This window comes from Dendropsophus ebraccatus, chromosome 7 (assembly GCF_027789765.1).
Source record: "Dendropsophus ebraccatus isolate aDenEbr1 chromosome 7, aDenEbr1.pat, whole genome shotgun sequence".
Lineage (NCBI taxonomy): Eukaryota > Metazoa > Chordata > Amphibia > Anura > Hylidae > Dendropsophus > Dendropsophus ebraccatus.
The window spans coordinates 86,547,743-86,691,921 of record NC_091460.1 but is presented as its reverse complement, the minus strand read 5'-3'; the positions used below and the strand labels follow the sequence as shown (position 1 = coordinate 86,691,921).

The window sequence follows — 144,179 nt, the reverse complement described above, 5'->3', positions numbered from 1 at the left end:
TTACCTACGAAGGTATTACCTAAGAGGTGGTTATAACAGTGGGGTTACTGGGGTTACTATAGTGGGTGTGACAAAGATATAACCTACATGGAAGATGCAATTTACTGGGGTATGGGTGTGTGGCTATGGGGACTACCTATAGTGGGATGCTACATACTGGATGGGTTAACAACCAAGGAAGGGGGGCTATCTACAGGAGAAATAACCTTACTATAATATAGATTGCAGAAAGGGGACCTATACTCTATCTATACTACATGGAAGCACAGAAAGGGTCTATATTATATGGGGGCATAGAAGGGGCCTATACTATATGAAGGCACAGAGGGGGAATAATAATATATGAGGGCACAGAGAGGGTCTGTGCTATATGCAGGCACAGAGAAGGTTTGTTTACCACATGGGCAAAGAGTGGCACATATTGGGCATAATTGCATATATGGTGGCATAGAGAAAGCACTTTTTCAGTATGGAGCAATACAGATAAGAACGAGGATAATGCTGGAAGGAGTGAGAAGCGCAAAATGTTTGGTAGATTCTGCAGAGATAAGTCACGTGACCTAAAATTCTTACACAGATTCGCCCTGTAAATCACTGAATGAAATTGCGCTGTAATCACTTATAAGGTCTGCAGAGCCTGTGTACAGCTTGGATCTACTTCTATATGGTCACTGCTAAGGGAGAATATTAGTCTATATAGTGGATTTTATTCAGTGACACTTTAGTGGTGTTTTACAGTCACTGTATGGTAGTGGTCATGGTGTGACTGTATTTGTCTTGTATATACTAGTTGTATTGGTAATGTATGTGTTTATTTGGTGGATTTTATTTGGTAACTATATTGATATTATCCAGTCACTGTATGGTGAGGGTAGTAGTCATGGTTTGACAGTGTTATTTGTCCTGTATATACTAGTATTATTGGTAATATATGTGTTTATATAGTGGATTCTATTCAGTGAAAGTATAGTGGTATTAGTTACTATGTGGTGGTAAAGGTAGTGGTCATGGTGTGGTGATATTGTTTATCACTTATATACTGGTATTATTGGTAGTATTGGTCTCGGTTTACTTAGTAAAAGTATGGTGATAACATGTATGATGATAATATATACTTCTTGTATACTGGTATTATTTGGTAACTAGAATTTCTATTTAGAGATAAACAGTATCATCAGACATTTAGAGATGAGTGAATCTTTGAAAAATCCAGTTAGCAATTTTTAACCACAAAATTTGTGAACTTTCCAAACGAAACTTTATAAATCACACTAAAAAACAGCTAAACAATTGCAAGTGCTTAGCTGTTTTATGTTCGCTCACCTATACTTATCGCTCCCCCGGTGTCCTCCTCCGGGTCTTCCACATTCTTAGGCTTCTCCAGCCCGCTCAGCTAATCACTGACTGAGGGAGAGCTCCTTGGCCAGTGATTGGCTAAGTGAGCCATAATTCTTGAGATACAAGAGTGATAGCCCACTCAGCCAGTCACTGGCCTCGGCGCTGTCCCTTCTTAATCAGTCAGTGATTGAGCGGAGGGTGACAGCCCACTCAGCCAATCACTGACTGACTAAGAAAAGACAGTGCCTTAGCCAGTGATTGGCTGAGTAGGCTGTTACTCTTGTGTCTTGAGATTGACAGCTGGCTCAGCCAATCAATATTTTTAGGTGCCCTAAATTTGCTCTGGGGCCGTACTGTACAGTACCTCAGATCACTGCTGAAGCCTACCATCTAGTGTGCAATCCCCATTAGATAAATAGATAGATGATAAAGATGGTATATGAGGTAGACAGAGATCCAGAATGGATTAGATAACAAGAACAAAACAACCAGCTGAAGCCTTTTAATGATTTGCAAGCTTATTACCTATATCAATATTATATGTAGGCATAAATAGGTTAAAGGACGTTTCCAGGATTTAAAAAAACAAACAAAAAAACAAAAAAACATAGTTTCTTTTTCCCCAAAACAGAGCCACACCTGATATGTGGGGGTGATATGGTAGGTGAGCTGCTGGGATTTCAGTGCCAGGATTGAGTTTAAATAAATATATGTGTGTGTGTGTGTGTGTGTGTGTGTGTGTGTGTGTGTGTGTGTGTGTAATATAGTGGCCATGTTCTGATCAGCACTCTCCTCTGCACAGCAGAAGGTAACATTTGCTAGTCATTTACCCATGAAATGTTACCTTCTGGTGTGCAGAGGAGAGGTGACTTTAGTGACTTGAGTGTCTTTGACCGTGGGCAGGTTTTTGGTGCCATTATTTGTTAATCTGCTGTTCTTCTAGGCTTGTTCACCACAGAATCAAATGTGTATCATGACTAGTGATGAGCGAACATGTTTGCAAATGTTCGCATATTCGTGCGAACATGATGCTAATTGTTTGTGTTCGCCAATCAAGAACAATTTGTTTGATGATCAGAATGGTTATAACAATCATTTTCAAATATATTCAAACTTGCAAACATTTATCTCGTGATGTACACAACTGCGCAATTTACACTTTGCACCTGATATTCTGTACGCATGTGTGTAACTCTAGACGAAACATACGCAACTGCACAATTTACGCTTTGACCCTTGTTTCACACGTAGTAATAGTGCGGCCGTATGTACGGATGTAATAGTGCGCCCGTATATTTGAGGGTTCGTGTGTATGCTGTGAAGTATAGGATATGCGGCTGCACAGTGCACACTATGTATGAATCTACGGCCCTATCGTAAACGGACCCGTAAAAAATGAACAAGACCATTATTTGCGGCTGAATATGCGGCCGAGGATTGACAGGCGGTCCGTACAAAGTACTTCAAAAATAGCCGGGAATGATGCCGAATGCCGATGCCTCTAATAGTTACTATATTAAATTAATCAAAGACATTTTATTTGTAATCAAGACACTTTCGTTGATCAATAATTTATTTCTAACGAATCCATCATTTTGCAATTAAATATACTGTTAAAAAAAATAGATATATAAATAAATGTATATTTATCTATATATTTATTTTTTTACATTATATTTAATTGCACAATGATGGATTCGTTAGAATTAAATTATTGACAAACGAAACTGAATTTATTTCCAAGAAAATGTGTTTTATTCATTAAATATTAATTAGTACAGGAAGCACTATAAGCCGGTAATTCATATTCCCGGTAATAGAGCTTTCTGTACTAATCATCACTTTACTTTAATGAAAACATCAAATGTTTCTTCTAATTATGTTATGACAATAACATTATTAGAAGAAACATTTAGAATTATATGTGCGCTCAGCTGATTGGCTGTTCGGCTGAGCGCACATATAATGAGCCGGTCCGCAGTACAGTGACTTCATTGTGCTGCGGACCAGCGAAGAGGACACATCGGGGTGAGTATAGAGCTCTCCCCACCCCCTCCCCAGCACTGCACCCCTCCCAGCAAGGAAGGGGGGGTCAGTTAACCCCTTCCTTGCTGGGATGGGTGCAGTCTGACATCAGTCTGGCCCCCCGGGGGTTAAGGGGGATGCAGTACATCCTCCCTTAACCCCTTGGGGGTCAGACTGTAAGCAGCGATCTGTAAAGATGCTGCATACTGTAAGGAGCACAACACCGCTCACAATGATGGGTGTTGTGCTCCTGTTTGTGTGTTTTGTGTGTTTCTCCCTTTTTGTTTTTCAGATATCGGTATCCTGGGGATTACGTCGGATTCCATGGACTACGTCGATGACCAGCGGTTGTTCTTTGAATTTTTTTTTAATAAAATGGTCAATGAGGGGTGTGGGGGTGTTTTTATTTGAATAAAAAAATTTGTAAACTTGTGTCTTGTCTTTATTTCTTTACTTTATAGACTTAGTAGTGGAAGCCATCTAATAGACGGAATCCATTACTAAGTCGGGGCCTAGTGTTAGCCGGTATAAAATGGCTAACACTAACCCCCCATTATTACCCCAGTACCCAATGCCACCAGGGGTACTGGGAAGAGCCGGGTGCCAGTGGTCCCGGAGCGTCAATATTGGCGCTCCTGGACCGGGCGGCAGCAGGCTGGTAATATTTAGGCTGGGGAGGGCCTAAACCAATGGCTCTTCCCACCCTGGTGTTACCAGGCTGCTGTCGTTTGGTTTTTAACCCGGCTGGTTATAAAAATAGGGGGGACCCTATGCGTTTTTTTTTAATTATTTATTTATTTAAAAAAAAAACGCATAGGGTCCCCCCTATTTTTATAACCAGCCGGGTTAAAAACCAAACGACAGCAGCCTGGTAACACCAGGGTGGGAAGAGCCATTGGTTTAGGCCCTCCCCAGCCTAAATCTTACCAGCCTGCTGCCGCCCGGTCCAGGAGCGCCAATATTGACGCTCCGGGACCACTGGCACCCGGCTCTTCCCAGTACCCCTGGTGGCATTGGGTACTGGGGTAATAATGGGGGGTTAGTGTTAGCCATTTTATACCGGCTAACACTAGGCCCCGACTTAGTAATGGATTCCGTCTATTAGACGGCTTCCACTACTAAGTCTATAAAGTAAAGAAATAAAGACAAGACACAAGTTTACAAATTTTTTTATTCAAATAAAAACACCCCCACACCCCTCATTGACCATTTTATTAAAAAAAATTCAAAGAACAACCGCTGGTCATCGACGTAGTCCATGGAATCCGACGTAATCCCCAGGATACCGATATCTGAAAAACAAAAAGGGAGAAACACACAAAACACACAAACAGGAGCACAACACCCATCATTGTGAGCGGTGTTGTGCTCCTTACAGTATGCAGCATCTTTACAGATCGCTGCTTACAGTCTGACCCCCAAGGGGTTAAGGGAGGATGTACTGCATCCCCCTTAACCCCCGGGGGGCCAGACTGATGTCAGACTGCACCCATCCCAGCAAGGAAGGGGTTAAGTGACCCCCCTTCCTTGCTGGGAGGGGTGCAGTGCCGGGGAGGGGGTGGGGAGAGCTCTATACTCACCCCGATGTGTCCTCTTCGCTGGTCCGCAGCACAATGAAGTGACTGTACTGCGGACCGGCTCTTTATATGTGCGCTCAGCCGATCAGCCAATCAGCTGAGCGCACATATAATTCTAAATGTTTCTTCTAATAATGCTATTGTGATAACATAATTAGAAGAAACATTTGATGTTTTCATTAAAGTAAAGTGATGATTAGTACAGAATGCTCTATTGCCGGCATATGAATTACCGGCTTATAGAGCTTCCTGTACTAATTAATATTTAATGAATAAAACACATTTTCGTTTAAATAAATACAGTTTCTTTGTTCAATAATTTAATTCTAACGAATCCATCATTGTGCAATTAAATATACTGTCAAAAAATAAATATATATATAAATATACATTTATTTATATATATATTTATTTTAACAGTATATTTAATTGCAAAATGATGGAATCGTTTACATTTAATTATTGAACAATAAAAGGGACTTTATTAGACAGAAAATGTGTTTTATTAATTCAATATATTAACCATGAGAGACATCGGCTATAGTGCAGAGGATCGCAAACCCCGGTAATAGCGAGTCATGTAAACTGTGTTCCCTGCTTTCCCAGATGCATCCAGAGGTGTTTCCATCACTTTCTTAACATTTTATTTGTTATTTTTAGTTGAACCAGATTTCCAAGTAAATGACCGTATGTTTTGAGCCGCATGTCTATTTTTTCCCACGGCCGTAGTTTCACCCGCACATTTACAGCCGCATAAAAAATACAGCCACACAGTTACAGCGTGTGAAACCAGCCTGAGTCTGATAATCTGTATGCATGTGCGTAACTCTAGACTGAAACGTACGTAACTGTACAATTTACACTATGCACACGATGATCTGTACGCATGTGCGTACACTGAACGTACGCTTCTACTGTATTTTCGTTATTTCATCGCCAATGTTTGGCAATAACGAACCGATCACAATCATTTTTTTTTTTTATGTTCATGTTCGGGATCCGAACCGATCATCGGGATGTTTGCCCCTCACTAATCATGACTGGATAAACCATTGACAAACATCTGACAAATTGCACAGCATCAGACCATCTGTTCTCTAGACAAAGAGCATCAAGTGGCACATTTGACACCTCAGCAGACCACAGCGTACAAGCAAGATAAATTTCCATAATAATCATGTAGTGGAACTTGTGTTAACTGGGGCTTAATAGCTGAAGGCTAACAAGACCCTGATGACACCAAATAATCCCACCAAATCATCATCAGGAGTATGGATGAGCGAAACAAACCGGTCGAACCCAGGTTCGTTTCAAACTTTGGTTTGGCAAAAGTTAGGTTCATCAACTAACCAAACTTTTTGATGAGTTCAGTCGAACCTTTAACAAAATGGCGTTTTAAAACACTTTAAAACTGTTTTAGGACAGTGGCATGAACATGGGAATATCCTTTATCCCTTTTTGAGTGTCATTTCTGCTCAAAGTCTTCCCCTATTGACAGTCACTCTCTTCAATAAAGTGTACCAGGGAACAGGAAGTCCTCATTCAGTTGCTGGAGTGAGGAAAAGAAACATCTGATAGAGCAGTGAGGGACAGAGAGAGAAAGGGACATTATGGGTTCAGGCAGGTCAATTTAGAGTAGGTTGAAGTAAAGCAGTATTGCTTTAGTGTAGAAGCTTTCACTCTGTTTATCTATTGACTGACTGAGGCACTTTCACTGAGGCAGGTTACATCAGTTTCCTTTTTAATGTGTGGCACTGTGCTTATTGTGTCACTGTTCCCAACAACATTTTTTCTAGACATCTTGGGTGAATTTATCTAACTGAGGCAGGTGGCATATTACATCCATTCTCTGGATAAATTGTGGCACTGTCTTAAGTCTCATATCAAGCAATATTGTCCATTTTGCCCATCTGGGGTGAAGTTAACCCAAAGAGGCACGTGGCTTATTATTTCCATTTTCTGTTTGGGATATCAACTAGTGGTGACCTAAGTGGTCAGGGTAACGTTAATAGCAACAGGTGTGGAAACAGGGCGAAACTACCAATATGCGCAAGTGGTCAAGTTGTGACCAGCCAGCTTGCAGTCGTGCATTGGCTACTCCAGAGTTTGATCTCCACACCAGACAGTAGCCACACTCGGAGCCAACTATGGGCGGAGTCATCAGACACAACCGTTACCTGGCAAGGGCAGTCTCTTTCCGCTTCCCCTTCTCCTGTCTTGACTATGCCAAAATCTTTGAAGCACCATCGGCCTGCCAAATTCTGTCAAGCCTAGTGCTACCCTTGGAGTCTGAACCGATGTTTTCAGATGAGGAAGAGTCAGCATTTGGAAGGCAGTGTTGAGATTTCAGCCATTAAAGGCACTGAATATAGCAGACAGCGATTGATGTCAAGGTCCACAGGCAGAATCATCAGGGGAAGAAGGTGTGGTTGTTTCAGCAAGCCATCGTCAGGGAAGAAGTGGCCCTCTAGGAGGCAAAAGGGGTAGGTGTACACTTTCAGCCAGTTGGCCAAGTATCAATAAGGAATACCCACCCAGGCAATGGGTACCCCCAGGCAGCGGTAGAAGTCAACAGCCAATATACACTCCACATGCTACCAAGAGCTAACAATACCATTCCGAAGTTTGGCAGTTTTTTTCTGATAGTGGCAACGATGACAGTCAACTGGTGTGCTTTGTGCTGTTAACAGAAAGTTAGACGTGGGTCAATTGGAAACCTTGGTACCACTGCCATGAGAAGGCACCTAAAACGTCACCGCCTCCCTGCCTGGCAGAATCGAGACCCCCATGCCACTGCTGGTCGGCAACCGCCAATGGCAGCATTTACCACTGTGCAACACTATCAGCACAAGCCAGGGTTCCCCTACCTCTGTTGGGGGCAGCAGCTCTCACTCGGTACTTTCTACCTCTGTCTTCTCATATGGGCCATGAGGTCAAACAGCACCGCTGCTTAGACAGCAGTTGCTGTCTGAGTCGATAGTCCGAAGACAGCAGTATACCAATATTTACCCCTAGGCACTCAAGCTGAATGTTCATCTGGCTCCTTGCCTTGCAGTCACACCCATTCCATGTAGTGGATTCAAAATCATTCAGGGAGATGATGGCTTGTGCCTATCTAAAGTGGAAAGTACGAACTAGCCATTATTTTTCCAGGCAGGCTATTCCATAGCTTCACGACTACCTGCAGAAGAAAGTTGCCAAAGTTGTCAACAACTGGTCCGGGTCCTACCACTCTTGAATCTGCAGTGCCTTAAGGGGCTATTATCAGGATCCTTAGCCTCTTCCTCCACCACCTTGGCCTCAGCTTCTAAGCAGTTGGGAGTACACCCTGTCTCTGTGTCTTACCAATGCTGCCAAGCTCATCGCTGTTAGGCTGCCTTGCATTTGCACAGCATTGGCGAACATAGCCACACAGGGCATGAACAGCTTGGTTGCATCAGGGAGGAAATCGCTGACTGGCTGACCCCTTACCAACTTGGCACTGGAACTGCAGTCACCAGCAACAGCACGGCAGCAGAGAGGGCTGACTCTTGCAACTTCCATGGCTCATGTCATTCTATCTTCCTTTACTATACTGAAGGAGCTGATGAAGCAAAATGTGCACACAATTCAGCCATTCGTACTCTGCACAAAACATCCTTTTCATCAGTCAGAATGACTATGGTATGAATGATGTCATCCCCTTGCTTAATGTCCTGGAGACTTTGCTTTTAAACATCATCGAGGGGACTCTGACCAGTCCATGGGTTTTCAACTTCAGCCTGAGTCAGGAAATGGATCAAGAGGAGAAGGAGGCGGCAGAGGAGAAGTTACATGGCCAGCCTCTTCCCACAACACTGGGTGGCATCTCAGAAAATTTGGAGGAGATGGCGGAAGAGGTGGTGGAGGAGACTGGGATGAGAGATAGTCAGTGACCCTCTTGTGGATGGCAATGTGCATGCTGGAGTGCTTGTGGTCCGACAGTTTCATTGACACAATCTGCAAAAAATGTCAGAATTTTCTCCACCTGTGGACAGTGAAGCAAAACCATTAGGCTTTTAGGCAGTAGATTGAGGTTGAGGCATTCCATCACGACCAGCCTTCCTCCCCAATAATACCTCCTCAGGGGGACCCAGTGTGTTCCACTCCCATGAATGGTAGTGGAGGCATTAGGGGCAGCTGTAGCAGGTGTGGTAGCCGCTTGAGACTGCATTTGCTCATGTCAAATTTCTACATCCATCGAGGGAGGAACTAAGCCAGCAGAATTCACATGGCATGGAAAGTTAGTAGTTGAAACACCAGGGGGTTTCTTACTTGGACTCACCCCTGCCCCTAACAGTTATAGACCCTGTGCAGTTCTAAACTAAAAAACTAGATATCTGGCCACAGCTGGCAGAGTTTGCTCTGTCCATGCCGCCATGCCCAGCATGCAGCGTAGAAGGACAAGGCTGTTTTGCCCAAGTGCCTGTGCCTGATGTAAAGGACTTATTTACCACCCAGCATTTAGGCACATGACAGACAGTGTCCAGATATCACTGGGGTAGTTAGAGGTGGTACAATGTTTGCCGATAAGGTTATTGTGTGAAATTTTAACCTCTCGCGGTTTCTTGAGTGGTTTGACAGTGTACGAAGGGTTTGGTATATATCACTGAGGATGCTGCCCTTTAACTGTGATATAAGAAACTTCTAAAGCTACTACTTGCAGCAGCAATTGGTTGCTCAAAGGCAGGTTACCTTGCCTTATTTATCAAAGTGAGGTTGAGAGGGTCAATCCAATAGCCCATAAAACTGTTGTCTATATGTATGCATGTCTTGTAAAAAGCTGTATAAAAAATTGGAACACAGGCAAAAAGACAAATTTGGTCAGTGTGTCTATTTGGTTATAGACACACAAAAACACAAAAAAAATGCATCAGCTCACCGCAAATGGTATGGTATGTAATGGTATGCTAAGAGCCTCATTATTTTTATGGAGATTTTATTTTTTAGCTGTGGGGGGCTGCTATTAGCTATTTTCAATATTTGTATTTGTATTGACATTAGCGGTTTCATTCTTTGTGTTTTTGTAGAAAAATTTTAACTTTTTATTATAAGAAATAGGTGTGAAGCCTTTTTCAATTCAGGCCTTTTTCTTTTCCTTTCTCCAACTCATGGATTTTGCTTTTGCTGTTGGGGTTTCTGTCAATTTAAATGGGATCCTACATGACTATGTGTTAAGTATTAGTTTAAACAGTTCAATATCCCATTGAGCTAAAAATTTACATTGCAGAGTGCTACTGCTACTGCTGCAACCTCCAACTGTCTGCCATTAGCCCCCTTGAGTCAAACAAAGTGCTTCTGCTGAAGCTGTTGCCACCTTAAACCCCCTTGGGTCGAAGAGAGTGCTGCTGCTGCCACCTCCAACTGTCAGTCAGGCCCCTTTTGTGGAAGAGAGTGCTGCTGCTGCTGCTGCTGCCACCTCCAAATTTCAAATCCCCTGCTGCACATCCTCCAGCCTCTGGGAGCTGCTTAGCTGTCGGGCCACAGAGGAGGAGGAGGAGGTGCGGAATGGCAGCCTGCAGAGACCCCACAGCACACAATGACCAGTAAGTGTCTGCCTCTGCCTTGTGTCCTGGGCCTCACCTGTCAGCTGCTTATCTCTGTGTCATCATCATAAGACCCCTCCATGACAGTCCCAGGATGGAGAGGAGAGAAAGTGCAAGCTCCACACACCTAGGTGTTTGTTGTTTGTGTGTATACATGTATGTGTGTGTGTGTGTGTGTCTATACATAAATGTGTGTCTGTGTATGTATATATTGTATATAAATGTGTGTAACTGTGTGTGTATACATAAGTGTGTGCCTGTGTGTGTATATACTGTACATAAAAGTGTCTGTGTGCGTATATGCATAAATGTGTGCGTGCACATAAATGTGTCTGTATATGTAGCTTTTTGTCTGTGTATATTACTGGAAGGTATGTATAAGCTCGGGTTCACACTGCTTTTTGTGTTCATGTTTCACTGATTGTATACAAAAGCATAGGTGACTATGCTCTTGTATATACAGTATCACCTTGGTATTCAAACCACATTTCCCTCTGAAGTTTTGTTTGGTACTCGAACATTACTTGGTATCTGAACAAAACCAGGGGGTAGAACTGTCAGGTTGTATTAAGGGGTTCGGACACCGGTTACAGGTTCTGGATGCCCACAGCAAATGCAGCTGAGTGCGCCGGGAAACAAGCCAGCCGCCTGGGGAGGGAGGATGTCACTGTGCACAGAGATCGTGTCTCCCCCAATACACTGGCCAATAGCATCCCCCAACGCCTAGCAGATCTTCATACTACTGTACCAGCAGCCCAGCAGTCTATTCAGTGCAGGAGGAGGAGAGCAGCCTCGGAGCTCCTGCATGGTGATGTCCTCCCTCTCCAGGCAGCCGATGTGTCTCTTATGCAGGTGAGTGTGCCGGTCAACTAGAGAAGGAGGACGTCGATGTGCAGAAGCTCCGTGCCACCATTTGCCAAGGACACCCTGACCCTGTAACCCTGGTGTCCAAACACCTCAATAACTGTACAATAGTTCAGCTGACACTCCACCCCCCCCCCCCCCCCCCCCCCATGATTTAGTTGGGATACAAAAGAAAATTCAGGGGGAAGTGTGGTTTGAATACCGAAGTGTTCAAATATGGAGGTATTACTGTATATACAATAGCATAGTCAGCTATATTACTGTATATACAGCAAAATTAATCATAATGATACAAACAGTAAAACGTTAACACAAAATGCAGTGTGAACCCAAATTTATACAAACCTTCCAGAAACATATGAATTTATACAACTGGAGGAGCACACAGGGTGTATATATATATATATATATATATATATATATATATATATATATATACACTACCGTTCAAAAGTTTGGGGTCACATTGAAATGTCCTTATTTTTGAAGGAAAAGCACTGTACTTTTCAATGAAGATAACTTTAAACTAGTCCTAACTTTAAACAAATACACTCTATACATTGCTAATGTGCTAAATTACTATTCTAGCTGCAAACGTCTGGTTTTTGGTGCAATATCTACATAGGTGTATAGAGGCCCATTGACCTTCCTTTGAGCAGATTGTGTTTCTGGAGCATCACATTTGTGGGGTCAATTAAACGCTCAAAATGGCCAGAAAAAGAGAACTTTCATCTGAAACTCGACAGTCTATTCTGGTTCTTAGAAATGAAGGCTATTCCATGCGAGAAATTGCTAAGAAATTGAAGATTTGTGTTGTGGACGGATGAATCCAAGTTTGAGGTGTTTGGATCACAAAGAAGAACGTTTGTGAGACGCAGAACAAATGAAAAGATGCTGGAAGAATGCCTGACGCCATCTGTTAAGCATGGTGGAGGGAATGTGATGGTCTGGGGTTGCTTTGGTGCTGGTAAGGTGGGAGATTTGTACAGGGTAAAAGGGATTCTGAATAAGGAAGGCTATCACTCAATTTTGCAACGCCATGCTATACCCAGTGGACAGCGCTTGATTGGAGCCAATTTCATCCTACAACAGGACAATGACCCTAAACACACCTCCAAATTGTGCAATAACTATTTACAGCAGAAGCAGGCAGATGGTATTCTATTGGTAATGGAGTGGCCAGCGCAGTCACCAGATCTGAACCCCATTGAGCTGTTGTGGGAGCAGCTTGACCGTATGGTACGCCAGAAGTGCCCATCCAACCAAACCAACTTGTAGGAGCTGCTTCTAGAAGCGTGTGGTGCAATTTCTCCAGCTTACCTCAACAGATTAACAGCTAGAATGCCAAAGGTGTGCAATGCTGTAATTGCTGCAAAAGGAGGATTTTTTGACGAAAGCAAAGTTTGATGTAAAAACAATGTTATTTCAAATACAAATCATTATTTCTAACCTTGTCAATGTCTTGACTCTATTTTCTATTCATTTCACAACGTATGGTGGTGAATTAGTGTGACTTTTCATGGAATACACAAAATTGTTTGGGTGACCCCAAACCTTTGAACGGTAGTGTGTGTATATATATATATATATATATATATATGCAAAAAAGGGGTCTGTGGAGCCTCACTTACGAGCCTCACTTAATAGCCAGATATCCCTCTCTCAAGAGAAGGAAGCCCATTGCCAAGGGGTGCCTCCTAGTGGGGAGAGCACCAAACCACCCTGATACGTAGTCCCTCAGGTCCTGAGGTAACTGAGGCTCCACGGACCCCTTTTTTGCATATTCAAATTTTGTATGGGACAATCATGGGAGACTCGTAAATGAGTACTCTATTGGAATTTTTCACTGTTCTCCCTAAGTTGGTCTATTTATCATTGCCCCAGTAGCCAGAATCCTGCTCCACACTGACGAGGGGCAAATACCCCGAAACTGCAGTCTGTGGATGGATGCCTAGCCTTGGTAACCCTTGTCTTATGTCATTATACTCGCCACAGAGTTAGACTTTGACTTGCAGGGGCCACCCTGGTGTTTCCCTATTTAGGTCCCAAAGCTCGTAACAGAGTGAGGACCTGAGGGACTACGTATCAGGGTGGTTTGGTGCTCTCCCCACTAGGAGGCACCCCTTGGCAATGGGCTTCCTTCTCTTGAGAGAGGGATATCTGGCTATTCCCCTGTTTTGAGGGTCGTAACTGAGGCTCCACCGACCCCTTTTTTGCATATTCAAATTTTGTATGGGACAATCAATGGAGACTCGTAAATGAGTACTCCATTGGAATTTTTCACTGTTCTCCCTAAGTTCAGTGATTGTTATATATATATATACACACACAACTGGGGGAGCATACAGGGGACATATATACAACTGGGGCAGCACATAGGAGGTCTATATACTTCTGGGGAAGCACACAAGGGTCTATATACCATTGGTGGAGAACACAAAGGGTCTATATACTACTGGGGGAGTGCACAGGGGGTCTATATACTACTGGGCAGCACACATGGGGTCTATATACTACTAGGGGCAGCATACAAGGAGTCTATATTCTACTGAGGGCAGCACACAGGGGTCTATATACTACTGGGGGCAGCGCACAAGGGGTCTATTTACTACTGGGGCAGCACACAAGGGGTCTAAATACTATTGGGGAAGCACACAGGGGTCTATATACTACTGGGGTCAGCACACATGGCTCTATATACTACTGGGGCAGTACACAGGGGTCTATATACTACTGGGGGCAGTGCACAGGGGTCTATACTACATTGGGACTGCAAAGAGGGGCCTGACTACTATAGTGGGGCACAGAGCATACCTAGATATTAAGTGGGGGCACAGGGACACCTTAAAACTAAAGGGGCACAGAAGGGTGTAACTACTATATAGGGGTACAGGGGACCCAACTACTGTATATGTTGGAGCCTATATATGTTGGAGCCTAAAATATTTCTCTGGAAGATTTTGTAGAGAGGATTCATAGCCAGGAGAAGACTTCAAGGTGGCCCACACTGGATGGAGAGAAAGAGTAAATGTGAAAGACGCTGATCATAGAAGATGCCACCTGTGAGTCACTGGATGTAACTGCACTGTTATAGGGTTGTAGTGATAGTGGTCATGGTGTGGCGGTATTATTCAATGATATCATTGTTGATATCTTTCGGTTTTGTTCAGAGGCAATATGTAATCACTGTATGGTGGTAAGAATGTTATAAGATAACTACCAAATGTATTGGGACTCGTAATACAGTGTGGGGACACTTTGAGGGCATTATACTGTCTGTGGCACACAGATTCAGTTTTCAATGCTTTCAATGCTTACATTCCTTTTTTTTTTTTCCATTTCCCTAAACCATTTTCAAAATTACCACGTGACAATACACCAACTTTTCATCCAGTTATAGATCACCCAATGTCTTATATCTGCAAACAAAAAATACATATAATACATAAACTGTATATTTAATGATTTGAAATCTAAATTAAAATCTTAGTAAAATTGATGACGCATCCATAATATTTAATAAATAATCACATGTAGAAATAATTAGAAGCGTGAGTCCTGCGTATATTGGTGTCCTACTTATAAAATAAATGCATGACTATAATGGGGAGCTTGATAGCAGGGTGCATTCTGACTGATTAAGCTTGGTTGCCGTCTTTAATAAATGAAGCTAGTTTCCATGGTAACCCGTTTACTTTGACACACAGCTGATCCAGTTTTCTGTATGCAGGCCGTTGTTATGGCAATTGAGAGCAGTCGGCATTTCCCCCAAAGCATCATAATACAAATATAAAATATAGGATCAATTAAAATAAATCTTGCGAATTATCCTAAAATAGCTTACAATGTGGTTATTTATATATTTTCTGATACGCCATGGATATCATTCTTCTACTCCAAAGTTTTCTTTAGAATCCCTCTGTATATTGTAAGAGATGAATATTGTATATTAATTCTACTTCACCTTCCAAGGTAGATCAGTCAGAGTGAAGAGTCTGTGTTGTATAGTAATTGGGAAATAACATATTGCAATATCCCTCATTACTGTGTGTTATGCTACCATAGCAAACGGAATGAAAATGAACAGAAAGTTAATTGGTTTGGTCATACACTGCAGGGCTTTGGGTAAAGATATGTAAATGTAATCTGTATGCAGTATTCAGAAGAGTTATCCTTTACCCAGTGGAAATGTATGCTAACATTTGACGGAAGCGCACAGAAAGGGATTCACTGAGGTGAGAACCGTTCCGCCACTTGGTTATTATTTGATGAAGAAATACTGTAGGATAATAAGAATAATTGCTGTGGATTTTCAGGGTCAGCAATAGATGTATTAAAGTAGAAAAACATGTATTTAGCTTCAAAGGATACTGTATGTAGAAGCTGGTCACTGAGAAGAGAGCCCTTCTCTATAAGGTTTAAATGGAGTATCAAAGAACATCTCGTCAGCTAGAAGTGTAACAAAGTTCCTAGGCCCCAATACTAAATGAGTAGGCCAACCACATACACGCACACGCACACTTAGCATATGTGAATTATAATACTGGTATTGCAATGTGGTTCATACAATACTAGTGGGGAGGCACCATTAACCTATGGCACCTCCGTGTTCCAAAGCTTCTGTTTGCGTCTAGGAGTCTAGGATACTCTGTTGGTGCCAGGACTTAAATGCCCCTTGTTTTAACAGAAGATTTATTCTCTGGTTATTCATTAGGGAGCCAGACCAATCAGGGAAAGTTAGGGCCCTATTACACCAACAGATTGTCTGACAGATTTTTTTAAGCCAAAGCCAAGAATGGATTTGAAAAGAGAAGAAATCTCAGTCTTTCCTTTACTAACTGTTCTTTGTTTATACTCCATTCCCAGCTTTGGCTTAAAAAAATCTGTCAGACAATCTGTTGGTGTAATAGGGCCCTTAGAGGCATGGTTCTACAGATAATAGCAAATAAATCCCTTAGCTCAATGACATGTGCCGGGTATATGTTGTAGCAGAGCTGAGAGGCAAAAAGAAAGGGTTAGGACATCTAACATATGTTACAATAAGAAAGAGCAAAACATATGATCCCAAATGTATGTGCTGATTCATCATTCAACCCCTTAGAGACTGCAGATATGGCTTTCTACGGCGGTCATTGCTAGGCCTTATTCTGATCCTGTTGGTCTTTTAAGGCGGGATTAGAATAAGAGCCAGTTCACACAGAATAAAACTGGCAGAATTCTGTGGCGGAACTCTCTGCCGTGGAATCCCACCAGCCTCCGTGTGGTACTGGCAGTCTATGGAAGGCTTGCGCACCTCCTCTTTCTACGCCTCCTCTCAAAGAGAGGAGGCGCACAAGCCTTCCATAGACTGCCAAGGAGGCGTGTGGGATTTCGCAGCGGAGAGTTCTGCCACGGAAATCCACCAGTTTTACTCCGTGGGAACTGGCCCTAAGTGTTTACATCACCCTTGCATTGCAGGAGACCAGCTGTCAGTATAAGAATCCTCCATTCTGTGTAGTTTAACCTGTTACATGCTGCTGTCAAATCATTACAGCGGCATATAATGGGTTCCAGTCAGAAGTCCAGCAACGTGGTCTGGCTTCTGATCATTCTTCATGGCAGTCCCGGGGACCTTTTGAAGACCCTCTAGCATAGATTACCATTCAGCATAATGCTGACATTTACAATACAGTGCACTACAGTTATAGTGCAGTGTATTGTAAAAGTGATCAGCAGATCACTGGTTAAGGACCAATAGTGTACAGCAATATATAAGGCTATGTTCACACTGCGTATGAGTCCGGCCGTAGTGCGAACCGCGAATATATGCACGTAGTTTTGAGGTTGATGCATTCACTTAAAAGTATACGATATACGCCCGCACAATGCACACTACGTATGAGCTTACGGCCGGATCGTATGCGGCGCCGTGAAAAATTAACAAGACCATTGTTTGAGGACGGAAATGTTGAAACTCACGGCCGTGGATTTCCATGTGGTCCCGTACGAAGTACTTATTTCAGCCAAATTGAACTTGATTTTTCGATCCAAAAGGTTCTGTGTGGTTTATTGGGCTGGGCGAAGATTTCCAAGTAAACTACCTGTTTCATATCGCTTCGAAACAAGCTAGGGAAGCATAACTCTACTACGGGCGTATGTTCGCGGTTCGTACGCATCTAGCCGCATGTCGATTTTTCCCACGCCCGTAGTCTCAGCCGCACATGTACGGCGGTGTACGAAATGCGGCCGGACTCATACGCAGTGTGAACTTAGCCTTAGGCTATGTTCACACTGCGTATATGTCCGGCCGCATATTTTCACGGCCGGACATATACGCGGTAAACTCCGGCCGGAGATTTACGCTACTTGCGGCCGGCTACGTACGGACCGCGAACTTACGCCCGAAGTCTACTTACGCTTCCCGAGCTCCCTACGTAGCGATTTACGACGGTCTTTTACTTGGAAATCTTCGCCTAGCCCCGGACACCCCACAGAACCTTTTGGATCGGCACAAAAAGCTGCAAAAATGAAGAAATCACCACTATGTACGGGACCGCATGTAATGCTACGGGTGTAAGTTACAGCATTTTCGTCCGCAAACAATGGTCTGGTTCATTTTTTACGCGCCGCGTACGATCCGGGCGTAATTTCGTACGTAGTGTGAACTGTGCAGCTGTACTTCGTATACTTTCCATTATACGCAAACTACGTAAGTCTCCGGACGCTTATTCACGGAACGCGCTACGGCCGGAAACTTACGTAGTGTGCACATAGCCTAAGGCTAGGTTCACACTATGTAACTGTGCGGCTGTATTTTTATGCGGCTGTAAATGTGCGGATGAAACTCCGGCCGTGGGAAAAATAGACATGCGGCTCAAAACATACGGTCATTTACTTTGAAATCTGGTTCAACTAAAAATAACAAATAAAATCTTAAGAAAGTGATGCAAACACCTCTGGAATGCATCTGGGAAAGCAGGGAACACAGTTTACATGAATTGCTATTACCGGGGTTTGCGATCCTCTGCAGTATGGCGATGTCTCTCATGGTTAATCTATTAAAATAATAAAACACATTTTCGTTGTAATAAAGTGCCCTTCGTTGTTCAATAATTAAATTTAAACTAATCCATCATTTTGCAATTAAATATACTGTTAAAATAAATAGATATATAAATAAATGTATATTTATATATATATTTATTTTTTGACAGTATATTTAATTGCACAATGATGGATTCGTTAGAATTAAATTATTGACCAACGAAACTGAATTTATTTCAACGAAAATGTGTTTTATTAATTAAATATTAATTAGTACAGGAAGCTCCATAAGCCGTTAATTCATATGCCGGCAATATAGCTTTCTGTACTAATCATCACTTTACTTTAATGAAAACATCAAATGTTTCTTCTAATTATGTTATCACAATAGCATTATTAGAAGAAACATTTAGAATTATATGTGCGCTCAGCTGATTGGCTGATCGGCTCAGCGCACATATAATGAGCCAGTCCGCAGTAAAGTGACTTCATTGTGACCCTATGCGTTTTTTTAAAATAAATAAATAATAAAAAAAAAACGCATCATTGTGAGCGGTGTTGTGCTCCTTACAGTATACAGCATCTTTACAGATCGCTGCTTACAGTCTGGCCCCCAAGGGGTTAAGGGAGGATGTCAGACTGCACCCATCCCAGCAAGGAAGGGGTTAACTGACCCCCCCTTCCTTGCTGGGGAGGGGGTGGGGAGAGCTCTATACTCACCCCGATGTGTCCTCTTCGCTGGTCCGCAGCACAATGAAGTCACTGTACTGCGGACCGGCTCATTATATGTGCGCTCAGCCGATCAGCCAATCAGCTGAGCGCACATATAATTCTAAATGTTTCTTCTAATAATGCTATTGTGATAACATAATTAGAAGAAACATTTGATGTTTTCATTAAAGTAAAGTGATGATTAGTACAGAAAGCTCTATTGCCGGCAATATGAATTAACGGCTTATGGAGCTTCCTGTACTAATTAATATTTAATTAATAAAACACATTTTCGATGAAATAAATTCAGTTTCGTTGGTCAATAATTTAATTCTAACGAATCCATCATTGTGCAATTAAATATACTGTCAAAAAATAAATATATATATATAAATATACATTTTTTTATATATCTATTTATTTTAACAGTATATTTAATTGCAAAATGATGGATTCGTTAGAATTAAATTATTGACCAACGAAAGGGACTTTATTACAAAGAGAATGTGTTTTATTAATTTAATATATTAACTATTAGAGGCATCGGCATTCGGCATCATTGCCGGCTATTTTTGAAGTACTCCGTACGGACCGCCTGTCAATCCTCGGCCGCATGTCCAGCCGCAAACGATGGTCTTGTTCATTTTTTACGGGTCCGTTTACGATCGGGCCGTAGATTCATACATAGTGTGCACTGTGCAGCCGTATATCCTATACTTTCCAGCGTACGCATGAACCACCAAAAATACCGCCGCACAATTACAGCCGCAAATACAGCCGCACAGTTACATAGTCTGAACCTGGCCTAAAAGTGTAAAATAAAACATAATGAAATAAATTTCCCCCTTTCCCCCGAATAAAATTACATTATATTCCCAATTGAAAATAAATACTTAAAACATTTAAAATAAATAAATAAAAAAAAGTCCGAGATGACCCAAGCTATAAAACTATACCATTATTGATACTGCATGGTGCACACTGCAAGAAAAAAAATAAAATAAAATAAAAGACAATTGCTGTATTTTGTCGACCCGACATGAAAGCTTTTTCTATTTCCGCACATACACACACAGATATAAGATATCTTATATTCTGTTTATAACAAAACAAATGCCTTGTGGTAATATGAGATAACTGAGTTTTTACATAGTAAGGATAAAACAATACTTGCATTTGAAGTCTTAATTTCATTAAATCAATGTGTTTCCACCAGAGGGCAGCAGAATAATTACAACTGAAACTAATGTGAAATCTTGTTCTCTATCACACAAAGGATATGGATTAGAAAATGTGCATACAGTTTGCTTTAATAAAATAATATGCTGATAAGTTGTTCTATAATTGAACAAGTGGCTTTCAAGTAAATTTCTTAGAAGTAATAACAGAAGCTAATGTCCTGAAAATACAGTAACAAAAATGTCCTGTTACTAGTATGAACAGCAGATCCCATCCTTCTAAACCAAAATGCTATTGTATTAGGTATAGAAATAAAATAGTTACATTCTTTTAACCCCTTAACCCCTAGGCAACCCTGGGCGTACCTGTACGTCCTCGGCCGCCTAGGGATGTTCAGAGTGGTGCCGCCGCAGCTATTAGTGGGCACAGTCCAATCGCCATGCCCACTAATTAAGTAATCGGATGCGGCTGTCAAAGTTGACAGCTGCATCCGATTACTTACTGCAGCCCATCGCTGGTGTCTAGTGGGGTGGATGCCCCCCCCCCCCCGGAGGTGAGATCCACACATCCCGTAATGCACTGATTCCGGCTCGGCACTCGATTGCTTCCAGCTGCAGCAGTCGGAAGTAATCCAGTGCCTATCTCATTGATCTATGCTGTATTACTATACAGCATAGATCTCAATGAGGGATCAGTGTGCTTATACTAGAAGTCCCCCAGGGACTTTTAAACATGAGAAGGAAAAAACAAAAAAGCAAATATATTGGCTTTGTCCTTAAAGGGGTAGTTCACCAAAAATTTGTAAGAGATTTGTAATTTACTTCTATTAAAAAAAATCTCAAGTCTTCCAATACTTATTAGCTGCTGTATGTCCTGAAGGAAGTAATATTCTCTTCAGTCTGGAGAGCAGGAGAGCTTTTCTATGGGGGTTTGCCATTGTTCTGGACAGTTCCTTACATGGACAGAGGTGGCAGCAGAGAGCACTGTGTCAGACTAGAAAGAATACACCACTTCCTGCAGGGCATATAGCAGCTGATACTGTACTGGAATACTTGAGATTTTTCTTAATAGACATAAATTACAAATCTCTGGAACTTTCTGGCAACAGTTGATTTTAATTTTTTTTTTTTTTTTTTTTGGGGGGGGGGGGTTAACTACCCCTTTAAGAGGTTAATCAGTAACCAAAGAATCTAGAAAGTCTGATAATTCCATTTTTTTCAGCACAGATTTGCAATATGATGTGGAACTTCACAAGGCTAGAAACATAAGACTTTAGCAGACATACTGTACTCAACTTGGATATTCACCTCATTAAAGGGGTACTCTGGCGAAAGTATTTTTCTTTAAAATTAACTGGTCTCAGAAGTTTCTCTGGTTTCTCAAATCTTCCCCTACTTACCAGCTGCTGTATGTCCTACAGGAAGTGGTGTATTCTTTTCAGTCTGACACAGTGCTCTCTGATGCCACCTCTGTCTGAGACAGGAACTGTTCAGAGCAGAAGTTTTATATGGAGATTTGCTACTACTCTTGACATATTTTATCTCGGACAGAGCTGGCAGCAGAAAGCACTGTGTCGACTGAAAAGAATACACCATTTCTTGCAGGACATACAGCAGCTGATAAGTACTGGAAACTGGAGATTTATAGTAGTAATTTACAAATCAACTTTGTGAAACCAGTTGATTTAAAAGAAAAAAAAATAGCTGGAGTACCCCTTTAAAGACTAGCTCTTGGTTGCTATTGACTGTGGTTTCTAGATAGTAAATCAGACAGGATCAGCACTATTAAACACTGGAACCTACCATGTATGGAGTAAAGCTCCTGAGCTTGCGTTATACAGTACTTCCCTTCCTGACATCTTGATGTATATGTAGGTCAAATGTTGAAGAGGGGTAACTCCAATTTATTAGGGTTTATTAGGATTTTAGGGTAGCTTCACACATACCATATCACAGCGAATTTCACACTGCAAGTTCCACAGCGAAATGCACTGCAATACTCTAAAGCAGTGCTGCCCAACCTGCAGTATGCGTACCATGGGGGTAAACCACCCAGGTTGAGTGAGTCTGCGGGAGACATCGGGAGAAAAAAGGAGACTAAGTTAGGGCACAGTAAGAGCCCTTACTCTGAGCCCCAACTCTCTCACTGAGCCCACAGTGCTGGGTTTTGAGAAGTTGGAAATGGCTCTATGAGATAACGCTGCTGCAGCCGCCCTGACGTGCAGCCTGCTAAACTTTGCCATCTATCTATCTATCTATCTATCTATCTATCTATCTATCTATCTGTCTACTATCTATCCATCTCCTATCTATCTATCTATCTATCTATCTATCTATCTTTTTAGAAGAAGCTGTTGCAGAGCAGCACTACAAAAGGATTTAATAGGTGCCAGTAATGCTGCGTTTACACGGAACAATAATTCGCCCGATCGTACGATTAACGATTTCGAAGTAACGATTTTTTTTTTATAACGATCAGCGTTTAGACGGAACGATATATCTTACGGAAAATTAGTTTTATGATCGTTTTGCGATCGCTTAAGCCTATCTCGCACATAGGTAAAATCGGTGAACGACATGGAACAATCTGCAAATTTTTTACTAACGACGAACGACGATTTAAGAACATGTTTAAAGATCAAATTGAACGATTTCTCGCTTGTCGTTTGATCGTTCGTTGCGTTTACATGTACGATTATCGTTCGAATTCGATTGTTATTGTGCAAATTCCAACAATAATCGTTCCGTGTAAACGCAGCATTAGTGATCCTTATATCACACCATCAAGATACAGTTCAGCAGAAGTTCCACAGCGCATTCAATAAGTGGAAAACATGCACGGTAACTTTTATTTCATCACTTCAAAATAACAAGGTGCCGCACAGCAAGCCAGATAGGTCTCCCTGTCCCTGTTTGGCTTGCTATGTGGCACCTTGTTATTTTGAAATGATAAAATACAAGTTTTTTTTCTTTACCACACAGTTGACACAATGGATGCTGGGAGAATTGTATGTGGGCTGGCGGGATGTGTTTGCTTTTCAGTCTCAGTCCGGCCCTGTGCTCTCAGCTGACAGGCGCTGTATGTGCGGGGCAGGGGTGATCTGTGTAACAACCAACTGCAGCATCTGCCGGTGCACTAAACCCCTCCTGCCCCGCACACACAGTGCCTGTCAGCTAAGTACAGCTGCTAGAAGAGGCTATGAGTATTGGTACTTGGACACAAGGGGCATATGTCTGCAGAGGTCATACCAGGCACATGGGGAATATGTTTCCAGGGGGTATACCTTGTCATAAGGGACATATGTCTGCAGGGGGTATACCTGGCTATAAGGGGCATTTATCTGAAGGGGGGCATAACTGGTAACAAGGCGCATATGTCTGCAGGGGGACATACCAGGCTACAGTGGACATATGTCTCCAGTTGGATATTCCTGACTACAGTGGGCATATGTCTGCAGGGGGGCATACCTGGCTACAGGGGCATATGTCTGCAGGGGGACATAGCAGGCTACAGGGGCATTTGTCTGAAGTTGGATATTCCTGACTACAATGGGCATATGTCTGCAGGGGGACATACCAGTCTACAGTGGGCATATGTCTGCAGGGGGACATACCAGTCTACAGTGGGCATATGTCTGCAGGGGGACATACCAGTCTACAGTGGGCATATGTATCCAGTTGGATATTCCTGACTACAGTGGGCATATGTCTGCAGGGGGGCATACCTGGCTACAGGGGCATATGTCTGCAGGGGGACATACCAGGCTACAGGGGCATATGTCTGTAGGGGGGCATACCTGGCTACAGGGGCATATGTCTGCAGGGGGGCATACCTGGCTACAGGGGCATATGTTTGCAGGGGGGCATACCTGCCTACAAGGGACATATCTGGCTGCAGGGGGTATGGAATATCTTGCTACATTGGGGCACAGCTGCATATCTGTTAGCAGGGGGCCATTATATAGAAAAGCTTAAGCTCACCCTTTCAGCGGTCTTCTTCAATTATGCATGCAGTTCTCTTGAATGGAGCACGTAGAAAAAAATCGGGCCGTTACCCGTATGCAAGTCAATTTGAAAAATAGTATTCTACAGCTCCTTAAAAAGTAACAGATGACCTGCATAGTGTAAACAGTGGTGTTGATGTGCTGGCCATTTATCTTTTTGTTTTTTTATTGTCTCATCACATGTCAAACGCTATTTGTAATCACAGGTACTGTTTAAATCGGTGCATGAATGAGCATGTGGATGAGTCCTTATTAGAGATGAGCGAACCTCGAGCATGCTCGAGTCGATCCGAACCCGAACTTTCGGCATTGGATTAGTGGTGGCTGCTGAACTTGGATAAAGCCCTAAGGCTATGTGGAAAACATGGATATAGTCATTGGCTGTATCCATGTTTTCCAGACAACCTTAGAGCTTTATCCAACTTCAGCAGCCCCAGCTAATCAAATGCCGAACGTTCGGGTTCGGATCGACTCGAACCCGAACCCGGTTCGCTCATCTCTAGTCCTTATTTTGACACGATTGTCCCATAGTCTGAGAGAGGAACACCTAGTTACAAGTCCTCTGAAGCAAAAGACAGCAGGAGATAGATAGATAGATAGATAGATAGATAGATAGATAGATAGATAGATAGATATATAGATAGATTTTTAAATTTTTCTGCAAATGCTAATAAATGCTTATCCTGATAACTCTGCTAGAAAATAGGAGGCAGCACCAGAATAAAGTTCAGTTTTCTGATCTTAGGATCTTTTACAGTGAGAAAGTGACCTTTTGTTCTAAAGTTGAATACTGTACATTACGCTGTGTGACAATTGTGGAAAATCGGCTTGTTTGCCAAGTATGTAGGAAATTCTAAAAATATGAAGTAAGCTTCTAGAAAATGTAATAAAATCCCAGTAGCCATCATTCTTTGTGCCAGTGAATACCCATTTGACCTTTGAAACATATTGCCCTTTACCATTTACAGTATGACATCAGAATGCCAGTAATGGAAGAATAAATATACTCTCTTCAGCTCTACATTTCATTTATGACCGTAAAAGAGAAGGATGTAACTGTATAATGACTGCAGGGCTGCTTATTTATGTGTGTTTGTTTGTTCTTTGTGCAACTCACATATCGAAGACAGATTTTCATCCTCTGAATGTAAATATGAAGGTTTATATTGAATGACTGCACATGAAAACACAACAATCACTGAGCTCAGGGAGATCAGTTAAAAACATCAAATGGAATACTCATTTAAGAGTCTCCATTGATACATTATCCCTACAACATTTGAATATGCAAAAAAGGGTCTGTGGAGCCTCAATTGAAAGTCTGAAAACACAGGAATAGCCAGATATCCCTACTGGGAAGAAAACCTGTTGCCAAGGAGTGCCTCCCAGTGGGGAGATCCCTAAACCACCCTGATAAGTAGCCCCTTTAGTCTCACTCGGTTGTGAGTATTGGGACACAAATAGGGAAATACCAGGGTGGCCCCTTTTTTTTAATAATTATGACTACTAAATATACATAGTTAATATGCCATGATGGCATAGTAAATAGTGCCTTCTAGCAGGTCAAACAATGACATTCCAATGTCATTGTTAGTTTAGGATCAAATGATTTGGTACGAGCCTCTTTTTTTGTTCCCAAAACATTTTTTTAGAGAAGTTCTTCCACTTCAAATTTCTACATTGTGTATAAGACGGGGGGAGTGTATACAGTATGTCCTAGCACTTGCAGGTTGCTGTTGCATCCTTTTACTTTTGCTCTCTGCTTATGTTCTATCTCACAATTAGGGATATAACCATATACAAGTTATTTGATGACAGGAAATAGTTGTCCTTCTCATGTACAAACACATGACAACTTATCCTAAAAACATATCTGAACATTCACGTAATCTGACGCTAGTTTACAGTTTTCCTGAAGTATCTGCAAGAGGGTCAAGCCCAGTAAAGAGAAGTGTTTGCTCTTCAGCACCTCTGAACCTGATCCAGTACCTATCAATCTGCTACAAGCAAGTCCCCGCCTTGTTATTAGTCTATGCTATGAGGATGAAGGTCAAGCTTTCTTCTACTTCAAGAAGAATTGTCATTGTCATGGTTTTGGAAAAATACTCTATAAAGGCCTTTTTGCACTACATCAATGTCTTCTGAAGTCTACCAGGGAAGAAAGTGCTGGTTGGCTGTCCAGTCAAAAGTTTTTCTGAATGTGTCCCTCTAGATGTTGTGTGACCGAATATAGTATGCATTGCAACACAGTAAAGCAAATCTGTTTCCCAGAATCCTAGCATCCAGAGGTCTCATTCCTACACTTTGCATCACTGAAGCAACTACATTGACAAAACATAGTTGGGCCACAAGGGAACATCAGGAACATCAGCTACACCATCCTGTTATATTTGAAGGACCACATGTCCTGGTTAGCTGAAATTGCAACTGCTCCTGTCCACTACAAAATTGTAAAGAAAACCACTGTTAAAAACACACAACAACAAGATGCCAAAAACTTGTCCCCAAGTCTGCATCTTTTTCACAGTAGTATTCTGGTCAGTATTTTAAATAAAAAAGAGCAAAAGGACAAAGAGTGCGTATCTAATAAAACTAATCTGTCAGCATTTTTTTTTCTGATTATTGTAAAGGCAGTGTACAGTAAGGTTCTTTACCCTAAATCAATTTGAGCTTTAGAAGTTTTATTCAAATTAGAAACTAAAGCCCACGGGGCGTTCCGCAGGCTACAAAAGCTTAGCAGAGTCCAAGCCGTCAATCTAAACTGATTGAGTATAAGGGGCTTGTGGTCATAATTAGAAGTGATGGGGCTGAATGTGGCTGGCCCAGGGGAACCCGCCATGGGCTTTATCTCACCATTTACATAAGTCCAAAGCTTATATCTCACCACTAGAGTGACAGATTTCAATAAGTTATATGTCCTGATTCAGGGTATAAAGTCCTTTTGTACACTGCCTATACTTTTTTTTTAGCAAGAAGCTCATGGCATATCTATTTTACCATCTACCATCATGTGTAAATGGCTTTACTGTATTTTGTAGTCTATAATTTGACATCGATTCCCAATACCAGCCCTCTATTTATACCCAGGATTTTCTTGAGATGTGTAGTTACGTCTACAACTGCTTTCTCTGCATGTATAGCGCCCCACACACTTTTTTTTTTTTTCCATTTGTAGCAGCAAGGTAGCAGACCTTCCATAGCCATGCTTAGCCACCTGAAAGGTACAGAAATAACATAATGTTCTGCTCTCAGAGTTATAAAACAGCTTTATCCAGCTGCATATGTCAGAATGTTCAAAAAAGGAAACTTCATGGTTGGTTTCCATACAGACAGGAATTACTGCAGTTGTTTTCCCACAGACACAGCTGCTATTGTTGGATGATTGGCCTGGCTGAGGAAATTACACAGTCTACAAGTCTTCTGTTTCTTGCTAATAATTCATCTTTCTATCTCTAAAGTATGGGACACCTGTCCGGCCAAAAAGTAACATTCAGTGTATGATTTTAATAGTATGGTGTCATGGATTAGTGCATGGTTCTCCAAACTGCAGCCCTCCAGCTGTTGCGAAACTACAACTCCCATCATGCCTGGACAGCTAAAGCTTTGGATTTGCCTGTCCAGGCATGATGGGAAATGTTGTTTTGCAACAGCTGGCAGGCCGCAGTTTGGAGACCCATGGATTAGTGTTATGGACCAATCTTGATAATGTATGTTTATTCTTTAATCAATACATTATCAATACATACATAGAATATTTGAATGGATAAACAACATGTTTGCAAAACCACAGTATAGTCGATATTTTTTTCAAAGGACAATAACTTGAATCTTATGAAGCCCTCAAAACTGCTGTAGACCAGATACTGAGATCAGATAGGGAAATGCCACAGTATGTTTCAGTCATGCAATCCGCATAACCAGGAAAAACATTATTTGATGTCCCTGGTGCTGCTACAGCAAGTGCCCAGGAATATGTGTTGCACATTAGTTGCCTGCTTTGTATTAAGAGTTCCTGGTTGAAGGAGTGTCAGTAATTCCCTGGCAGCCCAGTTTTCCCACTCCCACTCCTCTTCCTAGTAGTCTGCATTCCCACCCAGCTCATCCCACTGGCAAGTTAGATCCCTCACAAGAAATAACCATTTAGGCTTCAGGCTGTGTTCACACACTTCCATAGTGTACAGTACTCATTTTCAGCACTACCCTCATCGGCGGTGGATATGTCCAAAGGCGGCTGCCATAAATGCAAAATTGTCAACACAGACCGACAAAAGCAGTGTTCTTAGTTTATTTTGCAGTCAAAAAGCAATAAATCATGCCCAGTGTGACGTGTTTCAGTAATGCAAAGCAAAACAAATGACATCAAAATCCATTTTTGAAACAAAAATCTACCAAAAATATCTTTCTGTTGCTAGCACTACATTGATGCAAGAGAATTGCATTATGACAAATGCAAACATGACCCATATTCTTGAAAGATATATGTATTGTATATGTATTGTATCACTACACATAGCATAGCAGTGAAAGAGTTAAAGGGGTTCTCTGGCACTTTAAAAGTTTTTATATACCGTAATGCTGCCGATAGATAGATAGATAGATAGATAGATAGATAGATAGATAGATAGATCAGTGCTTGTTCATTTCAAAATATATACTGTTTGAAAAACATTGGATTGTGAGTCCCAACGAAACATGTGGGGATTATCTGTAACAATTAATGTCCTTTCTTGGCAATATGTGCAGCATTCAGAAAAGACTGTGTACAACAGCTGTGCAACACTGTAATAGCTGTGTGTGGGCATGCTGTGCTATTCCCAGTCTGCATATTACAGATCCTGTTATTTAACCAGTGCATGCCTTAGACATTCGGTTACCTCTCAGAAATGACAGAAATAACTCCAGTACCATTACCAGATTTACAAATATAGGGGAAGATTTATCAGACCTCCAAAGAGTCTGTGAGGCAGGGCCGCCATCAGGGCAGTATTGCTGGGAGTGCTGTAAGGGGCCCGGGCCAGGTGACTCATAGACAGGGGCCCGGTGATGCTGCCAGTACACTGCATTGCTTAGTAACAAGAACGGACTTTTACAGACCTGTTCTTCTCCCTAAGCTGCAGTCTGGGGGTCCCGCTCCCTCCCCTGTGCTGTGTGGAGATGTTACCGGGCAGCTCCCCCCCCCCTCCTGGCTTTCTCAGACTCCTTCCTGCCCCGTGCAGATGCGGTGGGGGAGGGGCGGGGCGGGAGAGCTGGTGCCAGTGAGGAGGACAGAGGAGGCAGGTGCTGGGAAGATATAAGGAGCTTCCTAATGAAATGTAAGTGCCTGTTTGTATGTTTGGGAGTGTGAGTGAGTGAATGAATGTACAGTATGTGTGTATGTGTGAGTGAATGTGTGTGTGTATGTATGTGTGAGAGTGAGTGAATGCATGTGTGAGAGTGAGTGATGTATGTATGTATGTGTGAGAGTGAATGAATGAATGTATGTATGTGGGAGTGAATGAATGTGTATGTATGTATGTATGAGAGTGAATGAATATGTGTGTGTGTGTGTCTGTGTGTGTGTGTGTGTGTGTGTGAGAGTGAATGAATGTGGGTATGTATGTATGTATGTGTGAGAGTGAATGTGAGAGTGAATGAATGCATGTGTGAGAGTGAGTGAATGCATGTGTGAGTGAGTGAATGCATGTGTGAGTGAGTGAGTGAGTGCATGAGTGAATGAGAGTGTGTATGTGTGTGTATGCATGTGTGAGAGTGTCTGAATGAATGCATGTGTGAGTGAGTGAATGAATGCATGTGAGAGTGAGTGAGTGAATGAATGCATGTGAGAGTGAGTGAATGTGTGAGAGTGAGTGAATGTGTGAGTGAATGTGTGTGTGTCTGTGCGTGTGTGTGTATGTGAGAATGCATGTGTGAGAGTGAGTGAATGAATGCATGCGTGAGAGTGAGTGAGTGAGTGAGTGAGTAAATGAATGCATGTGTGAGAGTGAGTGTGTGTTTGTTTGTGTGTATGCATGTGTGAGAGTGAAAGTGTGTATGTGAAAAGTGCGCTCTGACCTGCAGAGGGATCAGTAGCACTCTGGGCAAGCTTCTCTTCCTGTAGCTCAGGGCACCCACTGCTGGGCTGTTCGCCTGCCTACCCCCAGGAGTCCAGAACCGCTGGGCGCCCCCATCACCACATCCTACGGAGTAATTCATGGGAAGGCTCGACAGTGTCATGTGATGAAGGGTTCATGACAGCGCACTTGTTTGCTGACAGGGATACTGCAGCTGTTGGTGCTGCCTAATTCAAACATGGCGGCCAGGTGAGCGTGTCCTGTGAGTCCAGCGGGCAGTGTGTCCCATGCCGTCGCACATGCTGGGATCGTGCTCCCCCAATGTCACCCACACTGGTGATGTCTCCCCCCCCGACTCCCGTACACGGAAGAAGTCAGAAGTGAGAGACACTTGAGAGGAACATGTGCTGGGCCAGTGTAGCAGAGCTGAGTTAGTAGACATGCTGGGAGCTGGAGGACTGTCATGTGGTGTCAAAGAGGGTTCTCCCATTCTGGGTGTATCCAGCTGGTGCAACACTACAACTTCCAGCATGCGCTGACAGCTAGCCTGTGACAACACTACAACTCCCAGCATGTACTGACAGCCTGTGACAACACTATAACTCCCAGCATGTACTGACATGCTGGGAGTTGAAGTATTGTCACAGGTTGTCAGTACATGTTAGGATTTGTAGTGTTGTCACAGGTTGTCAGTACATGCTGGGAGTTGTAGTGTTGTAGGCTGTCAGTGCATGCTGGGAGTTGTAGTGTTGTTGCAGGTTAGCTGTCAGCCTGTGACAACACTACAACTCCCAGCAAGTACTGACAGCTAACCTGCGACTACACTACAACTCCCAGCATGCACTGACAGCTAACCTGCATCTACACTACAACTCCCAGCATGTACTGACAGCTAACCTGCGACTACACTACAACTCCCAGCATGTACTGACTACCTGTACTACTACACGCTGCAATACTGATAACTGTTACTATGACATATCAGAGATTGCAGAAAAGGTACCGTACACTATATTTTGGCTTGTAAATCAGTAAATTTGGCTGTAAAAAATCAAAAATAAGTCCACCATTTTGGTAGGGGGCCCAGACACTTTGGCTGTATGGGGCCCAAAAATTCCTGATGGCGGCCCTGCTGTGAGGAATGAAAGGTAGAATATGATTGGTTGCTAGGAGCAACTGAACCAGTTTCACTTTACTCCATGTTTGATAAATCTTTTCCACAATTTGTATGCATTTTCATTTCAGTGAAATCCAAGTGTAGATCATAAGAAAGAAGGAACTAATAAAGTTCTAATGAAAGAGTTAAAGATGTCCGCCATTTGGGGGCGTGGCTATCAGCAGCAAGATGGCGTAGCTGCACCTGCCTCTGCTCCTCCAGGCCCTCATCGGTTAAGTGATGGATCGTATTCCCCCCAGCCTAACCCGCTGAAGTTACCTGGGTCTGGGGCCGAGGATTCTTGAGCTGGTTGGACGGTGTGATGGATTCCCCGAGCCTGTCCCCCCCTGAGCTGCCCGAAGATGCCGTGGTGCCGTGCAGAGGGAGCGGCCTGGATTGCTACCCTTGGTGTGGCCTCCTGGATCGCAATCGGACGGGGGCCGAGAGTGGTGTGTGGACTGTGGTCATGGACTGTAGACATGAAGCTGGGCTGCGGAGGTATGATCCGGCGAGAATAGGGGTTAAAGCGGAAGGAGGTGCACTCCTGAAACCCTCTCGCTATAAGAAAGTAACTCCCGCTATGGGGGCAGTCACGTGATTTGGGACAGTGTGAGAGCCTGGACACCGAGCCGCCATTGTAGCGTGCATGTTGAGAGCCGGGTTCTGCTAAGGGGTAAGCCCTGTTTCTATAAGTTTTCTCAGCACTGGATCTGGAGATGGACTATATTAATTTTTTATGGCGCTGCCTAAGTAATTTTATTAAGTGCTGGACAAAATTTTGCCTACTTATATCCTCCCTTGTTTAGGGGTGATCAGCAAAGCAATACAGAAGGCTGGTGGCATTAAAGGACCAGTTACATTACACCCCTATATGCGCTCTGACTCAGGTATGCAGGCTCCCCCACATAGAACTGCTTTTCGCTCTCTCTGCATGGCCCACGGTTTATTATCCCTTTTTTCTTTTGTTTTTTCTTTTTTTTTCTGTCTTTTTAAACTCCAGTGGAGTCAAGTGGAATACAGTGGCTTCTGTCCTTGAGCAGACTTGTGGTTCCTTTGGATTTGACGACCGATGCTCCTATAATCCAGCCTTTCTTCTTGGATGTAGAGGAGAGGATTGCTGAGACAGGAAGATTCCGCCTTATGTGAACTTTCTCTTATGAGATATATCAGGATTTTGTCGGTCTAAAGTGGATGGTCTGAACGCTCTCTTGGTTTGCATTATACAATTATATGTCTCTGGAGCATTGAGACAGACTTTTATATTTTTGTGCACGTTTAGTTCTCTCCATTTTGTATCCTGAGTATGCCAGTTAAATCTCAGAATCGGAAATTAGGAGGGAACTATTCATGTAAAGACTCTAACCCTGTTCCAAAAATAGATACATTTTTGAAGTCTCCCATGCTTCCTAAAGTACACGGCGGCAAGGCTGCCTCCCCTAGTGGATCGCACTATGCTCCCCTTAATGAGGGGGCAGGTGCTGATAAGCCTTCATCTGAAACTAGTAAACCTTCTGCTGCAGCATTGGATAACATCCTCTCGGAGATAGCAAAATGTAATTCCTCGATAAAGGAGTTAGCTACCCAGGTTGGGTCAGTGTCCTCTGAGATAATGTTTATCCGGCAGAACTCCACCTCTATTAAGGATAGGCTGGCTTCTCTGGAAAAAAACACTGCCTAAAATGGAGGGAAGACTGGGGGTGGTGGAAAATGAAGTTACTGGTTTGAGTAAAGAAAATGTGCGTATTAAAGAGAAACTGATATACATGGAGGATCGGTCACGTCGTTGTAATATACGGCTGATTGGTTTCCCTGAGGGTTGCGAGGGAGAGAATTCTGTTGAGCTTTGTTATAACTGGCTTCTAGACACCTTGGGTAAAGATACTTTGTCTCATTTATTTGGTTTAGAGAGAGCGCATTGTGTACCCTTTAAAAAACCTCACCCTGGGAGTCCGCCACGTACTTTTTTGGTAAAAATTTTGTGCTCTAATGATAGAGATAAAGCTCTTAAAAAAGCCAGAGAGATTGGAGACATACAATATAATGGTTCAAAAATCTCTTTATTCCCTGACTACTCACGTGACACTCAGATCAGGAGAAGTTCATATCGGGAAGTCAAGTTGAGACTTAAGACAGCAGGCATCTCCTTTTCTTTATTGTTTCCAGCTAAACTGAGGATAGTATACAAAAATTCTGTGCTGTTTTTTTCAAATGCCCAGGAAGTTACCAAGTGGTTGGACTGAGGGATTATAAAGAATTAATTTTCTTGGGAGAGTTCTGTTTGTTTTCCTTCTGGGGGGAGGGGGAAGAATGATTGGCATTATGAATAAAGGATAGATCGGTGAGGTGCTTAGGAGGAGTGGGCAGGGCCTAGTTTGGAGTTATGTGCAGGCTTGTGCATAACAGGGTGAGGAAGGGGAGGTTGGGGTAGGGTGGGCGGAGAGCAGGGGGGATTCTTTTTTCTTTTTCTTTTTTTTTCTTCTTCTTCTTCTTCTTCTTCTCTCTCTTCTCTAAGGTGTGATGTCCACTACTAGGATTTTATTATGGAATGTGCGAGGGATGGCCGATAAAGTTAAGAAGGTTGTGATTTTTGATGCCGTCAGTAGATACCTCCCCGCTATAATTGGTATTGTTGAAACCCATTTAGGAAAACAACTGGAAGGTAGCTGCCAGAGGTTGTGGGCTAAATATGAATTACACTATTACACTCTACATTCTCCACATACTCATCGGTAGTGTCGGTTTACATACACAAGGGGGTTAATTTTTCCTTACACTCTAATTCTAATTCTAATTGCTCTTATGGAGTTTCAGAAGGGGAAAAAGTACGATTCTCTGTTTGCTCTCGGGGACTATAACTGTGTTATGGACCCAAAAGTAGATCGCAGAACTGCTCGGGCCCAGAGCGTGGTTCACTTTTCCCCTCTTCGCTCATTCTGCGATGAGGTGGGCTGGTTCGACGCCTGGCATCTGTTACACCCGGATAAGATCGCATTCTCATGTTTTAGCTCCTCGCATCAGGCTGCTTCTAGAATAGATCTTGTCCTTTCCAACAATGCTGGTCTAAACTCTATTAAAGATATTAGTTTTAAAGCTAAAACGATTTCTGATCACACTCCATTACTGCTGCAATTGAAGGGTCAGATAGTGAATTATATGATGAGACCTTTTAGACTCAACCATCACTGGCTCAATGTCTTGGGAAACGAAGATGAGATCAGTAAAGAAATTAAATGGTTTTGGGAAATAAATAAGGTACGGACGATATTTTGGTTGTATGGGACACTTTAAAAGCTTATGTTAGAGGTTTATATATTAAATATATCATCGTTAAAAAAGGCAGTTCAGAGCCAGAGAAAAGGAGCTCAAATCTAAGCAAGAGGTTTGCTTAAAGCGTTATGTGGAAAGTGGAGCCCCGGAAGCTCTTAGTGAGTTGAAAGGGGCGCAAGACGCCTATGGGGAATGGATAAGACAAAAAGCCCAACTAAGTTGTTATTTATGGGCCAACAAAGGTTTCTCCTGGGTGGCAAACCCAATAAACTTCTGATTAATCTCCTTAAAAGTCAGCAAGACCAGCAGGATATAATGGCTTTAAGGACTAGGGAGGGGCATATTGTCCCGGATATCAAGGTTTCGGAGATGGCCGTGGCTTCCCGAAAATCTTATTGTATGCAGACGATGTCTTGCTGTTTATTAAAAAACCCAGAAAAGGTAATTCCGAACATTATTGATCAGATTGAGCAATTGGGGCTAATATCAGGTCTCAGCATCAATTGGGAGAAGTCTTCTCTTCTCCCCCTTGATGAGGAGATAAACTTAGGATTCTTGGGTTAACCGACTGTCTGGAATACCTTGGAGTTAAAGTGACCAAACATGCTAATGCATTTGTGGATCAAAATATTACGCCTTTTGTAAAGAAACTTAAAACTAGAATAAAAGTCTGGAAAAGTCTACCGATATCTATGGTAGATAGAATTGTAGTGGTGAGAATGATTGTTCTGCCTCAACTCCTTTTCCTGTTTATGGCCTCTCCCATTTGGATCGGTGATACTTAGATTAACTTAGTTGAGAGGATGTTAGGGGATCTAATATGGGGAAGGAAAAGGGTAAGGTTGAAATACACGTTTTTTTCAGCACCTAGGGATAAAGGAGGATTTGCACTTCCTAATTTGCGGCTATATTTCCTTGCATCACATTTGGCCAATATTATTAGGGTTTGACTTGTAGGGATCACTGGTATGAAATTTTGGAGTCTGGCGCTTTGAGATACAGGCCCTATGAAAACTCCTCATTATGTTTTTTGATAGACAAAGTGTGGCGTGAGGTTAGACTTCGATGTGGTGTTGTGGGAAGTCTGGTCTTTACTCCACTCTGGAGCAACTTCAATACAGTATATCTGAATTCACAAAAATTTGTAATAGTATGTTTTGGAAACAGAAAGGTATCACAAGGGTTGCACACTTGTTTGTTGATGGGGAAATGAGTACTTTTCGCATCTTTGTGCCACGTATGGTTTAACGGATAAACACAGATTTTTCTATAATCAGCTTGTGCATGCTAGAGCTAATTCACTAGATATGAATAAGTTTAGTATCTCACAATCTTTGATTTTTCATACACTTCTGGAGTTAGACAATAAGAAAAAATGTATCTCTGTTATATATAAAATTTTGAATAGTAACTGTGTCCAGGATAGGGCTGACAGGAGCTGATCTAGATGGGAGAGGCAGTTGGGGCGGGTTGAGGCATCACAGTGAAATGACATTCTTAGTAATATTAACAAAGTTTTGTTAAATGAAGCACAGAAATTGCTACAATTCCGTATTGTGCACCTTAGTTACTATTCCCCGAAACTACTACATAAAATGGGAATCAGAGACAATACACTCTGTCCGAGGTGTGGAACTAAGGGGGGTTAATTGGGTGGGTTAGGGGTAAATATTTTGTATATATGTATTTTGTATACTTTTATTTGAGATTCCTCTGACTGGAATATGTACTGATGTTATGTCTTAGAGTAAGATATTTGTCTAAAAAGAAATAAATGAATTTAAAAAAAAAAAAAAAAGTTGTCCGCCATTTGCATCTTTGGCTTGAGGAAAGTTACTGATCACATCAGGTCTCACTCCTGAGACCCACTGCAATGCAAACATACAGCCAGTTAATATGCAGTAGTGGGTCACACTCCAGGATCAGCAGGGAGATGTGACTAGTTCTCTGTATATACTGTAATGGAGAGAACAAGTCAAATTTGACTTATGGCCAGTGACTGAAGCAAGCATGCACTCCCCAGCAGACTCTTGGCATTGCAGCAGGCCTCAGAAGTGAGATCCAATGTAATCTATACCTTCTGCCATGTCTGAGGACAGATGAAAAGGTTTTTGAAATGACTAATGAATGAGAGAATCTAAATTCTCTAATTCTCTAAATGCTCATTGCTGACGGAAACAGAATTTTCCTATTCTCAATTGCAGAAAAAATAATGTGAGCTCAGAAACACATGAACTTTAGCGCCAAGCTTTTTCCTAAATCTATTCTTCTTTATTAGTAAATGGGGAGATGGATGACAAGACAAAATAAATGCTGTCAGGGGAAACTTATAAAAGATTGTTTCTCCACAGTTACTGTATTAATTTGAAAGTGAAATAAATCAAGAAAAAAAGGGAGGATATTGTAGCAGGTTGTTTTAGTCTTTTTTGCTTGTTTGTTTATAAATGTGTTTGTTACTGCTTGTATGTTATATTGTTTACATGATAGACTGTAGAAGGAACCTTTGGCACACTATGAAATAATTTTTATTAATATTTTAATAAATAAAATAATATTAATAATTCATTCAAACATTTGGATAAACTATGATCTTATGGAAGGATATTGCCGTGGCCCGGATGGCTGGAACAAATGTTGGGCCTGCTGGTGGGTTCTGGTGTTTTGGAGGTTACTTATCATGGTGGCCAGGATTGGTAACATCCACCCCCGGACACATGGCAACCGGACCTTGGTTAGGACTAAGGTGAGGTGCCGAGTGTTAGTGCAAGTGCGGCGGCAAGGATGACAGAGTCCACTTTAAGCAACGTCCAAACTTTACGTATAAAGAGTATCTTAGTGCAAAATTAGTAGCAAACAGTGCTTAAGTACTTAGTGCAAAAATCAACAGGAGTAATCCAACAGGCAAATAGGTGAGTTTATAGTATAAATACAGTAGCAGGTGTCAGGGACCAGATTGGAGGGCCCTTACCTAACTTAATACTCACCGGAATGTGGTGAAGATATCCTCATACTCATATATTCTGTCCAAATGTGGTAGTACGAGTCCCAGGTCTCTGTCACTGGGTGGAGCTGGCTAGTGTATGTATCATCGATCACCAACAGCATCAAGAGTTGGAAGGAAAGGAAAATAATACCTCCACATGAAATACCACATATATAATACCACATATTGTCACTGCAGTGACTAAATGATACTATACAATTATTTGATAAAACCCCCCTATACAACTATTACCAATAACCAGCTGCTGATAACATGATGTAGCCACTTCCCACCAAGAAACTCCAAAACTTCCCCCATACAGACCATCACCATAAAAAGTAAAATAAAAAAAATCTCTTTATGTCAATATAAACATAGAGAAAGAGTACAGAGACATATATATATATAGTGGTACCTTGGTTTGAGGGTAACTTGGATTGAGAGCATTTTGCAAGAAGAGCTCACAGTTTTTCAAAATTGTAACTTGGTTTAAGAGCTCCATGTACTGGGTGGGAGTTGGGGAGGCACGTGTTCTGCACAGCATGGTCTACAGCACTGTACTCTGGCCCAGGAAGTCTCATTTACCTTCCAAATCATAGCAGATCCACCTCAGGCTGGGGCTTGCATCAGGGGGCAGGACTGTGGAGGTAATCTCTTCATAGCTGTAACCCCTCTCTCCCCAGAGTGCTGCTATACTGTGCCCACATGTACCCTGCTCATTTCTTTATGCTCCCTTCAGTCTCTGTCAGTCCCTGTGTTTCCCATCCACTCCATTACTGTACAGTAATAGTTGTTATAATTCGATCATTGTGTGTGAATTCGGCTTGAAGGACCAGCCGACGCCCTATGTCTCTGACCTGATTCACACACTTCTGTGCTTCCAGGGAGCCGACACCCAGCTTCATGTTTCTCTTGATTCCTTTCTGGTGCTTGTGGGGTTAAGCCTTCAGGTGTTGCCTTGCTCCTGGGGCTTGCCCCATTCAGAGCACAGGGAGGGCTCCCTGGCTGCTATTGGTCTGCATCACAGCTGTCAGACTCCTTGCTCCTATCAAGGGCTGGGGCGGGAGTTCTGGCAGCATTTAGTCTGGCCAGTTCTATCTGAAGTTGCCAGTGTATGTTTGGTCTCCACTACACCAGCGTTACTGTGGTTCCTGTATTCTGTTTTGAACTCGGACTCAGACTTTGCCTCTGCCTTATCCTTTTATACTGCGATACTTCCTGTGCTTGACCTTGGACCGGGCTCTGTTAACCCTTGCTTGCCGATTTGGATTTTGAGGTTACCTCCTGTTGCTGACTCGGACTGCCTGACCTGTTTTGTATATACCTGTCTGTGTGTACTGTCTACCTCCCCGTATCCCTAGTTAGGCTAGGGACTGTCGCCCAGTTGTTGCCCTAGGGGTTAGCCTAGGGGGGCAAGCAGGTAGGGACAGGGGTTGTGGGTCTAGACAAGGGACTGCCATCTTCCCGGACCCCAGGACTCCCTGACAGATACACTGGCCATCAAAAGTCAGACTCGTATATACACCAGCTAGCTTTTTTTTTTCTATGGAGAATGTCTGCTATGGCAGGTCAGGTAGAGACCCTTACCTCCCTGGTGCAGGACTTATCTGCTCGCTTACAGCATCAGGAGCAGAGTGTGACATCCACCCAGACCCAGTCTCAGGTCCTCCCGATGATGGTCTCTGAACCACATGCTACATTACCTGATTTTTTTGCAAATTATACTTTGACCTTTGTCCCCACTCTTCTGGCTCTGAGGCTCAGAAGGTAGGGATTGTCATTTCCAGACTAAGAGGAGATCCCCAGCACTGGGCGTTTTCTCTACCCTCTGACTCCCCAACCCGACAGACCTTGGACGCTTTCTTTTCTGCCCTAGGTCTGCTATATGATGAATCCTATATGCTATATGATGTATCCCAATTGATGTCACTTCCTCAATGCCAGAGCTTGGCATACGGCTACTGCTCACAGTTTTGTCAGTACTGTACCGAGTCTGGGTGGAATTACCTGGCCCTAAAGAATCTGTTTCTGGCTGGCCTCTCTGACTCGTTGAAAGACTTACTTATAGCCCATCCTGAGCCAAGAACCCTTGAAGAGGCCATGTCGCTGGCAATCCGTGCGAATCGGCGCCTGAGGGCCAGGTATTCCAACAGGTCTAGTCCCGTCCACTCCCCTCCATCCTCATTAGCCAGCACTGTGTTTCTGTCTTCTGCTGAACCCATGGAGCTGGATACTATGACTCCTCAGGAGCGGAGGGATTTCCGTTCTTAGATTCAGACTTAGGCTATGTTCACACTATGTAAGTTTCCGGGCGTAGCACGTTCCGTGAATAAGCGGCCGGAGACTTACGTAGTTTGCGTATAATGGAAAGTATACGAAGTACGGCTGCACAGTTCTCACTACGTACGAACTTACGCCCGGATCGTACGCGGCGGCGTAAAAAAATGAACCAGACCATTGTTTGCGGACGAAAATGCCGTAACTTACGCCCGTAGCGTTACATGCGGTCCCGTACGTAGTGGTGATTTCTTTATTTTTGCAGCTTTTTGTGCCGATCCAAAAGGCTCTGTGGGGTGTCCGGGGCTAGGCGAAGATTTCCAAGTAAAAGACCGCTGTCAGATCGCTACTTAGGGCGCTCGGGAAGCATAAGTAGACTTCGGGCGTAAGTTTGCGGTCCGTACGTAGCCGGCCGCAAGTAGCGTAAATCTCCGCCCCAGAGTTTACCGCGTATACTGTGTGTCCGGCCACAAAAATATGCGGCCGGACATATACGCAGTGTGAACATAGCCTTAGCCTGTATTGTGGTGGTTCAGATCACTGGGTTGCTACCTGTTCCCGGATTTCTGCAAATAATAAAGGTACCACAGCAGGGAAACTCCAATTTGTAGACAGTCTGAAAGCTCAATTAGTCCCTAAAGCTAATAAGTTGTTGCTGCCCTGCACTCTAGAGTATCACTCGCTCTCTTGTGCAGGGCTAGCATTTATTGATTCTGGAGCTGCGGCCAATTTAATTAATTTTTATTTTGCCAGGAAGATTGTCAATTCTTTTGTACCGCTTTCTCCTTCTATCCAGGTCTCTGGGGTTGACTCCACCCCTCTGCATGCAGGTCAAGTGAAGTATTCCACTCCAAAAATGCACCTCACGGTAGGAGCCTTGCACTCAGAAACCTGTTCATTTTTGGTAATGAAGAATTTGTCAGTGGACATAATACTAGGCCTACCATGGTTGAGGGAACACAACCCTGTTATTGATTGGGAGACTTTAGACCTGGTCAAGTGGAATCCTCAGTGTGCCAGGCACATAAAGCATCTTAGTTTGAATACCTCGGTTTGTGTTAATTATCAATTGCCTGAATACATTGCTGATTTCTCTGATGTGTTTTCTAAGCAGTTGTCTGAGATTTTACCTTAACATCGTAACATTGGCTAAGTTACCCAAAGGTTGAATCTATAACCTCACAGTACCAGAGAGAGTCTTTAAAAGAATACATACACGATAGTCTAGCTAAGGGGCATATTAGACCATCTGAATCACCCACTGGGGCAGGTTTCTTTTGTGGAGAAGAAAGATGGTGGACTCAGACCCTGCATTGACTACCGAGAGCTAAATAAGATTACGGTAAGGAACCAGTATGCAATCCTCTCATCCCTGACCTTCTGAACCAGGTTACAGGGGCCCAATGGTTTTCCAAACTGGATCTCCGGGGGGCATATAATCTTATTTGTTTTTGGGAAGGGGATGAGGAGTGGAAGACTGCTTTTAATACACCTCTCGGTCATTATGAATACCTGGTGATGCCTTTTGGGCTCTGTAACGCTCCTGCAGTTTTATCAGGGCTTTATGAACTCTATCTTTCAGGATATAATTGGTACATTTGTGGTTATATATCTAGATGATATTCTCGTCTTTTCACCTGATTGGGAGTCACACTGTTCCCATTTACGTACAGTCTTATACCGCCTCAGAGCAAATAAGTTGTTTGCAAAATTTGAAAAATGTTTGTTCGGAGTACAAAAGATTTCTTTTCTTGGGTATATCATAACACCTCAGTATATGCAAATAGATCCAGCTAAGGTGAAAGCGATTACTGAGTGGGCCCAACCTACCACCTTAAAGGCCTTACAACGATTCCAAATTTTCAAATTATTACCACAAATTTATAAAAGATTTCTCGGTAATCGCAAAACCCTGCACGGATTTAACCAGGAAGGGTGCAGATGTGAGAGCCTGGACCACATCTGCTCTAACTGCATTTGCTACTCTTAAGGCCTCATTTTACTCAGCTCCTGTCCTCATTCAACCTGATCTGACCCATCTATTTATTGTAGAAGTGGATAGTTCTGAGTTTGGAGCGGGGGCAGTATTGTCAACAATCTCAGACCTTGCGCCTTCTTTTCTAGAAAATTCTCTGATACTGAACGCAATTATGACATTGGTATCCGTGAGTTACTTGCCATCAAATGAGCATTTGAGGAATGGAGGCATTATTTGGAAGGTGCAGTTTACCAGACAACGGTTATTACCGACCATAAAAATCTCGTTTATTTATACTCCGCTAAAAGGTAAAATTCTTGACAAGCTCGTTGGGCATTATTTTTTTCTCGTTTTAATTTTGTGGTTACTTACAGGCCTGGTACTAGGAATGTCAAAGCAGATGCGTTATCTAGAAGCTTTGGCACCCCTGAACCAGTGAATACAGAACCTGAGAACATCCTCTCCCCAGGAGTTGTTCTAGCAGCCGTTTCCTCCAACCTTTCTCCACTTATTGAAGCAGCCCAAGAGTCTGCTCCTGAAGCCCTTCCGGAAGGCAAACTATTTGTCCCTTTGTTTCTCAGGTTGAAAGTTCTGGAGGAGACACATTGCTCAGTTCTAGCTGGTCATCCAGGTATCAAGGGTACTCAGGAGCTTCTGTCCAGGGTATATTGGTGGCCACATATGGCCAGGGATGTAAGATTATTTGTTTCTGCCTGCCCGGTCTGTGCTAGGGGAAAGAACCCCAGGAGACGTCCTGAGGATCCTCTTCTCCCCTTGCCCATTACATCTAGGCCCTGGACACATCTGTCTATGGATTTTACAACCCATTTGCCACGGTCACACCATTGTCTGGGTTATAGTAGACAGGTTTTCGAAGATGGCTCATTTTGTTCCTTTGAGTAAGTTACCAAATGCTAAGTTGTTGTCTGAAATTTTTATCAAGGAAATTGTTTGATTACATGGTATTCCAGAAGATATTGTTTTGGATAGGGGTGTACAATTCGTAGCTCGTTTTTGGTGAGCTTTTTGCAAAAATCTGAATGTCAATTTATCATTTTCTTCCGCATTTCACCCAGAGTCTAATGGGCAAACAGAACGTATGAATCAAGAAGTAATTCAATATCTCCGTCTTTTTGTTTCTGATAACCAATCCCGGTGGTCCACTTACTTGCCTCTCGCCGAATTTGCCATTAATAATCATGTTAATTCCACCTCTCAAACCTCACCTTTCTTTTGAAATTATGGTTTTCAACCTCGGTTTTCATTTTCTTCTCCATCTGCATCTGACACACCTCAGGCTAACGTTTCCACTGATGAACTGTGCACAGTTTGGGCCCAAGTTCTGAAGAACCTTCAGGGTACCCAGGAAAGGCTAATACAGAACACCAATAAGAAACGCACCATCTCTGCACCATTTGTTGTTGGGGATAAGGTTTTACTTTCCTCAAAAAATCTGAAATTGAAGGTTCCCTCTTTGAAACTTGCTCCTCGGTATGTCGGTCCATTTACCATTTTACAGGTCATCAATCCAGTTGCATATAAATTATCTCTTCCCTGTTCATGGAAGGTTCATAATGTATTTCATAAAAGTCTGCTTAAGAAATTTGTTGTTCCGGTATTGCCCACCCATGACCCACCCTCTCCTGTGTTGGTGCAGGGAGAACTTGAATATGAAGTTGAGAAAATCGTTGACTCTAGGCGAGTCAGACGCTCGCTGCAATATCTGGTGCATTGGCGTGGGTTTGGCCCTGAGGAAGGAACGTGGGTCCCTGCCAGGGATGTTCATGCTCCTCGTTTATTCCACAGGGCCTTTCCACACAAACCGGCTCCTAGCCTTAGGGGTCCAGTTCCCCCCTGGGAGGGGGGGTACTGTTAGAATTCGATCATTGTGTGTGAATTCGGCTGGAAGGACCAGCCGACGCCCTATGTCTCTGACCTTATTCACACACTTCTGTGCTTCCAGGGAGCCGACACCCAGCTTCATGTTTCTCCTGATTCCTTGCTGGTGCTTGTGGGGTTAAGCCTTCAGGTGTTGCCTTGCTCCTGGGGCTTGCCCCATTCAGAGCACAGGGAGGGCTCCCTGGCTGCTATTTGTCTGCATCACAGCTGTCAGACTCCTTGCTCCTATCAAGGGCTGGGGCGGGAGTTCTGGCAGCATTTAGTCTGGCCAGTTCTATCTGAAGTTGCCAGTGTATGTTTGGTCTCCACTACACCAGCGTTACTGTGTTTCCTGTATTCTGTTTTGAACTCGGACTCAGACTTTGCCTCTGCCTTATCCTTTTATACTGCGATACTTCCTGTGCTTGACCTTGGACCGGACTCTGTTAACCCTTGCTTGCCGATTTGGATTTTGAGGTTACCTCCTGTTGCTGACTCGGACTGCCTGACCTGTTTTGTATATACCTGTCTGTGTGTACTGTCTACCTCCCCGTATCCCTAGTTAGGCTAGGGACTGTCGCCCAGTTGCTGCCCTTGGGGTTAGCCTAGGGGGGCAAGCAGGTAGGGACAGGGGTTGTGAGTCTAGACAAGGGACTGCCATCTTCCCAGATCCCAGGACTCCCTGACAATAGTACTGTGCAGTCTAAATGTTTGTTTCATTTGTTTTACATGTTCAGAATAAAAAATCATCACTCTAGTGCTCTAGAATTAAGGGCGCTTTATAAATAAATATTAATAATAATAATAAAATTTTGGGGTGTGGAACCATTTGTCTGCACTTCAGTTATTTCTTATACTAAAATTTGCTTTGGTTTAAGAGTGATTCGGATTCCCGGAACGAATTATGCTCGTAATCCAAGGCACCACCAATATATATATATATACACACACACACACACACACATATATACAGAACAAAATATTGTTGGTAGTGCTGTGCAAATGACAGATAGCAAATGCTGGTAACGACGGCACAGACATGGTAGCCTAAAACAGACAAAATAGTCTAGCTTGGCCGTGTGCTGCTTCAGATTCCTCAAGGGCATGCCCAGTATTGTAACCAGTAACCAGGGTTGAATAGGAGAAATCCAGCCCAGGGGAAGAACTAAAGACGAGGGGGGCAGGAGACACAAGAAGGAGAGGCATTGCAGGCCTAGGGCATGGATGTCTTAGGCCACACCTCACTAACACCGCTGCTCAAGAATAAAAGATTGTTTTTAACCCCAACTGTCGCACCAGGTGAATTTTGAATGACACGACCAGGAAGGATTTAATGTCAGCAACCAAACGCTACCAATGGTTTGGGGGTGGGTTGGTGAGTACAGATTTGCTTTAAGGGTGCTTTAAGTGTCCTTGGCTATTTCTGTCACTTCTATAGAGCTTAGAAAGTCATAGACATACAGGACCATTTCTCCATTCATACTCCAAATGGAGACACTGGCTGGTGGCTGCCCCATTATGCAGGACCAGGGTCAGTGCACCTTGATCTGGATAAAGGTGCAGATTCCAAAGTTGGAATCCACATCTATCTAAAATTATGCCATCACATCATTGTCTATAGTACCTACCTTGTTGCTACATCAAGGTGTATGTACAAAAAACAATGGTTAAAGTACTTGAGCTTAGGGTGAACAAACACTCAGGTTGCATTGTAGTTGCATAGCATTGTAATGCCGCTGGGTGTCATCCTGATACCTACCACCAGTGGTGCTGTCCAGGTGCTACTCCTGTCTGTGCTGCTTACTACCTTGTTTCTGTCTGTTCCTTCACCACACCTCTCGCTGGTCCTCCGTCCGTTGGTGTCCACCTGAGTCCTCGCCCCGTAAACCCTGGTGTCCACCCCCTTGGTAGCACAGTGGGTCCACATCCGCTGCCCATTACATGCATTTTCTGGTACTGTAGGGAGATTCTTCTATTACTTACAATTGGAAACAGATCTGAACAATCACCAGAATGTAGCATACAGTACCTAACTAGTTTATTAATTAATTCATTCATTTATTTCTTGCATGGGGATTGCCATAAACTGATGGAAACATTTTTTCACCATCAACATCCATAATATGTCATAATAAAGAAATATTCTAGCAGAGTTCTTTGTGGGATGAGAAACGTGCATGCTTGAGCTTTCTTTCATTGTAACAAGCTGGCAGTGTATATTATATTATAATGGACTGTGGACTGAAGGGTCAAGTTCAAGTATGAGCTATGGAGGCAAAAACAATTTGAAAGACTGTGATTCTAACAGAATGTTTAAACTCTTTTGTACTTTGACCTTTTGTATCACCCTGAATACATCAACCCCTCTGTTGTTTAAAGTGTCTTATCTGCTTAGTCAGTGCTGATAAAGGCATTTATGTAAACCTTCACATTCTACACTTGTTGGCTAGTCAGGAGCAGAGAAGGGCCTTGTATAATGGGCTGACTGTGACCAAATATTTAAAGATACCGAAGGCTTTAAATATAGAAAAATGTGGAACGTATATACAGGTAATCTATACAACTTATATGTTATGAATAGTGATGAGTGAAGATGTTCGCAAATGGCCATATGTTCGTACGAACATGACGCTAATTGTTCGTGTTTGCTGATCACAAACAAATTGTTCAATGATCGGAATGTTATAACGATCATTTTCAAATATATTCAAACTTGCAAATGTACACAACTGCCTTATTAATACTTTGCGCCTGATAAGCTGTACGTATGAACGTAACTCTACACTGAAATGTATGCAATCTGTACGCAACTGTGTACGCAAATGAATGCAATTGAAATGCGTATGCAAATATGTATGCAACTGCGTACTTTACGCTTTGCACCTGATAATGTTCGGCGTCATCAGCCGCTCAGCCGCGGTTGGCTGAGCATAACAGTTATGACGTGGCGGAGGAGGGGGCGGCGGCAGCGATTCGGCCACCCGTCCAAAGATGACGTTTGGCACAAGATGGAGGACATGCGCGACACGGATCAGGTAATGTATAATGCACCAACACTTCCGGGTACACGGGCGGAGGTGCTGGGTCTCGGGAAGGGAGCGATTCACAAACATAACATACATTACAAATTTGTATAACTTTGTAATGTGTGTTATTCTGTGAATAATTTTTTTGCGCCGCACTACCCCTTTAAGTAACTATAACTAGTATTTTTATCTTCAAACAATGTAAAGGCTATAGGTAGTCACAGAAATGCATGAAACACTTTACTGACTCTATATGCATAATTGTGTGTAGTTAGCAGATGAAGCCAGAGTACTCTTCCAAGTTATCACACCACTAACTGGTGTGTAACTAGTAACTATTTTGGCCTGGCTTCTTTTTTTTTTTTTTTTTTTTTACCAGTACCCTGTGTAAACCCCTGGTCATTGTTTTTTTTTTTAACCAGTGATGTATGTGATTTTATATAAATAATTTTATTATATTTGTGCAATAAAGATGAATTGTTTCTCTACTTGATTGTGGTGTTGATCAATTTTTAGGATATATATGTAAAAGCATCCCAGCCCTGCAAACACGAAACAATATAAAATATATCTTTGACATCCCCAGTTATCTCGACTACTTTCAGAAAGTATTTACAGAACAATTGTTCTAACAAGAGCAGCTTGATTCTCAACGCACGTACTCTCTTATCGTTCCTTAAATTCCTCTCGTAGATTCCTTCCATAGAAGGTTTCACTAAGGCGGGTTCCCACCATGTTTGCAGTGAATGCTTGGCATATATGTCAGGAAAAAGGATGACCGTAAACTTGAGAAGTATTGAGTGTTCTTCTGCTATATTATTAGCCATATACACTATATACAGTATACAGTATTGTTGAAAAACATAGCTGACTATGATTTACAAAACTGATATATGCACAAAATATTTGCTTCAAGGAACATAGACATATGTATGTAACAACAGTCCCTCTCTACAGCCACACCAGTGAGGAAATGAAAACCAGTTCAGTCTTGCTAGTGACAGGCAGGAGGCCTGATCCCAGCACATTAAACTCTGCATTCTGATTTCATTGGTTGGGGCCATCAGCAGCAGGGTGACCTCTATGCTCCCTGTGAATGACTTGTGTTTCCCTACTTGGATTGGAGTGTTGAATGTCACAAAATACAAATCAATGAGCCTCTCATGTTTATTGCACACAGGTCACATCATCAATAAACCCTAATAGATTATTTGTGAAATTACATCAAGTTAGGATCATTTCAAAGAGCAAGTAATCTACATGTGGGATTATTCTGTGCTGAAACTACTGAGTGCTGTTTTTTCTGATGTCCTTTGTATCAGATGCTATGTCTACCACATGTCAACAGGTCATTAAGGTACTATTTAGTGAAACATGCATCATGTCAATGGACATTTAGGCTAATGGTCATATTGTTTTTTTTTGTATACATACTTTACAATTATGTAAAATATGTAAAACCACAAAAACACCCCACGTGTCAATTATGTGTCTTCCAACTATTGCTCGTAAAGGTATGTTGTAGACATATGGCATAATGTGAAAAAAACTATCAAACTATTTTAGGGCAAAATGTTATTGCCTAACACACACAATAAACAGACAATCCGCAGACTTAAATGGTCATTTAAATAACTTCAGTTTGTTTATTTGTTTGATAGCACTAAAGTCTTGGCCACTAGGTGCCTCATTTCCCTGCAATCTGCTGTCCACTCCCTGTAGTTAATTGTGTTGTCCGGGATATTTTAATAAACTTGCATTGTATTGACCTTTGTGGGTGTTGCATATTCTACATACATTTCTATTTTTTATTTAGAGCGGTTAATGTGTTCTCAGGCTTAGTCACATGACCACTCTGCCTGTGTTTTCTTTACTTCCTGTGATGTCACGTTCCCTTTCTGTTTCCTGTTCCTGCCAGTGAGGGAACAGTGAGTCATCAGGTGGGTGGGGTTATGCATCCACATTTCTTTAGCCCCACCTCTTACAGCTAACTAACATCTGAGCCCAGAAGAAACTGCAGCAGTAAGGACAGCATGACAGACTACAATCTCTGTACAGCACTGCAGCATAGGTTGGAGCTATAAACAGCAAATAAAGAAACTATGGGGATGATTTATCAAAACCTGTGCAGAACAGGGAAGCAGTTGCCCATAGCAACAAGTCTAGGTTTCACTTTTCAAGGCCTTTTTAAAAATGAAAGAAACAATCTGATTGGTTGCTATGGGTAACTGCTCTTCTGCACAGGCTTTGCTAAATCTTCCCCTATATTGTTCTATTGTACTGTAAGGATGTACAGTGTTAGGGCAGCACTGCTGCTGTGTGTAATATGGAGAGGATAGAGGAAACTTCAACTCATGGCAGTCACCATTCTATCTATTTCTTGCTGAGGTAAACTTGTAACAGAATCCTGCTTCATTGAGACCCCGTCCACCTGTATGATGGTTACTGTAGTGTATATGTAACCCAGGACTACAACTCCTATCATGTACATGTGTGCTGGGGTTTGTAGTCCTACAACAGGTAAGAGTGAAAATACTAGTTTATTTGATAACACACTCACCAGCCACTTTATTAGGTACACCTGTCCAACTGCACGTTACCACTTAATTTCTAATCACATGGCGGCAACTCAGTGCATTTAGGCATGTAGACATGGTCAAGACAATCTCCTGCAGTTCAAACCGAGCATCATTATGGGGAAGAAAGGTGATTTGAGTGCCTTTGAACGTGGCATGGTTGTTGGTGCCAGAAGGGCTGGTCTGAGTATTTCAGAAACTGCTGATCTACTGGGATTTTCATGCACAACCATCTCTAGGGTTTACAGAGAATGGTCCGAAAAAGAAAAAACATCCAGTGAGCGGCAGTTCTGTGGGCGGAAATGCCTTGTTGATGCCAGAGGTCAGAGGAGAATGGGCAGACTGGTTCGAGCTGATAGAAAGGCAACAGTGACTCAAATAGCCAACCGTTACAACCAAGGTAGGCAGAAGAGCATCTCTGAACGCACAGTACCTCCAACTTTGAGGCAGATGGGCTACAGCAGCAGAAGACCACACCGGGTGCCACTCCTTTCAGCTAAGAACAGGAAACTGAGGCTACAATTTGCACAAGCTCATCGAAATTGGAAATCGAATCGAAATCGAAATTCCAATTAGAAGATTGGAAAAACGTTGCCTGGTCTGATGAGTCTCGATTTCTGCTGCGACATTCGGATGGTAGGGTCAGAATTTGGCGTCAACAACATGAAAGCATGGATCCATCCTGCCTTGTATCAACGGTTCAGGCTGGTGGTGGTGGTGTCATGGTGTGGGGAATATTTTCTTGGCACTCTTTGGGCCCCTTGGTACCAATTGAGCATCGTTGCAGCGCCACAGCCTACCTGAGTATTGTTGCTGACCATGTCCATCCCTTTATGACCACAATGTACCCAACATCTGATGGCTACTTTCAGCAGGATAATGCGCCATGTCATAAAGCTAGAATCATCTCAGACTGGTTTCTCGAACATGACAATGATTTCACTGTACTCCAATGGCCTCCACAGTCACCAGATCTCAGTCCAATAGAGCATCTTTGGGATGTGGTGGAACGGGAGATTCGCATTATGGATGTGCAGCCGACAAATCTGCGGCAACTGTGTGATGCCATCATGTCAATATGGACCAAAATCTCTGAGGAATGCTTCCAGCACCTTGTTGAATCTATGCCACCAAGAATTGAGGCAGTTCTGAAGGCAAAAGGGGGTCCAACCCGTTACTAGCATGGTGTACCTAATAAAGTGGCCTGTGAGTGTAAGTAACTGGCGAGTCACCGTGCTGCTCAAAGGACAATTGTAGTAATAGACATTTCCTGCCTATGAATAGAGTGGGTGGAGCTTGATTCTGAGAGGGGGTGGAGCTATAGGCTTGCAGAGCTGTGATGTCACTGCTGACCCCTGTGACCTGGAAGTTCTTTATGTAAACAAACACAAGTCCAAAAAGCAGCAACAGAGGAGGATGCCCAGGGACACAGAGGTGAGAAAAGGTGAGAGAAAACCACTAAGGGAAAGCGACAGATTACAAAATTATTCACATTTCTAATAAGAAAAAAATGTTGGACAACCTATTTAAGGAGAATCCATCTGTAGTAACAGACACAGCAAGACAGAAAACAAGCATGTGCAATGTGCAGGAGAGAGAGAAAACCTGGACTGGTATTTGCAATTTGTGAGCCTGTCTGCCTTCTCAAGAAGGATCAAAGCTTCGCTGATGGTGTTTGTACACAGTGCTGCCTCCTGTTTATAATCTCTATCTCCCCTACCCTGTAGTCTGCAGGCTTGGCTAAATCGGCATTTCAGTGCTTAGTATAACCCCTTCCTTGCTATGCTGCTGCTGTTTGTAAACAGTGCTGCCTCCTGTATCTAAACTTTCTCTACCCAACAGTGTAGTCTGAAGGCTTGGCTGAATCAGCAGTTCAGCGCTTAGTGTAACCCCTTCCATGCTATACTGTTGTGGTTTCTTTACCTTCTGCTCCCATGCCTAGCACCATGCTGCTTGTTCAGTTCAGTGCACTAAACCTGTGTGTACTACTGTCAAAATGTCCAGCTCTTTTTCCATGGAGGGGACTCTTAGCATTAGAAGACATGGCCGGAGGACTGGTGGCAGGTCAGTGCAGTTTTTTTTTCTTTATTATCCCACCCTTAACATTTTTAAGTGTAAAATTAAAGGGCTTGTCCAGCCAGGAACAGGTTTTTTTAATATGTGACCCTGTTTTCAGGAAACAGAACAAGGCCACATTCACAAAATGTATTTGTTATTAAAACAACGGGCAACTTGCAACAATGGCCGTCGTTAACTAACAATAATCAACTGCATTGAAGTATATTGAACACCGGCCGTGGTGTATACACTATACCCGGTGTTCTATGCAGCCGCACAAAATAACTGACAGGTCTACTTTGTGCGGCCACTATTCAGTGAACAGCAGCCTTACAAAGCAGCCTGTTCTCACAATGTAAAGTACGGCTCCCGGCTGGACATTACATTGTGCTCTATAGCTAATTGGAGTGTGCCCACAACTAAATGTGCCCACATTGCAATTAAAGTAAAGTGATGTTCACATGTTGAACATGTGAGACAAAGGCCATTGTTTGACACTGCAAACAACAGCAGTGTCAAACAATGGCTGCCTATTTTGCCATGTGTAAACATGGCCCGAAATTGTATACTTAATCAGCTAGCTACCCAATCGCTGCAGTCCCAGGTCACTGCCATGGATCTCTTCTTTACTACTTTTCTTAACAAAACACTGTTTTGTAGTAGATGGGTTTTTTTTTATAACTCGCTATACATTTTTTTTTAAAATGAAATGTGCAATTTTGCTTTTTTTCCCTTTTCATTTACAATGATTACCATTTGGAATTAATAATGGAATTAAGAATTCTCCCATTTATAAGGCTGTCCTCTTGTACTAAGCTTCCTGGTCTCTGTCTCCAATGAAGATCATGCCAGCTAAGGGGAAGTGAAAATAGGCTGATTTCTCATATTGTCTGATATTCAAGTTTTCTTTCACACAGTATCCAGCTGAACCAAAAAATGGACCTTGTATGCAGGAAACCTTGCTTTTGTGGAGTGACTCATGGGTGAGAGGGAGCCTGAAATAAAACTTAATAGGTATAGGTTTTGAATGCTGTAGTTCTACAAACTAAATCATGCTCTCTCTCAGCCGGCCATGTCTGGATAGTTAGATGTCGTTTGGGAGCTTTTATTCTTCTTCGTAAGTAGATATCATCTCACCACAGCAGAACAGCACATGTTGGCTTCAGTCGAAGAAAATTAACCCCTTCTTCATAAAGATAAACTGACCTTCTGCTGAAAGGTGAGTAGTAGCTGATATATAAATGACTGGCAATACTATAAATGAAAATGCCTTTGTAGAGGGTGAGGCTAGCCCAATAGGACCCCTCATATTTTATGGGAACTAGTAGAAAAATCACTGAAAAATTACTTCCACTGGCACATTGTACAAAGGATGCCCAAAGTTCTTTTTTGTACTAATCCACTAGACTTTTTAGTAGACCTCTATAAACTTCTTTAGGTAAATGTTCACTAATCTATGCTCCACTAAGTGTCTGTTGTATCTTACACTCCTCAAGGAAAAGATGTGAAATTACAGAAATCATAGGATTGACATACATGTTAAAGGGGTTGTCCCATCTCCCATTTGTGCCGCCACAGTATGCTTTCACTTCCTGGTTTAGCATGGTGAGGGGGGCACAGTTGAGGAGCAAGGACTAAAGAACAAGGTGTCAATTTGACATTACACATTTCTCCAGAGACAAGCCAAGCTCTGGAGACTTGTGGGATATCAAAGAGGGACATAGGAAAAATTCAAATATACTTACCAGCTCCCGATCACCCAACTCCTGTCACTGCCTGACTACCTCTCTCATAGCTGAAAGCTGTGGTCAGCTTTGGCAACGCATTTGCAAAATTGCTTTCTTCTGCATTTTCCATCTAATAACAAAAGTTTAGGTGCTAAAAATACCCCTTAAATGATATGCAAAGCAAAAAAGTGTAAGCATAACAAGCCTAACAAGAAATACACTGACTTAAATACCTTGACATGCTATGAATAAGGTTAGTAATGGTTGCCTAAGGAATGTTCTTCCAGGCTGAATGCACTTGGGCACACAAATCATCAAGATCCACTGCTGGCAGCTCCTTTTACAATTGCTGACCAATGACATTCCAAATGTGCTTAATGGGAGACAAGTCTTGAGACCTTGCGGCCATAGAAGCACATTTAGGCCGGTTAGGTTATTCAAAGTAGCGCAACCAACATGTGGCCTGGACTTAACACATTTAAAAAACAGCTAGGACACTTAAGAGAAATGGCTGTACCACTGGTTCCAGGGCCAAATCAATATAACACTGAGCTGTTAGGTTACCTAGGATGAAAGTTAGTGGGTCCAACTACCTTACATGTTATGGTAGAATGAAAGACGCCATTACAAAGTAGACCTATTCTTAAAAAAACAAGCCCTTACATGGCCCTGTAGATAGAAAAATGATAGAAAAAAAGTGCTAGAACTCTTAGAAGGGGAGGAGGAAAAAACTGAAAAATGAAAATTGTCACAGTCCACTGGGTCATTTTTGGGCTTGATCCTCAAAGGGTTAATCAGACCAAGGGGTCTTGCAAAAGTTGGTACCTGCGAAATCTGATGTTGTTGGTTTTTCTAAGGACACACATTCAATCTGAATAACCCCTTTATATTTTAATCAGAAACAAAGTTGATATATAAGGAAACTAAAATCCACAAAATCTAAATCTTTTAAAATTTTTGATTGTAGCAGGATTACATTGATGGAATCTATAATCACTGTCAACTAAAGAAGCAACTTCCCTTCTGAGCACCAAAATACTGAGTAATGTAGAATAATAGCATGACCAGAACTGAGGTCATTTCCATAGCTGCAAATGCACATATAGGCCTCATTCGCACTACAGTATGTATTTTTTGATTAAAGTTTGCTACAACGGCCGTTGTGTAATTACAGTGGCCGATCGCATTAACTACTATGTAATCCCAGCCGGACTGTATACACTCTGGCCGGGATTCCATTAGGCCATGTCAGAAAACTGACATGTCTATTTTGTGCGGCGAATAACCACAGCACAAAATAGACTGCTAATTGGAGCGTGGGCACACCTGAATGTGCCTGCATGCCAATTAAAGAGAAATTATGTTAACCCGGCCAGTACTGCAGTACCAGACGGGTTGACCATCTCAGACAACGGCCGTTCTGTGACTCGACTGTTTTACAGAACGGCCACTGCTTTGCCATGTGTAAACATGGCCATAGAGATATGCTTTCTGTATAGCTGCCTGGCTGGATGAGTGCAACTGCTGATCATATTTCTACTTCTTGCTGAATTAAGTCTCTTTTTTATTCATTGTCTCCAGAGCAGTTGACCTGGCGTTTGTACTTTATAAAACAGCATTAGATTGAATGAAAATCCAACAACTTTTGTCCATATTAAGTCCATATTAAGTGCATGGAAATGTTCATGTTGCAGCCTATTCTGAACAGTCCTTTCATGGACATTACAGAATTGTATCTCATACTACACATTTCTAGACACACATTAAGGATATGACTAAGCACCATTATATTATTGATGAGTAATATTTTTTTTATACACATAAGTAAGATGTAAGGAGAATAATATGTTCTTTGTGTCTGCCATCTGCAATTAATTACTAAGAAGGTATCTTTTTTATGTGTACAGTATGCAGCTGAATAATGGCGGGCAAAAGTACAAAAATTATGTAGACTAGTTAAGATTGTAGGTTAATTAATTTAACTTCCATAACAGATATCACTAACAAATCCTAGAAATTTAGTAATGCTTTCATTCCACAGCTGTCTCCCGTCTCCCACAATGTACTCATGGGAATCTACGCACTTGAGAAGCAATGGATTTCCTGTTAGGAGCAGCAATTCCCTATAAACTTGCATTCTTCAGATGTATTTTTGTTTCACAGTTTCTTTTTCTTTGAGTACTTTTTTTCCAGCCATTTTTTTTATATATTTCTTTGAGCCTTCCATCTTGCTAGTAACTTAATTACAGTTTATGGGAGAATATGCAATCCAATTTGGAACATTGCACTACTTAATGCTATCAGATACATGATTGTGGGTCTTCCGTAGACTAATTAAATTCCAGAAGCAGGCAAGGAATTTCAGTAGAAAGGTTTTGCTGTTTAAAATCTTTTAAAATCACATTTTGTGTGTTCATACTCCAATATTATATTGTACTGTCACAATTTTTGCTGGAAAATAAAGTAAGGAAAAAAAACACTCACCTGCTACAGGCTCCAGTGCTGACCTCCTTTGGCATTGCTGCACTGCAGGGAAGTGATCAGCCTCTTGTGGCTGGAGGCATAAAGCTGCTTCCGACCAGAAGAGTGGTTGACAGGGTTGGGAGACAATGGCTTCCAACCCTGTCAAACACAGTGCCACATTTAACGATATACACTTCTAATTAGGTGCACATACAGTTAAAGGGATAGCATTAGCAACCGAAGGCACTTGCTTGCCACTGGCTGCCAAGCAAAGCATCTGAGATTCCAGAAAATTCCAGATGCCCCCATAGTTCTATGAGGCATCTGTGCCAGAACGTTGGACTATTTTAGGACATGTCCTATCATTTTGAGTTTATTTTCTGACATGGGCACCCTTCCGGAAAACAACAAAAAAAAAAAACTAGAGAACCTTATGGGTATGGAAATCTATCTGGATTTCCTGATAACAAAAAAAATAGATCATAATATTTATTTGTATAGTGCCAACAGATTCCACATCGATAGATAGATAGATAGATAGATAGATAGATAGATAGATTTTCCTAAAGTGTGAAGGGGCCCTAAGCCCTGCACACAGTTTCAGTCACTTTTCTAGCAACCAGCACCAGTTTGTTTTCTTTGGTTTGAATCCCCTGATGGAAATGAAATATAGTTATTTATTTTTCTTTTTTCTCATTACTGTATCATCTTTAAAAGTCCAAAGGATCCCAAGTTAGGTCTACATTAGTTTTTTTTTTTTTTTTTTTAATACAATGAAGAGAAAAATAAAAACAAAAATATATAGCTATATTTCAGTTCCATCAGGGGATTTGAACCAAAGAAAACAAACTGCTCCCGGTCTCTAGACAGGTGATTTACCCCTAGACCACAGTTCCAACACAGGCTAAGAGATTTAGCTATATCTGATTGCCGATCAATCCTCTGTTGGCAGATACTGAGTGACAGCATGAGTGATCAGGAGGCCGGGCAGCATTGATTATTCATGAAGAAGAGTAAGAAATGGTGAGGCGTGCTGGAGTGCAGCAAAAACCCTGAGCCACAACTCCTTTTTGACTCTTCATTACAGTAGGAGAGTCGAGGTGCATAATCCATAAATTACCAAAAGGTAACATGCTCACTAGGGGCTATCCAACTACAGCACACTGTCAGCACCTCAGATAGGGCCCAGGGGCTGACAGATTCCCTTTAAGAAAATCATGTGTATTTTCTGATAGTAGTCAGTAATTAGTGACAGGAAACCATCAGTATTACCCTTTACAGTAAAAATAAAAAAGAGCCACCAAATTATGTCACAAATCTATCTCCTAGTAAGACATCCAGAATTCATGCCAGCACTGCATTTAACTGTTTATATTATAAAATAATTCTAAAATATTGCAGTTTTCATTCTCACCAATAGGCCTAAAATTATGATGTGATAAGAGTAGGATGCTGTAAAGAGATATGTACACTATTACAGTGACAGGTGACACCAGTAGATAGCTAGCATCAATATAAGACAATAGCAGCTCCCTGTGTGTTCCCCAGAGTAGGCTCAGTTATGTGTCACATTCATCTTAATGGGCCAGTCCTTGTCTATTGTCTTCTATGTCCATGGGGCTTTCTGTATAGCATATCGCTAAATCGTGTTAAAAACTGATCAGGGAAGATGGCAGCTTCCATAACAATGTAAAAACAATGAAATAAAAAATAATTACAGTCAGAAAATAGAAACATATTTGAAAAAGAAACACGTTTCTGCATGTGGCACTAATCGGTAAAAGAAAATCTAGGCAATGCATTCTCTATAATATCACTAGAGATACTACAATAAATGTGGACATATTTATAGAAACAAATTCTCTTGATAAAATCAGAAAGAATGTAAATCTGTTAGTGTTTGAAATTCAAACTAATCTCAAAACTCATGCAGGCTGAAGCCTTTGATCTGTGGTTACATTACTGTAAAATTATTATTTATCAGATAAGCATATGAAGTAAAACCAAAATGGTAATCACCATCTTGGTTTCAAATATATTTTGACTTGCTCTCACCATCTACAGACATAACAATGTTAACTTGATTTTACAAAAATATAAGACAGACACTCCATTAAAATAGTTGACCATCTTAGTTTTTGTCCCACAACTCTGTGTGTGGCTGGTGGGGCCTAACTGGTATAACTATAGCAAGTTTCTATACATGATTTCAATGGAATGTAATTTAAAAATGTTAGTTTTCAGTTTTTAGTAAAACTTTATTATTACATATTGACATTTTTGGATTTTCGATTTGATTTTACAATGGTCATAAAATTCCTCAATATATTCAGGATTTCTGCTCAAAGAACCATTTTACATTTATTTTATCCCTTCCCCCACTGCAGGTTCGCGCATATACTTATTATTAACCCCTTGCCTCTTAATGGTGCGTTCACACCTACAGGATCTGCAGCTGATTTTCTGCAGCAGATTTCATTTAAATAACTGAACACAGCATCAAATCTGCTGCAGATCTGCTGCAGATCCTGTAGGTGTGAAGGCACCCTTAGTCTATTTTTCAAATCTGACCTGTCTCTCTTTATGTAGTTACAACTCTGCAATGCTTTTAATTATCACGGTTATTCTGAGAAAAAATTTGAAAAATTTACATTTCTTTATATTCAAAATTCTCTTTTCCTAAGAAAGATAGTCATGCCACATGAACCAATTATTAATGCAACATCTACAATATGTCTACCTAATGGTGACGTCATTTGGTAAAGTAGTAAAGAAAGAACACAGCGCTTGACACGCTAGGACAGCGCCAGGAGCACGCCTCTCACACACTGCCACAGCGACGTTGAAAAAGGCTCGGGATTGGGCCGAAACGTCCATTTGTCTAAATATTGCACTTGCTAGGTGCTTAATGTTGTAAATACCTGGCTATGCCCTGTTGCAGGCTGTCTAATAAACACATGAACTGTTTTGCATACTATTAAACAGTTCTCCGGATTTTCTTTACCATATGACTTTGGATTGCCACCCTTCCGGGTGGGGTGCACCCCTATCTTTTCTTATACGTCATTTGGTGAATGTCCTTTTACTTCTTAGGATGTTAGAGGGCTTCGAAATTTTGCAGTGATTTTTAAAATTTTCATAAAAATTTCAAATTCTGATTTTATTAGGAACCTGTTAAGTGGATTGGTGGGGCCTGTATGTTAGTTACCCCCATAAATCCCTCCACTGTAAAGACTGCACCCCTCAAAGTATTCAAAGTAACATTTCATTAGTTTATTAAGCCTTTAGGTGTTTCACAGAAATTTAATTTAAAATGAAATTTAAAATTCGATTTTTTTTGTGGAAGATATTCTATTTTAACCCATTTTTTCCTCTAACACAGCAAATATGAACTAAGAAATCCCACTCACTATTTACTCCCCTTATTCCAGTGTTTCTAGAAATCCCCCATATGTGGCCGCAGTGCGTCACCTTACTCAACCACAGGCCGCAGACATGACAAAGAACTGGTGAATTTTGGGGACTTTTTTTATTTCAGGGTTTTTTTAGCCACTATACCATGTCACAGAGGCCTTGTGGCGCCAAAATATTTGTGTAAGACAAGTTGACTTTTCCATCTGTACCATTCTGGGGGACATGTGACACCCCAATGATTTTTTATTTGATTTTTTATGAGGTGGTACGAATAGAACACAATTTAGCAGCTGTTTTGTTATCATTTTTTTTGTATGCCGTTTACTATACGATACATATGACATGTTATTAATATTCGTCAGCTCGGTGGGATTACAGTCATATCCATTTTATATAGCTTTTTTTTTTATAGTTTATGGCATTTATACTATAAAAACTGTTTGTGTCTTGGATATTGTAAAAGCAGTAATATTTTTATTTTTTCGCCAATGAAGTTATGAGAGGGCTTTTTTTTTTTTAGCGGTACACCTTTTGGGAACGTGGCGTTTTGATAGCTTTCTTCTATATTTTTTAGGGGGTAGGATTAACAAAAAAAATTCATTTTTGGTTAGTTTTTTATTTATTTTTGCCGCATTAATCGGGCGGGATAATAAATGTAACGATTTAACCCCTTAAGGACTGGGCCTGAAATTGCCTTAAGGACCGGAGCAAATTTTATGAATATGACCTGTGTCACTTTATTCATTAATAACTTCAGGGTACTTTTACCTATCCGGCTGATTCTGAGACTGTTTTCTCGTGACATATGGTACTTCACATTTCTTGTAAATTGGAGTCGATACTTATAACGAGTCTTTATGAAAAAAACCAAAATAACGTGAAAAAGTAAAAAAAAAATGCATTTTTCCAACTTTAAAACTTTTCTGCTTATACAGAAAATGGTTATACCACATAAATTATATATTAAATAGCATTAGCAACATGTCTAATTTATGTTGGAGGCATTTATTAAACTATATTTAATTTTTTTTAGACAATAAAAAGCGTAAAACATTAGCAGCAAATTTCCAAATTTTCAGTAAAATTTCAAAATCAGATATTTTTAGGGACCTGTTCAGGTTTATAAGTGTATTTGAGGGGACTGTATGTTAGAAAGCCCCACAAAGCACCCCATTTCAGAAACTGCACCCCCCAAACTCTGAAAAAGCACACCCAGAAAGTTTTTTAACCCTTTAGGGGAGTCACAGAAATAAAAGCTAAGTGTGTAAGAAATTTGAAAATTTTAATTTTCTGTGCAGAGATTTTATTGTAATCCAATATTTTTCATAATTATAAACCTATTACTAGAGAAATGCACCCCAATATTTATTGCCCCGTTTCTGCAGTTTATAGAAATACCCCATATGTGGCCCTATTGCGCTATTTGACGCAACCACAAGCCTCAGATATAAAGGAGCGCCTAGTGAATTTCAATGGCTCCCTTATATTTGGTAATTTCTGACTGTACCACTTCAGGTTGGCAGAGGCTCTGGGGTGCCAAAACCTAAAAAACACGCCTAAAGGGACACCATTTAGAAACCTACACCCCTCAAGGAATGTAACAAGGGGTGCGGTGAGCATCTGGACCCCACAGGAAAAAAACAAAAAACAAAACATGTAGCGCAGTTTCTCCCGAGTACGGAAATAGCCCACATGTGGACATAAAGTGCAAGGAGGGCGCAGGATGAGCCTCCAAAGGGAAGGAGCGCCAATTGGCTTTTGGAAGCTGGATTTCACTGGAATGGATTTCAAGGGCCAGGTCGCATTTACAAAGCCCTTGTGCTGCCAAAACACTGGAAACCCCCCACAAGTGACCCCATTCTGGAAACTACACCCCTTAAGGAATCTAACAAGGGGTGCAGTAAGCATATGGACCCCACTGGTGACGGGCACAAATGTGGAAAAATGTGACGTGAAAGTGAAAATTTTCACTTTCACGGCACAAATGTGCCCGTTATCAAGGGGTCCATATCCTCATTGCACCGCTTGTTAGATTCCTTGAGGGGTGTAGTTTCCAGACTTGTGGGGGTTTTCCACTGTCTTGGCAGCACGAGGGCTCTGTAAATGTGACATGCCGTTCATCATCTATTCTAGCCAAATCCAACCTCCAAAATCCAAATGGCGCTCCTTCCCTTTGGAGGCTTGCCCTGCACCCACATGGCGCTTTATGTCCACATGTGGGGTATATACGAACTCTGGGGAAATTTCTCTACACACTTTGTGTTTTTTTTTCTCTTTTAACCCCTTGTGAAAATGATAAATTCAAGGCTAGACCAACTTTATAGTGTAAAAAATGTAATATTTCATTTTCATGCCACATTGTTCCACATTTGTGCCCATCACCAGTGGGGTCCATATGCTCACTACACCCCCTGTTACATTCCTTAAGGGGTGTAGTTTCCATAATGGGGTCACTTGTGTGGGGTTTCAACTGTCTTGGCAACACAGGGGCCTTTTAAATGCAACATGGCCCCTCAAAATCCATTTCAGACAAATCCAGCCTCAAAAAACCAAATGGCGCTCCTTCCCTTTGGAGGCTTACCCTGCACCCGCATGCCGCTTTATGTCCACATGTGGGAGATTTTCGTACTCAGGGGAAATTGATCTACACATTTTGTGTTTTTTTTTTTATCTTTTAGCCCCTTGTGAAAATGAAAAAATCAAGACAAGATCAATAATTTAGAGTAAAAAATTTTAAAAAAATTACACTAAATGTTGGTCTAGCTTTCATTTTTTTCCATTTCCACAAGAGGTTAAAGAAGAAAATAAACACAAAGCGTGTAGGGTAATTTCCCCTGAGTACAAAAATACCCCACATGTGGACATAGTGTGCCATATGGGCACACAGCAAGCCACCAAAGGGACAGAGCGCCATTCAGAGGCTTGAATAGTGGATGGAGGCCATGTCGCAATTACCCAGCTCATGTGCTGCCAGGACAGTAGAAACCCCTAACAAGTGACCGCATTCTGGAAATTACACCCCATAAGGAATCTAACAAGGGGTGCAGTGAGCATATGGACCCCTTTGGTAACAGGCACATATGTAGAACATGTGCCGTGAAAATAAAAAATAAATTTTTTTTCATTTTCATGTCCCAAATGTGCAACATCACCAGGGGGCCATATCCCATCTGCCCCCCTTTTTAGATTCCTTATGGAGTGTAGTTTCCAGAATGGGGTCACTTGTGGGGGGTTTCTACTGTCCTGGCCGCACAGAGGCTTTGTAATTGCATCATGGCATCCTCTAATGGGAATGGCGGCCATACCTATTTAGCTGGGGAAAAGGGACAATTCTAATTTATTTGGAGGTATTAGGCCAATTATTAGTTTATAAGGTTGAAAAGGACAGGAGTCCATCAAATTCAACCTGTGTTGATCCCTCGTAAGGCAGACGACAGTAGCCTCATCACTGGGAAAAAATTCCTTCCCGACTCCATAATGGCAATCAGAATAATCCCTGGATCAACGTGACCCCTGAAATAGGAATAAGGGAAGGAATTTAGATAATGTAGAACTCCAATGACGTGTGGTACGCCTTGAAGTGATCCAGTATGCAGAGGCCGGGGGGATCAGTATGCAGAGGCCCCCTGTTACGCCACACTCTGCACTTCTTCTGGGGTCTCCTGTTTTCCAGTGTGGGGGACGTCACCTGGAAAATGTTGCCCTGGTGCGATACGGTGTCCTTTATATCCAGAAGCGCTGGGTCCACTCCATGGCTGCTAAATATTAGGGCTCTATTACTGCTTCTGATATTTTCGGATCGTGCTGCCAGCTACAGTAGCTCGAGCAGCGAGGGACCGGAAGATGGGGTGCTGGTATAAAAGTTATCCCCGTACAGGTGGTAACCTTTATCCAGCTGTGGGAAGATCAGTTCCCGAACGATCTTCCCACTAACTCCCAGGATGGGGGGGGCATCTGGGGTCTGGATTCGGGTGTCCCTTCCTTCATACACTCTAAGGGTACGTGCATACTGCGGAATGGCGAAGGATAACCCTTTGTGCATTCCGCAGCTGGCACCCACCGGCAGACTGATGCAGGCGCGCATCTCAGTCCGTGTCATAGACTCCATTCTATGCACGGGCGGATTCCGCTCTCCGTCCAATGTGTTCATTCTTTGGACGGACGAGGGAATCCGCCCGTGCATAGGATGGAGTCTATGACACGGGTGGAGACACGCGCCTGCATCAGTCCGCCGGTGGGTTCCAGCTGCGGAATGCACAAAGGGTTATCCTTTGCCATTCCGCAGTGTGCACGTTCCCTAAATCTGTAAGTGTACCCTGAGGTGCTCTCACAGAGTTTGTAGAATTTCACGCCTACCGTCATCTCTTATTGGGACGGTACTGGCGGGAAAGACGTGTCTGGGGGGCAGCATACGCTACGCTACCCCTAGACACATCACTGGATGATGAGGATGAATGGAGGAAAAAAGGATCCCCCCATTCATCCTCACTGGCTGTTTCGGTGTCGGAGGCAATAATAGCGTATGCGTCCAACACCGAAAACGCCCTGGGGGCCATTTTTATATGGGGATTGGTATATGGGGTCTGTAGTAGTGTAGTGTAAAACTTTATTCAATGTAGTGTAGTGTAATGTAGTGCTTTTTACGCTTTTTACATTCAGTATAAAAAAAAAAACCTACGCCAAAAATTGTGTTGCTGATAAATGCTGCACTTATGTGCAGCACTTATCAGCAGACCGTGGCAGTAGGATATAGAAAAAAACACCCTACGCCAAAAAGGAGGAGTTGCTGATTAGCAGCGCACTTACGTGCGATGCAGATCAACACTCCGCGGCGTAAGGGTGCGGAAAATACACAAAAAAAATAAAAAAATAAAATAAAACATTTACTACATGCTGAACATCCCTATAGCTGCTGATAAGTGTATTATACTTTTCAGACACTAGAGGGCAGCAGAGTGCCGAAAAAAAGTCGAGGACATCCGAGGGGCCAACGGAAAAGGCCGAAGACCCGAACGGAAGAAGATGACGTCACGGAACCCGGAAGACACCGATCGGGACCCCGGGATCCGGTGAGTATGGCCAAATACCTGCTCTGGACCTCTCTGCTACCTAGCTGAGGGGTCCAGGGCAGGTATTTATCATTTTTGGGGACTTTGATCGGGACGTGGCACCGCGGCTCCCCTCCGGGTAGAGGCAGCAGGAGGAGGCTGTGTGACACAGCCTCCTCCTGCTGCCGATCGCTGCTAGGGACAGCGGGGGGAGGCAGGGCAGGCAGGAACTACCTGCTTCACATGACGTTCTCAGAACGACATATTGCGGTAAGGAGTTAATGATCGGTGTCCCGCGGCACAGTTTCAGTCCGGACCCACGGCGATATTCAAATCCCGCAAGCGGTGATGTCACTGCTCTTCTGACCTCTCTTCTTTCTCCAGGGCAATTGAAGGCCGGAAGTCAGGGTCTACAATGCATCTCTATTAGAGTGCTCTTTTAGAGATGCATTAGAGACTCTGACTTCCAGCCTCCCTAGCTGCAGGCCAGTCGGCAAAGCTGTCACGTGATGGCGAGACACTGATAATCAATAGAAAGTACTGTATATGCACCAACGTGCAGCGGGGAAAGGGGGGGGGGGAATTAGAAGGCTAGTTTAATGTCAGTGAGCCATCGTATAGTACAAGACCTGTACTGATAATGTCCAATGTATATTTCTAATAATACGTACCACAACTCACTCTGATCCCAGTGAGCATCAATAATCAGTTTCATAGCAGTCATGAACTTCCTCCACTGGTGCTCTGGTTTCCATCTCCTGCTCTAGTTGCATGTTGTTGGGTTTCTTAGGCAACTGAAGATGATTTTAGGCCTGGTGTCCTATTTAGAATGCAATTAGCCATGTCATACTTTCTGCTTGCATACCCTGGCTCTCATTCCCTGTGCTATCGTTCCTGGTTTTGATTCCGGCTTGAACGTATTTCTGATCTTGGCTTTATTTCTGGATATTGTGTCAGCCTTACACTTGGGATTTGCATCCTACCTCTGACCTTTGGCTTTATTCCTGTCTATGCCTCCACTTCATCCTCTGGTCTGCTGCACCCTGAACTGTTTGTGGCAACAATTCTTAGCTCCACTCCTGACTATACTACTACTGCCACCATCCTGTGTTTATACTTGGGACTCTCCTGCAGTAAAGTCACCATATTGTTGTGAGTACTGGGTTTTATCTCATCCTGTCTACTGACAACATACAAATAGGCCATGTTTTCACATTGTGAAACACAAGCCGTTCTGTGACCCGGCCGGGTCACAAAACGGCCGGTGTTACTGAAGATGTTTATTTCTGATTAATTGGGATGTGGACACGGCCATTGTGTGAACTAAGATGTTCTGTGCGGCCACTATTCAATAGATAGCGGCCTTAAAAAAAAAGACATGTCAGTATTTCATGCGGCCGGTTAGAATCCCAGACGGAGCGTATACTATGTGTATATGCTCTCGCCAGGATTCCATTCATGAACATGCAACGTATGTTTTGTATAAATCACATATTTTATGCAAAACATAGGTTGTTCACAGAACTGGAAAATAAAAGTTGTATCAGCTCACCATGCCTCGTTTTGTTTATTTATGGCACTCCAGACTGGAAGCATAAGGGAACTTTATTGCGGGCCATGTCCCGTATATCTAAGTAATAGAAAAAAACTGTCGGTCTTCTTAAAAAGTTCCAAATCTGGGTTTACAGTAGAGACTAGTGTGAATAACTCCATCCACCAAACAGATTAAGATCTAAAAAAGAAATAGATTCCAATTTATACTCCTGTGTGAACTCAAGATTTAAGGTGTTGGAATTAATGTAACGCAAAAAATCTTGTGCCTGTGTCTCCGTCCCCAGCCATACTAGGAGGAGGTCATCTATGTACCTTCCGTACAACCCAATAACCCCCCAAAAGGGGTTATGGGCACTGTACAGGATGACCTCCTCACAGTTTGCCATGTAAATATTAGCCAATGATGGGGAGAAGCTGGCACCCATCGGACATCCCATTAGCTGTAAATTAAGTGTCCAAAAATTGAAAGAAATTAATATATAACAGAAATTGTGTGACCATCAAAATATAATCCTGCAAAATTGAATCATAGTTGCTATATTTACGCAGATGAAATTTTAAGGCTTGTAGGGCTCGATCATGTGGTATACTAGGGTACAAGGCTTCCACGTCACAAGATAGCCATGTGCCACCAGTAAACTGTGGCAACTTTTCAATGTTAGATACTAGACTTTTACTGTCTCTAATATACCCGATTGTTCACTTCGCTAGCTGCTGCAACAAATTATCCAACCACATGCACAAGCGTTCCTGTAGAGAGCCAATGCCCGAGACAATTGGGCGGAGGGAAGGGGGAAAAACGCCTTTATGTACTTACGGTAAAGCATGAAACACCGGGATGACTCTAGAGTACCAATAATGGATACAGATCAGTATAAAATTGAAGAGGAACTCACCATGTTGAGTAATGGATTAAAAAAGGACCACATTAGGGATAATCTTATGCCAGAGGAGAGAACAGCAGTTAAGGAACTATAAGAACACCAATATAATAATATGCAAATCGGATAAAGGAGGTTCAGTAGTTATCCTTGATAAGGCACTCTATATCCAGGAGGTTCATAATGTCTTAGAGGAAACTGCCACATATAGGGTGTTATCATCTGACCCTACTAACAGAGTCAGAAAATCACTCATGGACATTCTGGATACAGGGGTGGAAATGGGGGTTATCAGCATGAAACAGCGGGACTATTTTTTACCGGAGTTTCCGGTCATCCCAGTGTTTTATGCTTTACCGAAGGTACATAAAGAAGTTTTTTCCCCTCCCCTCTGCCCGATTGTCTCGGGGATCGGCTCTCTACAGGAACGCTTGTGCATGTGGCTGGATAACTTGTTGCAGCCACTAGCGAAGAGAACAATCGGGTATATTAGAGACAGTAAAAGTCTAGTATCTAACACAGGGCAGTTTCTAGATCATTTTGGCAACAGGGCAAATCTTGATAAAAGCGCAAGCCCCCCCGCGACCTCACTCAATTCAGCCCTGGAGAAGGAAGGGGGGCTTTTATCAGGATTCGGGTTATTAGGAAGAAGAAGTGTGTGTATTATGGCATAGATCGGTGTTGCACCCCTAAGAGATAATGTTCAACCGAATACAAAATCATCATACAGGGACTCACAGGTGATGTTTCTTTGAGGCGCCATTTTCCTTTTCCTCTCCAACTGGACCACCATGATGATTTCTTGCAGCTACAATTCGTCTCTTCAGAACCTGCCAGACAGACATCTTAGGCTCTGCACATTTCCAGCAACTTCCTTCCCTTTCCCCTCCTATAAGCTCCTAAACTATAGTAATTCTGCTGCTTGGTGCAGTAAAGTCTGCAAGGTGTGACCTCCATTACACTGACATACAGGATGCTGGGGAAGCTGGGTAACCTCCATTATACTGACATACAGGATGCTGGGAAAGCTGTGTGACCTCCATTATACTGACATACAGGATGCTGGGGAAGCTGGGTGACCTCCATTATACTGACATACAGGATGCTGGGAAAGCTGTGTGACCTCCATTATACTGACATACAGAATACTGGGAAAGCTGTGTGGGTGGTGCTATGAGTGCCGGACTGGAGCACTTTTATTAGAGGGCATGAGGTAATATATATATATATATTATATATACAGTACACACATCTATACATATAGGGACAGATCATTGTGTATAATTTAATTCATTGTTAGGAGTAAATTGTATATTATAATGAATTTCAGGGAGCTGTAGTGTGTATTATAATGAATTTCAGAGTACCACAGTGTTTATTAATGGATTTCTGGGGACCACGGTGTGTATTACTATAAAGGGAACACAGAAGTGTTTTGGGGGGTACAGTGCATGGAAATATTCAGTGGGCACAGTGTGTGGAGTTGTGGTGGCACTAGAGAATAAGGGCCCTATTTCACTGGACTGGATTATTGTTCAGATTATCGTTGAATCGTTCGAATCTAAACGATAATCGTTCGGTGGAAATGTAGCTAACGATGAACGACCGAACGAGAAATCGTTGATAGTTAGAAAAGACCTGGACCTATTTTTATCGTTGTTCGTTTGTTTTGCCGTGAAATAAAAAAATCACTTGATCGTTCATTGGTCGTTAGTGGGTGCGTTCAGTGCGCTCAGTGCAAATTCTAATTGGCTAAACACATTGATTGACAGGGACCATAAGGTCTGGTTCCCTGCAACTAGGGTGCAGAGGGGAAGGGGTGGTGATTGGAAACATGACAGGATGGACACACACACACACACATCTATGCACAATGCACACACACATCTATACGCAACACACACACACACACAAATATATAGGAACCTCCTGTGTCTCTCTCCTTACTTGTATCAGACTTTCAGCCAGGACAGCAGTGAAGAGGTCTGGTCCTCAGATGCAGCAGATGGAGGTATACAGGAGGGGACACAGCACACACAGCTCTGCAGATACAGCTTCCCACTGATCACATGCTGTGTCACCTCTGCAGGCTGCTGTGTTGTGTTTTCTCCCCCTCCTCTGTGACCCGACATTTGCAGAGAGCTATACACAGCCCAGGACCTCAGGAAGAAGACTGTAGGTTCCTGTGTGGCTTCTCCCATCCTCCTGCGGCAGGGTCCTGCACTGTAAGCAGAGGGGGCGGGGCCTAGAGAGACGGGACTCACTGCTGCAGGAGAGACACATAGAGCAAGTACATCTCACTCTGTCTGTGTAACTAAACTATACACGGCAGATGAGTAGCCCTGCAGCAGAGATTCTGACACCTGGGGCAGAGGGGAGCACACTGGAGGTTTCTCTCTAGTCTGAGCCTGGCGCCCCCTGCCTTGGACCACTTGATGGCGCCCTAGGCCATCGCCTATTCCAGCCTATGCTTTGTCATGGTCCAGGCGGTCCGGGGGCGGAGCTACGGGCAGGCGGGCGGAGGGTAGTCTTACCAGGTGATGGGGCAGAGGGGGAGGTGATGGGGTGAGCAAACGAGCCGGGCGGGCGGGCGGCCAGGGGTGCATGCAGCTAAGTAGAGTCCGGGGGGTGCCACCAGCGCCCCCTAGCTGTCGGCACCCCGTGCGGTCGCCCGGGCCCGCCCGCCTCTAGAAACAGCCCTGATATAACATTGAAAAGTTGCCACAGTTTACTGGCGGTACATGGCTATCAAGTGACGTGGTAGCCTTGTACCCTAGTATACCACATGATCGAGCCCTACAAACCTTGAAATTTCATATGTGTAAATATAGCAACTATGATTTAATTTTGCAGGATTATATTTTGGTGGTCACACAATTTCTGTTATTTAATAATTTCTTTCAATTTTTGGACACTTTTTACTTACAGCTAATGGGATGTCCGATGGGTGCCAGCTTCTCCCCACCACTGGCTAATATTTACATGGTAAATAGGAGGAGGTCATCCTGTACAGTGCCCATAACCCCTTTTGGGGGGTTATTGGGTTGTACGGAAGGTACATAGATGACCTCCTCCTAGTATGGCTGGGGACGGAGACACAGGCACAAGATTTTTTGTGTTACATTAATTCCAACACCTTAAATCTTAAGTTCACACATGAGTATAAATTGGAGTCTATTTCTTTTTTAGATCTTAATCTCAGTTTGGTGGATGGAGTTATTCACACTAGTCTCTACCGTAAACCCAGCTCAGGAAATGGCATTCTACACGCCAGAAGCAGCCATCCTCCACATGTAACATGAAATTTCCCAATAGGGGAATTTGTCAGAATACGACGCAATTGTTCAGATACTGATAGTTATAACAACATTGCACAAGAGTTGGAAACTAGATTGGAGGTGAGGGGTTACAAAAAACACATAATCAATCGGGCACATAAAATAGCTGAAAAACAAAGCAGATCATATCATTTACAAGACAGAAATACAAACAGTGAAAGGGTTAATATCCAACAAAGTGATAAAACAGAACATTGTTTAACTTTCTCCACCACATATAGTCCACAATACAAAAATATCTGTAACATTTTATACAAATACTTACCAATGTTATACCAAGATCGCAAATGTGAACAGGTATTAACTTCAGGTATTCGATGTGTGGCACGTAGAGGCCAAACCATAGGGAACATTTTGTCCCCAAGCGTACTACACAACAATGACAGTTACAAAAAGAGGAACAATTGGCTTTCGGTTACAGGTTTCTTCAAATGCGCACAGCTGCGATGCGCCATGTGTTTGTGGAAAAACAGTCAGTTGTAACCTCATGCAGCACAGGGTTAAGTCACATAATAAAATCATTTATTAATTGTACAACTACCCATACAGTATGTATTGCAGAATGTATGGAATGTAATGTCCAATATATTGGGTCTAGTATTAGAAAACTTAAAGTACGGGTAGGAGAACATTTAGGAGACATCAAGAATCCTGGGGTTAATAATCCACGCAAGTCTGTCTCTGGTTTTTCCAGGCACTTCATAGATTGCCATAATGGCAATGTAGATACCTTGCAGGTTAGTGCTTTGGAACGTGTGAATAGACCCTTAAAGGGGTAGTGCAGCGGTAAAGAATTATTGACAGAATAACACACATTACAAAGTTATACAACTTTGTAATGGATGTTTTGACTGTGAATGGCCCCCTTCCACATGTCCCACCACCCCCACCCGTGTACCCGGAAGTGTGGTGCGCTATACATACCTATCACGTGCCGACTCGTCTCCGATCTTCAGTCTGCGATGTCGTCTTCGGCCGGCCGTGCCGAATCCCTTTGAGCGTCCTGAGTGCCGGCCGCCCTCTTCAGCGTCATCAGATGCTGAAGATGTGCCGGCCGCCCTCTTCAGCGTCATCGGCTGCTCAGCCGTGATTGGCTGAGCATAACTGTGCTCAGCCAATCGCGGCTGAGCAGCCGATGACGCGGCTGCGTCATCAGCTGCTCAGCCGCGATTGGCTGAGCCAAACTGTGCTCAGCCAATCGCGGCTGAGCAGCTGATGACGCAGTTATGCTCAGCCAATCGCGGCTGAGCAGACGATGACACTGAAGAGGGCGGCCGGCACTCACGACGCTCGGAGGGATTCGGCCCGGCCGTCCGAAGACGACATTGCACAATGAAGATCGGAGACGATCGGCACGTGACAGGTATGTATAGCGCACCACACTTCCGGGTACACGGGTGGGGGTGGTGGGACATGGGGAAGGGGGCCATTCACAGACATAACATACATTACAAAGTTGTATAACTTTGTAATGTGTGTTATTCTGTCAATAATTATTTACCGCCGCACTACCCCTTTAAGAGGAGGAGATTGGGAGAACCCGCTGAGTAAAGTAGAAGCTTTTTGGATTCTCCAGTTTAAGGCTGGGTTCACACTATGTATATTTCAGGCAGTATTTGGTCCTCATGTCAGGTCCTCATAGCAACCAAAACCAGGAGTGGATTGAAAACACAGAAAGGCTCTGTTCACATAATGTTGTAATTGAGTGGATGGCCGCCATATAACGGTAAATAACTTCCATTATTTCAATACAACAGCCGTTGTTTTAAAATAACAGCAAATATTTGCCATTATATGGCGGCCATCCACTCAATTACAACATTATGTGAACAGAGCCTTTCTGTGTTTTCAATCCACTCCTGGTTTTGGTTGCTATACAGCCTCAAACATACAGCCTCAAATATACGTAGTGTGAACCCAGCCTAAAACTAGATATCCTAGCGGACTTAACTATAAGAGTGATTTATTTTATATTTACTGATTCCGCTCCATGTTTTTTAGTTTTTTGAATGGGAGCAGGTCATGTGGTTTCCCTAACTCAGGTGTTACCCACAGCTGTGGGAGTTTTTCACAGGGGGCATCACATCTTGCATAGTGCATTTATACCTTTGTAATTAATTTTACTTTTGCCATGACTAAGAGGTGTGGTAAACACCTCTAAGTCATGGCAAAAGTAAAATGTATTACAAAGGTTTAAATGCTCTATGCAAGATGTGATGCCCCTGTGAAGAAATTTTGTTTTCCACCTTCTTAAAAAGTTCCAAATCTTTATTAAAAAATCCACATCTAAAATCATAGCAAGGTAATTGCAACGTGTCGGCGTGATTTTAAAAGCTATGATTTTAGATGTGGATGTTTTAATAAAGATTTGGAACTTTTTAAGAAGGTGGAGACCAAAAGTTTTTTTCTATTACTTGTCCACACAACTAACATATGGCCTAACATAGCATACTCACAAAGAGTCACAGAAACAGATGGAGGAGAATGCACAGGGACAGACACAAATATGTCTGACAGTATGATAGAATGGACACCAAATATCATTCCAATACAGAAAATACATTTCATAGACAACCCCATATGGAGTTGTACTGGTTACCAACAAAAGTTGTATTCCTTCTTTGAACTTTTACCTGTCTTTATTAAAGGGGACACAATATTTCATTACTATGAGAAAGAAAACAATCAGGGAAAGGTTGAATTTTTTTTTTACACTTGCTATGAGCAGGCATAAATTTCCCTACAATTTGCTTCATTTTCAGTTTTTGAGAATGATGTATATGTCGAAAACCCACAGTTTACTAACCCAACCTGGAGTTAATTTCTGTGTTTTTAATGGAAGGAAATGACCATAACAGCCGTGTTATCTTTATAAATGCACAAGAACAATCAATATTTTACTAAAAAGATGTTTTGGTTTCATCTTTATTAATTCACCTTATAAACATGTTACAAATAAACCACTTACCAACATGGTAAAACAGTCATTTTACAAGATTTCACTTTGACATCATTGTTTTTCTGTAAAATCCAGTATAATTCTTTTACAGTTAAGGTTCATATACATCATTGTTGCTGTTAACAAATCCTATACTTCCTTCAAATGTGACAATTCAAGTGCTGACAAAAGTAAAACTCTTTTGTATAAATTTCTATACTTAAATACATTTTGTGCAATGTCGTCTTCTTCCTTGAATTATACTGTAAACATATCAAACGTTTAGTTTAAAAATAAAACATATATGATGACCTAAAAAGTATATGCAACATTGTGTTAGTAGAGCAAGTATGTATGGATAATGCTTCTGTAATATATATTTTTATAACTAAGCAGAGAATTATAAGTAGTAGGACTTCAAGGGAGAGGAAGGGGATGGGAAGGGAGGTGCTATTGTTATATATTTTGTGCACAACTTCAGTGATATTCTCATGGCACAGTTTATGAGAGATTATGGAGGTTTCAGTACATGGCAAGCCTTACATCTCTTATAAAAACATGTCAGCCCACAAGGCTGGGTTTGTAAGTAGTATTTAGCTAAGACAAAAAAGAGTCCAAAACACAGAAAAAGGTTTTTGGCTGCCGACCAAAATACTAAGTGTGAACCCAGGTTAACACTGCCCCTTGGCGCAGGTCCAAAGTTAGGGTGGTACTACACTAGACGATTTTTCGGCAATTAACAATAAACAATCGCAAACAACTGCCATGATAAACGGTTATTTCACCGAACTATGTTTGAACAATTTGTAAACGATCAACAATAAAAATAGGTCCAGATTCTAACAAACGATAAACGATTTCTCATTGGCAGTTTAATCGTTACCTGCTATTACACGAAACGATTATCTTTCAGATCCTAACGATTTTTCGAACGATAATTGAGCCATGTAATACCACCCTATGTCAGAATAAATGAACATGAAAGATTTATTTCATAATTTACAATTAAAAGCTTTTAGGTAGGGAATCTTTCAGGTTCATTTCCTCTGACTCACTTTGTGACCTGCACCAAGAATACCTATTGGGGTCATGTGGAGGTTTGTTTGCTTGCATTTACTCCTTGGATTGTGAGATACGGGAACAGCTGCGGTCCTTGACTTTCGTTGTCTTATTTACACACTACAAAGTGTTGTCTTGTCCTTGCACAGCTGTCCTAGGTGAGATCTTCCCTATTTTTGATCCGTGTTAGACATAATTATAGGTGTATCTACACTATGGAACGCAATCTGCTGTGTTTTTTGTCTCTGGTTGTGGCATATTCCATCAAATGTCCTAGAATCACTGCTTCAGCAAAGAAGTTCTCCATAATGTGATAGTGTACACTAGGGATTTTTCTTACAAATACATTGGGGAAGTTGTGAGCGAGAAAAATTTGGATCATAACATTGCAATATCATATCATAGAAGTATGCTACCCTTGAATCATTGCTTTTAGAAGGAATACAGACAAAATATGAAGCTATAGGACCACCTAGTAGACTCTGTGCATGCACCTTTCCTATGTCTATGAGGCCTAACGTACATAATGCAGACACCACTGCTCAGTTATCAATAGGGAGAGCAATGATGACCAACTCCTTGACTAACTAGGCCTTCAGTTACCAATAATTAGAGAATGTGAGGGTCTAAAAAAACTCCATAGAGCAGTGACTCTGCATTGACTGTGATGTTTTTAACAGGCCACAGGTACTCTTAGAAGTTGGTGCTGTTGTGAAGATGTTGTTTTAAGAATTCTGGAATGCATGTCCCTTTCTTATCCTTTATGTAGGATTAAAAAACATTCTAAACTGAAGCCTTTGTTTGTTTGTTTGTTTTGTGCCAAAATAAGATGGATTTTGCCCTGCTGTTGGGTGGTAAGGAGCTAAATCAATCCTATTCTAACAGTCTCTGAGGGCCCCATCATAATGGTTTGACCTATATTATGGCAAATGAATGTGTAATAATGTGAAAATAATAATCCACAGCTGAAGACACAAATACAGAGAAATCCAAGATTTGGTCCAATTTAAACAAAAAAAGTTACAACTATTAGCTCTTGTCCCATGTGTGAAGTAATTGTAAACCATTGTGAAGAGATGACTATAGTGAAGTGACATCCTACATTACACTGTGCATCTAATGCTTCCTTATGTATCCTGCACATGGTACATGTGAATTTACCTATACAGCTTCATGTACTTTATATTGGAAGGCAAAGTAAGCTATTGTATCTCTTCCTAAATCAGAAAAAACTACAGCTCTTGCCCTGATTAATAAAAGAGCTATGAGAATGAGCCATTGCTGTTACTGGTAATGAATTATAGTGGCTGAATTGCACTTTATATCTCCTTCACTCATTTGCCCTCTCTGCCCAGCTATCATTCATTTTATACACAGTATCTTGTGATTGTTGTTTGCACAGTACTGGTAATTAAATACAATGGCTTCCTCAGTTCAGCTTTGCTCACATAGTGTTCAGCAGTTCACAGGGTCAAAATGATTCTACAGTATAATACCTTTTGTAGATATTTATATGTTCATGATTATTTAGTTTTATAATCTAGTATTTGAAGCCCTTGCCATATTATACTTGAATATGAGTCAGTCAATAATTTGGCATCTGGCAAATACCACTGGCTTTATCAGACTACCTCTCATATTGCTAATGGTCAGTTTTCCTTAAAGAGTATGTACACCTTTGCTCCCATCTTTAAAGGGTACCTGTCAATAAATATCATCAGACATACCATCAGACATATTAAAAGTTATTGATCACTTCTGAGACTCCTTGTGATCAGGAGATATAATCAGGGAGTGCAGTGGCCATGTGATCTACTCCCCGGCCGTTAACTAACTCCAGCGATATAGCTTCATAGAATTACACTGTCGGAATTAGCTGACCAGGAGATATAGCTGGAGAGAGGATCATGCTGCTTAAAAAAATTATTTTTAATGACAGTGACTCTTAATCATGTTGCATTTTAAATATATTGCAGCCTTTAAAGAATGTCCTGTCATTTTGTGTATAGACTCACTAAATGTCAGACTACACACAGTGTTTGTTTGTAGTCTGTAACCATATAGAGACATAGTTCTGCAAAGGAGCTGTGTACACCAAATGGTAAAATATCTTAAGGTTATTTAAAAGTTGTTCAATTTTTTTGTATTGTAAATAAGCTTGAGTAATTAAAAGATAAACATACAATTTAACATTATGAGCAGTTCATCTTAGTGATCGGATTTCTTTCTGGGACATTATTGGTTCATTAAATCTTCTTCCTATTAAAGCTTTCTCTCACTATATGGCAGATCATAGAACTTTACAAAGTGAAGCATACAGTAGGATCCCATAATCACTGTATTTGTTACAGTTTGAGGCTGGGTTCACACTACGTATATTTCAGTCAGTATTGTGGTCCTCATATTGCAACCAAAACCAGGAGTGGATTAAAAATAGGGATTGTCCGAACCTGCAGAGGTTCGGGTTCGTATGAACCCGAACGCTCGGCAGCAGATTCACGCTGTCTGCCCGCTCAGTGGAGCAGGCGCATCCAGCGGGAGTAACGCCCTGAAAACTGGGATACAGCCTATGCCTATGGCTGTATGCCAGTTTTCCAGGCGGTCCACCCGCTGGATCCGCCCGCTCCAAGGAGCGGGAAGACAGCGGAAATCATTACCGAGGGTTCGGGTTCGTACAACCCGAACCGAACTCGGTTCGGACCATCCCTAATTAAAAACACAGAAAGGCTCTATCCACACAATGTTGCAATTGAGTGGATGGCCGCCATATAACAGTAAATAACTGCCATTATTTCAATATAACAGCCGTTGTTTTAAAATAACAGCAAATATTTGCCATTAAATGGGGGCCATCCACTCAATTTCAACATTGTGTGAACAGAGCCTTTCTGTGTTTTCAATCCACTCCTGGTTTTGGTTGCAATATGAGGACCACAATACTGAAATATACGTAGTGTGAACCTAGCCTAAATATGTGTCTGATCCTTTTGGTCAATTTAATCATTCATTGGTGTGACTTTTATTCCATGGGCATTGATGTAAGTCAACAGGATTTTGGCCCTTCTCTCTATCACGTCAATTAGTTTTTCAATCCCTTGACGTCCTCTTTGGCTTTCCCAAAATACTTTGTCTAGAAAAAATGACTGGAGGAGTTTTTCCCGAAGTCTGTGACTCTTTAGCACCAAAACAGCTGATTCAGGTAATCTGAAAAACAGAAATAAAGATAATAAATAGAGATGTGTAAGCTTTTTGCAGTAAAACTTATTAGTATTTTCTTTAAGGGAATCACATCCCTGAGGACAAGTGAGTTGGGCCCAGTACCTCACAGTGGACAGTCTCTGATGGGGTGGAAATTTCAAAATCTTGATGTTTAATTTTTCTCCCTGGCACCTAGTAATCAGGCATGGGGCAGAGCTGCGGCGGTGTATAGTCACGCTGCCTCTGCCCTCTTCTCAGCCGCTTACCCTTTATTGGCACCCTGAGTGCTGGGCTTTGCATTAGGTTCCCAGCGCTCAGGGTGCCAATAAAGGTTGAGTGGCTGGGAAGAGGGCAGAGGCAGTGTCTCTAGGGCAGAGCATTAAAGATCGATATTTTGAAATTGCCGCCCCAACAGAGACTGCTGGCCCCAGCATTGAAAAGCTGTGCCCAGCAGTTGTAAGGTACTGGGGCAAACTCACTCCCATCAGAAAGGTCATTGGTTCCCTTTTATCATTGAGATGCACTGATTGCTTCTTCCCAAGCCTAAACCAACAGGTCTACCAAAGGATGTTATTTATAGAATGCCAGATTACTGTATAAAGGATAGTATGGTTTTAAATACTATGGCCTCTGGCAATGTTTCATATGAGAATGCCAAATAGCCATATTCCTAGACTTAGATTTTTGCCTTAAAAATTAGGCTATGTTCACACTACGTAAGTGCCGCGGCTGTTGTTACGTAGTGCTGCAGCCTGAGGGAATCCCGACCAGAGTATACACACTGTGGACATGTCACTGGTAAAGTGCTCGAGGGGATGTACATCTCACCCAGGTTAATACGTAGCGTGAGATGGTGAGTCCAGGAGGCATCTGTGCTCAGAAGTGTTATGCTGCTGAGCTATTATTTATTATTGCCGGGCCTGGACTTACATGGAATGGCAGGTAGGTTTTTAGTAGTGGGACTTGCCATTCCCTTCCCCCGATCCAGGTCAGGTTTAGGGGTCAGGTGTTTCTGACCCTAATCAGCCTGACAAGGTAAAAGCCCTGCAGAGGATCCAGTGTTTGCTCTCAGCCAGGGGTGAACAGCCTGCATGCTGATTCTCCTGGGAGCAAGGAATACAGACGCTGCTGGAGCATATATACCCTGCGGTATCCAGGTGAAAGACGCACTGTTTGTCTAGTGTCAGATAGGTGAAGAAACCTGTTAGTAAGCGCCCAGACGGGCAAGACCTTTTTGTTTGTTTTATTCTTAAAGCACGGTGCTGCTGTGTTTTGTTTGATGGACTGTTTATGCTGCAAATAAACGCCAAGCTGTTATTTTAGTCCAAGTCTGCTGTGAACTGTGTCCAATCACACCATCCCCCGGGAAGTTCCCTACAATACATAGTATATGCTCTGGCAGGGATCCCTAGCGGTGCTGTAGAGAACGGACAGGTCAGTTTTCTGCAGCCGCAGGAAACCCTGTTAGTGCACACTATGGAGCGAGCGGCTCCGGCCGCTTGCTCTATTGTGTGCAGTGGGGAGTTCTGATGCGGGCGTGCACTGATGCGCAAGCATCAGAAATCTGCGGCCCGGAAGATCATCCGGCCGATACTGCAGTACCGGCCGGGATGAACTTTTCAGAGACCGGCCGGTCTCTTACTAAGTGTGAACATAGCCTAAGACTGTAAAATGGCCAAAAAAAATGGCCAGAAGGTGTGTGAACATAGCCCTAAAGCGTCTTTTAATATTATGTGAGCAACTGGATATTTTCTTGGACTCATATCCAAACCTTGAAGCTACGATCAGTGCCTCCTTATTCCAACCAATCTCTAACACCCCTTCAATGAGAAATAGTAAACACCCCAAAAATGAGAATCAGGTGTGTCCAATTAACCAAAACTGAAGATCTAAAAGCCTGGACTCCATACCTACATGCCAAGTGCAACACAAGACACAAACATTATTATTATTATTATTATTATTATTATTATTATTACTACACATTTATTGTTTTCCTTGTCTTTACTATAATTTACTCCATAGATAAATAGGAGCCTTATCCTCCATGTAGTGCCACAAATAAGAATGTGACAGGGACAGTGAATACCACACCAACACTGAACTCTCACTATTTCAAGGCAGACATAATTTGTGAGTCCTTTTCTCTAGTCAGATAAATATGTTGATCAGGTTTACAGCATGGTATATGTCCAACGTTCATATCTGTATACTCAGACCCCTGGCAAAATCTGAAGTTTATTAAGAAGTCCCCTGTGTCAAATGGTTAACAGTCAGCAGGTCTCTTGAGATGTAACCATTTGAGGCACTGGCTTAATCTGCACCTGGGAGACGATGTTAAGTAACCAAAAACTTTATGTTCCTCTTTGTTGTTTGCATTTTCTGTTGCTGCTCATACAATAGGACAGGATATTTTAGATCACATTTAGTTCGAACATTAATGACCTATGGAACTGAATTTAAACTGGCCCGCAAGACGCCGCAGCAGATTATGATATTTACAGTTGGAGCAGCTGCCCAGACCACCCTTATAATAATCTACTAGACCGCAGGAAGTTTTGAGCCTACTAAGTCGAGTCCTGGCAAATGCAGCATGGAGATATCATCATCCAACAAATTCAGTGCCAAGCACATCCTGCTGCCTGAGGTGCTAGGATGGCATCGGTAAGAGCCGTCTCTTACTCGTCTCCATCCTCCAGCTTCAATGCAGGATAGGGGAACAGCCACAACCAGACAGCAGACAGTAAGGACGAGGATGGACAGAATTTCTGACCAGTGTCTCTTATAGGATTGTGCTGTGTGAGGTGTGTGTGTGGGGGGGGGGGGAGCGCAGGGGTGTACGACGTGCAAGACCCCATTCCTTTGCTGATGCCCGGACCATTATAAGGAGCCTTGGATATGCTACCCCACTGCTGGCTCGTTAACCCTTTTGTGTGCCAGACCTCTCCTGAATCCAATGTCAATGTCGGGGTGGAGTAATGAGGAATCATTAATTTAATCATTGGATTAACCCTTTGCTTGTAGTTAAAGGGGTAGTGCGGCGCTAAACATTTATTCACAAAATAACACACATTATAAAGTTACACAGCTTTGTAACGTGTGTTATGTAAGTAAATGGCCCCTTCCCCGTGTTCCCCCCCACCCCGGAAGTGTGGTGCATTATACTCACTGCATTACTGTCGACCCATGGCCGCCATCTTGGGACAATGACGACATCTTCGGGAGGCTGGCCGAACCGCTCCAGCCGTCCCTCATGCCGGTCCCCCTCTGCCGCGTCATCAGCTGCTCAGCTGCGATTCACTTACATAACACACATTACAAAGTTGTATAACTTAGTAATGTGTGTTATTTTGTGAAAAAATGTTTAGCACCGCACTACCCCTTTAACACATGGCTTGCATGAGAAGGCGAGGCTAGACACCCTAGGCTCCTAACTAAATATAACCTTGTTGACTCGAATGTCACAGAATTAAATGCCAGCCCTAAAGCCCAAAAACACATAAGATGAAATACTGAAGGAACAAGCAAGTATGAATCAGGTGCAGCCCATTAATGCTTGCCTTCAGTATTTCACTTAACTGCACAGGCACAGATGGACAGGTGGATGATGTTGCTGGGTCGTGGGAATTGGTGAGGCCGAGCTGTGTGTGCATGCACCTTGACAGCTGCTTGTTCTGCTGTCAGGTGGTATGCGGTAAAGGCTGGGCACCTGCAGTGTTTGGGTGCGTGGCCAGTAGTGTTGGGTGTGATGGAGATGAATGTGAGATGTCATCTCACTTCCTCTGGTTGAATTTGGTGGCAGAGACTACTTGAGGGAACTCTTGAGGACACTTTCCTTCCTAAACTTTCGTTTACCCTGCCCTCTATCTTTCTATCCTATACTTGTCATGGCAATTCATGATATCATTTATTATAGTGCACACACTATAAATGCTGTACGCACACTAAATATCAAGGTTCGCCCGCACAAATTTGTGTAATTTTTTAATTTTGGCGCACTGTGTATTTGAGTTTGACAACACTGCTATAGAGCTATATTTTTCTTATTCCCGATACTCAGTCATGCATTTTGTTTGGAGACGACCGCTGGAGCCTCCCAAAGCATATATATATATATATATATATATATATATATATATATATATATATACTGTAGATACTTCTTCCTCTTCTTTTCTCTAGAACCTTGGTATTGCGGACTAGGACTCAACATACACTCTGCATTAAAATTTGCCACAGGTGGCTCTTAGCAATACCACCTTTCTGGGGACGGCACTCCGGGAAGAAACTGACTGGCTTCCCCAATGGCGTATCTTTCCATTTACAGACAGCTCACATACTGTATATAGACTGTGCATAAATAGCCAGCCACCAATGGAAGGAAAAATATGATGTGAATGGGACATTATTACTTACTTTATGTTCTAATAAAAGAAACATTACAAAGAAAAATTAGCAACATCATGTATGAAAGTTGAACATTTTTATATCTTTGTTTATAAACAATATGAATATTCATAAATTGTATATATATGTAATATTAGAGATTTAAAGGGTATGTGCAGGAATAGAAAATAGGGTCTGCTTTTACCTGAAAAGAGATGAGCTGAAATAACAGCAGCCACCCCCAGGCAACTGCTTGTAAATTCTCTTTTAATACAAGTTTATCCTTTTAGCTAAAGCCAGCTAATGTACTAAATTCTACTAAAAATTTGTCCATGTAAATAATTAAGCCCTTTTGTCAGACTATGTCAAACTTTACTTCCCTGTTGAGGAAACTAACAGAAATAAACAGACACAGGACGGGGTCACAAGCCTATCAGTAATATTATACTCACTCTTTGATGCCTTCCAGCAATTTGAAATCCAAATTATCTTCACTTCTATCAAAATATCCTTTGTTATTGATAAAAACCAAGTGGTGATGGTCATGCTTCCTTTGTACAATGTGTGTCAAGTCAATATTGCTGGGGTTATCACATTTCAAGTGTAGTCCTTGTTGCACACAGTCATCTTCTTTCCGAGGTCTGAAACCGCAACAGTGTTTATCAAGACGATTGTAAACCTGGGTGAATGTAACAAGAATAATAATATTTGAAAATCTCAATATTAATGCTATCAGTATACAGAGTACAGAGTATAATCACAAGGTTCCTGTCATGATATCATAATGCTTTACTATTGAGGCTTTGTTATAGGATGTTACAGGGTGAGATGACGTGTTAAACGGCAACTTCAGCGAAAATTCTTTTGTTTCAAATCAATTGGTGCATGAAAGTGCCAGAGATTTGTAATTTACTTCTATTAAAAAAATAGATCTGCAATGATCGCAGATTTCACTGCATACCAGTGATCAGTGTTAGTAATCAATGTAAAAATGTTAAAGTCCCCTAAGGGGACATAAAAAGTGTAAAGTAAAAAATGTTGAAAAGTTTTAAAAAACACACCATAGCCCTTCCCCAATAAAAAAATTAAATCACCCCTTTCCCATTTTATAAATAAAACACATAAAAATAAATAAATAGACACATTATATATCGTAACGTGCATAATCATCCAATCAATTAAAATAAAACAATATTGTTCCTGCTCGGTGAATGGCGTAAACAAAAAGCGGTAAGAAAACGCCAAGATTGATGATTTTTATTACATTTTATTAAAAAAGAAATTAATAAAAATTAATCTATACGTCTGATTTACACAAAAATGGTACTATGGCACAAAAAATGACACCCCTTATAGCCCCATATGTGAAAAAATAAAAGAGTCACAATAGGGCTATCATAATCACACCTATTTGCAAAAAAAAGTTTGTCTGTTAATAAAAATAGTAAAACATTAGAAAAGCTATATAAACTTTATATTGCTGTATTCAAACTGACCTATAGAATAATGCCATCATGTCAGTTTTACTATAAAGTGCATTATGAAAACACGGACCCCCCCCCCCCCAAAAAAAAAAAAAATAATTGCAGAATTGTGTCCCCCCCCCCCCCCCCCCCATTTTAATACATATATAATTACATATATAATATTTTGGGGGTTCCGTAATACATGGTATTGTAGATTGAAAGACGCTATTACAAAGTACACCTGTTCCTTGAAAAAACAAGCCCTTATAGAGTTATAGCACTTAGAAGGCGAGGAGGATAAAACGAAAACGCAAAACTGAAAATTGGCACAGTCCTTAAGGTCATTTTGGGCTCTGCCCTTAAGGGCTTAAAAACATTTTTCACTTATTCATAATATTCACTTATTTCATAATGATAGAATGCATGAACAAAATCAATTTAAACATCTTGGCAGAGAGTCAAGAATAATATCTTCCATACTGTTATTTATTACATTATGGTAATACATAACACAGTGTATATCTAAATATAGAGAGAGAAAAAATGCTGCTTAAGAGAGGCTGACATTGAATGAGCTGAAATGTTGCGAGATTTTGTATGGGTAAATAAATCCACCTTTTTCTTTTATTTTGAATTGCCACATCAGTTTTTCACATAATATATATACAGTGGTTTGCAAGAAATTAGAATATCAACAATTTTTTTTCAGTAATTCAATTAAAAAAGTGACCTCATATATTCTATAGAGTCAATACATACAGAGAGAACTTTCTAGCGTTTATTTCTGTTAAAGTTGATGATTATGGATTACAGAAAAGAAAAACCCAAAAGTCAGTATTTCAGAAAATTATAATAATTAACCCAAAACACCTGCAGTGGCTTTCTTATAAAAGGTCCGTTAGTCTGGTTCAGTAGGCAACACAATCATGGGGAAGACTGCTGACTTGACATTCACACACTCCACAAGGAGGGTAAGCCACATACTCCACAAGGAGGGTAAGCCACAAAAGTTCATTGCTACAGAAGCTGGCTGTTCTCAGAGTGCTGTATTAAAGCATATTAATGGTAGGTTGAGTGGAAGGAAAAAGTGTGGTAGAAAAAGGTGCTCAAGCAACCGGGAGAACTGCAGTCTTAACAGGATTGTAACGAAAATGCCATTCAAAAATTTGGGAGAGATTCACAAAGAGTGGACTACTGCTGGAGTCAGTGCTTCAAAAGCCACCACATACAGACGTCTGCAGGACATGGGCCAAACAACGCCAGAAGCGTCTTATCTGGGCCAAGGAAAAGAAGAACTGAACTGTTGATCAGTGGTCGAAGGTGCTGTTTTCAGATAAAAGTAAATTTTGCATTTCATTTAGAAATCAAGGTTCCAGAGTCTGGAGGAAGAATGAAGAGGCACAATCCAAGCTGCTTGAGGTCTAGTGTGAAGTTTCCACAATCAGTGATGGTTTGGGCAGCCATGTCATCTGCTGATGTAGGTTCACTGTGTTTTATCCACAACAAAGTCAACGCTGCCATCTACCTGGAAATTTTAGAGCACTTCATGCTTCCCTATGCTGAAAATATATTGAAGATGGAATTTTCATCTTCCAGCAGGATTTGGCACCTGTCCACACTGCCAAAAGTACAAATACCTGGTTTACTAACCACAGCATCACTGTGCTTGATTGGCCAGCAAACTCACCAGACCTTACCCCATAGAGAATTTATGGGGTATTGTCAAGGGGAAGATGAAAGACACCAGACCCAACAATGCAGACGAGCTGAAGGCCGCTATCAAAGCAACCTGAGGCTTCAATAACATCTCTGCAGTGCCATCAGCTGATCGCCTCCATGCCACGCCGCCTTGATGCCGTTAGGGATGAGCGAACTTTTGAAAAGTTCGGTTCGATCCTAAAACAAACCTTGCTATAACGGCTGAATAATTGCGGGAGTCTGATGGAGTACAGTTTTGTTTAGTTGCAGTTGCTATTACAATGAAAAAAGTGGAAAAAAATCAAAGTGCAAAAATAGTGAAAAACAAATTGGCGGCAATAATGCCGCACCAAGTAATAGTAAATATTTAATAAATAAAAAAAAAATTGTTCTAAAAAAGCTATTTTCATTGTTCAATAGCATAATTAAAGCGAATAAATGCTTTTGCAATTAAATATACTGTTAATAAAAAAATAAATATATAAATCTGTGTGTGTGTATATATATATATATATATATATATATATATATATACATTTATTTATATATTTATTATATATATATACATTTATTTACTGTATATTTAATTGAAAAAGAATTGATTCGTTTTAATTAAGCTATTGAACAATGAAAATAGCTTTATTACAACGAAAATGTGCTTTATTAATTAAATATTAACTATTACAGGAAGCTCTATTAATGCCGGCAATTTCTATTGACAATAATACAGCTCAATGTACTAATTAATACTTTACGTTATTTAAAACAGCAAATAATTCTTCTAAATATGCTATTTTTTTATCACAATAGCAACATTAGAAGAAACATTTAGATTTATATGTCCGCTCAGTACGTGTTTCTTTTTTAAATAAATAAATAATTTAAAAAAAAACGCGTAGAGTTTCCCCTATTTTCACAACCAGCCGGGTTAAAAACCAAGCAACAGCAGCCTAGTAACACCAGTGTGGGAAGGACCATTTTTTTTGGCCCTCTTCAGCCTAATATTACCAGCCTGCTGCTGCCCAGTCCAGGAGCGCCAATTTTGATGCTCCTGGACCACTGGCACCCGGCTCTTCCCAGTACCCCTGGTGGCAATGGGTACTGGGGTAATAATGGGGGGGGTTAGTGTTAGCCATTTTATACCTGCTAACACCGACTCTATTAGACACCGACTCTATTAGATGGCTTACACTACTAAGTCTATATAGTAAAGAAATAAAGACAAGACACCAGTAAAAAAAAATTTTTATTCAAATAAAAACACCCCCACTCCCCTTGTTGACCATTTAAAAAAAAAAATCCAAACAACCGCTGGTCATCGACGTAGTCCACCGAATCCGCCGTAATCCACAGGATACCGATATCTGAAAAACAAAAAGTGAAAAACACACAAAAAAACACACAAACAGGAGCACAACACCCATCATTGTGAACGGTGTTGTGCACCTTACAGTATGCAGCATCTTTACAGATTGCTGTTTACAGTGTGGCACCCAAGGGGTTGCATCCCCCTTAACCCTTTGGGTGCCATACTGAACAATCTGGCCCCCAGGGGGTTAAGTAGGGGTCCCCACTTAACCCCTTGGGGGCCAGACTGATGTCAGACTGCACCCATACCAGCAAGGAAGGGGTTAAGTGACCCCCCCTTCCTTGCTTGGATAGGTGCAGGGGGGGGAGAGCTTTCTACTCACCCTTCCAGCTCTTTTCTATCTTCTTTCTTCGAAGGTCCCCGTCACACTGAGCTCAGTGTGTTGGCTTCGGCTCTTTATATGTCCGCTCAGCCGCGTACTGAGAGGACATATAAATCTAAATGTTTCTTCTAATTTTGCTATTGTGATAAAAAAAAATAGCATAATTAGAAGAAACATTTGCTGTTTTAATTAAAGTATTAATTATTACATTGAGCTTTATTACCGGCAATAGGAATTGCCGGCATTAATAGAGCTTCCTGTAATAGTTAATATTTAATTAATAAAGCACATTTTCGTTCTAATAAAGCTATTTTCGTTGTACAATAGATTAATTAAAACGAATACATACTTTTTAAATTAAATATACTGTAAATAAATAAATAAATAAATAAATATATACAGCACAGACCAAAAATTTGGACACACTTTCTCATTCAAAGAGTTTTCTGTATTTTCATGACTATGGAAATTGTAGATTCACACTCAAGGCATTAAAACTATGGAATGTGGAATTATATACTTATCAAAAAAGTGTGAAACAACTGAAAATATGTCTTATATTCTAGTCTCTTCAAAGTAGCCACCTTTTGCTTTGATTACTGCTTTGCACACTCTTGGCACTCTCTTGATGATCTTCAAGAGGTCGTCACTGGAAATGGTTTTAACTACACAGGTATGCCCTATCAGGTTTAATAAGTGGGATTCCGAGCCTTATAAATGGGGTTGGGACAATCAGTTGTGTTGTTCAGAAGTTAGGTGGATGCACAGCTGATAGTTCTACTGAATAGACTGTTAGAATATGAATTATGGCAAGAAAAAAGCAGCTAAGTAAAGAAAAACAAGTGGCCATCACTTTAAAGGGAACCTGTCACCCCCCGTACCGGGGTGACAGGCTCCCGACCCCCCGTTAGAGACCCCTATACTTACCTCATCCCGCCGGGTCCCGCTTCTGGATTCGGTCGGGTCCCGGAGATCTCAGCCGCTGCAGCCGGGCGCGCGCGCTGAGAGATGAGTCCAACACCCATAGAGAATGACAGGAGAGTCCAGCGCTCCGTCATTCTCTATGAGCGTTGGACTCATCTGTCAGCGCGCGCGCCGGGCTGCAGCGGCTGAGATCTCCAGGACCCGACCGAATCCAGAAGCGGGACCCGGCGGGATGAGGTAAGTATAGGGGTCTCTAACGGGGGGTCGGGAGCCTGTCACCCCGGCACGGGGGGTGACAGGTTCCCTTTAAGAAATAAAGGTCAGTCAGTTTCTGTGAAACTGTGAAAGTGTCCCCAAGTGCAGTTGCAAAAACCATCAAGTGCTACAAAGAAACTGGGTTACATGAGGACTCCCCCAGGAAAGGAAGACCAAGAGTCACCTCTGTTGCGGAGAAGTTCATCCGAGTCACCAGCCTCAGAAATCGCAGGTTACCAGCAGCTCAGATTAGAGGCCAGGTCAATGCCACACAAAGTTCGAGCAGCAGACACATCTCTACAACAACTGGTAAGAGGAGACTGTGTGCAGCAGGCCTTCATGGTAAAATAGCCGCTAGGAAACCACTGCTAAGGACAGGCAACAATCATAAGAGACTTGTTTGGGCTAAAGAACACAAGGAATGGACATTAGACCAGTGGTAATCTGCACTTTGGTCTGATGAATCCAAATTTGAGATCTTTGGTTTCAACTACCATGTCTTTGTGCGACGCAGAAAAGGTGAACGGATGGACTCTACGTGCCTGGTAGCCACTGTGAAGCATGGAGGAGGAGGTCTGATGGTGTGGGGGTGCTTTACTGGTGACACTGTTAGGTTTAAAATTGAAGGCATACTGAACCAGCATCGCTACCACAGCATCTTGCAGCGGCATGCTATTCCATCCGGTTTGCGTTTAGTTGGACCATCATTTATTTTTCAACAGGACAATGACCCCAAAAACACCTCCAGGCTGTGTAAGGAATATTTGACCAAGAAGGGGAATGATGGAGTGCTACAAGATGGTTTGGGGTGAGCTGGACCACAGAGTAAAGGCAAATGGGCCAACAAGTGCTAAGCATCTCTGGGAAATCCTTCAAGACTTGTGGAAGACCATTTCCAGTGACTACCGCTTGAAGCTTATCAAGAAAATGGCAAGAGTGCAAAGCACTAATCAAAGCAAAAGGGGGCTACTTTGAAGAACCTAGAATATAAGACATATTTTCAGTTGTTTCACACTTTTTTGATAAGTATATAATTCCACATGTGTTAATTCATAGTTTTGATGCATTGAGTGTGAATCTACAATTTTCATAGTCATGAAAATACAGAAAACTCCTTTAATGAGAAGGTGTGTCCAAACTTTTGGTCTGTACTGTATATATATATATATATATATATATATATATATATACATTTATTTATATATTTGTTTTTTTTATTAACAGTATATTTAATTGCAAAAGCATGGATTCGTTTTAACTAAGCTGTTGAACAACGAAAATAACTTTTTTAGAACGAAACTTTGTTTTATTAATTAAATATCAACTAGTACAGGGATCAGCATTATTGCCAGCAATTGCTAATTGCCGGTAATACCGTACCCTGTAATACTTCGTCCCTGCTTTCCCAAATGCATTCCAGAGGTGTTTGCATCACTTTCTAAAGATGTCTCTGACTTGTCTATTCTGTGATTTTATTTGTTATTGTTATTTTAACCAGATTCGTTATGAACTTTCTCAAAGTTTGGTTTGGTGACGAACCGAACTTTTTGCAAAGTTCGTAACGAATCTGGTTTGTTATGGTTCGGTTCGCTCATCCCTAGATGCTGTCATTCATGCAAAAGGTGCCCCGACCAAGTATTGAGGGCATTTACTGTACAGACTTTTCAATTGGTCGACATTTCTTTGTTAAAAAAAAAAATTCAGTTGGTTTTATAAAATTCAAATTTTCTGAAATACTGACTTTTGTTTTTTTCTTTCTGTAATCCATAATCATTACCTTCAACAGAAATAAACGCTTGAAAAAGTTCACTCTGTATCTAATGACTCTATAGAATATATATGAGGTCACTTTGCTTTGTTTTCTAACTTGATCTGTTCTAGAAAACTGTTCTGGAAAACTTAGCAGTTTGAGAACCTGAGAGTTTTTCCATAGGAAAGCATGAAAATACATTTAATTGTTTTTTTTACACTCCATGGGTCAGGTGCAGAGAGCCTGGCCCACAGAGTGTAAAGAGTTAAGGTGTTCTGCTCCTCCTAGGGGGTAAGGGGTGATTCTGTGTACAGCATCAACTTAACCCTTGCCTGGCTGGCAAACTGAGCCGGCTCATATTCATATACTCATATATATATATAAATTATTTTTTTTTTATATGAAAGCTTTACTTCTAATTGTCTGAAGATATTTTATTAGGTCTCGACTCCTTTGCTTAATGTGCCAATTTTTACTCATAATCCAAGTAAGCCAAGATAAAAGTGTTCTCCATTTATATTCCAACACATCTTACTAATACTGCTGAAATGAAAATAACACGTCATTTTCATAAAGCAATGCTTCTTTTACAGATAAGCACTTCTTTTACGATAAACAAAGTGACCAATGTGAAAACCAAAATATTTTGTTATGTTTTAAAGCTTTCAACAGTGCTGCACCTTCCCATATCTCCTCTCTCATTTCTCTTTGCCAACCTACCCATGCCCTATTGTCTGCAAATGACCTAACCTCCTCCATAATTCAAACCTATCACTCCAGTCTCCAAGAGTTTACCCATGCTGCAACAGTTGTTTGGAAGATGCCACCTTGATGGCCCTTGCCGTACAGGTCTGACGCCTGTCACCAGATGACCCATGTTGTACCCCTACAGAAATATTTTCAACAGCGCTCTGAGGCAAGTTTAAGAGCTAAGCTTGCCTCACAGTGGGTGAGGGCTGGCTGCTATCAACAGCTGGGCCCTCACTGTTAATGACAGGCAATAGCAATCGTGCTACAGCCTGCCATTAATCACTTGAACACCACTAACAATGTTCATTCAGTCCTTACTGCACGATTATCTGGGTGTGTTATAGGCTCTGTAAATGAGCGCTGATCTAGCAGATCAGCGATCTTTTACATTACTGATCAGGCCATGTAATACGGCCCTAAGTGTTTTGCTGCACCAGATCAAAGCTATGATTTTTAGTACGTGTAGTACGTGTACGTGTGTAGTTGTCTGCACTCATCTATGCAGGAGCACAAGCTTCAGAGAGCAGGAAACACTACAGAGCCACAGAGAAAATATTACTAGCACATGCCCCAATAATTATGGACCTGTAGATAGACAGTTCTATACCCTCCCTGCTTTCAGTATGTACTCTGCTGGGCTGTCACAGTCGAGGGATTACTGTTAGCAAGGGGACAGGTCCATAAATTACCAGAAAGGAGTCAGTGAGGAGAAATGAGCTCCCTACACAGTATAAAGGTCATGGGCAGCAAGCAGGGATTACTTGTTGGTGTTTGGTGCTAAATAAAAATAAACATTTTTATACTGGTAAAAGTCAATACACAGCTGTATTATATCTGTATTATATCAATTTTTTAATACACACACTGAAGTCCCCCAGAGAGACTGAAAAAATACAATAAAAGAAAGCAAGACGGTTCATTATCTCTGAAATCCGCTCATCAGCCTGCTTCCATTTAACTGACTGCCACTTTATGCTGCTCTTCTGGGTGCTGGGAAAAGCTGGACCCAGTCCTGGGAAACTGAGAGAAGATTTTCTGCACTGGATCCAGCTTTTCCCAGCACCTGGGGAGGAGCGGCATGGAGCAGAAGTCAGTTAAAAGACAGCCAGCTAATGAGCGGATTGCAGAGATAACAAATCACTTTGCTTCATTATTATGTAAATTTGCTTATCTCTAATATTTAGCTGCCATGTAGTGGACCCAGCGCTTCTGGATATGTGGGACCCCGTATCGCACCAGGGCAACATTTTCCAGGTGACGTCCCCCACACTGGAAAACAGGAGACCCCAGAAGAAGTGCAGAGTGTGGCGTAACAGGGGGATCAGGAAGGACACCATTTTCCAGTGTGCCACCTGTCCTGATCACCCTGGCCTCTGCATACTGGATCGCTTCAAGGCGTACCACACGTCATTGGAGTTCTACGTTGTCTAAATTCTGTCCCTTATTCCTATTTCAGGGGTCACGTTGGTCCAGGGATTATTCTGATTGCCATTATGGAGTCAGGAACAAATTTTTTCCCTCTGATGAGGCTACTGTCGTCTGCCTTACGTGGGTTTTTTGCCTTCCTCTGGATCAACACAGGTTGAATTTGATGGACACCTGTCATTTTCAACCTTATAAACTAATAATTGGCCTAATACCCCCAAATAAATTAAAATTGTCCCTTTTCCCCAGCTAAATAGTTATGGAATTCTGAAAACTACACCCCATAAGGAATCTAACAAGGGGGGCAGCGGGGATATGGCCCCCTGGTGATGGGCCCATTTGGGACGTGAAAATAAAAAAAAATTATTTTTTATTTTCCTGGCACATGTTCGACAAATTTGCCCGTCACTAGTGGGGTCCATATGCTCACTGCACCCCTTGTTAGATTCCTTATGGGGTGTAGTTTCCAGACAGTGGTCACTTGTGGGGGGTTTCTACTGTTCTGGCAGCACAGGAGCTTTGTAATTGCGACATGGCCTCCATACTCTATTCCAGCCTCTAAATGGCACTCTGTCCCTTTGGTCGCTTGCCCTGTGCCCATATGGCACATAATGTCCACATGTGGGGTATTTTCGTACTCAGGGGTAATTACTCTACACGTTTTGTGTTCATTTTCTTTTTTAACCTCTTGTGGAAATGGGAAAAATCAAGGCTAGACCAACATTTAGTGTAAAAAATGCTTAATTTTTACACTAAATCATTGATCTTGTCTTGATTTTTTCATTTTCACAAGGGGTTAAAAGATAAAAAAAAACACAAAATGTGTAGATCAATTTCCCCTGAGTACGAAAATACCCCACATGTGGACATAAAGCGCCATGCGGTCGCAGGGTAAGCCTCCAAAGTTGAAGGAGCGCCATTTGGTTTTTGGAGGCTGGATTTGGAATGGAATGGATTTCGAGGGCCATGTTGCATTTAAAATGGCCCCTGTGTTGCCAAGACCGTTGAAACCCCACACAAGTGACCCCATTATGGAAACTACACCCCTTAGGGAATGTAACAAGGGGTGTAGTGGGCATATGGACCCCACTGGTGATGGGCACAAATGTGGAACAATGTGGCGTGAAAATGAAATATTACATTTTTTACATTATAATGTTGGTTTAGCCTTAAATTTTTCATTTTCACAAGGGGTTAAAAGAGAAAAAAACACACAAAATGTGTTGAGCAATTTCCCCCGAGTCCGTAAATACCCCACTTGTGGACATAAAGCGCCATGTGGGCTCAGGGGAAGGAGCGCCATTTGGATTTTGGAGGCTGGATTCGGCCAGAAAGGATGATGAACGCCATGTCGCATTTACAGAGTCCTCGTGCTGCCAAAACAATGGAAACACCCCACAAGTGACCCCATTCTGGAAACTACACCCCTCAAGAAATCTTACAAGGGGTGCAGTGAGGATATGGACCGCTTAATGACGGGCACATTTGTGCCGTGAAAGTGAAAAAATGAAAAATTTCCCTTTCACGTAACATTGTTCCACATTTGTGCCCGTCACCAGTGGGGTCCATGTGCTCTATGCACCCCTTCTTAGCTTCCTTAAGGGGTGTAGTTTCCTGAATGGGGTCACTTGTGGGGGGTTTCAAGTGTCTTGGCAGCACAAGGGCTCTGTAAATGCGACATGGCCCTTGAAATCCATTCCAGTGAAATTCAGCTTCCAAAAGCCAATTGGCGCTCCTTCCCTTTGGAGGCTCGTCCTCCGCCCGCTTGCCACTTTATGTCCACATGTGGGGTATTTCTGTACTCGGGAGAAACTGCGCTACACGCTTTGTGTTTTTTTTCCTTTTATCCCATTGTGAAAATGAAAAATTGAAGGCTAGAACAACGTTATAGTGTAAAAAATACATTTTTCTTTTTTCGCGCCACATTGTTCTGAAAATCTGTGAAGCACCTGTGGGGTCCAAATGCTCACCGCACCCCTTGTTACATTCCTTGAGGGGTGTAGTTTTCTAAATGGTGTCCCTTTAGGGGTGTTTTTTATGTTTTGGAACCCCAGAGCCTCTGCCAACCTGAAGTGGTACAGTCAAAAATGACCAAATATAACGGAGGTGTTGAAATTCACTAAGTGCTCCTTTATATCTGAGGCTTGTGGTTGCGTCAAACAATGCAATAGGGCCACACATGGGGTATTTCTATAAACTGCAGAAACGGGGCAATCAGTATTGGGGTCCATTTCTCTGGTAGTAGGTTTATAATTATGAAAAATATTGGATTACAATAAAATCTCTGCACAGAAAATTAAAATTTTCAAATTTCTTGCACACTTTTATTTCTGTGACTCTCCTAAAGGGTTAAAAAACTTTTTGGATGTGCTTTTGCAGAGTTTGGGGGGTGCAGCTTCTGAAATGGGGTGCTTTGTGGGGCTTTCTAACATGCAGTCCCCTAAAATACACTTTAAACCTGAACAGGTCCCTAAAAATATCTGATTTTGAAATTTTACGGAAAATTTGGAAAATTGCTGCTAATGTTTTAAGCTTTCTATTGTTTAAAAAAAATGAAAAATAGTTTAATAAATACCGCCATCATAAAGTAGACATGTTGCTAATGCTATTTAATATATAATTTATGTGACATAACCATTTTCTGTATAAGCAGAAAAGTTTCAAAGTTGGAAAAATGCATTTTTTCAAAATTGTTCACGTTATTTTGGGTTTTTTCATAAAGATTTGTTATAAGTATCGACTCCAATTTACCAGAAATGTAAAGTACCATATGTCACGAGAAAACAGTCTCAGAATCAGCCAGATAGGTAAAAGCATCCCGAAGTTATTAATGAATAAAGTGACACAGGTTATATTCATAAAATGTGTCTCTGTCCTTAAGGCCATTTTAGGCTCTGTCCTTAAGGGGTTAATAAAACTAAGTGCAAACTTAGACAAGACAATCTTTGAATGTGCCAGAGTTATCAGGCTGTTTGAAAAATCTGCCACACTTAAAGGGGTTATCCAGCGCTACAAAAACATGGCCACTTTCTTCAAGAGAAAGCCCCTCTCTTGTCTCCAGCTTGGGCGGGGTTTTGCTGCTCAGTTCCATCGAAGTGAAAGGAGCTTAATTGCAAACCGCGTTGTCTCTGAAAGAAAGTGGCCATGTTTTTGTAGCACTGGATAACCCCTTTAAAGACTGTCTAGTTTTTAGGTGCAAAGTTTATACCATCTATGACTTGGCTTGAAGTCTGCCAGAATTCAGGTGCATTTTTTGGTGCAAAATAGACAGTGCCCCATTTTGACATTAACTCCGCCTCTTTTCGTACCAGGCGGAAAAGTGGCTGAAAGTGATGGTAAAGTGTCTAAAATGTATAATAAATGTGGAAAAAAGTCCTTTGTGACACTTTTTCAGACAGACAAATTTGGCCCAATGTGCCTAAGCAGCGACACATGTTTTTTTTTTTTTTTACATTTCTTTATTGTGTAAATATAACAAAATATCCATACTGAGCCACAGAAAAAAAAAGAAAAAAGTGAACAAGAGTTACTTAATTCAATATGTGTAACCCCAAATGGTTTCTATAACTACAACTCATCCAACAAACCACAATTGCCCAGATTTATCAGCTTTATCAGACACATTAGCAGATAGCAGCCAGTTACTGCCCATTCTGAGAATCAAAAGCTGAGCTATAATTGGTTGCTATCTGTCGGAGACAGCAATGTATCTGATTTCTGTCTCAGCCAGAATATGAAATCTGGGACAATGTCCCATACAACCACACATGGAGAAAGAAACTAAATTTAATGCTGGAATAAAATGTTTAACCATCCTTAACCCCTTAGTGACCGCCGATACGGCTTTTTACGGCGGTCACTAAGGGTCCTTATTCTGCTGCCATCAGCTTTTTACGGCGATGGCAGAGAATAAGGCTACGGGCCGGGACGGCCCCCACCCCATCCCCCCGGCTACCGGAGGTAGCTGAGGGGTTGGGGCAGTGTGTGGGGTCCGTCCCGGCCCCCCCCCTTACCGACGATCGCCGCTATTAACGTTATAGCGGCGACCGTCGGTAAAGGAGATTACCGATGCTGCCGCCGCCTTTCATCTCCCCCCGCCGTGAATCTACGGCGGGGGGAGATGAAATAAGTGTCCCCCAGACCTCAGATCAGCCCCCCCTAGTAGGGCGATCACTAACCCCCCTCCCCCGGCGGCCATCATTTCAAAGATGGCCGCCGCCATCGCTGTGAACCGACTAATGTCGGTTCACAGCGATGGAAAAGTTAAAATGAATGAAAGCCCCATGCTCTCCGCCACCGGAGGTAGCGGAGAGCATGGGGCAGTCATCGGGGACCCCCCTGTTGGGTCCCGGTACAAGCGATCAGCGGTATATACTATATACCGCTGATCGCTTGTACCATGTGCATCCAGGCACTTTTTATCCCCTGTCACCATGAATGATTGGTGACAGGGGATAAAAAGTGATGTCCCCCCACCCCCCAAGTCGCCCCCCACCCCCCCTGTCACCCCCGTCCCCCAGTCACCCCCCCTTCCCCATATACTCACCTGCTCCTGGAGCTCCTTCCTCCTCGACGTCCTGGCTGGTTATGAAGTGCGCATGCGCTTAACAACCAGCCAACTCTGAAAATTTAAAGTGACAGAGACCAATTTGGTCTCTGTCACTGAACTATGATTACTGAGATAGAAAATATCACAGTAATCATAGTAATACAGTGAAAATGAATGTGTAAAGTACAAAAAGTGACAAACATACAAAAAAATAAAACACACACTTTTTATTATAGTAATAATTGCAGTTTACTCCCAAATTACCCCTAACCCCTCCCCAGATTACCCGTATCCACCGCACGTTGCCCGTAACCACCGCACGTTGGCCATAACCACCGCAAGTTGCCCGTAACCACCGCACGTTGCCCGTAACCACCGCACGTTGCCCGTAACCACCACAAATTGCCAGTGACCCCCTCCCGATTGCCCGTAACCACCCCAAATTACATGTACCCACCCCAGATTACCTATAAGCACTTCAGTTTATCAGTAACAATCCCAGATTGTCTGTAACCCTTCCAGGTTGCACATAACCCCCCCAGGTTCCCCGTAATCATGCCAGATTACATGTAACCCCCCCCCCAGATTGCACGTAACCACCGCGCGTTGCCTCTGACCACGCCACGATGCCTCTGACCACGCCACGATGCCTCTGACCACCGCACGTCGCCTCTGACCACCGCACGTCGCCTCTGACCACCGCACGTCGCCTCTGACCACCACACGTCGCCTCTGACCACGCCACGGCGCCTCTGACCACCCCAAATTGCCAATGACCCCCTCCAGATTGCGGTGCCCATGCCAGATTACAGGTATCCACCCCAGATTGCCTATAAAAACTTCAGTTTATCCTTAACCACCCCACAGTGCCCGTAACCACCCCACGTTGCCCGTAACCACCCCAGATTGTCAGTAAGCACTGCAGGTTGCCCGTAACCACCCCACGTTGCCCGTAACCACCCCAGATTGTCTGTAAGCACTGCAGGTTGCCCGTAACCACCCCACGTTGCCCGTAACCACCCCAGATTGTCTGTAAGCACTGCAGGTTGCCCGTAACCACCCCACGTTGCCCGTATCCACCCCAGATTGCCTGTAAGCACTGCAGGTTGCCCGTAACCACCCCACGTTTCCCGTAACCATCCCAGATTGTCTGTAAGCACAGCAGATTGCCCGTAACCAGCCCACGTTGCCTGTAACCAGCCCACGTTGCCTGTAACCAGCCCACGTTGCCGTAACCACAGCAGGTTGCCCGTGACCACCACACGTTGCCCATAACCACCCCTCGTTGCCCGTAACCACCCCACGTTGCCTGTAACCACCCCAGGTTGCCGTAACCACAGCAGGTTGCCCGTGACCACCCCATGTTGTCCGTAACCACCCCAGATTACCTGTAACCACCTCAGGTTGCCCATAACCACCCCTGGTTGCCCGTAACCACCCCACATTACCTGTAATCTCATTTTTTTATTTTATTTTAGTAACTGCGCTATTCTAATAACCATTACTAGCTGCGGTTTTGCTCCTGTAAATTGGCGCTCCTTCCCTTCTGAGCCCTGCTGTGTGCCCATACAGTGGTTTATGCCCACATATGGGGTACCGTTGTACTCAGGAGAACCTGCGTTACAGATTTTGGGGTACGTTTTCTCTCCTGTTCCTCGTCAAAATGAGAAATTTCAAACTAAACCAACATATTATTGGAAAAATTCGAGTTTTTCATTTTTACTGGCCAATTTTGAATACTTTCCTCTAATACCTGTGGGGTAAAAATGGTCACCACACCCCAAAATGAATTCTTTGAGGGGTCACTTTCCAAAATGGGGTGACTTTTGGGGGGAATCTATTCTGCTGACACTACAGGGGCTCTGCAAACGCACCTGGCGCTCAGAAACTTCTTCAGAAAAATCTGCACTGAAAATGCTAATTGGCGCTCCTTCCCTTCTGAGCCCGGCTGTGTGCCCATACAGTGGTTTATGCCCACATATGGGGTACCTTTCTACTCAGGAGAACCTGCTTTACATATATTGGGGTGACATTTCTCTCCTGTTCCTCGAGAAATTGAGAAATTTCAAACTAAAGGAACATATTTTTGGAAAAAAATCGAGTTTTTCATTTTAACTGTCTACTTTTGAATACTTTCCTCAAATACCTGTGGGGTCAAAATGCTCACCACACCCCAAAATAAATTCTTTGAGGGGTGCACTTTCTAAAATGGGGTGACTTATTGGGAGATTTTACTCTGCGGACACTACAGGGGCACTGCAAACGCACCTGGCGCTCGGAAACTTCTGCAGCAAAATCTGCATTGAAAAAGCTAATTGGCGCTCCTTTCCTTCTGAGCCCTCCTGTGTGCCCATGCAGTGGTTTATGCCCACATATGGGGTACCATTGTACTCAGGAGAACCTGCGTTACACATTTTGGGGTACTTTTTTCCTCTTGTTCCTCATAAAATTGAGAAATTTCAAACTAAACGAACATATTATTGGAAGAATTCGAGTTTTTCATTTTTACTGTCTTCTTTTGAATACTTTCCTGTAATACCTGTGGGGTCAAAATGGTCACCACACACCAAGATGAATTCTTTGAGGGGTGTACTTTCCAAAATGGGGTGACTTATGGGGGGTTTTCTCTCTGCTGACACTACAGGGGCACTGCAAACGCACCTGGCGCTCAGAAACTTCTTCAGCAAAATTTGCATTGGAAAAGCTAATTGGCGCTCCCTTCCTTCTGAGCCCTGCTGTGTGCCCATACAGTGGTTTACGCCCACATATGGGGTACCGTTGTACTCAAGAGAACCTGCATTACAAATTTTGGGGTGCTTTTTGTCTCATATTCCTTTTGAAAATGAGAAACTTTAATCTAAATTTTATCTAAATAATCTAATTTTTTTACTGCCTAATTGTGAATACTTTCCTCCAGCCCCTGTAGGGTTAAAATGCTCATTATACCCCTAGATTAATTCTTTAAGGTGTGTAGTTTCCAAAATGGGGTCACTTATGGGGGTTTTCAGGATACCAGACTTCTAAATCCATTTAAAAAAAGAACTGGTCCCTAAAAAAATTAGTTTCACGAAAATGTGGTAATTTGCTGATAAATTTCTAAGCCCCATAACACCCTAAAAAAGTAAAATATGTTTACCAAATTATGGCAGAATAAAGAAGACATATTGGTAATGTGACTTAGTAACTAATTTATGTGCTACGACTTTCTTTTTTTAGAAGCAGAGAATTTCAAAGTTCATAAAATGCAAATTTTTTAAATTTTTCATGATATTTTGATGTTTTTCACAAAAAATACACAAAGTAGTGACCAAATTTTGCCACTAACATAAAGTGCCATATGTCACGAAAAAACAATCTCAGAATCGCTAGCATACGTTAAAGCATCACTGAGCTATAAGAGCATAAAGTGAGACAGGTCAGATTTTGAAAAATTAGCCTGGTCATTAAGGCCCAAACTAGCTGCAGCACGAAGGGGTTAACCTCTTAAGGACATATGACGTACCGGTACGTCATATGTCCGCACTTGCACTTCAAAGCGGGGCCGCGCGGCGGCCCCGCTTTGAAGTCACGCGATCCCGGGTGCCGCGAGTAGCCCTGGACCGCTGCTATTAGCGGGCACAGTCTGATCGCCGTGCCCGCTAATTAGCTAATCGGAGGCAGCTGTCAAAGTTGGCAGCTGCCTCCGATTACCGGAGGCAACGTTTCCCTGGGGTCTAGTGGGGGAGATCGCTCCTCCGGGACCTTGTCCCAGGGGAGCGATCTCCGTTACTGATGCCGGCCGGGGACGCGTCCAAGATGGCGCCGTCCTCGGCTCGGCACTCGTTCGTTTTCAGCTGCAGCAGCCGAAAGCAAACGAGTGCCGATCTCATGGATCTCTGCAGCATATCTATGCTGCAGAGATCTCAATGAGAGATCCAAGTGTATATACTAGAAGTCCCCCAGGGGGGCTTCTAGTATATGTGTAAAAAAAACAAAAAAGTGTTGTTAATAGTAAAAAGCCCCCTCCCCTAATAAAAGTCTGAATCACCCCCCCTTTTCCCAGGTTTTAAATAAAAGTAAACAAATAAATAAATAAATAAACATGTTTGGTATCGCCGCGTGCGTAATCGCCCGAACTATTAATTAATCACATTCCTGATCTCGTACGGTAAACGGCGTCAGCGCAAAAAAATCCCAAAGTGCAAAATTGCGCATTTTTGGTCGCATCAAATCCAGAAAAAATGTAATAAAAAGCGATCAAAAAGACGTATATGGGCAATCAAGATACCGATAGAAAGATCACATCATGGCGCAAAAAATGACACCTCGCACAGCCCCATAGTCCAAAGGATAAAAGCGCTATAAGCCTGGGAATGGAGCGATTTTAAGGAACGTATATTGGTTAACAACGGTTTGAATTTTTTACAGGCCATCAGATACAATATAAGTTATACATGTTATATATCGTTTTAATCGTAACAACTTGAGGAACATGCATAACAAGTCAGTTTTACCCCAGGGCGAATGGCGTAAAAACACATTTCCCCCAAATAAAAGAAATGCGTTTTTTTTTTCAATTTCACCACACTTTGAATTTTTTTCTGGTTTCGCAGTGTACTTTATGCAAAAATTCAGCCTGTAATTGCAAAGTACAATTAGTGACGCAAAAAATAAGGGGTCATGTGGGTTTCTAGGTGGAAAAATGCAAGTGCTATGACCTTTTAAACACAAGGAGGAAAAACCGAAAACGTAAAAACGAAAATGGGCCACGTCCTTAACCCTTAGACGACCCAGGGCGTATAGTTACGCCATGGAAGTCTGTCCCCAGACGACCTAGGGCGTAACTGTACGCCCTGGGTGTTTCTCCCGCTATGAAGCGTGCTCCGGAGCGGAGCGCGCTTCATAGCAGGTGGGGGCCGGCTGCAATCAGCAGCCGGGACCTCACCGGCAATGACACGCTGCAGCAATCGCGCTGCCGCGTGTCATTAACTCCTTAAACGCCGCGCGACCGCGGCGTTTAAGTGTAAGTGACAGGGGGAGTCCCCTGTCACTTACCGATCGGGACCCCCGCAGTGTGACTGCGGGGATCCCGATCGGTAAAACGGGCCGCCGGAGGGCCGCCGGAGGTCCGATCGGCGATCTGCTACACTAAGCCAGCACAGGCAGGCTCAATGAGCAGATCGCCGATAACACTGATCAATGCTATGCCTATGGCATAGCATTCATCAGTGTAGAAATCAAACTAATCTATGTAAAAGTCCCCCAAAGGGACTTCAAATGTGTAAAAAAAAAAAAGTTAAAAACACTAACACACTACCCCAAAACCCCTCCCCCAATAAAAGTTGAAATCACCCCCCTTTCCCATTATATAAATAAAACATAGAAAAATAAATAAACAAATAAACATATAATATACCGTAGCGTGCGTAATTGTCCGATCTATGAAAATATAACAAGCGTCATTGCGAACGGTAAACGGCGTAGACGAAAAGAGGGAAAAAAGTGCGCAGATTACCGATTTTATGTTACATTATATATAAAAAAATTAATAAAAAGTGATCAAAACGTCCGATCTTCACAAATATGGTATTAATAAAAACTAGAGATCATGGCGGAAAAAATGACACCCCATACAGCCCCGTAGGTGAAAAAATAAAACCGTTATAAGCGTCACAATAGTCCCATTTTATTTATAATTAATTGCCAAAAAAAAGGATTTCATTTTAAAAAAATATATAACATTAGAGAATCTGCGTAAACCTGCATATGGTTGTGTTCGGGCTGACCTATAGAATAATAGTATCATGTCGCTGTTACCATATAGTGCATTACGTAGACACAGGAACCCCCCAAACGTTACCATATTGCATTCTTTTTTGCGATTTCACCAATTTATATCTTCATAAATAATATATTTGGGATTCCATCATACATGTTATGGTAAAATGAATGACGCCATTACACAGTACAACTATTCCTGTAACAAATAAGCCCTTACATGGCTTGTAGATAGAAAACTGAGAGTGCTAGAGCTTTTAGAAGGGGAGGAGGGAAAAACGGAAACACTAAGATCAAAATTTGCGCGGTCCACTGGGTCATTTTGGGCCTGGTCCTCAAAGGGTTAAAGGGTTAAAGTGTCACTGTCGTGAAATTTGTTTTTTGCAGAAATCAATAGTCCAGGCGATTTTAAGAAACTTTGTAATTGGGTTTATTAGCTGAAAAAATGCATTTTTATTATGAAAAAGCAGTTTGAAGGTCTCCCCCCGTCTTCACTGTTCTCCTATGGAGAGAGCTAAATAAAAGAACAAAACAGGACAACAAAGAGTTAATCTACAAATACCTCACCCTCTATCTCCTCTGACAGTCACCACTGACCTCTCTGAGCTCTGATTACAGTGTTCACCCAGCTCCGTGCCTGTAATCCTCTGTTATCTGCTTTCTGCTGTCGGCTAATTCCCTCCTCCCCCCTCCCCTCTCCCTAGAACAGACTGGGTATGTCTGATGCAACAAGTCACAATTTTCTCATTTTTTGCAGTGGGTGGAAAAGAGGAGGGGGGGGACCTGGGAAAAGGCTTTTTAAATGCAGATAATGGCATATTTGGCTAATAAACCCAATTACAAAGTTTCTTAAAATCGCCAGGAGTATTAATTTCTGCCAAAAAAAAAAAAAAATACGACAGTGATTCTTTAAAGCTATAATTAGCCATTGAGGAGTTAAAATTTACCTAAAATGAATATGTCAGCTCTATAATATGCTCAGAACTGCAGACATAGTTAAAAGGGAAATAAAACAAATGACACTTTTCTCTTAGCTAGTAGGTGTTTGCGGAGTAAAAAAATAATTGTGTTTTCCTTCCAAACTTGTGTCTTAGTGCCTGTGTTGAGCTGCCACACGCACGATTTATGGAAAGGATGAACATGACACTTCGACTCTGAAGGAAAACATTATGTTATAACTTTGAAAACAGGCTTTAGCCAAGACACTTATATCATTTGTTTTACCTCTCTATTAACTAGCTGCCCGTGTCGGCATGATGGGTATGATATAGAGTTGACAGATTCCCTTTAAGTCACCTGATTTTTTACTAACTATAATCACTTGAAACATAAATTTTAATTTCAGGAGGGACACTCCAATTTTTATTGTGATGTTTAGGTAGTTATTAGTTAATAGTTAGATAATATGTCATTTCTGACTGTAAGGTTCCTTTTATAGCAACATAAGATATCAATGGTACTAAACACCTAGAAAAGAAACAACAAAGCAGATTATATTTAAGATATTCTGCACCTAAACACTGTTTCAGGAAATTGACTAAGTTTCCTGTTTATCCAGACCACCACCCTGGCAAAGCTATGTTTAACTTGGAGAACATAAAAGTATGATGCCATTGCTAAATATAGGCTTTTAAGCCAGACAGAACAAGGTCTTTTCCGTGATGATGAGGCAGACTGCCACAACCACAAGCATTCCCTTATCCACTGTCTGAAGTTAGTCTTCTTTATAAAGGTTCATTCCAGAAATACTTAGTTCTACCCATACCAATGCTTACATATGTTACTATCTTCATTTCAAAGACACACTTGGGATTGATGACCATGCATGGTAACAAGAAGAGAAGCAAACCTTTCAACTATCTCTGCTGTAGAGATGTCACCCCTACTTCCTCCTGTTACTGATATAGTCCACCATTGGGTCTAATATTCAGTGTTATGTTACAGCTCTGCCTGTAAAGTACATACAGCAGCCTGTTTGGACATGCATAAGGTTACTAAGTTGTATTATTGGTTACTGAAAATGATTAAAACTGTATGTCTATAACCACAAATAAAACCCCTTTAATAAACATAGTCATATTTAAATGATCATTAATATCTATTGCAAATTAGTAAAAATATAAGCAACCTTGCTTGCAGGGAACCCCCTGCTGATGCAACATCTCTCCGACCCAGGAGGATACCACTATTCCAATACCTTGAAGAAAATTGTGTTTTGAATCTATTCCCCCCTCCCCCTCTCATCTCAATAATTTGTTGGTTGGAGACAGAAGAGAAGTAATATGGTTTTAGGATCAGGTGAGTTATCACTGGTTTTGGCCCTCAGGAAACTACATGGGATGCCTCTTTAATGCATGCACCCATGGGCTGTCTGTTAAAACCTTGTAGAGGTACTGTAGATTCATGTTGCCAAAAACCCTACAATAAATAAGAATACTGATCTTATTGTGGTAAAATAGAAAGTGAAGCTGGATCAATAGATTAAAAATAGAGTTAAGGTTAGACTTTGATCAGCTGTAGCGGCTGCTCGCAGTGGATTTGGCTTTTAATCTAAGGTGTATGGGGCTCTCTTAACTGTCCACTGTCAGATGATGTTGGTGGAGATAGGGGTCGAATGTGATGGAAAATCATGCCTGACCACTTTGTTTCGGGAGAGATAAGCCGCAGCAAAAGTGCTCTCATTTCTGCTCACCCCTCCCCATAAAGGACACAGAAACGCTCAACCATGCCGAATGTTCCTGAGTGTGGGGAGGATGGGCAGTGGCCGGGAAAGATCATTCAGTCGACGGTTATTGAAGGTGTATGGAGACCTTTAACCTGCAAACACTGCTTACAGTGTGTTCAAACATCAACATCAATGATAGTGGTAAATAATGGAGATGAAGTTTCCTGTTCACATATTTTGTGTAAGCTGTTCCCTGCCCTAATCAGTATAAGGCACAAAAGTAAATATAAAAGAGAACACGGGTTAATAATTTTATGAAGGAAAGAGGCATAAATGGAAGTTATATTTGTGCAAGGACTATAGGATCTTTTTACTGTCAGTTCTACATGCATTATATGCAACCACAACCATGACATTTCATAAGCATTTATAATGGAATAGAATCAGTAGCGGATTATAATAGGTCCGTTTCTGGCAGTAGCCCGGGGCCCTGAGCTCCTGGGCGGCCAATGGCCACCCAAACAGACTTAGGCTATGTTCACACCTCTATCCTTTACTATGAACACCACGCTAGTGCTGCTATAGTTACAGTGGGGTTGGGGGGGCCTAGTGAACAGCCCAGGGCCTATGATAAATTTAATCAACCCCTGAATAGAATCACAGCCCTGCACCATCCATTTTATTCTCCTTATGTTCTCTCATGCAGCATTACTTAAAGCGACTCTGTACCCACAATCTGACCCCCCCCCCCAAACCACTTGTACCTTCGGATAGCTGCTTTTAATCAAAGGTCCGTCCTGCGGTCCGTTCAGCAGGTGATGCAGTTATTGTCATAAAGAATTACTGTTTAAATTGCAGCCCCGTGCCCTACGGGCGTATCTGTGCCCAAACTTTGCACCACCCCTCCATCCCTCCTCCCCACCCTCTTCATCATTAGGAATGCCACTGGAACATTTACTTCTGTTTGAACATTGCACAGGTGTCTTAATGATCCAGCCCATGTGCTGTGGTAACACAGGTGGGGAATAGGAAGCAATCTGCCTGGAGCATTCCTAATGATGAGGAGGGCGGGGAAGAGAGACGGAGGGGTGGAGCAAAGTTAGGGCACAGATACGCCCGTAGGGCACGGAGCTGCAATTTTAAAAGTAATTTTTTATGACAATAACTGTATCACCTGCCAAACGGACCACAGGACAGATCTTGGATTAAAAGCAACTATCTGAAGGTACAAGCGATTTGGGGGGTCAGAATGTGGGTACAGAGTCGCTTTAAGATTCTGAACTTAAGCCCATCCGCCACATGATTTGTTAAAGCTTGAGATCTCTGAATTATTTATAAAATGTCGGATAACTTCTGCTAAGAGCATGTGTGCCATGATAAGCTTTCCAGCCTCTTCCATCACTACAACAACCATAAGGAATTTAGGAGCAGAAGTTTCAGTGTGCTGATAATACATATACAGCAATAACTCAATGGTTAATGAATCACTTCTATTTAGCTTCTATGTTGTAACTTATTAACTCCTGACATTAAAGCTGGTAACTGAATTTAGAATGTGAAAAGGGGTCTAGATTATAATGACTTCCTAAAGTTTGCTAACATGTACTCTGTAGACCTGGGGAATGTGACGGGATGGTAAGGAATGCTGCAACTACTGACAAGTGTTATTCATTACACATATGAAGGCTACAGAACTACTTATTTGAGTGCAAAGTGCAAATTGATTTAGTGCTGTAAAAATAACATTTTAATAATGTAGAGTTAAATGTCATTACAGGCCAGAAATATCATAATATCATGATTAAAGTTTCTTTTTTTGTTATATATATATATATATATATATATATATATATATATATATATGAAAATGCTGAAAAAGTTTATGCTGTTTAACCCTTAGACAACCCAGGGCGTATAGTTACGCCATGGAAGTCTGTCCCCAGACGACCTAGGGCGTAACTGTACGTCCTGGGTGGTTCTCCCGCTATGAAGCGTGCTCCGGAGTGGAGCGCGCTTCATAGCAGGTGGGGGCCGTCTGCAATCAGCAGCCAGGACCTCACCGGTAATGACACGCTGCAGCGATCGCGCTGCCGCGTGTCATTAACCCCTTAAACGCAGCGCGACCGCGGCGTTTAAGTGTAAGTGACAGGGGGAGTCCCCTGTCACTTACAAATCGGGACCCCGGCAGTGTGACTGCGGAGGTTCTGATCGGTAAAACGGACCGCCGAAAGGATCTCTCACCTTCCTCCGTGCGGTCCGATCGGCGATCTGCTGCACTGAGCCTGCACAGGCAGGCTCAATGAGCAGATCGCTGATAACACTGATCAATGCTATGCCTATAGCATAGCAATGATCAGTGTGTGTAATCACACTAGTCTATGTAAAAGTCCCCCAAAGGAACTTCAAATGTGTAAAAAAAAAAGTTAAAAACACTAACACACTACCCCAAAACCCCTCCCCCAATAAAAGTTGAAATCACCCCCCTTTCCCATTATATAAATAAAACATATAAAAATAAATAAACAAATAAACATATAATATACCGTAGCGTGCATAATTGTCCAATCTATTAAAATATTACAAGTGCCATTGCGAACGGAGAACGGCGTACACGAAAAGAGGGAAAAAAGTGCGCGGATTACCGATTTAATGTTACATTATATATAAAAAAAAAATTATAAAAAGTGATCAAAACGTCCGATCTTCACAAATATGGAATTAATAAAAACTAGAGATCATGGCGGAAAAAATGACACCCCATACAGCCTCATAGGTGAAAAAATAAAACTGTTATAAGTGTCACAATAGTCCCATTTTATTTATAATTAATTGCCAAAAAAAAAGGATTTCATTAAGGGTATATTCACACGAACGGGCTCGCAGCGAGATTCTCGCTGCGAGCCCGGCAGGTCCTGGCAGTTCCTATACACTACATACTTGCTGCGGTCTAAACGACCGCAGCGAGTATGTAATTCTACCGCTCTTAACCCCTTCTGCTCCCTCCGGCTCCCCCGCTGTAAGCATACTTTACCTGTCCTCGCTGCACGTGTCCGGCGTCCTGCTCTCCCGTCCGGCCAATCAGTGGCTGCGGCTGGGCAACACACTGATTGGCCGGACGGGAGAGCAGGACGCCGGACCCGTGCAGCGAGGAGAGGTAATGTATGCTTACAGCGGGGGAGCTGGGTTGGAGCAGAAGGGGTTAAGGGCGGCAGAATTACATACTCGCTGCGGTCGTTTAGACCGCAGCAAGTATGTAGTGTATGGGAACTGCCAGGACCTGCCGTGTGAATATACCCTAAAAAAAATATATATAACATTAGAGAATCTGTGTAACCTGCATATGGTTGTGATCGGGCTGACCTATAGAATAATTGTATCATGTTGCTTTTACCATATAGTGCATTACGTAGACACAGGAACCCCCCAAACATTACCATATTGCATTCTTTTTTACGATTTCATTTATATCTTCATAAATAATATATTTGGAATTCCATCATACATGTTATGGTAAAATGAAAGACGCCAATACAAAGTACAACTATTCCTGTAAAAAACAAGTCCTTACATGGCCTTGTAGATAGAAAACTGAGAGTGCTAGAGCTCTTAGAAGGGGAGGAGGGAAAAACGAAAACACTAAGATCAAAATTTGCGCGGTCCACTGGGTCATTTTGGGCCTGGTCCTCAAAGGGTTAAAAGAATTTGACCACCTAGCTTCACTACTGAATATGAGCTCTTCTGTTAGGTTATTGAGGTTATTACGTTACCTGTTTTTTAGAAATCGGTGTCATAAGTTTCAGAACCCAATATGCTAAGTGGGGAGAAAACCTGCATTCTGTTGACAAATAAGCACCTGTAACTACCCCATTGGCAATCTGTAGGCTTATGGCATAGACTGTCAAGGGGACCATTGTCACCAGGGCATGAGCGTGAGGACTCTTATGTTAAGAACAGAGCAGTAGCTGAGAGTATATGCCTACTTTACAGGTATACAAGCAAACTAAGAAAACAAGTGGTGACATGAAGTTGTCTATGACTTACAGACTAACATGGTGTAAGGTAGAATTGGCTCAGTTGCCCCTAACAACCAATCAGATTCCACCTTTCATTTTCATTTTCCAAACTTTGGAATCTAAAGGATCTGTGAGTAATAAAAAATGGAATCTGATTGGTTGCTAGGGGCAACTAACCAGTTTCACTTTACACCAGTTTGATAAATCTCCCCCCTAACTGTCTATGTACTAATTAGCATATTGGGAGCCAAAACTAAGAGCGCCAACTGCTGGGGAAGGATTAGTAAGGGAGCAGCTAGACATGGATTCCGACAGCTGAAGTTTTATAAACACCCCACATCCTCTTTAGGGTGCGTTCACACCTACAGGATCCGCAGCAGATCCGCAGCAGATTTGATGCTGTGTTCAGTTATTTAAATGAAATTTGCTGCGGATCTGCTGCGGAAAATACGCTGCGGATCTGAAGCAGAGAATACGCTGTGGATCCGGTAAGTGTGAACGTACCCTTAAAGTTTTCTCTCTAATCAGTTAATGACTAATAGTTACTATTGATCTCTAATGGTTCAGGTTTTCCAGATAACTGAAGGGTAAAAAAATGATATATTCCCCCAGTACTTGTACCACTGGGCAAAATCTGGTAAATACTATACAAATATGAGACCTGCTAAAAAAAAAAAAAAAAAAAGTTGAGAATAAAATACTTATCTATCCGCAGTATCTACGCAACCAGCACTAGATCCCCCATTATTATGTATGATATGTGAGGGTTATCACACAAGGGTCAGGAAAATGTTTTTTTTGGATTAACAACACCTTTTTGTTCATAAGAAGGTTTGGAGTTATGCCATTTATCTACAAGACCCAGTAAGGAATAAATGCATGGTTGAATGGACACTGTAAACTCTGCACATTCATACAGCTCTATGTTTCATAGGTATATTTTCCTACTTTGACCTGAGATTACAAGTGAAACACGCTCACATTTTCCCACTCATCTGACTGATCTGTTGATAGGCCCTTTAAGATGAAAAGCAGGCACCTATTAATAAGCTGTCATGTTTTCTGAAGTGTGACACACACCAAACTATTTGTAAAAGACGTGTGCTATGTTTGGGGTCAATATAATCCTCACATGATTTTTATATTACATTCCAGACATAGCATAGTCACAAAAGGACAGTTATGTATGTCATTGCACAAAGGAGCCATTACTATAGGGAGTCGTCCTATTTTTGTCTTCTAAATTCTTTCTGAACAACTGTATTATATGTAACTAGGATATAGGAATACTGTACATGTTGTGTCACTGATGCAGTAAAAGGTCTTATTTGTTTTATGTTTTATATTCTTATGTTAAAAAAGTGTGAATAAATGGGATACACATCTACAGGCTGTGCAATAAATGCTTGATAGATGCAATTCTTAACATCTTGACATCTGGGGTCCAGTGACCTCTTCCAGACTGCTCACAGCCACCTCAGTTTGCTTATCTGCCATTGATGTTAATGGGAGATCGGTAACAGTGGAGTTCCATAAGCTTGTGGGGTCAGGGTACCCTGGATCTTAAGACCTCCCAGGGGTGGGTCCCACATTCAACAGTCATTTATAGCATATTTTGTGGGTATGCCATAGATGTCTCAGATACTCCTTAAACAATAAGATGTATTACAGGTCTACTGGTATAATGGCTCTCCAGGTTTATTATTCATTATTTAATATTAATTGTGTGTCAGAGGTTCATAATTTACAGCTAATTCTAAGGTGACCCTCTAAGCCATGATCTTACATTGATTAATTTGTTTGTTCACATGTAAACATCAATATAGACCTGTATGGTAAATGCACAGTATATGAGGCATACACTAATGTCTATGTGCACAACACATCATGTCACAGTTCCATTTATTCCTTAAACCGTTGAGTGATTACAACTTTCAACCAATAAAAATGAATGGCAGGGTTTGGATGTTTGAAACTTAATGTACAGCAATTTATTTTCTTACTTGAAGAAGAAAGTCAAAAAGTGCCATCTTGGACCACTCATGATGATGGACTTCTGGACAGCCCAGATCTGCTTTGGGGACCTTCCCATTCACCCAACACTTATGTGTAAGAATCTTTTGGTAACTTCCCCATTTGAGTTTTATGGAAGACTGGCTGATGTTGTCTGCTGGAGATAAAAAGGAGTCCCACAATATAACAGGACACGGAAGGACATCTGCAAAACAAAGAATAGGTTTTATTTTAGTTTATTTGTACCGGCAACTAGCCTGTGAATATATATGCTTCTGAGAAGACTTCCACATATGTATTACAATGTTCTGTTGGTGTTTTCATCAGTTTTAACAACAGGATAACACAGCATGTGGCAATATACACAATGGTTAGTGGTTACTGATATATTCACTTTATCACATAATGGCATCCATTAGGTTCATTGTTCAAACATAAATAAATTGCGAAACTTTTATTCTTTAATGTGTAACTGACATCTTTGTAGAAATCAATAGCACAAGTGATTTAAAAAAACTCTGTAATAGGTTACATTAGGCAAAAAATTCTCTTTTTGTACTCAAAAAGCTGTTTCCCAGCCCTCCCCCCTTTCTTATCTGTTCATTATCAAAGCAAAGGTGGCTGCATTACAGAGGAGCAAAGTAAATACAGGTTTGCTGAGCCCATTATAACCTATGGATGGGGGAGAGGCTGAGGTGGACAAGTGAGCAGGAGGAGCAGACAAGCAGACTGTGCAGTTCGGAGACTGTCTGTGTGGTGCCCACCCCTGGTATGACGGTGGGATGGCCGGTCACTTGCTAGATGGTAAAGCGTGACACGAGTTCTATGGTGGTTGACCGAGATGTAGCTGGGCCCAGTGATGTTATGTTGTGACGCCAGTGGAGGTTGGGCACACAGGTATGGTGGCACACCTGCTTTTAGTTTAAAGGGCCGGTTACACCTTTTTTTCCCTGTGGACAGTGACCTGCCAGGTTGTTGCTGGGTCTCTTGGGCTGTTGTCCCAGTGGTCCGGAGTGAAATAATGACCCACCTGGACTATTGGTACTGCCACCCACAGAAAGTGGAGACAACCCAGGGACAGCGTGTGTACTGTGTAGGTGATTGATGAGGAATCACAAAGTCTCTTTATCATAAATAAAATCTGTTTTACTCTGGAGGTACTTGTATGCAGCAGGTCATACAACTTTGCATTGACATAGGACTTCACACTTAATAAGAAACTTGATAGTTTAGGATTCAGATCTGTAGTGAGAATATAGAGGGTAGTACAGTCGTGCCGACTGGGTTGCGTGCTGAGAGTAGAAGATCAGAAAAGCAGAGAGGAGGATGTTGTAAGAGTCCCAACCCAAGTAGTACTGTGCTCTGCCGGGAGGTCGGAGGTAGAAATAGAAGAATACTTGAGAAGAGAGAGAGAATGTTTTTACTCTTTTGGTCTTTGCACCACCTATTGCCCTAGCAGTGTCGGGGGACCCATCATAGTAGGTGACACAAGCCCCAGACCTTGTTACCTGGGATGAGCGGAATGCTGAGGGTTCCCTGCTGACACCCACACTGCGATATAGAGTTCATAGGCTTCTAGCAATTTTATACTTGAGAAGAAACGGTAGGTAGCATCCTGCCTCTACAGCGTCTAGCGACAAAAGACCACTTCACTTCCTCTACCCATGTGACTTCCTATCAACAGCCCCTGTAAGGTGTGTTGTGAATGGGTGAAGAGTGCATATAGAAGAAGTGAAGAGAGAAATGATAGGACAGAAGAAGAAAGCATTCTCATTGGTCTACAGATCCATGCGACATATAAAACACAATAACTCTTACAGTACTACAGCTGCACAACAACTAACTACACACACACTTACAATAGCGACATCTTGTGGCAAAACTTTAACACTACTAGATCACCACTTACTTACAAAAAGTACAGGTGCAACTAACAGCAACACCCATGGTGTGACACCACATCTGGACACAGAAATGGTGGATTTACATGTCAGAGTGTTCAGTGCTGGTCTGAAAACTTGGTGTGATTAGATTGCAAAATGATGTGCTGTACTGGCTCCTGTACACGGGCTGTTTCTCGTCTCTCTTCTCACACATCCACCTGGCCCCTCCATAGAACCATAATGGATACTGCTAACCTGCTTCTTCTGAAGTGTGTGTGTGTGTTTGCAGTGGAAGCTGGAAAACAGCTTTTTGAATACTATTTTGCTTAATAAGACCTATTACAAAGTTTCTTAAAATCACTTTCTGCAAAGTGATTTCTTCAAAGTGACAGTTACACTTTAACTTCTCCATCTAAAAAAATTATACGTTTCTTCAAGCTTGGCTAGTAAATCAAACATTTATTTTCCTGCTACTTCAAGCATCTAATCGCTACTTTAACATCTTTTAAATGTTACAGTCAAATATGCCCTCATTACCCTTATACTGTGTAAGAATGCAAGTAAACTGTAAATTCTTTCAAAAGATATGTAATCACATTACTCTGCTGAGTTAGATATATCTAATGCATACACATACCATGCTACAGTAGGTAACCTGTGCGTTACATTATTCTATCATAAGGTAACAGCTGAATATGCTTATGTAATACGTACTTACAACATAGGTCTCATTTTGTTTAGCCAAGAAAGTGATACTGAAATACAGGCTAACCAAAAAAGGATAACATTAAAAGGTGAACATACAGTAAGGGCAGCTTCACACGTAACGGATCCGCAGTGGATTTTACGCTGCCCGGCCGCAGTGTACTGATTGGCAAGTGGCCCACGAAGCAGGCCGGAGCGTGCAGCAGCTAAAGTATGCTACGGCCAGGGGAGGGGGGTTAGCGGGCGGCATTTACATACTGGCAGCGGGATGTCAGTCCCGCTGCGAGTATGTCTTCTCATTCAAATTGAATAACAAGGGCTCCACAGTGTATTTCGCTGCAAATTTGCAGTGTAAATACCAATGCAGATCTGTTAAGTGTAAAGCTACCCTAAAGGTGCTGCAAGCAAACATCTGGTAATCTGGCATTTTTTTCCATGACAAAGATGGCATATATAGTATAATTTTACAAGACTAGACTAGAATAAATGGGCTTAGCATATATGAAAATGATATATGAAAATGATCTGAATTAAAGACAGTATAGTAGCAGATTTTCTGTTGGGCCTTACAAAAGTGTATACCCTTACAAAAGTGTTTTATACAATTTTCTATGACAATCTGATAATCCAGAATATTTGATTATTTGCCACATATCCACTCTCACTGATGCTTGTTTAAATAACATTTAAAGGGAACTTGTCACATTGAAAATACAGTTCAATCTGCAGGCTTCAAGTTAAAGAGCAGGAGAAGCTGAGAAGATGAATGTATAGTTTTGTGGGAAAAGTTCCAGGAAAACATATAATATAAACCTCTGCTCACTCTGGGCAAACTCCTCAGATGAGCAGTCCTAGATCTGTGTAGATGTGTACATTTAGCGAGAGCTGCCAATCACTCAGAAGTAGTGTCTACCTGACTACTAAGCCCACAATGAGCAGAAGCTTATATGATAGATATGTTCTTTAAACATAGATGTAAGATCAATTATCTATCAATCACCTATTTTCCAGGGTTAAAAAGGTTCAGACAAGTGGAAATCCTATTCAAATGTCCCTTGTTGCCTGTAACTTAAAGAGAATCTGTCATCACTTTTATGCCACATCCTCTGGTAGATTAATTGGTAGACCTCTCACTGTACTGAAGCACTGAGAGGTGATGGGGTGAGGAGAAGCCACTAGGGCAGCCCACATGTAATGACAGATTCCCTTCTGTCAGGAGGCAGTCACATTAGCCACTCATACAGTAAGTACTGTTAGCTAGCTAGACATGTATAGTTACTGCATTCACAACCACATAATCAACATCAAAGTCTGGGCAGAACTTTTAAGTCACCCACATTTTTATGTAAAATGCAGGCCTGGTTAAAATAGAAGATTTTTGTCAAGATAAATTTAAGGCAGATGTATATAATTCTGTAGTCTGTAAGTACGACGAGCTACTCTGTGGTTCTACTATCTTTATCTGGAAAAAATCCTGCAGTCATTTTCTGGTAAACGTTGTTCGTTCTTTAGAGTTTTATAGGATTTTAAAATCATGGCTGCCTGCGGGATGTGTTAGATATTGCAGTTTAAGAAAACACTAGTGATACTAAGGGGTGCATCATATCATTTGGTTACATGATAATAGAAGAAGTTGTGATTGTTCCTTAGGATGTCATGCCACATTCTACAACTTCACAATTCAGAAGGGTCACAATGGCCACAATTAGCCAGGAGCTCTGCCAAATGCCATTGTCACTGTTCAGCTCTATCTGTAGCAGAAGCAATTGGATATAGCAGATCTAACAAAAAGCCACAAAGTGGGAGCCCAGCCAAAGTGCTTATTACAGTGGACAGGGAGCTAGTTATTTTCTAGTCTGAACAAGGGAAACCCCAGCAATTCATTTTATAATACAATCTTCTGATTCTCTGCTGACCTTATGACTCACGGCACATTTTTGCACTTATATAGAAAAGCGCAGTGATTCACTGTAGTACAATATAAAGCACAATATATTGCACAGATCCTTTCATAACTCATCCAATGGTGCAATCTGCGTTATCGTAATCTGCGTTGAGTTATCATCCTCTTCATATCATGTGTTTGGGTTATATTGCTGTTATATATCAGAATACCTTGAAAAGGGTATTTCAATGTATGCAGTGCCATACTCCCACATACTTTAATAGACTATTTAGACTGTAGATTTAAGTGACTATGTGGTCTATTTTATGCACCAACTTTTTTTGTGAAACTGAAAAATCCACCTACTATAATTTTGAGTCCTGCAAACAAAGTTTATATATTTGTTTAACACTAGTCACTAGTAGACTGCATTTGGTCTATTAACGTCTATGGGGGCAGTACATCAGTCTTAAATTAGGCCCCTATTCCCATTACCCATTCACCCTGACAGATTTACTAAGAGGCACACACCTCTTAGTAAATCTAGTGGGACCTGCGGGACCTCCAGAGCTGGTGTAGATTTCTGCCATGAGTCTGCCATGATAGATTTCTGCCATGCTTCTGCCATGCTTTTCCAAGAATAAATCATAATATTATAATAAATTAGGCACAGGAGGGGGCTTTGATAAATTTGTCCCTATGACTGTGCTGCAGGTACACCACAATATACATCAGAATATCGTTTTGAAGGTATTCTGGTGTATACTAGAGACTTACTGTAGCACCTAAACATGTGAATGGGGCTTATGCCAGAGGATCAGTAATTTAAGAAATAAGCAGTGAAGGCTTGTGTGTACCAGTCAGAAGTTAACCACTGTAAGATACAACTGACTAGCTAAGTGGCTTATGGCCAGTAATCTTTTACTAGGTATTTGCCATTAGCCTGCATGTGGGGGATCAAAGTATTAAAATACAGTTTTCGCCTTTATTCTGCAAACTGAGAGTCTTTCCAGGAAATCCCATGCTGGCAATAACAGCAAATGTAATTTACTCTACTGTATCTGAACCAGCACTATTATAATGAAAGTATTAAGATTTTTAAAGCAAAGTAAGCTAGAAATGAGGCTGTAGGTGAAGAATGGGGATTGTTAGGAGAAATAAGCACACATAATGTGAAAGGAGAAGGATCACCTAAATTCTCCATCTTTAATTATTTCTGCTTGGTTGTTGATTCTAGTCATTGTTACAGAATAGGAACTAAGTAAAACATATTCAGTATACCTAATTCTAATTAAAGTTAAAGGGGTTAGTGAATGTCCCAAGGCATGTTGTAACCAAGGGCAAAAGGTTAATACAACAAAGCAGGGGGGATGAGTAAGTATATATTTATATATATTTCATATAATGTAGGTGGTCAGGGGGTGCCACGTTTGTCTTAATAATTTTTGTGCCACACATTAGATTACTAATCTCATATCGACAACCATCACATGTATTGTATCTGTGAAAATGATATGGAGGGTGAATTTAGCAGATTATATAGTAGCACTATTTACAGGAGTTTTTTTTTTTAAATATAATAATAATGCAATTATATGCAGGATAATACAAGTGATCTTGAAAAGCACAAATGTAAAAAAACAGAAAATGTCAATCTGACTACAGAATACTGTAGGGTACATGAACAAAAAATGCCATAGAATAAAGTTTAACGGCTATGTCTGAAAAGTCCCTTGCCATTAAATTGGTAGAGGTTTGCTCTAAATCTAACACGTACATGAAGATAATGAGACATTTACATTACACGTCCTGTGGAGAACCAGTCACAGCTCAAAAGGCATAAGCAAACAGTGCCATTAGTGCACAGAACAGTAATAAAACTAAACAGCCCCCCAGCTAAAAACCACATGAACAACAAGCTGTATAGCTCATGACGGGTGGCCAAAGGAGAATATTTGTTGTATTTGTTCCACTGTATATTTTAAATGAAGTTATTGGAGGAGAGTAAATCTAAAAATTGATTTGATCACAAAATCCATATTTCCGCTGAATTTCATCCCCGCTATAAAATGACCTGCTAACACAATTTCAGCAATTTTCATAATAGCTCAGGAGAAAGGTATACTTCTGAGACAAGCCAAGAGAGGAAGTGATCACTGGGGAGCAGAACCGGTAGGACCAGCTGCTGATACCACTCTGCCAGGCTGACTGAATTATATAAGCAAACCCATTGCTATAAAAGGAGGATATTGCGTAAAACAGATGGGTGGGCCTTATCCTGATTTAACATGATTTATCAATTATTATAGCAAAATTCTATACCAGCTCACAGCTGGTGTAGATCCCTGCCACGCGCCAACCTCAGATCTACCGAATTTACTAAGGGACTTTAGCCTCTTATTAAATCCGGCATGGAGCATGAGGGCTGGGCTCTATGTTTGACGACATACTTGTATGCTTGTCTTAAGAAGTTCCCCCATTGTCTGTTTCAAGTAACCATGGTTACCTCCAAGGAAACATTTGCATTCATTAATAGGTCTGTGTCTCAACCATTTATTGGATCATCAAGAATTTTAAGGAGAGATTCAATTGCTGTGAACAAGGCTTTAGGTCACCAAGAAAAACCTACAGGTGTCAGGACTGTCTCCTAAAACAGATTTGGCCACAGGATTGTTTCAACACCAGTGTAGAGCTTGCTCATTTATTCTGTTTTAGGTTGTTTGTACTTGTGTCTGTGTTGTTATATGCATTATAACCTCTTATTATATGTACAGCATCCTGAAACTGAGGGCTTGCTAAAAAAAAATAATAATAATAATCAGGAATGGTAGCAGGCAGCTATCAGCGCATCTATATGCATGGTAAAGGGCTTTTCCAGGCTGCCATGGTGTCAAGAAGGGCAGCAAAAAAAAAAAAAAAAAGCCACATCTCTCCATGAAAAACATCAAAGACATACTAACATTTTGCAAGAAGTACAGGGATTGGACTACAGATGACTGGGGAAAGGTTAGATTTTCTAATGAAGCGCCCTTCAAAATGTATGGGATATCTTGAAGAATGATTGTCCAGAGAAAAAAGGTGGATGCTACTACAACTCCTGTGTCAGTACAGTACATTATCCTGATACTACAGTATGTGTGAGGTTACTATCCAGCTAAGGGAGTTGCATCACTCACAGTGCTGTTGCCTATTAACAGTGCCTTGAAAAAGAACAAATTCTGTCAATGATCCAGGAGCAATTTAATGATGAACAATGCTGGTTTTCCAGTATGACGGAGCATCTTGTGATAAGTAAGTGGTTTGATGAATAAGAAATTGCTAAGAAATTCCCTAGATCTCAGTTTAATTGAAAACCTGAGGTCAAAACCTGGACAAACAAAAGCACAGAAATTGTAATAAACTCCTGATTAGGCAAAAATGGGTAGCCGTCAATGATTATTTGTACCCAGAGGCTAATATATAGCATGTCAGGACAAATTGCAGAAGTCTTTAATAAGAAGGATCAACACTGTAAATATATGGCACAGATTTATCAATCTGTGTGAAACCTTGGTGTAATTTGTCGCAACACTGCAACAAACAAGGCAACCAACTTTTTTGAAAACTTTGTTTTGGCCACAACAGTATACAGCAGCAGATTATTCAACTTGTAAAGTGAAATGTGCATGACAAATGTATGCCCCAAATTCAATGCGAACATAGAAATAGCAACTGAACTGCATCTCTCAATTTCATCTCCATATTCAGAATGTATACTAGGCAGGTCCTTTCTAATTAACAGCTGACAGACATCTCAGTCCAAACCACATAGGAATTCATATAATCTCCCACATATCTCATCAAATGGTTTGATTTCGCCAAAAGTAACTTTGAAATCTGTTTATCTTATTTAACATAGGATTTTCTATTCAGTAAGTAGTTTAATTGTTGCCACCAAAACCAAAATGGAACAAATTACCTTTCTTAAGGGGCAAATCTGTTAACAACATTAGTGCAACAAAACAATTGTATCAGCAGGTAACAGACACGTTTTTAGTCTGAGTCACCTTCCTGAGGAAACTGCTTAAAGATAAGAGAATGCAAGAGCATTAGACACTTAACACGCAATGTGAATGCTGACACTTCTTGTCCTATGCTGGCCAGTGGCCACACATATCATTATTTTTTAGTTGAATTATAGCAACAATATAATCACAGAAAAACAAAATGTCTAATAAAGTATAGAAAAAAAACTCTATCTATCTATCTATCTATCTATCTATCTATCTATCTATGCTTTAGTACTCTTTAAAGGGGTTGTTTTCTGAAAAATCATTTTTTATATGCAGATGTGGCCAGTCCGGGATAAATATTAAATGTGTACTTTTTGGCAGTGCCTCATTCCGCTTTGCAGCACTTTCTGTCTCTGCTTTGACGCAAAATTTATTTACTCAGCCAGTGACCACAGTCTCTACCAGTTAGTGACTATGTGGCACATTAAAGGGGTTATACAGCGCTACAAAAACATGGCTACTTTCTTTTAGAGACAACACGACTCTTGTCTCCAGTTCAGTTGCGGTTTGCAATTTAGCTCCATTCATTTCAATAGAACTGAGCAGCAAAACCCCTCCCACACTGGAGACAAGAGTGGGGCTGTCTCTGGAAGAAAGTGGCCATTTTTTTGTAGCGCTAGATAACCCCTTTAAAAATGCACAAAAATCTGAATGGCAAAGGTGGGTACTGGGACATGTGATTAAAAAATTCTTTATTTTTTAGCCATATCTGACCACAGGTCAAGGACTTTAAATACACCATACACTCCAAGTAAAACAGAATGCTTTGGGGAAATGATTCAGATGTTCTAATACATCACAGACAAAGATCAGTTTGTCATGCCAATCTGCTACTGTTAAGGCCAGTGGGACCTTCCTGCCACAATCACTCATTGGGAAAGTGGGGGTCCCCTGATTCCCATTTAGCAAGTGAAGAGACTATGTCATTAATCTCTGTGATAGAATAGAAAATTCTGTGGCATCACTGCACAATTCGAACAGCTTTTTTTTTTTTCAATGGCTACACTATATACAATAACAAGGGTGTCAAACTCAGGCCCTCCAGCTGTTGCAAAACTACAATTCCCATCATGCCTGGACAGCCAAAGCTTTGGCTTTAGCCTAATCTAGAATGTTATTGGAAGAAGTGCATAACAGGTTAACAGAACTAATAAAAAGTAAAAAGAACCTCAAAAGTAGGAAGAACCTCCTATTTCTTATCTAAATAGTTTAATATATTTAGCCTCAAAAGGGTATTTCCCTGCTGCAGTAAGAGCTCCCCAGTACCATCTGGCCTGCTTATGGATGACAGAGGTCATTGGGAAATCAAAATCAAGTTTTTCTCCTAACTTCATAACACCATAAATGTGCCAGATAGGAATACCCCTTTAAGGAGAGTCATCTCAGTGGGATGAAAACAATGTATGCAAAATATGAGTATCCCATGTAAAAAATGTAAAGGCAGGTGTTCGCTGTAATGTCACGTCAGGGGACACTCTCTTGACCTTGAGGAAAAAAAGGTTCAGTCACCAAGGTTGTAATGGCTCTTTAATGTAAGGAAATAGAAGCTGGCACAAGGGTATACATAATGCATGATTACATAATGAATGATTAGGTTTAGAACGTTTAGCTTTGTTGATGGAGCCAATGAATTAAACAGATAGGGGGAGATTTATCAAAATGGTGTAAAGTAGAATTGTCTTAGCTGCCCATAGCAACCAATCAGATTCCACCTTTCATTTTTCAAAGAATCTGTGAGGAATGAAATGTGGAATCTGATTGGTTGCTATGGGCTATTCTACTTTACACCATCTTGATAAATCTCCCCTGTAACAGGCCACTGTCTGCCTACATTTCATTAAAAATACAGGTTTCTTTGGGTCATACATGTGTTTGGTCCTCCTCAGGTACTAGGGCCCAGGTGTTAATATTACCTCTCTGACTCTATAGCTTAAACATCTAACAGCCCATTTTAACCCTTATTACTTCAGCAGTTGTTATATATATAGTTTAGTCGTATTTACTTTATGCTGAACAAAGCACAAATTCCATTTATATGGCGAGAGAAAAACCATGTACTTCCAAGCAATTCTGCATTCCGCTGTAATCCCTGAGAACACAATGCAAACATAGAGTATGCTCACAACCAATGGGTGGAGGCATGTAAAGTCACCTTTTCCCTTTACCTTTATTATATGGATTGTTCCAGGTGTGTTTGTTCACGGTATGTATAATTGCATTCAGAGACATTTTAATGTCTGTTGAGAGAATCTCATTTTATTTAACCAAATTTAATAAAAGGTATACATTAAGGCACAAGCTATGTAACTACAGTGGGCTTATAGTTGATCTTTCAATTTTTTTCTTAACTTATTTCCAAACATGTTGTGTTCATCTTAGATGCAAGTCTGTGCATGACAGTACTAGGGCCCTATATATTAATAATGAAGACTGAGATATGGATATGTCTACAGCACTTCAGGACTCTTCACAGACAGCTTGCAAGCAGTAGAAGAGCTGAAAAACAGCATTCCTATATTGTCTGCAATCATTGTCTTGCACTCCAGACCTGTCCATTTTCTGAATATTTTTTAATTTTTTCTTACTTTTTAAAAAATAATATTAAAATTAAATAAAAGAAAACTAGAAGGCACCACAGTGACATAGCAGTAGATAACAAGGCACATAAGTCTTTTAAAAGAGGAAGGGGTCTTTTGGCTGTGAGCAGAATCACACAAACCCACAATACCTGTGGGTAGGTCTATGAAATGCCAGAGATCAGTGTCTGGTTCCTTACACTTCGGCCAGAGTTACACATCCGTGCTCCTGCCCATGGCCACAAACCTGCAGTTACAGACAAAACTTTGGATGCGTGCCCATAACCATCCATAAGCTATCTGCACTTGCACTGTCCCCTTCATTGACTATAGGTCATTCACGACATAACTACAGGCCACACAATGGCTTACAATTTTTTTTGCAGCACAGATAATGGCCCCAGTAAACATCTGTAACATACAGATGCGTGTGTTGGAGCCACAGAAATTAAAGGTGCCTTAGGGCAAAAGAGGAGGAGATGGGGACAAAAGTCATAGGGGGAGATTTATCAAACTGGTGTATAATAGAATTGTCTCAGTTGCCCCTAGCAACCAATCAGATTCCACCTATCATTTTACAAATACTGTGTGAGGAATGAAAAGTGGAATCTGATTGTTTGCTAAGGGGCAACTGAGACAATTCTACTTAACGCCAGTTTGATTAATCTCCCCCAATATGTTATGCATTAATTTAAAAAAAAATGTTTTTGTCATAATGGAAGAATGAAGAAAAAAACATCTTTTTGGACATCCAGATGGATAGTGTCCATTTTTTTACACTTTCAGAATAACAACTCCTCAAATAGGTGCTTCTTTGTTTATCAGGATGATTACATATACAAACTAAATGTGATGCAATTTCATTAAAAATATATATATATATATCAATATATAGTCCCATTAACGCTGCATACTACTATTATTACTCAATGCCAGAATGAAGAAGTCCTATTTCTGTCAAACACTACTAGTCTCATAACTATGTAACTCAATGCTTTGAAGTACTTGAAAGGCTTTACTAACAAGTAAAATTTGTCATCCCTTGGATATTTAATGCCATCATTAAAATAATACAGATAACACAGAAGGTGCTGAGTAGTAGTGCTTTTTCTCTAGCGCTGGTCCTCTGGGAAGAAAGAAGTTATGGCAATAAAAACATTGAGCTGTTACCATAGAGAAAAATCCTACGCACAATGGTACAGAATAAACGTATGTACAAAGTCATTGTGTCCTGTGTCCTGTAATGGCATCAATGACTGGAGGGTCTGTACATATACTAGCAATGAAAAGAACATCTATGATGCTGATAAACTAGTGATCTAAGCTACATGGTGTCTTCAGTGTTTAGTATAGTATCATTGCTTTTTATTTATCAATACTAAAAATAAGCATAATACTAAAATACTAATACTAAAAATTTGACATTGCCACAGATCTCCTAGGAGTAAAAGCAATGAAGCAATAGGGTCGCTTTTCCCAGAATAGTACCTGGTCATTGGAAACACTGTTAGAAAAAAGACGGGTGCATAATACATACCAGAAAAGACTTAAAATAACATGGAGAGTTCACAGCAGTTTATATTGGCCGTTTACATGTGCAGATTTGTCGCCCGCGGAGGTCGCATCAGAGCGCCAATCAGTTAGACCGGAGCTCGTTTGTACTGCCTTTACATGGCACAAAAAATCAAGTAGCCGGGCTGCACTAACGATCCTTGTATCATTCCTGCAACCCTTGAAACTGACAGCACAGATATGTATTTCAGTACTTTCAGTTTCCAGATCACAAGCAACAGTGTATACTTACCAGCAGCTCTGCTTGTGATCTGATCTGACAGGTATTCTATCTTCTGACCACTGGCTCTATGTTCAGGCCCCACCTACTCCAGAACGATTATCAGCGAGAAGAGGCAGGGCGTGAGGATACAGCAGTGGCCGAACTGGAGGACTGGAGACCTAGATGCCAGATATATAAGTATATACTGCTGCTTGTGATCTGGAAACTGAAGGCACAGATATATACATATATCTGTGCTGTCAGTTTCCTTTTATCATTATTGGCCACACATTACCCTGTTTACACAGAACAATGTGTGGCCAACAACTATAAATTTTAAAGCCTGCTCAAAACCCGATCAGCCGAGGATTGGACATTTCCCAGCTTTTCGGCTGATCTGCTTTCAGATCAGGGTGGTTTAAGCAGCAGTCAGTCAGGACAATGCATCTTACCATGAGCTCTCGAACTTGTAGCCCTGACTGCTTCCTACATTACTAATTAAATGCACTTTATATTTGGGGCTCCTTTATATGAGGTAAGGTGCAACGGCTCTGTGCTTATGTGGCTATGCTCCTCTTGCTGCTGAGAAAGCTGTGTTCCGTGTTTTCATGATCTGTTTCAATAATGTTGCTACGATTAAAAAAAAGCTGGTCTTCTGCTCGATAGTCATATGTTCTCAGACTGCTGCTGAGACTTGGAAAACTGGGTAATATCTCAGCAATGATACATTTTTAGGCTATGTTCATACAATATTTCAGTCAGTGTTTAGGACAGTATTATTTCAACCAAAACCAGCAGTGGATTGAAAAGACAAAAACTGTGCAAATCTTTTCATAATAGTTTTTCTCTGTTGGTTCCACTCCTGATTCTAGACACAAATACTGACCAAAATACTTACATAAATTCTGAACAAAATGCTATGTGTGAACATAGTCATAGACTGCTACAGAGAGTGGAATGGCTGGTTTACTGACTAGTGATATCCTGTGATTATTCCTATCTTTTTATATCTTTTTATATTATTGATATCTTTTCTATATTTTTTCCTTCATAGTTTCCACTACTGATTTCCCTGTCTGTCTATGCAATGTTTATATAGACCTATAAAAAAAAAGTTGTCATTCTGTCTAATAGAACAATAGAGTACTATCTACAAGCCAATTGGTGCTCCTCAAAAGAACCCTTTAGACAGGAAAATAATTGAGAGTAAATGGCCACAGAATCATCTGTGGATCATTTGAGTGGCTGTTTACTTACATTATCGTTGTCAGTTCATCCCCGGTTTACATGGGAAAATGTGCTGCCAACAAATGATATATAGGCCTGCATGAGCTATGTGATCAGCTGACAAGCCCTTGCTTGTTCACCACCTGATCACTGAGCCTTTTTTACAAGACTTGTTCAGCCGATGCTAACGCTTCTCATCAGGGGTGAATCAAGCCTTACTTACTTATCATTCTTCCCATCTTATCACCACAAGCTAATATCCCTTTGACTAACAAATTCATCCCGCTTCTATCCCTAACACTGTATCTGCTGTGCTGCTCAATGCCCTCAAATGAAGAACTGCAAAGAGAAGAGTAACATAACTATAGTTACCCGAAAATTGATACCTCCATAAAATAATTCTTCATAAATCAAAGTGCCTCATTTACAGTGCTCCCAAAGTAATGTTGCCAAAGTATCCACATAGTTTAAAGCAACGTGTCCCCAACGGTAACAGCCCTTGCTATCCCCTAAAATGTATCAAGGAGTCCATCATAGGGCCCCAACTTGAAACGTCAGTAGAAGGTCTTAGCATAAGTTTTAATTTTGACCGCATTGGGCTTAAACAGGAAAAAAAAAGGCAGTACTCACCAGTGGTGTGTGATCCTGCTGCTTAGCAATTCCTGGTCTCCTCTCGACACATGGAAATGCCACTCAGCCAATACCTGCCTAAAGCAAGTCACTGCTGCTGTCAGTTATTGGTTGAGTTGAAACTCCTTAGCGACAAAATGGCACAAGAAAACGCTGAGCTCTGGGGCCAGACACAGATGGAACAGCAGTGGTGGGGGGTTGCACCGCCACCATAGCACTCTCTCCAATCACTAATGCTCTGGCAGTCCGAATCTGATAAAGGTTTCACAAGCATCTTCTAAGTACTTGTGTGTGAAGCACCTCCTTATACAGTATATTAAGGCTGCGTTCACACTACGTATATTTCAGTCAGTATACGTATATTTCAGTCAGTATATTTCAGTCAGTATTGCAACCAAAACCAGGAGTGGATTAAAAACACAAAAAGGATCTGTTCACACAATGTTGAAATTGAGTGGATGGCTGCCATTTAATGGAAATATTTGCTGTTATTTTAGAACAACGGCTGTTGTATTGAAATAATGGCCGTTATTTACTGTTATATGGCAGCCATCCACTCAATTTCAACATTGTGTGAACAGATCCTTTGTGTGTTTTTAATCCACTCCTGGTTTTGGTTGCAATACTGACTATAAATATACTGACTGAAATATAAGTAGTGTGAACGCAGCCTAATAAAGGTGAAAGGCAAGCACACAGCTTTCAACTTTACCTGTTAAATCGGCAGCAGAATCCTATATAAATGGAATTCATGTGCAATGGTTTTGCAGCTCACTTCCATTGAAGTGAACGGAGCTGAATTGTAATACCACACAACCTGCAGACACATGTGGTGCTGTTTTCACAAGAAAGTAGCTGTGCTTTTTTCTAATCCCAGGTAACCCCTTTAATAATATGATTCGTGAATTCTTGGAGTTTGCTTGGACCCAGTTTTGTGTGACTTGGCAGTAATTTCCATGACCACACCCAAAGCTTCCAATTTGTCATATAAAGATAATTTTCTAAACTCAAATACCCATTGGAGGAAGATACAGACAACAAAACCACTCAAAGCTGTAATAAATAACACTGGAGCTGTTATTAAACTACTTTTATATGCTTGTATTAATTCCAGGAATAGTTTCATGTGGGTGGCAAGAGATAACAATTAACTTGGCATAACATACCATCTAGCCTGATGTAGTCCGGACTTAGAAAACATTACTTCCCCTAAAATAATGGAGGGTCCACTCCTATAATCCTTTGCCAAAGTATTACATCTGCTATTTAGAACTTAGTGGTGAAATTGACAACTGCAATTTTAAGTTAATTTTATAATATGGATAAAAAATGGGGGGAAAAAAATTAAAAAAAGAATCTCTGCTCTGAAAAGGACTATGGAGATGTAAAAAAGTATAGCAGAATCCTGATCCAAAGACCTCCATTGCCTCATGCTTATTTACAACCCTCTTCTCCTGCTGACCAGTCCCCTTTACATAGTGCTGGTATCTCTACATGCAGAACGTGCAGAACTCTGTAAGAAGAAAAAGTATTGCCATGTCAAAGCTATCCTTTTTTTGCCCCATCTCTCCATGTTTTGAGTAATCTACCTACATCATTTGTGGCCACGTCCACAAATGTCTGGTAACACAATATGCTAATGGTAAAAAGAAGTACAGGAAATTTATTACACCACGTTTGCCAGAATTGGCATACCAAAGTCGTATTGTTTTTTTTTTTCATTTTTTTTTTTTTGGGGAGAAGATGAGCTTTGTTTTCCTTATCTGCACCAGTAATGCTGGTTTCACACATTGCAGTTTTCCAGCCAAAACCAGAAGTGGATTCAAAGTAATGGGTAAAATAAAGGAAGCTCTTATATGCGTCCTACCTGCTGGATCCACTCTGGCTTTGGTTCAAAAACGCCAGTGGCAGTTTTCCATAAAATTGTCAAGGGTGAAACTAGCCTGATGACACTTTTCTGGATAAACAGCCAAGTCCTGACAGTAGGGTGTGGTCTCACATACCCCATATAATTCGAAACAGAGAATTGTTGGAAATTATAGCAGAAATTTATACCAGCTTATCAGAAAGGGTGTAGAAAAGCAGCAAAATAATGGGGAAATGGGTGGGGTGGCAGGAGAGCATGGTTTAATATACCCCAATTTCTGCCACAAATATGGTATAAATGAAAGAATTTACAGAAATTGATGCTAGCTTGTAGCTGTCGTTGATCATGGCACAGACAGTCAAAGATGCACCAAACTTGGAAAGAGGCCTTCTTCTTTTGGGGCAATCTTATTGTTACCTATTTTCTTTAAAGTGGTTATCCAGGATTAGAGAAACATGGGCGTTTTTTTTTCTAGAAACAGCACAACTCTCCAGTTTGGGTGTGATTTTGTAATAAGGCTCCATTCACTTCAATGAAATGGAGTTGCAAAATCACACCCAAGCCTTTATAACCCCTTTAAAGAGCAGAATATACAATGCTGGGTATTAATATATTCCTTCAAAACTATAAATATATATATATATATATATATATATATATATATATATATATTACAAATCACAGCCATAAGTGCATTGAAAGGGCATGGAAAATATTAAAGAAAAGCTTATATTTCTTCTTCTTGCTGAACCCATTTCTTGCTTTGAATCAAGGAAAGATGTGAAAAGCATGAAACCACCCTAATGTTGTCCATATATGATGTCACTCAGCTTTCCCTGTAGCAGATGTAAACAGGAAATAGAATAGATATTATTACCCACTTGGCATCAGAGATTTATATGAATTTATAGTTGCTCAAGCTCTTCTGACGGCATCTGTACACCAGGCTATGTTGGTTATAATGAGCTAATACATAAAAGGGTCTAAATGTAGCTTTGACAGGTGGCTGTAATACATCTTATTCAGGAAGCCAGATCCACACTACAATAGAACAATACATCCTCTTACCTTGGGCGAACTCAAAGTGTCTGCTGACAGATGGCAGAGTTCGGTTAAGCCCCAGTATCCGATCCAAGTGGAAAGCAAACACTTCACTCATGTCCAAGGGTCTTCTAACAAGACCACAGATTCCCTGGCACGCTGATGATATTACGGATGGAGCAAACTTTTTCTTGGACGGGATTTCATAGATGAGATATGCCTGGTTATAAGGCAACTGTGTAATTTTCTGTATCCTTGAGTCAGCTAGGAGCCTCATTGCTCTGATGTCTTCAGCAGTAAACCAAGGAGGGGCCCGATCACTGTAAATCCTAATGTTACTTTGATGACTATCCCCCCTTGCATCCCTCAGTATGACTGCCTCTGTGCCCCTAGACTTGTGAGTAGGCACTCCTTTGTGTATATACCTTTCCATAAGCTTGTCCTCCACTCTACCAGTGTCCTGCTGCATATTATATCCAAGCTCATGTTGTCCAACAACTCCAAACTTCCTCCTCTTCTTTGGTCTCACTGTCCCCCTAATGTTGGCCGGTTTACTTCTTTTGGACCTCAAAGTGATATATACAACATTTGGCTGGAGTGTTGTAGAACTGTTTAGAGCGCCTCCAAGTGACTGGGAATTTTCAACATAAAAGGTGTTTTGTTCCAAATAATTGTTCTGCTGCTCTGACGTCTCGTCTCCATCTGTCTGATCAGTCCTCCTAGGGTCTTTACGCTGTGGGAAAAAATTACCTGCCTGGGTCACCACAAATATCCCATAGAGCAGACAAGCAGTGCAGACCAGCAGCAGATTCCTCCTGCTCTTGGGACGTCTCCCACCCCAAGCCCTACAGATCCAGGAGCAGAATAATAGTACAAATGAGCCTTTAAGTGTTCCAGGGCGAGTAGAGGTCATCTCTCCAGGCATCCTACATAGTGACAGGTGCTAAAAAGCTGGGATCTCCTGCTGGGATCTTGCATGCTGCTTAGAAATACTATATGAAGCAGTGGAGGAGCTTGTGCTGAGCCTGAGAACAGGAATGTAACTGTGACCCTCCAGCACAGAGTCTTCTATCAACTACCACTAGGGAAGTGAATGAATGGAGACAACTGTGTAAACACAAAGAGGAGGAGATCTCCAGTGCAAATGTCAGGGTCTGACTGTCCAGCAATTGTTACTGGAAGCTCTTCTCTGTCCTGCCAGCAAATGGCTCTGCACATTAAGAGTTAATTCCTCAGCTCACGACCAGTATCTTGGTATAAAACTATGCTGCTAAGAGCTGACAGTAACTCTCTATTATATAAGAGCATAGGAATTCCAGTGAGAATTAGAAACATGCTTGTGTATTATACTTAAATGGAAACAATGTCGAAAGACTCCAACGCCCTTATGTCCATGTAATCACCTTATAATAATGACAAGTCCTAATCATCTAAATTTCTTTAGCTTTATGTCCCGCTATGGACTTTGTTGCTAGTTCTGCCGGGACATTGATGGGTCTTGTTAGTTCTGGCGTGTAAAGAGCAATTCTCTTCGAGCTGTAATATGTGACGTGGAAATATTCTATTCTGTCTGTAGTCAGCAGCTGAGCGATCATCTGTTCACTGACCTCTTCCTCTGTCTCTGGGTGTTTTCTTCCTCCTTGTAGCATGAGAGCTGAGGACAGCTTACAGTAAGGAAACAGGGCTGCTCTATGTAGTTGGCTCATGTACTATGGAAGAGGTGAGCAATGTCCAAACATAGAGCGAGGGAACGGCCCTCAGTATTGCAACTAGCAGGCTTTATGAAACACTAAAACTAGGGAATAAAAAATACCGTCTATTTCTGCACAAACATCTGGACTTCTATTTTGCCACATAATCGCCTTCTAGGTATCTATGCCCAAGAACAAGGAGTCAAATATCTGATATATTCCAACAGTTTAACCCTTTAAGGACGTGGCCCATTTTAGTTTTTACGTTTTCGGTTTTTCCTCCTTGTGTTTAAAAGGTCATAGCACTTGCATTTTTCCACCTAGAAACCCACATGAGCCCTTATTTTTGCGTCACTAATTGTACTTTGCAATTACAGGCTGAATTTTTGCATAAAGTACACTGCGAAACCAGAAAAAAATTCAAAGTGTGGTGAAATTGAAAAAAAAAAACGCATTTCTTTTATTTGGGGGAAATGTGTTTTTACGCCATTCGCCCTGGGGTAAAACTGACTTGTTATGCATGTTCCTCAAGTTGTTACGATTAAAACGATATATAACATGTATAATTTATATTGTATCTGATGGCCTGTAAAAAATTCAAACCGTTGTTAACCAATATACGTTCTTTAAAATCGCTCCATTCCCAGGCTTATAGCGCTTTTATCCTTTGTGCGAGGTGTCATTTTTTGCGCCATGATGTGATCTTTCTATCGGTACCTTGATTGCCCATATACGTCTTTTTGATCGCTTTTTATTACATTTTTTCTGGATTTGATGCGACCAAAAATGCGCAATTTTGCACTTTGGGATTTTTTTGCGCTGACGCCGTTTACCGTACGAGATCAGGAATGTGATTAATTAATAGTTCGGGCGATTACGCACGCGGCGATACCAAACATGTTTATTTATTTATTTGTTTACTTTTATTTAAAACCTGGGAAAAGGGGGGTGATTCAGACTTTTATTAGGGGAGGGGGCTTTTTACTATTAACAACACTTTATTTATTTTTTTTACACATATACTAGAAGCCCCCCTGGGGGACTTCTAGTATATATACTTGGATCTCTCATTGAGATCTCTGCAGCATAGATATGCTGCAGAGATCCATGAGATCGGCACTCGTTTGCTTTCGGCTGCTGCAGCCGAAAACGAACGAGTGCCGAGCCGAGGACGGCGCCATCTTGGACGCGTCCCCGGCCGGCATCAGTAACGGAGATCGCTCCTCCGGGACAAGGTCCCGGAGGAGCGATCTCCCCCACTAGACCCCAGGGAAACGTTGCCTCCGGTAATCGGAGGCAGCTGTCAACTTTGACAGCTGCCTCCGATTAGCTAATTAGCGGGCACGGCGATCAGACCGTGCCCGCTAATAGCAGCGGTCCCGGGCTCGCGGCACTTCAAAGCGGGGCCGCCGCGCGGCCCCGCTTTGAAGTGCAAGTGCGGACATATGACGTACCGGTACGTCATATGTCCTTAAGAGGTTAACAAGGATAAGATGGACTGCCAGAAAAACGGCATCAAACATAATCAAGTTAAGATGGACAGACACCTTTTTCTCTAATCAAAAGCCGCCTATCACTAATTTAGCAGTATTGTGCTCATGTACGGGGCCACTATGAGGTTATATTAGTGATGAGTACAACGTGATAAGGTGTATTTGAATACCGGTGGCTGATGAAGTTGGATGCAGCCCTTGGGAAAAGATGGATACAGGTCTGGGCCGACTTCTATAGTATTCAAAAGCCGAATGTGCTCGAGTTGCGCTCATCTCTACTTGTCAGCTTATCAGCTGCTGCTCTTTCTTCCTGGCTATATCTCATGATCAGTGGCCACTGTGCTTAATAACTTTTGGCATGTCTGATGACAAGTCAAAAGTTATTTTTGATGACAGGTACTCTTTAAGATATATCGAGAGATATAATTGCATTTGTAAGTTGCTGCAATAGTAAAGAAGCTAGTGGCAGCTGTAGTTTGTGATAGGACTGCTAGGGCTGTCAATCATAGCTGAAAGCAGGGGTTGGGAAGCACTCAACACAGCTCTGGGCACCTATTGTAAACACCCCCCTTCCAGAGCACCTACCATAGATCTTCCCATCATAGAGCCAGTTCACACAGAGTAAAAGCGGCGGAATTCCGCAACGGAATCCCGTCTGCCCTCTGTTTCAATGGGACGGCTTGCGCATCTCCGCTTCTGCCACTCAATGCTCAAAGAGCTTAGCGGAATTCCGCCGATTTTAGTGGCCCTTAGGTCCCTTGCACCTTGTGGTCGTAAGTCCATAAATCATGGCCCGTATGCTGACAGCATTTCATAGACTGAACACATCCCTGTGAATGTGACCTACTGCATTATGATGAACTTTGATGCAGTGAATCCCATTCACAGGGATGCATTCAGTCTGTGAAATTTAGCCAGCATTAGGACTGTGCTTCACAGACTGAAAAGGGCAGTGTGCAAGAGGCCTGTGGGGCTGTTGCCGTGAATCATCGCCCACATAGCACAATCTGCAGTTGATAAAAGATCACTTTTTACTTAAACAAGCACCATGACGTATGATATAAAATAAGGTATGAAAACCACTAAATTTACCCTTTACACCTGTGTAGAGGAGTCAGAATTCAAAAAGGGGGTGACAGTGTCACTTTAAGCGATCTTAAAATCGATCACAATAACGATTTTTCTTACAAATTTTCTAAAGATTTTTCTAACGATTTATTTGTCTGAATGCTGATTGTTGTAAAAACCAAATTGTGGCTTTAAAATCCTTAAACGATCGATTAGACGAATTATCGATCGGTGTGAACGCAGCATAAATCTCCGATAGGAGTTGATTTAAAAAAAAAAAAAAAACCTTTCTGGACCGGGGCTAATTTTCGTTTTTTGCGTTTTCATTTTTTCTTCCTTGTGCTTAAAAGGCCATAGCACTTGCATTTTTACACCTACAGACCCACATGAGCCCTTATTTTTTGCGTAACTAATTGTACTTTGCAATGACAGGCTGTATTTTTGCATAAAATATGCTGCAAAACTAGAAAAAACTTATATGAAAAAAACACGCAATTATTTTTCTTTGGGGGGTATTAGTTTTTCCTATGGAAAAACTGACATGTTACATATGTTCCTCAAGTCGGTACGATTAAATATGTAACATGTATAACTTTTATATTATCTAATGGCCTGTAAAAAATTCAAACCATTGTTAACAAATATATGTTCCTTAAAATCGCTCCATTCCCAGGCTTATAGCGCTTTTATCCTTTGGTCTATGGGGCTGTGAGGTGTCATTTTTTGCGCCATGATGTGTTCTTTCTATCTGTACCTTGATTGTGCATATGCAACTTTTTCATCGCTTTTTATTACAATTTTTATTGATTTGATGCACTTTGGGATTTTTTTTGCGCTTACGCCGTTTACTGTGCGAGATCAGGAATGTGATAAATTAATAGTTTGGGCAATTACGTACCCGGCGATACCAAACATGTTTATTTATTTATTTATTTTTATTTATAACATGGGAAAAGGGGGGTGACTTTTATTATTGGAGGGGGCTTTTTCTTAATAATAACACTTTTTTTTATATATATACATATACTAGAAGCCCCCCTGGGGGACTTCTAGTATAAGTACACTGATCTCTCATAGAGATTTATGCTGTATAGGATATACAGTGTTCTATTGCTTTTGGCTGCTGCAGCCAAAAGCAATAGAATGCCGAGCCAGGATCAGCACGATTACAGCGCAGACCCTGGCCGGCACCAGGCGCAGAGATCGCTTCTCCATGACAACGTCCCGGGGGGGCGATTTCCCCACTACACCACCAGGGAACAGCTGCAGTAAGTCTTCAGATGCAGCTGTCAACTTTGACAGCTGCATCTGAAGACTTGATTAGCAGGCACAGCGATCGGACCTTGCCCGCTAATAGCCGCGGTCCCGGGCTACATGCTGCACCCGGGACCGTGTCGATTCAGAGCGGGGTTGCCGCGTGGCCCCGCTCTGAACTCCCCCACCCGCGCAAGGACGTACAGTTATGTCCTCGTGCGGGAAGGGGTTAAAGGGGTATTCCACTCATTTTAAATTGGTAATATGTTGCTGCTCTTGCGGAGAACATAACAAACAGACCAGGGCTGGTGACAAGCTGAGCAGTCTGTTGCTGCAGAGACAAGTCAGTCTCAGAAAGGGAGACAGGATTGTTCAGCCGGGGACCCAAAAATCATGTAGGAAGACATCCAGGGAGCGAGAAGTGGTAAGAATGGTATGTTTGTTGGGTTCTCCAACAGGGAATGTAGCATAACATTAAACTCAGCTGACAGAGATTGGTTCTGTACAGTTCCTGTTTGAGCGCCATGTTTTTCTGTTTTTGTTTTTTGCAGATGTTTTGCCACCCAAGTGATTTTATGCCACATTGATCTATATGTACATCGCTAACAGATGCAACTGAGAGGGTAAAACAAAAACACTTGGTAAGATGTCAGCTACAAAAGAGAGTTTATAGAAAGTACAAGGCAATGTAACTTCCACATCACTGAAATGATCATATAACCCCCTGTTACACATCACTTCAAATTGCTGGCTTACCTGTTAATTCTCCTCTGCCTACTAAGAGAGGTCAGTCTCTGCCCTCTGCTGGCAAAGAAATGTATAGGTTACAGATCAATAAGTCTTCGAGATTCTGAGCACCGTGCTGAGACATCCAACTGGACACAGGTGCAACAAAATCCATGGATAGATCTGTAGCTCTCTGACCTAGAGCTGCTTGTAACGTCAAAATACACTACTGCAATATTACAGGGGTATTCCAATCCTCTAACCTGTGGACAGGAGATAACAAGATAATAGGTGGGGGGAGGGGGGGGGTGACCACTGAGACCCCCACTGGTCATGAGAAAAGAGGGGGAGATTTATCAAACATGGTGTAAAGTGAAATTTTCTTTAAAGAAAATGTAGTCAGTGTGCATTCCAGCCTATGTGTTTTATGCATATGTACTGTTCCTAATCATGGTATCATACATACAATATATTACAATATACCTTTATGTTTGCCAAAAGAACAACATGCAAAAATGGTGAAAATCCTCAGCCTTCTCAATAATGCCACTGCTACAGCACATCTGCTGGGGTCACATGAGGACAGAGAGTAATGGGAATTGTCAAAAACAGTAAGGTGGGTCTAATGCAGACTTCACTATTTTCGCTTCCTCCCAAACCACAAAATATTGTTATAATCCAATGGAAGAAAAACACGAAGGGACACAAAGCAGTAGAAAAGCGAAGCTTGCTTGAGCTGTTTATATTTTTTCAGTTGTGAAAAGCCAAGTGAGACCTTTTGCTGAACTAGTAGGCTGAAATCATAAGACCTTCTCTAAGTCACAAGGAAATACTTGAACCTTAAACAAATACTACAGCTGTTCTTTTTTCTGCACTTAAGCAGGTTTAACCACTAAATGATTCAAGTCAAAGTTCATGCGTTAATGATATGTTTGTCCTATGGTAACGGTCAATAATCATACTGACTACAAGTATGTATGTGCTATTGTGGAACTGCAATGGGGACCTCTACTGGTCTACATGTTTATGTGTTTCTTGCACACAGGATCATTATCGTTTCATTTACACGCTCATTAAACTGTACAAGAAACCACAAAGTACACTGACATTTTATTTTACTGGACAATGAACATGAAATAACACATTAGGCATTGCAGCACATTTCGATATTAGCCCCATAGAAAAATTTGTAGAAATAATTAAATTAACTTAATTAGCATTTATTGTCATTTTTTTGCAAGTCATAATTTGCTGTATTTTCTTTCCTATGTAATGCATTTTATACTCTATCTCAAAACCCTTTTCCCACAACAGGAAAAATAGTGGTGGTGTATGTTCCTGGGAAAGGAGTCCAATCCCAATCCAACTGGTGACAGGGAGACTGAGTGCAGAAGGGATTTCCTATCACCTCTTTCTTCTTTTCAGAGATGTTGATGTTCTATAGAGAATCACCAGGTCCCTAGAAGGTGGGGAGGTACAGTATACAAAGGCAGGTTATGGTCAGAAAGTACTAAATGAAGCATCCAAGGAGAAAACCACAAGAAAGGTCAAGAACAGACAAGAGTTAAGATGCACAACAAAGCAAAACAGATATTATTCTTCAGGTGAAGACCTATATAAGTATGCCACCTAGGCTAATGTCCCTGGAAGCATGGTTCTCCAACATGGTAAAAACAAGCTGATGGTGAGCAAATACTGTATGTACTCACAGGAAACAGTGGTGGACAGCTGTCCTGGGGTGGGAAGTAAGAGCGTCAGGTAGCTTGGTAACTTGACAAGACTGATGACCAGGGCCGTGGAGATCAAAGTTCCAGTGCTGAATCGACGATCAATAAGTAATAGTTGCCCCCTCTCAGACCCCTTTCCTGAAGGGGGTTACATAAGGCTTGAGAGGAAATTCAAGAGAAATATATCTTTTAGTCAGCAGTGGCGCATTGATGTCTTCTTTTGGAAGCCGCACAAAAACATAATGGGGGGCTCAACCTGTCATAATCTACAAATAGAGGTGCCATTCTGTATCTATGTCATGTTATTGTATACTGAAGCACTTTATGGTATTTATTCTCTATGTATTTACACCCTCTGTAAGTATTGTTTTGACCATGGTTCTCTTAATGGATTGAAGTATCCTTCCCTGTAGTCACAAAACAGCACAAAACACCTAATTACTTGCTTTGGGCAATATATTGACCTATGGGTGGGCTGTTTAACAATACAAAAAAAGATTTGGGGTGGAATGTCTTACTACATTACTACATTGGGTAATTGGGTTCAGCTCATTATAGTGAAAAATCCCTATATTGTAATCCGTATTCTTCTTCTTCTTCCAGCCATTCTTCTGCGCATAATACAGCCCAAACCACTTTGTGCACAGACTCCGTTCAAACTGTGTTTCGATGCCCTCGGCGGTGTGTGGTGTGCTATCTATTTTTCGTTTCGATCGGATTTAAAGTTTTTAAGAAATTTACATTTAAAGACCCCAAATTTCCCATAGAAAATAATGGCCCATTGGAAATAATGGCCACACTCTAAACGCTGACAGCCAATCACAGCACATATGCAAATAGCTGAAATATAGCAGCCAATAGAAATTCTAATGTCTCCTCAGGCAATGTATTACAACATCCACAGTCACATGTCCACTATTGGCCAATAGAAGATGTAGAAGATGGAATTAATTATTTTGTCTCACTGACATGAGTAAGATTGTCATGGTAACCGAGCAATGATCTTTACCATTATAAGTAGCAGAGTTCAGTCAGTAAAATAGCAGAGCTGAGGCAGGCATGTAGCAGGGACGGGACCCAAGCCGCTCTTAAAGGGACCCAAGTCACTCTTAAAGGAACGGGACGCATGTTGCTCTTAAAGGGACGGGACCCAAGTCGCTCTTAAAGGGACCCAGGTCACTCTTAAAGGAACGGGACACATGTCGCTCTTAAAGGGACCCAGGTCGCTCTTAAAGGGACCCAAGCCGCTTTTAAAGGGACCCGGGTTGCTCTTGAAGGGACCCGGGTCGCTCTTAAAGGGACCCAGGTCGCTCTTAAAGGGACCCAGGTAGCTCTTAAAGGGACCCAGGTTGCTCTTAAAGGGACCCATTTCACTCTTAAGATCGACTTGGTTCACTTTAACAGCGACTTGGGTCCCTTTAGTAGTGACTTGGGTCCCTTTAGTAGCAACCTGGGTGACTTTAAGAGCGAAATGGGTCCCTTTAACAGCGACCTGGGTCCTTTAAGAGCGCCCTGGGTCCCTTTAACCCCTTAACGACATCGACGGCCGTTCACGGCGATCGGGCCGGTGGCACGGCGATCAGACTCCCACAAAATAATAAATACCTGCCCTGGACCCCTCAGCTAGGTAGCGGAGGGGTCCAGAGCAGGTATTTGTACATTACTCACCTGTACCGAGATCCTGATCGGCGTCTTCCGGGTTCCCAGCGTCCTCCGTCATTCCGTTCGGTCTTCGGGTCTTTCCGGCGGTCCCCGTCGTCTTCTTTCGGCTATTTTCGGCTCCAGCCTCGTCATTTTCCGGATTTTGCGCTCTGCTGCCCTCTAGCGGCTGATATGTGTAATACACTTATCAGCAGCTACAGGGATGTTCAAAATGTAGAAAAAGTTTTTTTTTTTTTCCAAATTTTGTTTTTTCCATTTTCCGCACCCTATCGCCGCTGAGTGTTGATCAGCATCGCACGAAAGTGCGCTGCTAATCAGCAACTCCTCCTTTTTGGCGTAGGGTGTTTTTTTTCTATATCCTACTGCCACGGTCTGCTGATAAGTGCCGCACATAAGTGCGGCATTTATCAGCAACTCCTTTGTTGGCGTAGTTTTTTTTTTTTATACTTACTGTAAAAAAAACACGTAAAAAACACTACATTACACCACACTACATTGAATAAAGTTTGAGACTACACCACTACATACCCCATATACCAATCCCCATATAAAGATTGCCCCCAGGGTGTTTTCGGCGTCAGAGGGATACGTTATTGCCTCCGACACTGAAACAGCCAGTGAGGATGAATGGGGGGATCCTTCTTTCCTCCATTCATCCTCATCATCCTGTGATGTGTCTGGGGGTAGCGTAGCGTACACTGCCCCCCAGACACGTCTTTTCCGCCAGTACCGTCCCAATAAGAGATCACGGTATGGTGTGAAATTCTCCAAACTCTGTGAGAGTACCTCAGGGTACTCTTACAGATTTAGGGTACGTGCACACTGCGGAATCGCGACAGATAACCCTTCGTGCATTCCGCAGCTGGCACCCGCCGGCGGACTGATGCGGGCGCATGTCTCTACCCGTGTCATAGACTTCATTCTATGCACGGGCAGATTCCGTCGTCCACCTAAAGAATGAATACGTTGGACGGAGAGCGGAATCCGCCCGTGCATAGAATGGAGTCTATGACACGTGTGGAGATGTGTGCCTGCACCACTCCACCGGCGGGTGCCAACTGCGGAATGCACGAAGGGTTATCTGTCGCGATTCCGCAGTTTGCACGTACCCTTAGAGTGTATGTAGGAAGGGACACCTGAATCCAGCCCCCAAATGCCCCCAGATGCCCCCCCATCCTCGGAACAAGTGGAAAGATCGTACGGGAACTTATCTTCCCACTGCTGGATAAAGGTCACCACCACCTGTACGGGGATAACTTTTATACCAGCACCCCCTCTTCCGGTCCCTCGCTGCCCGAGCTACTGTAGCTTGCGGCACGATCCGAACATATCAGAAGCAGTAATAGAGCCCTAATATTTAGCAGCCATGGAGCGGACCCAGCGCTTCTGGATATGAAGGACCCCGTATCGCACCAGGACAACATTTTCCAGGTGACGTCCCCCACACTGGAGAAAGAAAGACCCCAGAAGAAGTGCAGAGTGTGGCGTAACAGGGGGATCAGGAAGGACACCATTTTCCAGTGTGACGCCTGTCCTGATCCCCCCGGCCTCTGCATACTGGATCGCTCCAAGGCGCACCACACGTCATTGGGGTTCTACATTATCTAAATTCTGTCCCTTATTCCTATTTCAGGGTCACGTTGATCCAGGGATTATTCTGATCGCCATTATGGAGTCGGGAAGGAATTTTTCCCCTGTGATGAGGCTACTGTCGTCTGCCTCACGAGGGGTTTTTGCCTTCCTCTGGATCAACACAGGTTGAGTTTGATGGACACCTGTCATTTCCAACCTTATAAACTAATAATTGACCTAATACCCCCAAATAAATTAGAATGGTCCCTTTTCCCCAACTAAGTAGGTATGGCCGCCATTCCCATTAGAGGAGGCCATGATGCAATTACAAAGCCTCTGTGCGGCCAGGACAGTAGAAACCCCCCACAAGTGACCCCATTCTGGAAACTACACCCCATAAGGAATCTAACAAGGGGGGCAGCGGGGATATGGCCCCCTGGTGACGGCCACATTTGGGACGTGAAAATGAAAAAAAATGGTATTTTTTATTTTCTCTGCACATTTTCTACGTAAGTGACTGTCACCAGTGGGGTCCATATCCTAACTGCACCCCTTATTAGATTCCTTATGGGGTGTAGTTTCCAGAATGGGGTCACTTGTCGGGGGTTTCTACTGACCTGGCAGCACAGGGGGTCACTTTAAGAGCGACTTGGGTCCCTTTAAGAGAATTTTGGGTCCCTTTAAGAGCGACTTCGGTCACTTTAAGGCAACTTGGGTCACTTTAAGAGCGACCTGGGTCCCTTTAAAAGCGACCTGGGTCCCTTTAAGAGCGACCAGGGTCTCTTTAACCTCTTAAGGACAGAGCCACTTTTCGTTTTTGCCTTTTCGTTTTTTCCTCCTTGTGTTTAAAAGGCCATAGCATTTTTCCACCTAGAAACCCACTTGAGCCTTTATTTTTTGCGTCACTAATTGTACTTTGCAATGACAGGCTGAATTTTTGAATAAAGTACACTGCAAAACCAGAAAAAAATTCAATGTGTGATGAAATTGAACAAAAAAACACATTTCTTTTATTTGGGGGGGGGGGGGGGGGGGGGGTGTTTTTACGCCATTCGCCCTGGGGTAAAACTGACTTGTTATATATGTTCCTCAAATCATTACGATTACAACGATATATAACATATATATAAACCATGTCGCTCTTAAAGGGACCCATGTCGCTCTGAAAAGGAACCCATGTCGCTCTTAAAGGGACCCAAGTCACTCTCAAAGGGACCCAAGTTGATCTTAAAGGGGCGGGACCCAAGTCGCTCTTAAAAGGGATGGGACCCAAGTCGCTCTTAAAGGGAAGGCACCCAGGGTTAAAGTTTCTCTTAAAAAGAAGTCACTGGTAAAGGGGCGCTCTGGAAGTCACTGGTAAAGGGGCGCTCTAGAAGTCACTGGTAATTGGGCGCTCTGGAAGTCACTGGTAATGGGGCGCTCTGGAAGTCACTGGTAAAGGGGCGCTCTGGAAGTCACTGGTAAAGGGGCGCTCTGGAAGTCACTGGTAAAGGGGCGCTCTTTTCAAGCACTATGTATTTCCCTGGAAATGCAAATCTAGTTTTTATTAGCTCTCCCCAAAACATACATTTTGTCTGCCATGGAGATGGGCTTTCTTTTGTGCTTTGGATCTCTGTTTTGCTCTCTAACCTATTCCTTCTGAAGCTTCACATGACTAGACATTTTCCTTCAGGACTGTCTGATAGACAGGAGAATTCATGCTTCTGTCGATTTTGGCAAGTCACTCCGGAACTGTGCCAGATTCTTGAACACTGACCTTATCTGAGGCAAACAACACGGCCGTGATTAATACTTAACTTACATTGTGCTGCAGTTAGAGGGAATCCTGGCCGTAATGTATATACATGGTATAGCACTGCAGATTGAGTTAACACAAAGGGGGAGAGGGTTTATCGAGGGGTGTAAAATATACATTAGTGTAAACTACCCACAGCAACCAATCACAGCTCAGCTTTTAGCTCAGATAAAATGAAAGACAAGCAGTAATTGGTTGCTGTGGACAGTTTACACCAGGGGTCCCCAAACTTTTCACACAGGGGGCCAGTTCACTGTCCCCAAGACCGTTGGAGGGCCGGACTATAAAAAACAAACTATAATCAAATCCCAGTACAAAATGGCACTAACCCCCCCTCCCCCCAAAGTAAAAGCATCCCTTTCTTTCCACCCCTCACTCCCCCCTCAACCAGCCTCCCTTAACCCCCCCCCCCTTCATCCCCTCAACCAGCCCCCTTACTCCCCCTTCACACCCTCAACCAGCCCCCTCACCCCACTTTCAAGTCCCCTCACTTTACCTTTACCCCCTCAAGCAGCACCTCACTCAGTTGAGCCCTGGGGAAGGGGGGCTTTTATCAGGATTTGGGTTACTAGCAAGAAGCAGTGTGTGTATTACAGCATAGAGTGGTGTTGCGCCCCTACCAAATAATGTTCTACTGAGTACAAAAACATCATACAGTGACTCACAGGTGACGTCTTCTTTGATCTGAGGGGTCACTTTCCTTTTCCTCTCCATCTGGCCCGGACCACCATGATGATTTCTTGCAGCTACAATTCATCTCTTCAGAACCTGCCAGACAAACCTTTTAGGCTCCGCACATTTCTTGCAACTTCCTTCCTTTTTCCCACCCAAAGGCTCCCAAACTGTAGTAATTCTGCTGTTTGGTGCAGTAAAGTCACTAGGTATGTGGGTTACCCCCTGTATGTAGGATCCCCTGCTGTGCCCCCATATAGTAATAACGTCCCCTGCATTGTCCTTCATATACTAATAATGTGTCCCTGCATTGTCCCCCATATAGTAATAATGCTCCCTGTTGTGCTTTCTATATTAGTAATAATGTCCCCCATATAGTAATAATGTGTCCCTGCAATGTACCCATATAGTTATATTGTTTCCCTGCAATGTCCCCATATAGTTTTATTGTCCCCCTGCAATGTCCCCCATATAGTTATATTGTCCCCTGCAATGTCCCCCATATAGTTTTATTGTCCCCCTGCAATGTCCCCCATATAGTTATATTGTCCCCCTGCAATGTCCCCCATATAGGTATAATGTACCCCTGCAATGTCCCCCATATAGTTATATTGTCCCCCTGCAATTTCCCCCATATAGTTATATTGTCCCCCTGCAATGTCCCCCATATAGTTATATTGTCCCCCTGCAATGTCCCCCATATAGTTATATTGTCCACTGCATTGCTACAAAAAAAAATTATAATTATACTCACCTAATACTGTCTTCATCTCTCCTGGTCTCTTCTCTCCTCTTCAGCCGGTCAGTCGCTGGAGGGATCCCCCAGCAGGTGCAGCGACGTCATCACTGCCCCTGCCGGAGGATCCCTCAGAGATCATTTCCAGGTTACATCCGGGGCAGGGGGGTTGGTGGTCCGTGTGGCACCGAGCAGGCAGGCGGCAGGGCCGACATCTCACACTGCTCTGGGATCTTTGGTCCGTTGCACATCTCCCCCCCCCCGGAGGGCGGTGCAACGGACCGCAGATCCTGGAGCAGTGTCAGATGTCTGCCCTGCTGCCTACCTCCTCGGCGCCGCACGGACCACCAACCCCCCGCCCCGGATGTAACCTGGAAATGATCTCTGAGGGATCCTCTGGCAGGGGCAGTGATGACGTCGCTGCACCTGCTGGGGGATCCCTCCAGCGACTGACTGGAGGGATTCCTAGAGTGCAAGGGGATGACCGCGGAGGCGTGGATGCGGGGCAGGGATTCGCAGCGGTGGTGTTTGGCTGCAGCTGGCGTGATTCGGAAGGGGTAACTCTTATTGGTGGTCAGTGAGAGCAGTCCTCTCACTGCCGCCAATGAAAGAGTTGTCCCTTCCGGAAGTGCGGCGGGGGCCGGATAAATGGCCTCGGGGGGCCACATGCGGCCCGCATGCCGTAGTTTGGGGACCCCTGGTTTACACTGTAGCATATCTTACATCCTTTAATAAATCTGGGCCATAGTCTGTGATTCTGCTGTGGAGTCCGGAAAACAGCTTGTTAGATGTTCACCTGGCTTCTTTTCAAATCTGACAAGTGCCGGGACTAAAGTATAGCCTGTTATTTTATTTTTTTTTTCATTGCATGGAGAGTCACATTACTAAGTAATATGTGAGTACCTAAACATTTTTCCAATTACTGACATTCCTACAATATAAACATGATGGCAGCATGCCAGGGAGTGAAGAGCACATCTGAGCGCTTCTCCCAGCTCTAGCTAACAATAGGTGGTCTGAAGGCCCAGACACCAGCTGACATGTTTCTAGGACATGTGAAAACTTTTTTTTAAAGTGACAGGGACAATTTATTTTAGGCCAGTTAAATTGATAGACATAAAATGAAAACACATGTAACCTGACACATTTTCCACTTGAATTTAAAGGAGTATTCTGCTCAAACATAATTCAAATCTTGCTGCCTATGGTGAGGAAATAACAAACAGCCTATTCTAACCTTTCCACACTCCCATGGTGTCCTCCTCCGGCATGGACGGGTCCCTTCCGAGACAGAATAGTTTGGGGCTGACAGCCAATCACTGGCCAAGATGGGGATACAGTTATTTTCTCACCATGGGCAGTTATATTTGAGAAGTTATGAGCAGAAAACTCCTTTAATTTAATGCCATTTACCAGGAAAAGTCTCAATTTTATTTTATTTTTTAGACATACAGTACAGTACACAGCAAACAATCTGCATGTGACCATAGCCTGAGAGGGGGGGGGGGGCAGATCTGGGCCAGGATCAGATCTTGTCTCCCACAATTCCATAACCTATTACTCAGTTACAATAAATTCCCATGTACTCTTTGTACTGATTTCTTTCATTAGCAGCAGTAACCCACGTGTTTGGGAAAGCTTACATCTG

General features: G+C 42.0%; 1 protein-coding gene across 1 annotated transcript; it reads right to left on the bottom strand.

The window, feature by feature from the left end:
* Positions 1–76,890: 76,890 nt before the first annotated feature.
* GASK1B (golgi associated kinase 1B) lies at positions 76,891–129,724 on the bottom strand. The gene is made up of 4 exons (XM_069976622.1): positions 128,163–129,724; positions 110,486–110,700; positions 81,992–82,218; positions 76,891–77,159 (listed from the first exon to the last, which is right to left on the bottom strand). The coding sequence occupies exons 1-4, from the start codon at positions 129,058–129,060 to the stop codon at positions 76,952–76,954; spliced, it is 1,548 nt and encodes a 515-aa protein (XP_069832723.1). The 5' UTR covers positions 129,061–129,724; the 3' UTR covers positions 76,891–76,951.
* Between the last annotated feature and the right edge of the window lie 14,455 nt (positions 129,725–144,179).

What these genes read in the sequence shown, in the direction of transcription:
- GASK1B (XM_069976622.1), bottom strand. Translation starts at nt 129,060, where the DNA reads ATGCCTGGAGAGATGACCTCTACTCGCCCTGGAACACTTAAAGGCTCA. An exon ending in ACACTTTGAGTTCGCCCAAG is followed by an intron (nt 110,701 to 128,162) that starts GTAAGAGGATGT and finishes TTTGTTTTGCAG; the next exon opens with ATGTCCTTCCGTGTCCTGTT. An exon ending in TTGCTGGAAGGCATCAAAGA is followed by an intron (nt 77,160 to 81,991) that starts GTGAGTATAATA and finishes TCTGTTTTTCAG; the next exon opens with ATTACCTGAATCAGCTGTTT.